We start from the raw sequence: 141,329 nt of genomic DNA, 5'->3' as shown, positions 1-141,329 counted from the left end.
CAGAACTGACTTTTTTCCTTAGAGTCAGGCATTAATTACTCGATCTTGAGTGCATGAGCTCACCCTCAAACAGCAGTTTTCTCTTTTTAAGCCTTCTACGTCAGAGACCATGGGTGCACCCATACTCAGTCCCAATACGGTTTGCAACTGTTTGAAGCTTTCCACTGACTGCTCGTAGGCTCCCATGTGTCGAGCAACTGCGGCGGCTGAAATTGCCATGGCAGCTGACAGGTCAATGTCTCGAGGGACGAGCTTGTGTTCAAATTGTTGCTCTTGTGGTCGACGATCCAGGCGCTCTATTTCAGTTGGAGACATTACAAGAAGCCCATACGTCAGCTCGGCCTCGGACTCAGCAACGCGCCATTCATTAACGACGATATTTGACAGATACTGTGGCTTGATTCCCTGCAAGTCGGCAAGACTTAAAGGTCCTGGTTCGTTTTCAGCGAGAGGTGGGCGCTTTACTTGTGAGACGCAGGTCCATCTTAGGAAAATGTCTTCAAAGCCAATTCCACTACACCCTGTTGCACCGATGCTGGCATCTGTGTAAAAAACTTTCTGCAACCGCCATCTGAAAGTATCACACAACAATCATCATTGAAGCTTTACTGACTAACAGCGATATAAGATCCAGTCAGGAACCTATTACCATTATTTTTAGCTTAGCGGCGTTCCCGCGGAAATTACTGCTTCGGACTGCATTCAGCTACTACTTTGCGAGAAAATACTGAAATAATCGCTTGAAATGCTTTCCTCACACTCCGAAAGTACAACACAATAATCATCATTGAAGCTTCACAGATCAACGGCGTTATTAATATAAAATACAGTAAACTACACATCGTTTTTACATCGAAAACCAATTCAGTTATATTACACAAAACGCGCCAGACCGCTGGAGTCACTGAGGTATTTGCATTGAAGCCTGAAGCCCAAGACTGTTTTAGTGGATCACGAAAAAGTGTTCGTTCTGGTTCCTTGGAGCAATGCAGTGGAGGTATGAAAAAAACTGTCCTGTTTACGACTCTCGATATATCCCCAACCTGCAGGCTATATTTCAGCGTATTACCTGTTAAAGACATATACAAGGCGCTGTTGGAGAGCTCCCAGCGCAGGCACGACCCAGAAAACGATTCCAGAGGCAAACAGTAGTCGATAGAACAAGTGATCAGAATACTCAACACCAATTATGGTCGCCCTAAACACTTTCCAATAAACGCCATAAGCGTACACATAAACCACCAGAACAACAGACGATTTGCGTCTAAGAACTGGAAAGAAAAACCACACGAAAATGCTGAAGGAAAAGATTAGGAGCTGCACCCAAGTGGGTGTTCGCTTAAAGTAGAAAAAGATGAAAAATGGAATGAAGGTAAAAGCAAGCAAGAGGCCAGACACAGCAGAAACGATGTAAAACTTGGCGGAAATTCTAGCGCTAAATCGTTCAGCGAGCAAGTAGCAAAATACGAAAATCATTGCCAGGGAAGAAAACAAGACGATCCTGTCGTAAGCATTAGTCCCGGCTTCTATACTGCAACGGGAACTGGCATTAGCTGCGGTTATTACAAGCAACTCTGCTGGTGTCCCTGTGACATCCTCACATGTTTCGTCTTCTGCTCGCAGTAAATCCCCGAAAATGAAATCGATGGCATACGCTAAGGGGCAAATATTACATCCCCACATGGTTATAGGCATTGCAACAGAAGCAAACAGCATCAGAGAAAGCAATATCATTGTGTCCAAGATTCCATGGAGCGGGTTCTGCCAGTTGCACATATATCCAACCCTTTCTCTCATGTGATTGAAGAATTCCTGATGCCATTTTGGATCGTCTTTCTTTCCATGTCTGTATTTCCAGTCCAGGTAGGCTGTGCCTGTGTAACCGCCCCCTGACACGCAGCTCAGGTAGTCAATCTTGGTTTTGCGCTGTAAAAGTCTGCGCAGAACTCCAGAGCAGAAGGCCGCTGACCGAATACCACCTCCAGAGAATGCAAGACCTGTTTCCGCCATTGATACTTAAAAAAAAAAACGAAAAAAAGGCATCAGCTAAGCATTACATGTTCGGCTTTAAGAATAGTCGAGAAGAAAACCCTCGGTTAAATGAAACGTAAACGTAAAAAAAAATTAAACTACGAGTAGTGCCTCATTTTTCTAAGGGTCAATCGATTGGGCGAGCCCGGAAACTAGCGATAAAAATACCTAATAGTAAAGAGGCACGTATCTGCCTCGTCCCCAGGCGCCTGTCGGCCAGATGGTTTAGGCGGGAAAACAGGGAGCGCGGGGGTTGATGGTTAGGTTAAGGGCCGTTTTCCTATCCGCATCAGACCCACAACGCCAAGCGAACCGTGCACGACCACGCATGAGGACGCCTGGGGACAAGGCAGGGCAAGTATGGGAAATGATTGCTGCGAGGCTGCGAAAGGAGAGTCGACGTACTTCGCGACTCGTCAAGGCATATTCAGTGAAACTGCTGATAAGTCAGACGACAAAATTAACGCGGAGAGTAGATCTGTTACAACAACAAAAAACGCCCTTTACTGCAACGGAAAGCAGCTTTTCAAAAAAGAAAAAAGCCCAAGAATTCATGGCTCGGACAATTGTGCAAACGGAATGATCGTTAATCGACCGTTTAAGTTTTTCTGACGTACGGTCAAAATGGCTGTTTTGGAATAATCCGAAAAATATTCTTATTCCGTATACGTAGTAATGGCAATCAAACGCACCTAAAATCGTCCCTTTCCTACTTAGTATTTGGTAAACGAAACTTTCTTGTTTGGTAAACCAAAATATCTCCTTTGTCTTACTTTAACTCATGCAGTCACTAAATAAAAATCTGTTAAATTCAAATCACGGTATTCAGTTCCCAGTATAGGGTTAAACTTGCTTGAAGGAAAGAAGATCACTATTTACCAACTTACCTCGTAAAAAAATTGATCGATTTGACGGCCAGGATAGAGTTAATCGACTTTCCTTTAAACAGTATGACTGTTTTTCAGATTGTCGTGCACGAATAAAGAGAGGTTTGATTAAAAATTAATTTCACTACTAAAAGCTTATTAAGTTATGTTGATCTGTGGGCAGGTGTCCTTTTCACCTTGGTCAAAAGCCGATATCGTGAACTTCCTCAGAGCACGCCATTTTTAAAATATCGTTTTATCTTATGCACGGTTTAGTGCCGTTTTAACACAACACCCATTTCTTAATAATAAAAAAGTTGATAAACGGGAAAACTGCTGCCATTTTTTGAACTACACTTTTCAAATTTTGAAATATTTTACTCGCAATAATGGCCTTAATTTGGTCACAATAAAGAACCTGTCGCTAATGCCAGCTCATATTTCACATGGCTAAAATTGCTTTTGAACTTCCTTTCCAAGTGTAATAACGACGTGAAGAAAACGACGTGAAATGCCTTAGTTTTGTTTTAACGACCTTGTCCTTTGTCGAGTTTAAGCCTGCGTTACGCTCACTGTGACAGTGCTAACGAATCCTTACGAAAACACCGCTGACCAAAGCATAAATGGACTGCTTTGTAAATTGAGAGAACATGGTTTCTTGGTTCCAGGCCCCCAACCTTATTTTAGGTTAATATTATTCCTATCCATTTGCTCTTTGGGGAATCGTGGTGCAATATAAGATCTTGGAGTCCTGGCTTATTGAATAATTTTTAGAGGTTTATTTGGCTGTTAAGCTGTCTAAATAAGCCATTTCGTTTAATTAGAGCTGTTTAATTAACTATTTCTTCTAGGTTGTGGGAAACTCGCCATTCTTGAGGAAAACTTGCATGTTAAAATATTTTTAGCATTCCTTTAAAATCTAGTTTTAGTTCATGTTTCTAACACGCTGCGAGCAGAGCCTCTTTACGAAAGACTCGGCTAGCAGGGTGTATTGTTGCTAGCATAAACATTATTCATTGAGGTAATCGAAATCCTTGCCCACTCAATGGTATCTTTTTCAAGAACTGCATGACTGAATAATGATAATAGTTTTTGTTTTTCGTGTGGTTACAACTTCTGTGCAGCGATAGCCTGCAATGCGGCGTATTTTAGCGAACAAACGCATACTCGGGAGAGGATTGGCGAGAGAAGAGAAAATGCGTCTTAGGGAGTAGGAGTGAGGCTGGATGTTCAATCCAAACCTTTCTCCGCCCACATCGAACATCGCGGCGAATCTACTCGATCGCGAGCTAGTACTGATACCTCGCGTGCCCACGGAAAACGCTTGCACTACAGGCTAGTGCAGCGCCAGCGATGATAGGTCCGTTGACTTAAGGTTGCTGGTTATGGTTTAGATATTCACATATGTTGCATTGCATCGCAGCGACACCAATAATGTTGGCTCAGAAATCACATTTAGAAGAAATGTGTGTAGGTTTTGCCAATGAGCAAATTGAGGCTGCTGTGACGTTAAAATTTGTTGCCATGACAACGCCAAAAGTTGTCAGTTACCATATTTTGATCTTCTGACAGTGCAGTATATTGTATGCGTAGAAACGAGAAATTGGTTTTTGATCATACTTGGAAAGGAAGTTCAAAAATACTTTTAGCCATGTGAAATGTGAGCTGGCATCAGCGACAGGTCCTGCTTTGAAAACAAATATACAAAATTAAGGTCATTACCACGGGTAAATTATTAATGATTTGAGAAGTGTAGGACAAAAAAGGCAGCAGCCTTTCCCAATAATTAACTTCCTCTTTTTTTAGAGATAAAAAGTGGAAGTTTGGAAAAACGAAAAATGCTGGGCTCTGGGTGCACAATCCGCAGGCAAGTGCATGTTTCCACAGCTTTTTCGAGTCCTCCAAATCTTTCACGAGTGTTTTTATAACTCGATAGGAACACGGAGAAAATGTTTCCTATTTCTTTTAGAAATCAATGCTAGAAAAATAGAACTTTAGAAAGGAATATTACTCGTTTTATTTCTTCAATTATTGAAATTTAACTTTCCTTTGCTCGCGCCGTTATTAAGTTACAGACTGAAGTACTGCTTTAAGCGCACGCTTTTTGGACTTTCTAACTGCGTGTTTGAGCCAGGGACGGCAAGCTGAACCGGAAGTGGAACGTCTTTGGCGCGTATTAGCGAACTTGTGTTCATAAATTCAAGTTGTTAGTGCTAAAACAAAGGCTTTCTAACTTAGTTTTGGAGGTTAAAGCTCGACAAAAACTTTAAACATTCGCCTTCCGGTTGCCTTCCTTAGCTCAAAAACGTCTGTGCTTAAGTTCTCTATTAATAACGGTTCTAAACCGTACGAAAGATATAACGATATCAATAAACGGGCGTGAGGAAGTTCACGATATCTGCTTTTGTCCAAGGTGAAAAGGCCGGACACCTGCCCACAGAAACACGTAACTTAATAAGCCTAACGTAGTGAAATTAATTTTTTATTACTCCACGATTTATTCGTGCACCATAAACTGAACGACAGTCATTCTGTTTGAAGAAAAGTCGATTTACCCTTATCCTGCCGTCAGATCATTCAATTTTTACGTGGATCTTCAATTTCCCAAACAAGGTAGGTTTGCTAAATAATGGTGCAATCTATAACTCTATACCGGTAAAACTAATACGGTGAAGTGAGTTTCTCAGTAGATTGGCCGAGTGAGGAATCGCGAGCGCGCGAAAAAAATTACCTCGCGCCTGCTCGCGATAGATATAGCCTGCGTAGCAGCAGGGTAGCTCGCGGCATCTCCTTGTGCGGAAGTATTTTCGCGCGTGCTCCCATGCTCGCCCAATCGATTGTGTTGTCAACCTCCTTGTATATTTTACGTTTTAGAAAACGCCTTTACTGTGGAACCTCGATATAACGAAGGGCCAAGGAACTGGCAAAATATATTCGCTAAAACGAGGTTTCGTTACATCGGAATTTTTTCCTATATATTTCGCTATTACTGGAACGAAGAACATGAATATCGTTCCTTATACCAAGGATTTTCGTTATATAGAGGTTCGTTAAATCCAGGTTCCACTATATTTGGAGAGACTACCAACTTCATTTAGAAAGACTTTCTCCTAGATCCTAGCTCCTCCCGACTTCAGGAGGATCCCTTTCTGTGTATATGTAAATATTCCTCTCTTCGCACGCTTGCGTTTATTTTTTACCACCGGCGGCCACCATTTCTGTTTGTTGTTCTAAAGCAGTATATAAAGACATCAAGAATGGTTGGAGCATATTCAACGTATTACAAAATCGGAATAGCGGCTAAATCGAACGGACATTCGGATTTATTCTTTGCATTCTCACTTCGGACTGCAAATACCGGTAAGGTCAATCGAACGCATCCTTACAGACAATTGTAAATTCATTTGATAAGAAGTGTTTTACATGCAACCCTGATTGTGAAGTTTGTCACGGGCTACGACTTTTTTGTCAAATCGTCATGTTTGCTTGCGTGTTATGGTTTTTATTTCCCCGTTAAGCAAGTCTGCAAGCAATATACTTTGCAGGTAATTCTATTTGCAATTACCGCCATTTCGTATGTTGTCAAAAGTTTTATTTTGTTTGATTGCAAGTTGAATGCCAAGTGTCCTGATCGGACTGTTATAAAAATAGTATCCAGTTTTTACTTTCCTTGTTATCCGAATTTGTAATATTTCTTCTCTATGTACTTGGCTTGACTCTCTCGTCCGCAGAGGCTCCTTCAACAGATGGTGGAAGGCGAAAAACACGAAAAATGAAAAAAGGGGGAGCGCGGGGTACGACGGGAAAGGCGAAACGCTGCTATTCTCCCCAGCCTCCGCACGCTTACTTTTCACCTCTCCCCATTTCCCAGCCCGTACTGCGGAGGAGAGATTTGGCGCGATATAAATCTAAACCAACACCGAGTGGTTTTCTTTTCAAGCATTCGTAAAGTAACGTGTAATGTTTTTTTTTTCCTATTTTAAGCATCAATGGCGGAAACAGGCCTTGCCTTCTCTGGAGGTGGTATCCGGTCAGCGGCCTTCTGCTCTGGAGTTCTGCGCAGGCTTTTACAGCGCAAAACCAAGATCGACTACCTGAGCTGTGTGTCAGGGGGCGGTTACACAGGCACAGCCTACCTGGACTGGAAATACAGACATGGAAAGAAAGACGATCCAAAATGGCACCAGGAATTCTTTGATCACATGAGAGAAAGGGTTGGATATATGTGTAACTGGCAGAAACCGCTTCAAGGAATCTTCGACACTATAATATTGCTTTCTCTGATGTTTTTTGTTTCTGTTGCAATGCCTATAATCGTGTGGGGATGCAACATTTGCCCCTCAGCGTACGCCATCGATTTCATTTTCGGGGATTTGCTACGAGCAGAAAACGAAGCATGCGAAGATGACACAGGGACACGAGCAGAGGTGCTTGTAGTAACCGCTACTAATGGCACTTCCCGTTGCAATATAGAAGCCGGGGGTAATGCTTACGACAGGATAGTTTTGTTTTCTTCCCTGGCAATGATTTACCTGTTTTTCTATTTGCTGGCCAAAAGATCTAGTGCTAGATTTTCTGCCAAGTTCTACATCGTTTCCGCTGTGTGCGGCCTCCTCCTCGCTTTCACCTTCATTCCATTTTTTATCTTTTTCTACTTTAACCGAACTCCCACTTGGGTGCAGCTCCTTATCTTTTCTTTCAGCATTTTTGTGTGGTTTTTCTTTCCAGTTCTTAGACGCAAATCGTCTCTTGTTCTGGTGGTTTATGTGTACGCTTATGGCGTTTATTGGAAAGTGTTTAGGGCGACCATATTTGGTGTTGAGTATTCTGATCACTTGTTCTATCGACTACTGTTTGTCTCTGGAATCGTTTTTTGGATCGTACCTGCGCTTGGAGCTCTTCAACAGCGACTTGTATATGTCTTTAACAGGTAATACGCTGGAATATAGCCTACCGGTCGGGGATAAATCGAGAGTCGTAAAAAAAATACCTTTCATATTTTTTTTTTCAAAACTAAAAATTATTCCGATTATAAGCTAAAAAAGTAATGGAAAGTTGCTTTGCACTCTATGTCTTTCCAGTATACTTAGAGACGTGTAGTTGTTCCAAGGTTCAAAGGTCACTGAGGTTTTATACTCTTTTTTATCCATTAACTTGTTAGAGTGTCAGAGGTGTTCATATTTTCGAGATCGATACAGTACAAATACAGTGCTTTAGGGCCATAAGAAAGAATTTTTTAGACCTCCATTGAATTGCGGCAGGGAACAAGAGTTAGAGGCGAATTAGAAAGTACGATTTTACCTACGATCATCGCAAGCGACATGATTGCGCCATGACTAGAACACGAATCGCGCTGTGTAAAACAACCTATTAGCGACCTTCAGATTTGACCACGAGTACGAGATCGAGTACAAGTATGACTTTGCAATTTCGACACAATTGTATCCCCCAAACTATAACTCTTTCCTGTTGCTCAATAACACACAAATAAACGTTAGGGATAAGATTGCTGTGTTAAGTGATTATAGGAGGGCACGGAATTTGGTTTGAAAACTCGTACTCGTACTCGTAGTCCAATCTGAAGGTCGCTATAACATCCTTACGACAGACGCGCGCGCGCGGCCAGTTGTAAGCTTGTCGCAGTACAGACATATGCGAGAAAGTCTTACCGTGTCAATCGGCCCTAGAGCTTTCCCGAGGTAGTTTTGATGGGAGAAACCATTAAACGTTTGAAAAGTCTTTCAAAAACGATGTGTAGTTTAGTTTTCTTCTCGTCACCGTTGATCAGTGAAACTGCAATGATGATTGTTGTGTTGTACTTGCAGATGGCGATTGCAGAAAGCTTTTTACACAGATGCAAGCATCGGTGCAACAGGGTGCAGCGGAATTGGCTTTGATGATATTTTCCTAAGATGGACCTGCGTCTCACAGGTAAAACGTCCACCTCTCGCTGAAAACGAGCCGGGACCTTTAAGCCTAGGCGACCTGCAAGGAGTCAAGCCACTGTACCTGTCGAACATTGTCGTTAATGAATGGCGCGTTGCTGAGACTGATGCAGAGCTGAAGTATGGGCTTCTTGTAATGTCCCCAACTGAAATAGAGCGCCTGGATCGGCGACCACAAGAGCAACAGTTTGAAGACAGGCTTGACCCTCACGACATTGACCTGTCAGCTGCCATGGCAATCTCAGCCGCCGCAGTTGCTCGACACATGGGAGCCTACGGGCAGTCAGTAGAAAGCTTCAAACAGTTGCAAATCGTGTTAGGTCTCAGTATGGGTGCTCCCATGGTCTCTGACGTAGAAGGCTTAAAAAGAGAAAACTGCTGTATGAGGGTGAGCTCATGACATAGAGTTATTTATGACTGCCTTGAGGAAAACAGTGAGTTTTGTTTCCCACAACCCTCAATGTAGCCCGTGGTGGAGTCGAAGGAAACATTGAGGGTCGAAAGTAAAACAAAATGCACTGTTTCCCTTGAGGTCAGTAATTAATAGTTTTATTATACCTGCCATAAATACTTTGTCATGCTAATACAAGTAAATTAATTAGAGAAAAATACGAGAAAAGTGCATGACTGAAGAATAATTGGGGGAAACTAAATTACCATACATATTAAAAGTTAAGAAGTAAAATTTTAACACGGCCCAAAGTTAACCTTATTACATTTGCATACTTGTTAATCACAAGTCACCAGATTGATAGTTTATATTATAGTTTCCTTAGTTTACTCTCACTCCTAAACAGATAAACTGAGAAATGCGCACTTAGGGGAAGTATGACTTTTGTCACCCTAGGAAATTATAACCGGGTATAAAAATTTCTTTTTTACTTTTTTTATTTGACAGGTATTACCTTTTATTATTGAAGGCATTCGAGGTCTCCCCCTGATAACCTTTCCTCTGGTATACTTTGCCGGGGGGAGCGAGATGTGGGTTGCCATTGGAGTTTTCGTCTTTTTTGTCATGCTGTCATTGATGGCAGTTTTAGCCGTGATGAAGACTGGGAACAGAAATCCAAGCAGACTGGAAAAGGTAGCAAGGTAAGCAAGGGAAAAGAGATTTTCAAAAATGTATCTTTTATGCAATTTGCTCCATTGCGATTCGGAGATATTTTTGTCGGTGGTACTTGTGACACCGTTGTTTGCTTTATGGCATTTCAAATAAAACGAGAAGGATCGTGTTTACAATAGTCTCAGTACAAGTATAGCTGTTATTTAATAATTATAAATCTAGTGCATTACATTAAAAATCTCAATGCCCTTACAAGTTAAAATATTTAAAATTACAATAGGATAAAATACTAAATTCTTAAAATCTAAAGTTCATTAAAAATACTAAAATTCATAAAAAATACTGAAGTTCATTATAAAATACTAAAATTCTTTAAAAAAGAAAAATACTAAAGATCATTATTGAATAAAAACGTTTTAAGCTTAGTTTTAAAAGTGTCAACCGATGGACCACTTCTCACATCAAGTGGGAGACTGTTCCACAATGTTGGCGCGCAAGATGAAAAAGCGCACCCACCGTAATTCTTGGTCTTAAAGACTGGTCTCTGCAGTCGCAGGTGATCATTGTTTGAACGAAGTGCAACAGTCCATGAATCGAAGGTGAAGGTAAAGTCTGCGTTCGAGCCCAGTGGCCCATCAGGCTACAGAGCTTATCCCGGTTTCCGTAGCATGAGGCGACTAGAAGTATTACTACTCACCCTGTATGGGATGCTAGTCCATGAGCATTAAATTCGCCGGTACCCATTTATACATAAAGGACGAAGGATAACCCGAATAGGTTCATTGTGTTCAGACAACAAATGAGGATCTTGATAAATAGATTGTTATATTTCGGTATAAGCTATACCATCATCAGACTAATAAAATTAAAATACAAGCTAAATCTTATACTGTGAGTGAGGAGACGGAAACAATAAGTTTACTCAGGAGAATAGATAAAGTTCTCTGCTGGATTTTAGTCCATTGTTCAGGGAAGGTGCTAGGCGTTTGATATAATAAGCCTCTTTGTATAGAAGAAGATTCCAGTTGTGATCACAGTCTAATACCGTTGTATTATCACGGACAACATGGGTGAAATATTCTTTGTCATTACTGATAGAAGGTGGAGCAATTTCAGTGTTTAAATTATCAGTGTTATCAGTGTTTAAATTACACCCGGGTGCATGGAGAAAGGCACTGCGAGGGTTAAGCGTCTTCAGTGCCCAAGAACGCAACACAGTGACCCCGGCCAGGACTTGAACCCGGACCAATTGAGTCCGGAGTCAAGCGCACTAACCTTTAGGCTACAGCGTCTCTAATCTCTGGATTGAAGCATTCGTATAATTGTTTATTCCCCTTTCAGATGGTGCATTACCAATCTGCCGTTGGTCCGGTTTTATCGAGATCTGTTGTACGTTGTTCATGAAGGTCCCATGCCCCCGCCTATCTTGCGCTTAAGTGATGGCGGCCATATTGAAAACCTCGCCATTTTGCCGCTTGTGAAGAAACGTCTGCCTAAGATAGTTGTTGTGGACGGTGGCTACAAGACTCACGACTCCGAATGGGGAGACAGCTTGTTGAATGCCTTGTCACTGGCGCGCAAAAAGCTACACTGCTCGTTCATTGGTTTGGATGGGCGTGACGTCATTGAAGATATCAAGGAGAAGTTTGTTCTGAAGCCACAGGGAAACCAGCCGAGAAGCTACAGGTGAATACCGTTCTAAGGTCATTTAAAAGAAAGTTTTTTTCGAACGACGTTTGGTGGCTTATTGCTTTATGGGTGAAGCTCTATGTAGAAAACGTAAAGTCTGCGTCGATCTAAGTGGCCCATACCACTGGAGCTTATCCAAGTTTCTGTAGCATTAAGTGGCTAGAAGTATTTCTTCTCCCTCCTGGATGGGATGCTAGCCCATCGCAAGGTTACCCCCAGCATTAATTTACCGTTACCCATTTATACACCTGGGTGGAGAGAGGCACTATGAGAGTAAAGTATCTTGCCCAAGAACACAACACAATGACCCCGGCTAGGGCTCGAACCCGGACCGCTCGATCTTGAGTCCAGCGCGCTAACCATTTGGCCACCGCGCCTCCCGGAAGCTCTTTGTATAATAATGCAATTGAATTAAATTTAGTATCATGCTTCCTTCGACTGCAAAGCTGGCATGATTCAGATCAGTGAGTTCACCGAAAACCGCTTTTAATATTAACTACACAGACGCTGTGAAAAATGTATTATTCTGTTTTTAAATCTCCTCAGGTTTAAAGTTCATTATTACGAAAAACAAGATGTACACACTGAAGGAACCAAGGTTGGCGAAGGTGAGATTCTGCTCGTCTCCCCAAGACATCCCGACAAAGGTGTCCATACCGAGGAGCCCGTGACATGGAAGGAAGCGTTGCGTGACATTGATGTAGATCTTGAAGCTGCCAAGTGGGGAGAAAGCCCTCAGCAAGCGGCAGATGAGGTTGACTCTTTAACCTTCTGTTGCTCCGAGTGTTGTCACGTGCACGGTCCCAAGTGTCAAAAGCTGTCAAAAAACCTTTGTGGTGCATTCCCACAACACAACACGGCCAACCAGTTTTTCACTTCCCGTATGTTCATGGCATACCATGGGGAAGGATACAACGCATGCGTAGAGGCAGAAGCCGCTGAATTCCTAGGGCGCTTGCATGACGAGTGAAAACAGAATACAATACCAAGAGCAACAGTGCTGATTGTCCAGAATCTAAAACGGTTTTCATGATTGTTGTTGTTGTTGTTGTTGTAAAGTGGTGTGGGATCAAAATCTTAGTTTATTTGTTATCATTAAGGTGTCCTATATAAGTAGCGAAACCTTTTGAAGGTATCGCAGTCAATGAGAGAATATTATCCGCCTACTTTAAAAATTAAATTTAAAAAGGGTTGTTTTCCTTACGGTATATAAATGCTCATAAATTTGACCGTGCCATGCAGAGTGGAAAAACAGCTACAACCTAGATTGATTCTGATCCGTGCATTGTGAATTCTGTAATCGAAACATGTGGATTTTCCATTCACAAAATTCTACATAATCACAAAGTAATCAAACTCCAATTTCTGGTAACCACATCTTAACATTGACAGCGGTATGTGACGAGAGAAACAAATATTGTCTTGATCTGCACCTAACCTGAGATCATGCCCTCCCTTCCTACTTATCGCTCCACTCCCTTTTGAAAAAAGAACGCCTGATCGCAGGTTATCTTCCACCCCCCCCCCCCCCCGGGGGGGGATACTCCATATAATGGCCTATACGGGGAGGCTCCGCCCGAAAGGGGTACCTTTTTCAGGCTTTAGGTATATAAAAGGGTATGGATTTCACGAATTTAGGTATATGAAATGGTATGTAAATCCGTCATTTAGGTTTTTAAAAGGGCCTTGAATTAAAATATTTCGAACAGACTCACTTTATGGCTGTATTATTTTAATTTATAAAGCGCAGCATGAAAATGACAAGAAAACGTCCTGTTCTAAGTCTATGCCATGTCTTTAAAGTATATGAAAGGGGTACCTTTTTTCACTAAAAGGTATACGAAAGGGGTACAATTTCATTGAAAATGGTATATAAAAGGGTATGGGGTAAGAGCTTGGGGCGGAGCCTCCCCGTATAAAACTTTTTTGAGTGCCCTCCCGGGCTTCCACCAAATCTCAGCACAAGCATTGGAAAGTAACAGTATCAGCAAAAGGGATTGACATTTCGATCTTTCGAGCTCTAGACCAAATATCTTTTTAAAAGGCTCTGTGCCTGACATGCCTTCCCACAACACATCAAAGTCACTCAGGACGTTTTAAGTAAAAAGGCGTTTCCCATCAAAAATATATTTATTATATTTATTATATTAGAAAAAGCAACATTACGTTTGTTTAATGAAACAGAAATATATCTTATATTGACAGCATACTTTTCAGCATACCAGTAAGCTAAATTTTGTATCCACTTTAATTAAGAACGAATACAGTCAACTCTCTCTTAACGGACACCTCATAAGACGGACACCTGGTGATGGTCCCGTCCTTGCCACTTTTCAGTCATTTCACTGTAAGTACAACTCCCTATAAGACGGGCACCTCTCTAAGACGGACAGTTGGAACCGGTCCCGAAGGTGTCCGTTTTAGAGAGAGTTGACTGTATATCCCTTAGTAATTAGTACAATGTCGTTTATGCTATGCCACGAACTAATGTATATTTGACCTTACGTAACGTGTGATTGTCATAGACTTTTGGCTTAGTTTCGTGACTTTGAACTCTGTCACGCGGACTGTCACGTTTTTAAACACGTGATATTTGAACATGTGATTTTGTGTATGATTTTGAGATCGATCAGAATTAAGATTGAGAAATTGTATTTCGGGCGGTTTAGAAATCCGCATTGTTTAGCTGGATTTGTCAAATATTCGTTGGAATTAAAAGGAGTAGACAAAAACTCTATTACAGTAATCTAGTTAAAGCGAAGAAGAAAATCACTTCCTTTCTACTGTCTCAAGTTTTAGGAGGCGTGGATTTCGACTCAGTAAATAAAAGCAAATTACTTACATCAGTTGAAGTAGTTCGTACATTGAAGTTTGTCGTTATTTTGTCGTCTCAGCTTATGATAGCGGGTATCCGAAGCATGCCGGGTCGTTTTAGCTGTGGATTTTCGAATTGTTTTCATTATCATATCTGAGGAGTAAGGTAGTGAAGCATTTGTTCACCTTGGAGGCCCTGACACTTAGCCGATGAGAGCATTTATTATACATTGTAGTCACTAGCTGTCTTCTCATTGGCTAACAGCCTACAGCTAATTCTGGGAATCCGCGCAACCCCGCGCAACCAGTACAGATTAGTGAATAATCTGCTAGCAGATTATTCACTAATCTGTAGGTAGCGCGCGCAATGCATGATTTCCAAGAGAAATGTGTCAGGCATCTGGCGGCGAAGGAAATTCATAGTTCGTCGATTCACTTCTTCAAACGAGAAATAGTTTGACCAATGTTCAAAAATTGCTGGACAATTAAGTCTCGGAAAACACAAAATGACTAACAAAAATTGGGAAGGAACTATTCCACGATTTAGTAGGACGACCAGCCGGAATTAGCACAAGTTTTGAAACAGGTTGAAATCGTTTGTCATTACTTCCTTTTCCAGAAAAATAATGTATAATAAAACAATTATTAGATTCGGATTATGTGATGTTCGGAATAATCAAGGTCTCGGTAAGTGTTATCAGCCTCAGCCTTCGGCTTCGGCTAATAACACTTACCTCGACCTTGATTATTCCGGACATCAAATAAACCGAATCTAATAATTGTTTATAAACAGTTTTATACCATGCCATAGAAAATACAGCCAATCAGAATACAGGATAACCGTGCGCTGCGATTGTATTCTCGTCGAAATTTAGTGAGCGTATTTTCTATGGCATGGTATAAAATAGTTACACAACACTTTCTCGTGGTATACTATGGAATATCCCACTTGTCACTTGTATTTTCTTGGTATACACACTCGCCTAAAGGCTCGTGTGTATACCGAGAAAATACAAGTGACTCGTGGGATATTTCATAGTATACCACTCGAAAGCGTTGCATAACTAGTATATCTGCCACATGAGTGCCAAAAAACGGTCAACTGCCAAAGTTATTTTGTTAACATTTTATCACGCTTAGAGATCAGTGTGCGAAAAATTAATATCAATTCAAAATGATGTGCGCTCCGTTGCAAGTCGTCGGTACAGCGCGGGTCTTGATGGTAAGGGTACTTACGGAGGACGACGGAGCGAACGAAGGAGCGACACCTGGGTAGGGCTTTCCACAAGTTGCTCGGCAACTTTTTGGCAACTTTTCATGATTCGAGCAACTTTTTTCCCTTCGAGCAACTTTTTCCTCTCGAGCAACTTGTTGCATTCTGAGCAATTTCCAGTCCGAAGATCTCCGAAGATTATCCGAGTGTTGTTCAAAGGCAATACTAACGTTTCCGAAGATTTACGAAGTTGGCCGAAGACTGTCGAGGAACATCTGAAGACATTTCAACTTTGGCTCATTTTGCATTTAAAAATTACAAACCTCGTCAGCAAACATGACGTCATTGATATCTTGACGATTTTTGCAGTTGAAGAAATCCTTGTTATTTGACATATTTTCCCCTTAATATGTTATTCTATGTTATTCAGATACTTCTTTTGCTGTAAAATTGCATAAAACTGCTTAGAAATCTTACTCTCAAAGGGAAATTAGTATATATTTAGATAAATTATCTTGATAAGAAGCAGCGTTTTGGATTTTTTGGAGCAACTTTTGAGCAACTTTTATAAGTTTTATTATCAGAAGCAACTTTTCTGGATTTTTGGAGAAACTTTTGACCAACTTTTTAAGAAATTTCGGGCAACTTTTTGGGAAATCTCGAGCAACTTGTGGAAAGCCCTACGCCTGGGACGAGCTAGGCAGGTGATGCAACTTGTTCGGCCGATGTACTGGTCTTATATGAAGTAGCGATTAAACACGTTGTGTTACATTACAAATGGTGTCGAGTCGTGCCATCTGAATCTGCAGTTCACAGAAATGTTCATTCAAGGGACTTTGCGGTATTTCTAGATCAGCCGAGAAACTTCCAGACTTGTGTAAGCTTTTCGATTGCTTACTGTAAGCGCCTTTTTTCATTTAAAGTGACCGTTGAATAAAGAACTGAAACAATAAAATACGTTAGTTGGCACTTGGCTTTAAGTGACTTCATCCGCTTAATAAAGATGGCCGCTAAATAAAGGTAAAGTTTACAATAACTGAGTGGCCAGTGCAAATTAGTTTCCGCGGACCTTCACAAATGACCGCTGAATACGGTGCCACCTAATCATGATTCGTTTACGTTGCTTAAACCCAAAATAAACTCGAACCCAAAATATCAGTGACAAAGCTTTCATCTCTAAATACTAAACCTCCCAGGTGCTAGGTCCACCTTTAAGAGTTGTGTTTTGATATTTCTCTTTGTTTTGGCCTCGACCTCCGGTAAGCAATCAATCAACATAAATCATTCATTTGAGAGTGACAGCATCATGGGTTTAGTGAAACACATTTTCAAGAGGATTTATTTATTACAACCTCATTCTACCAATCCTATTTTAACTCGTCCGGATGGAGAGTTAAAATTGTTAAAATATGGTTTCGAGTCCCAGCGGGTAGCGCTTGAAACACATTCTGGAAGGAAACGTTAATGGTCAAACGCAGGGTAATTTCGATTTCCTGTTGCTATTATAAATTGCTAGCCAACTCACAGCGGTCATTCTTGAAGCAGATGAAGAACTCCTCTGTCGAAAATTACCACTCATTATAAGGTGTTAAACTTCAATCTTGATGTGTGTCATTTTCAAACAGTATACACGGGTCACTGGGTTTTAAAGGAGCTATGCCAAAATGTTTTTAGTCATTTTTCTGATTACTTTCAAATTGAAGGTAACCTCAAAAAGTAGTTTTCTAAGACAGAAAAACGCCAACGAATTGATAAGAACCTGAAAATAAATATAAACAAAGGTTGGTTTCGACTGACGAAGATAAAGATGGATAACAAACTTGACAAAAATTGCCACTTTTTTCCAGTTGAGCTCGGTCCGCGACTTAGCTCCTTAAAGGTGGCTTTCAAATACTGTATAATTATCGATTGGTCTGGCCAGATAAGTTGGTCGGCTGCTTTTAGAAGCATGGATCTTTTTAGTGTTATTCCTTACAAATTCACATTAATTATTGCAATTAACATAGAGAACGCCTCGGAAATTTTGGCTACATAGTCAAATTGCAACAAAAGCCTTGACATAGACTACTCCCTTTTCTTTTCAAAGAAACTTTATAATTATATTTTAACCTTAAATAGGAGCAACGCTTTCTATCCTAGCATAAAAATACTTCGCTCCTTATAATAAATATTTTTCATGCCTTATAATTAAAATAAGTTCAATCATACGCAGTTTTGAACTGAAATCAAGCAAAACTAAAGCAAAAAATCGAATGGGATTGATCTTCATTTTGGTAACTTATGTCTTTTCGTCGATACATTAACGGTTTCAGTTTTGCTTTATCGCTTTATCTTCAAAAAGCGGCGACAATTTCTTTTGTGTGTGTTTTCTAAGGAAAACCAACTTGCTGTGAGAAGAATAACAGCTAGAAACACATGTGGAATTAAAATGAAAGAAACCTGCCGCTTCTTCTCTTAATGGTGCGAGTGAACAATAGCTTTTATTTAATTGAAGCCGCGGTATTTGACTCCATAGAAAGCAATTAACTTGGGAATATAAAATTTAATGAGACGAATAAATCGAGTCCATTCAGGAGTATATGAAAGCCATCTGTTTTCATCTGAAATCGTTAAAACCTTTTGAGAAGCAAGAGCTGAGTTGGCTCAATAGTTCACAGCTACTACAAGGTTTTTCCCGCTGAAGTAAAAAAGGTAAGAAATTACTTGTTTAAATATTTATCGTCAGCTTCCAAAAAGGCGTACTTTTTGCGGCATTTGCATGCAAATATGCCATTATGTAATGCTGTATTTACTTGACTTATCTACCTTTTCGACTTTCAACTCTCAATAAAATCTGTTCATAAATGTTTATTTTGTATATTAGTACATCGCTCATAACTATGATATTGTAAACCGTGTAGTTCTACTCAAGACGCCGGTTTGTGTAGCTATTTATCTTTCAAAGCATTCCTCATTTCAGTTTGGAATTGTCGAGATTAAAAACTCTTCTTCGCGTCGATAGCAACCACAGTTTTGAGTTTTCGATTTTAAAGTTTTCTTGGCAGTAATTAGCGGAGACGTGCCTCTTAAAAAAGGTACTCTTTTTGAGTTTATCGAATAAAATTCAAGCGAATAGTTCGAAACTGTATTCAACTGAAACAAGTGCGTTTTATCATTACTTAAATAGTCTGTATATACGATCCTAGTGGCCCATCAGGCCAAAGCTTATCCTGGTCTCCATAGCATAAAGCGACTAGGAGTATTTCTACTCCCCCCTAGTCCATCGCAGGGACTTAAATACTCGCTTGGCATTTTTTCCGAACTTTAATTGTCGCCTTTTCATTAAGTAGAAAGAGAAACGAACTAGTTCGCTTGCAACCGTTACTTTAACACATGTTGTGATTTGCTACCCACACTTAGCGCTTTGTAAAGTTTGTAATACCGTATGTTACATTTGTTTAAATTTATAGCCATTTCCTATATTAGCTCGCTTGATACGCGGTAATAACACTGATAGTTTGTTCACACTAAAAACGCTTCTTTGCAATTGACCGGCGTGGCTTTGAACGAAATAGGTTTTATTCAAGTGAAATCAATCTTCCCGTACTTGAACACTTTGTGTATGCAGCAGTTCCGACTGTCTCACTTCTCCATTAACTGAGATAAAGAATTGGTGGTTGGTTCAAAAACTTTTTACACTTGGAATTAAGTTATCATTTAGGAACGAAGTCGTGGCTGAAACGATTACGGCAAAACGCTAGACTTTATAACTGAGCTAAGAAAAGCCGTAGAGAGAAGACTTACAGCGAGTACTTTGCAACTGGCAGAAATACACCCTAGAGATACATTATAATTATAAGAGAACTAGCCTTCTTAAGTTTATATTTTGTTTAGAAGAGAAATACTTATTTTTGTCGTAAAAAAACTTTTTTTGTTCATCATGTAAAAGTACATCATTTTTATTTTTGTTATGACTTCTAATACTATGGCAGAGTTGCTTTTCGAAAAATTTCGGCTATTCAGCAACCGCGATCCAACTCAACAACTCAACTTCTTTCTACAAAAATATCGCTAACACCTAAATGGATTTTTTACTTTTAATTCCTTGCCGAAGACAAGCATAATTTGTTTGCGGTTTAACTTGTCTCTTTCAATGGGTCAACTGAAGCTTAAACAGGTGCAAAATAGAGAACATTAGCCATTTATTTCAATAGTCTATTGATTATTTGCCGTAACCCTTGAATCTGTCTGTAGTTATTCCCTACAAAAGAAAAAAAGTTCTAATATATTGAAGTCGAGAACATTTAAATATGAAAGACCGAAAATCCGTGAGTGGCTGTCTTTGTTTCAGTATCAAATACTAGACTTCCTGTATTATAAACATCTGTCTAGACGTATTTCTTATATGTCTCAGATGATACTGAATACGTCTATCTCCTTGCTCAAGACAAATCTGAACGGCGAGCGACATCTAAACTCTTGCTCTAATGGGCCAACAAGTGTTAGTCGGTCAACAACAAGTGGAAGTCGTTGCTCTGTTACATGGCCATTTCTTCGGTTTCATATTTTAGTTCTTTTCTCAATTAAATTTGAATCGCCGCGGCGGTTTTCACTTAAGTAGGAGAAATAAGAAAGGAAACCTCCTGGAAAAGGGTTATTTTTCAAGCAAGTCAGTACATTTAGCTAATTATTTGTCTTCCAAGATAAGTTATTTTTGTTTGTTGTCTTTATATCGTAAATTATATAAGCATATAACTTCTCTTACGAGTATCTATACATCTGTACAAAGAAATATAGAAAAAAAAAAAAAAAAAAAAAAAAAAAAAAAAAACCAAAACCAAATATACGCGAAATATAGGACACGCGAAGTTTAAAATCGCGAAATTTAATATCGTACTAATATAAAAAAATAATGAAACTCGATCTGTTTTATCATAGTTATTTTAACATGTCAGAGCTTCATGTTCAGGAGTTTTTTGTTTAATGTTGCCCGTAAGTTATCTTCCACTTCATCAGTCGCACTGTTCGAACTGTGCTTTGTCGCCAAGTTCCACAAAACCACGCTCTTGCAGTCGTAGATGAGCCTATTCGGGATTTAAACTGTTGCACCTTTTATGTTTTTTTTATGGGTATATATTGTTTTGTTTGCTGTTTTTACGATAACTTTCCTATTAATTATGCTGTTACAGTTTCTAGGTCAAAGCTTTATATATTGAAGAATAGATAAAAATCGCGAAATTTAATACACTCCAATTGTACCTTCCTCTCACAATCGCGAAATTAAGTACTCGCGAAATATGGCTCTTGATTTTTCGCGAAATTAAGTACTCGCGAAATTTAGTGAGAATAAGGTACATGCAAGCAGACTGGCAGCTGCTTTCCCCGCAGGAAAAACAAAAAAAAAACATGCTACAAAATAGCCAGTCTACCCTTAAATGCAATAGAGGGATCAATATATATATTTTACTGATGATTACAATGAATGGAAACAGTGTCTTGATGAAGGGCTAACATGAACTAAAAAATGTATGCTAATTCTTTCATATTTTTAAGATATTTCAAGCTTGGGCCTCAAAAAGAGTTTTAATTTTTCATGTACAAAAGTAATTATGTTAAGGTAAGACAAATTAAAGTAAGTCTGTTTGAAACAAAAAGACACGTTCATTCAAAATGAGTAAAAATAAGAAGGAAAGAAAAGAGCTGTAGACTTCCACAGCCATTAAAGCAGCTTTCCTTTCGACTTCAAAGAAAGAAAAACTGTTTTCCCTTTTCAAGTAAACGTCCGCAACAACGTTGATAATACTTTAACTCAAATATAGCACTTGACATGTAAACTAGATTAAACAGATCCGACTCAGCTGGCCCAAAACTGTCCATAAAGAAATAAGTTATTGAAGCTGAATACGAAAAATAAATGCTGATCTTTCTAATTGAAATGAAATATTTCTGCGGTTGTGCTCGGCTACATTTGATCTCGATATTGTTTTATCCATTGCTTTTCTTTGCATCCTATCTTTAAAACTCAATTTGGCATATGGTGTATCCAGTAACATATTTAAGTACCATTGTCAAAACATGTAGAATGATAGCCTAAATTTCAGACGTCTTCCTCTGGTCGCTTACTCCCGAGTAGATTAAGACTAACAAAATGACAAAAGTGATGGCATGTTTCGAGATCTTTCGAGGTAAACAGTGATTCTTAAGTACACATTAGATCATATCTTTATCAGTTATTTGTATAATTCCTGTAAGCTTAATTTTTTTTAATTTCAAAAAGTCTGGTCTTTAATATAACTTTCTTTTAATTTCACATAAAAAGTAGCTTTACATTTTAAATTCCTTGAGATAACAGAAGCCTCGACGATCAAAACTAAAAAGAACTAGAAATATTATTTTGCTAGAAACAAGGAATCTCATACAACTGAAATGTAATATACACTTTAGCAGCACTGTATGAGTCGGAAATATCGAAAAGTCTCTCTTTATTTCAATTTCAACGATTGCATAGTTAGAAAACAAAATCATTTTTACGGCTTTTGAAAATATTTGAATTCTAGTGACCACAAAAAATTCTCAATTCGTGCTTCTTAAATCATAATGCAATTTGTTACGAAAACATCACACTGCGAGATCCGTAATATCCTTGAATTAAAGTTACAAAATAAATTGTTACAGCGAATGAGATAAGAGTCTTTTTACCGCATGATGCCATCTTTACATCAGCTGAAAACAGATTTTGTAAATCGCTGATTAAGGTTTATTTGGCTCCGAAATTAAAACTATTCAGTCACTAGCTTTCAATAAAGTTTATTTCAAAGAAAAGAAAACAATTTTATTTTAACGCTTAATCTCACGCAGAGAAGGAAAAGATTATAATTTTATGAACAGCTCATTAAAGAAACGACCCTTTTCACTACAGCATGAGCTTATGAATGCTTCTTTTTACGTTCTTTTAACAACATTGCCACCCTTTTAGATTTAATTATGCTTTTCAAGCCGTGAATTTGATAGTTATCATTGATAGCGAAGTTTCCCCCCATGTTGACATGCAGTCAACAATTTGTAAATGCACCTTAAGAGGCCCCGACGGAGAATATGGAGAATCGTTGGACAGGCTGGGAAAATCGAAAATCTTGAAACTTTGCTCGAAGAACACCTTTGGGGAACTAGTCGAAAAAATCTCATCTTCTGGGATAGGTTTTCGAGAAAAAGAAAAAAGAAAAAACGGTTTTTAGCTCATAAAATCAAAAAAATGCGAAGGCAAACTCGATCAAAGAGCAATATCTTGAATGAAAAAACGTAGAAAAACTTATCTTCTCTTCAAAACAGCATTAATTTTTAGCTATCTTAATTCATCGCCTTTTAAAAATTCTCTATCAACACTCGGGAACGGCAAAAAGAAACTTAGAGGCCGAAAAACACCTTGAAGTCCGATAGCGAGTAAAAAAACTGTGAAACTCGCTTACTAATAATATAAAAAAACGGGATACAAGAAAAAAGAAATTCACACGTATTCGTGCGAAAATCTTATTTTGAAGTCCCCCGTAAGAATCTCTTCGCTTTATTTCCATTTGAGGTAAAAAAAAATCGCTTTAGTCTCTTTAGAAGAGGAAAAAAGAAAAATGACTGAGTTCCTCATTCGTGACTGGTCACGGCTCTGCAACGGAGAAAAATTACATAAAACTAAGGATGAAAAATTTTATTTATCACGATTAATAAAAAAGAACGATGCATGTAGAAGGAAAAAAATTGGAAGTACTTTTTAGTGAAAATGTACAAAAATTAAAACTGTCATGTACATAATGCCGTTCTTCCGTTCAGTTTCATGATGGAAAAATGCAAAATTCTATCTTTTTTAAAAAACTAAAAAAAAAGTCTTTGATCGTGCAAACATTCCGTAGATCAAAATAAAAAATTTCCTTGAGAGACGAACACGAAACAAAATAAAGAAAGAAATTCGGTAATAATCCCTTTGCAGTCTCTGTGGGGCGGGCCAACCCACACAATCCAGAATAATATAAAAAACTGTGACCGTGATGTCAACAAAAAATGAACATCTTACAAACGGAATAAACGAAAAATGTTGCACTGCAGGTAGGTAATAATTTCTTGACTGAAATAAACTGTGAAACTGACTACGAACATCTAGGGATCAGGGCAAGAATCAAGAAAAACGCAAAAAAAACCTCGGTATCGCTGGCGAACTGGGAAGAAAATGTTTGACAAAAGTCGGTCATCCTCCTACCGGGGTGACGAGGAATAGATACAAAATCTTTTTGTGTAAAGAAACGGGCATGCTTGTTCCAGCAAGTAAGTTCAATCCGTACGTTTTCATCCGAGCCATCCGCAGCCAAAGATGCGCGAACAAATTCATCTCTTAAAGACTAATAGTCCTGCGAAAATGGTCAATGGATGACAGTCGCTTGAAATATCACTACTTCTCTCGCTAAGCCTAGAGTATATTTGGGATCGACGCAACATACAGATTATTCACTATCTTTACAGGTTAGTGAATATCTGTGGTTGCTTGATGTCAGAACTGAATACAAGAAAAGATTGCGAGACATGTGCATGTGACATTCCAAGTAATTTTATTAAAATGAGCCAATCAGAGGGAGATCGCTCGTCCTTCGCTCGGCTCACGTGTCACCTTCGCAGAATGGTAATTTCTGCGGCTGCCGGCGTTGCAAGTTACAAATAAAAATTGCGGACGTGTGACTTCTTCTCAAATTGCAATGATTTTAGTCATCTCGCTGCGTTACAGTTTTAAGAAAATTGCCCCGTAAACATGTCCTTAATCAGTGTTACGCCGTTCCATAATACTGTAGGCTCTTATACACGTAGGAAAATTTCAACATTTGTGTCCTTCTCTCTTCCGGCTGCTGGATGCTTTCTTCCTTAAGGTTTTCGTGGACAGCTCCTTCGCAATTTTTGGTAGCTTCTTTTTGTTTCCGTTTCTTTCTGTTCAATTTTTATTCTCGGTCGATTGGAGCGATCGGACATTATTATAAAAAGCAGGCCGTTGTCGGACTAGTGAGGGTAAAACTCTGGATAGGGGCTGATTCGGTATATTTTTGTGGCTGTTTTATACAGGATAAAAATTCAATTCCTAGACGGCAATAACATGAAATCTTAGCTTTGAGTAAAACTTAAAGGTCAAACTTGCCGGAAACTTGAACTTGATATTGCTATAACTTGAATTATCTTATAATAGCAGGATTGTAATCAAAACCGCGCCTTCCCTTTTTTAGTAAGAAAACGGACGTTTGCGACTAAGTGCCTTAAACTAATAGTAATACCATGCTCTAAATAGTGGAAGTTTTAAAGATAAAGAAGTTAGTTTATACTTTTGTTGAATTGTTAATAAAAATATATTAATAGCGTGACGCGGGTCACGTAATGGCGACTACTCTCAATCTAATTTGTAAATTTATATTCGGTAAATGTTAACAGAATGTTAGCGCAAACCAAGATTGATATAGAACAGAATAAAAATCACGCTATGATGTCTATTTCTTGAAAATCGTAGCCTACAAATGGAAATAAAACAGACCAGAACAGTCAACGGAGGACGTCTTTATAAAATAGCATTATGCAAATTAGACACGAGTACGTCGTGAACTTGCGTTTCTTATCGGTGTGAATCTCGAGTACCCAGATTTTTTATTTGATATTATAATAGTAGAGACATCGAGCTTTTGCACAGTGTTAAGTTTGACTCGCTATCGGACATATCAAGGTGCTTTTTCGGTCTCTAAAGTTTCTCAATTTTTGCCGTTTCCCGAAGTGCTTGATAGAGCAATATTTTAAAAGGCGATGAAAATCTTAAAATAGCTAGAAAAAATTAAAAGTGTATGTTGCTTGAAAGAAGAAAGATAAAGCTATTATTCTACGTTTATTTCGATTCAAAGCATTGAAAATTGCTCTTATAGGAATATCGAGAACTTTGCCATTTTTACGTATATTTTTTGCATATTTAATGAGCTAAAAACCGTTATTTTCGTTTTTTCTTAATTTCTCGAAAACCAAAAATCCCAGAAGATGAGAATAATATTTTCGAACATAGTTCCCCAAAGGTGTTCTTCAGGCAAAGTTTCAAGATTTTCGATTTTCCCAGCCTGTGCAACGATTCTCCATATTCTCCGTCGGAGCCTCTTAAAAACACGAATGACAAAATCAATTTAAAAAATAAGTTTAAATGCAGCATTAATTATATGCTAGTCTGGTATGTTGAAAACTCTTCTGAATCAAGAACTATAAGTGATTTTTAAGCAAAGGTTAAAAAAAGTATTGCTGTATTTAATGCAATTTAAAAACGGAACGAATAACAAAGTAATAACATGTTTTAAAGCTTCGTTACATTGGCTTTTCTAAACAGCAATTAAGCTGGAAATATCTGGGTAAAAATATCAAGTTGAAACTAATTTTCCCGGTAGCATATGTCTTATTCCCTGCTGATTCTATTAATTTTTAAGTGTATAATCATTTTGTAATGAAAAGAACTATAAACTAAGCTCTGGCAGAGTACGCCGATTAAATCTCTATTATAACTATTTAGACGAAGTTGATTGGCTAAATTGTTTTTACATATTCAATATTATACTGACGAGCTCAATATAATAATCTTGCTTGTTTTGCTATTTCACAGATCTAACGCGGAATTCAACTGACACGCGAATATTTCCTACAACACTCAGACTTTCAAAATCTTTCAGCGCAATGAAAAGTTTTATGTGTCTACTCCTTCTATTCTTGGTGCTGCAAGTGAGGGCAAAGGAACCTGATTACATTTACAAAGCGGCCGCACAGGTAAACAAAACTGATTCGTATTTCTGTTTTGAGATGTTTTTCATGGCAATTTTTTCCCTTCTCTTCTCGGACGAAGATCTTGGTTTGTCATGAATACAAATGCATCGTGTAACCATTTTAAAATCTCCAAAGATGTTAAATCCAAGTATATGCTTTTCATGCAGTCAAACACACAAAACAGTGTACTTCTAAAAGCTAAAATTAAAGATATTATTTTTGAATCATGTTACTTTAAAAATGAAAGAATTCTTTAGTATTTTTTAACTGAGAAGCTGTATAGCTAAATTCAACTTGGTTTATTTTTCTTAATCACAGTTATTATTTTGTGTACAATATTATCAGTTATTTGGGAATGCTTACTTTCCTTTTAAGGTATTAAATCGGATGGCGCGAGGTTTTAAGTCATTTTCTAGTGTTGAAAATTACTTTCAAATTGAAGGAAACCTCATAACAATAATTCTCTTGAAAAAAAAAAGGCCAATGAAGTAAAAATAAACGAAAAATAAACAAGGATGGTTACGAGTGAGGAAGATTTAGAAGGATTATGTACGAAAAACTTGAAAATAAAAAAAAATTTAATTGGTGGCCATGCAATTTTTTCACGGTACGCCCTTCTTGACGTGAGCTGCTATAACGTTTACAAATCTGCTTTAGAACCTATTTCAATCTGGGTAGTGTATTTGAACATTATATTTGATCCTTTTAATATAAATGTCTTCAACTAAACGCATAACGTGAATACATACTTCCGCCCAATAAAAACGAAACCTTTAAAATTGGTGAATTAATTAAAAACAAGAACTTGTAACTTTTACTCATAAGAACTTACCGGTATCTATGATTTGGTTACCTTGTTGATTGTTGCAGAGTAAAATAAAACCTGAATATTTTCTTCACAGATTTGCAAGTCATACTTCCTTCAGTGCAAACAGAATCCCGACAAAGAGATAAGTGACTGTTTCAAGGACACGTACTATACATGCATTCCCACGGTAAGCTAAATAAATTAAATTTCTGCTTGCAAGTTAAAGAAGCTACAACCCTCGTCAAACGTGATGGCACGATTACCAAATTCTTTACTCCCCCCACCCCCAAACCGGACCTTCTCCCAGTCTCAATGTTGAGCGCTCCAACAAATTGCACGGACAATCCTTATCCACGAATCAGGTTCAACATTTCTTTATCAACCTTTACATGCCTTGATGAAGTAAAAGCGTAAATTTTCCACATTTTTATCGTCTTTGGTGATCCTTCCAGCTACTTTTGTGCAAGTTTTTAGGTTAAAAGCAATTTTAATCAATTTCAGCAAATATTGCAACAATGCATTAAAGCTGCAGAAGAACGTTAACTCAAAATAAACACTGAAACGCCATGAAAGGGGAAAGGAATGGTCAAAACTGGAGAAGACTAGAACCTAAAATCATCCTTGTTTGTTATGTGGTTGTGATTTTGCCATGTAATAAAAGACTGTTGCTCTGCCAATTTGAAGTTTATAGCTCATTGTTAATAAAAATACACAGAATTACCTAAAATACCGCGATCTAGCCCCTTTAAGGCAATCTTGCATCCACCGTCCGACTTGGAAAAGTTACTTGTTTTCAGTTGGGGTAGCGGCGCTGTTTTGCCAAATCTGCGTTGTAGTACTATCCGCATCCAATCCTGTTTCCTAGCAACTTCGCTGACAAAAACCGCAGGCTCAACTCTAGGGGAAGAGGCTTTGCCTAGCTCAACTTGCCTTTTGCATTTAACGGTCACATTGTACAAAATACGCCCTGCTAGATTGAAAGCTCCGCTCTGGGACATTCAAAACACACTGGTAAAATAAGCATAACACACGAGTATGACATGAATTCATGCAGATATAGTATCACCACAGGCGTCCCAAACTCACGATTCGAGAAATCGATCGAATAAACGATTTATGAAATCATATGAATGATTTATGCGAGCGTATGAATGATTTATGTAAGCGTACATATTTTTAGCGCATCGAGTGGAACGTGACTGCTTGAAGTCGCGCGGTGTTGTGTTACAATTTAGACCGTTGGAGGATTTGAAAAAAAAAAAAAAAAAAAAAAAAAAATACACCTCATCCCGTTGTCCTTTTGGGCTATTTCATCGTTTTTGGGGGGTTTTCAGGTTCTAGTCGTACCCTCCAAAAGGACAACAGGATTCAAGAAAGGTGAGTACATTTTCTTTATTTCATTGAAAAAAATGTGAAATTTTATTTCGTCGAGCGCTTTTATTCCGCGTTATTTTAAACTCCATACAAAGTCTTATAGAGCGCTCAAATCTCCAACGGTCCAAATTGTAACACAACACCGCGCGACTTCAAGCAGTCACGTCCCACTCGATGCGCTAAACATAACTCACTCGTACGCTTACATAAATCATTCATACGCTCGCATAAATCATTCATATGATTTCATAAATCGTTTATTCGATCGATTTCTCGAATCGTGAGTTTGGGACGCCTGTGGTATCACACCGTTAAATCAGCCTTGCAATTTTTCTTCATTAGTTACCGAAGTCCATGTTTTAAACTTTACGTGGAAAGCTATTGACACCTTAAATGATTTTTCTACTTGATATTTTCAGTTTCGTGAGGGATTTCAGTCCATTGAGCGGTGTGCCACTGAAGCTGGCGAAGATTTGCAATCTGTGTTGAACTGCAGCAAAGGCTTTACAGAAGCATGACCACTGGATGTAAACAGTGGACCACGTTAACCCTATAGCTTTCGTAATAAGGGCAAAAAATGAATTTACTTAGATATTAGGCAATCGGCAAAGTGTATGTCTAGTAGAAGAGATATTTTCTTGTATTCAATCATATTCATTTGTTGTTTTCTGTACACAGTCGTAATTGAAAATAAAGTTCTTGTAACTGCCGCAATGAAAAGTTCTAATAGTTATATAATAAAATCTGGGAGAAAGAGGGACCCTGTGACTTCACCGTACTAGAGTGCTTCTCTCCAAAAATGGGTGTTGACGAAATGTTGCAACAGCCTGTCAGAGGAGAGCAGCGGGATGGTAATTTGGTGACGGATGAGGAGGTCCTGAAGGGGGAGAGGGGAATCAAATCCCATTGCCCAGCCTATTGTTTTCCTAATTTTTCAAAACCCAGTCTCAGTTTTATTGTTAAGGTGATTGTGATTCTCAGTCCCAGTGAACCGCATCCCATTTTCCAGTGAAAATTTGCCCAAATCCCAATTCCTATTATACCCCTTCAGGGCCCTCTTACAACAAGTTCAAAGTACTTCTATTCGCCCACCCCCCACTGTCACCTCAACAGGGCAACCCAGTACTCTCCCTTCCCCCAAGTGTGAACAATATTTCACCCCAATACACAGGTCACACATCCTCGGAGACCCACGGGCAGTTAGTGGAGGCGAGGGAAGGCCTATACTTTTCTTCGTCGGTTTTAGTTTTATCGCCCTTATAGACTTCCTCGCCCCCACTAACTGCCCCTGGGCTCCGAGGATGCAGGCCACATGTACAATGCAAACAACACTAATGAAGTTTCCATCTCTTTCTCCTATAGATTAGGATTTTTTAACTAGCTGTTAAACGTCTGATATAACTTTTCTTTCTATAAAGGATTTTTTCTCCTATGTTTAAAACAAAATGTTCATTAAATCATAATGTTTTGCATCAAAACATCCATAACTCTTTACTTTGGAAAAAAACATCATCAAATTAAGTTGTCTTGTTATAGTCTGAAGTCAGCGGAACGCGTGTTTAATTTTTCATAAACTGTAAATAATGCTTGTTGCATCTTAGTAAAATTGCACTATGTTCACGTTCGTTATTAGTAACCGTACGGGATTTTTTGACGGTTCGTATGCATCTTGCAATGTACGCTTATGACATTTTTAGCCCGTGTGGCCGGATTTAGGAAAAAGCGGGTTCCTCAAAGTTCGTTCTTTATTTATTGTGGTTGTACTGCCGCTGCTTTATTAAGCAAAATAAAAGAAGTATTAAATTTGCTTGTCATTGAGGGACAGCTACATGGGAAAATGGCCATCTGAACCAATAAAGGAAGCTAGTTGGAGGGACACAAATTCCGGGATGAAAACTTCAGCAAAGATATCAGTATATTGACATTAACAGAACTTCCTTCCTACGAGTTGGCCAAAGCTAAAAAAAACGTTTCTATTCTTCTTCACGTCAAAAAAAACCCTCAAGTAAAAAAGTTCAAGGCCAAATTTAAATTTACATGTCAAGCTAAAATAAATTAGTTATTGCTAATATTGGTCGATATTTGTTTTCATATAATAAAATATAGTAAAAAGTTTTCCGAAACAATGATTGACATGTTAAACAAGGTCGCACTTGATATAAACGTTAATTAGAGACAAATTATATTAAATTGATTTATATTAGGAAAACGTACATCAATAAGGCAATTTCCAATACATATCCAATGTGTAAATAGATATGTTATTTTTGTTAGCGTACGTTTTTGGATAAGGAATCGAGCTAAAGAAGTGAAACTTTAGTTAGTTATTCTCCTAAGGTTAAGGGTGGGTCTTCAACACAACTTGAAGTCAGAACACTGCATTGCAAGTTTGGCGATCATCTATTAACCCGATGAAAATTTCTGTTGCCCTTTGATTTATGAACATATTAATTGTCATGCAATTTATCAAGCTTCTGAATTTAAGGTATGTATTTCAGCTTATATTTTCAATAGATTTGTTTTATAATTTTCTGAAACTGATTTGATCTATTTTCTTAAATAACTGGCTCAGGTTTTTCGTTTCATACAAATTAGTGAAAAACAAGAAATTAGACTTTATTTCCATGTTTTTCCATTCTGATATTACATGTAAAACTTCAGCCTACATAAGAACTGTTTACCATTCTAAAAAATATAATTTTCTTCGCATTGGCTATTTTTACGTAAAGTAGCTCAAAGTTTAATAAAATTTCGTGTTCATAACATAACATTTATTTGCACAAGATGCAGCAAAACAAGACAAAATAGATATTTTTTTTTTTTTTGCGGCAAGACAAAATCTTGCTCTATAAAAGTCGGCGACGGCAACAATGAAAAGATATGCATTTTCGAAGGTAATAAGTTAATAAACTTTTTATCATTGATGTGATAATGAAATCAATTCTGATGTGAAGATTTACAAGTTTAGTCTGCTCTTTTGTGAAATTAAGTACAATATTTCACGAAACGTATCACTGATTTTTTGTTACGCAATGAAACTTTAGACACATTGTACCCAGAAGATCAAACTGTGTGTAACGTGGATAGTACAACAAAACTCTTCAAAGTCCATGCTTAGTACATAAGAGTTTTGGACGATCTGTAGATCCCCCCAAAAAAATTCTCGAGCATTCTATTTTCGGAAAGGCGATGATTTCAAGTGTATGTCACTTAGCAACGCTACTGACCAAGAAACAACCATGATCGCAGGCTCAATATATAAAATCAAATACAATTTGTTATTTTCACTCATGTTGACAGCAGTTTGTTGGCTTCATTCCTGGTTCTGCACTGTCACGGAGAATCACCTCCAATTATAAAGAGAACATGTGGGGTAGATCATTCAGTAGAAAATCGTCCAAAAGCCCCAGCAGCTCCGTATGTTTCCCAGATCGACAGCATTCTTATGAAGAACGTAATACAGAGGCAAGACCCGGACGCTTATAGAGCCTTGTTCAATAGCAACATGCAATGCAAGGAACAGTACCTTGTTCCCATCGCCTGGCACGTCATCTACAACTCAAAAGGGGAGGGCAACGTCACAGACACCATGCTAGAGGATCAAGTCAAAGTCTTAAACGGTAACTGGTGCTCAAATCATTTCTTTAGAGCGGTTTTCACTTGAGTGTCGCATTTGCTTTGGTTTTGCATTGCTACGCTTAGTGATTGGCTTAAAAATCTCGCGCCACTTTCTCAGCCAATCAGAACTAAAACCAAAACCAATCGTGACTCGCTCGCGCACGTTTTCCCGCGCTTCGCGCCAGCCACATGTATTTGCTAGGAGTTTTGATTGGTTCACTGGATTGTCTGTATCCTTTGTGATTGGCCAGAGTAATTACTTTGGTTCTTGTTTTACGACAGTCAATTGAAAACCGCTCTAAGATTAAATTTCCGTTTTTATTGCACATCAATGCATACTCTTAGGCAAACTATCGTTGGGTGGGTAAGCATTAATCCATGTCCATGCATATTAGGAACAGTAGGCTGGCATTCCCCAACACGGTCAGAAGACTGCATGGTGATTTCTTTCCTAGTTTGCCAAGAGATTGTCTAGTGATGGTGTGCTATCTTTCAGTATATGATATGTTTAGTGTTTGTTAATCTTCTATTTAAATTTTTTTCAGAGGCTTTCTCAGACTCGCCATTCCGGTTTACAACGGTGAGTGAGTTATCCATTTCGCTAATTGAATAAACTTGAATAGATAAATTACTAATACTTAATGGTTGGCTAACTTGCCGCACGGCAGACCTACTGGAAAAATTAAATTAAACCCCTAAGGAAAATCAATCTGGGCGTGGCTGAATCGTTTGACGCTTAAGAATACATTTACTTCATGATCTGACATCCACGTCTTGAGCTCTCGAACTACTGATCGGTCTCGACCGCGAACAAAATAACACGGCGTTTTTATTTCTTCGAACGTTGATGGCTTAAGAATTTTGCTGGGAATGCTCGCAAACTTTTATTGGCGCTCGTTTGTCCTGATCACCCTAATTAAATAAGTAAGAGCTAAATATGTAATTTACGCAAGAGGATGAGCATCCTCGTTCCTTTCACTATTTTTGGGAATGGTCGTCCCACCCCCTCCCGGGGAAACCTCTCGTGTGCTTGCACGTTTTTGATTGGCTGTAGATATATCTAGAAAACTCTTCGCCGGACTTTAATTCCGCAGACCGAAACAACACAAACCCCACGGCTAGATAAGGCCGTAACCTAACCGTTTTACTTCCATCTCAGCGTTCTGTGGACAGAACAATGAACGAATTATGGTTCAACGAATGCAGGGTCCAGCAGCGCAAAATAAGACCAGCTCTTGGCATTTCGCCAGCAACAACACTTAACATATACACTTGCCAGTTCAAAAATCCCACCATGATTGGCACTGCAACGTTTCCTTGGGAAGAGAATGAGTCAAACATATTGCACGGCGTGGCAATGTTTTATAAGACATTGCCAGGAGGCGGAATGGCAACACTTGACCTTGGAGATAATGCTGTTCATGAGGTAATGTTTTTATTGGTTGTCAAAAGATATAAGTATTGCATTACAAATGAAATAATATAAACTAAAAAAATTAAACTTAAAGTTACAAAAATTTACCGGTGTGTTTATTTTGTTGTAAAACGCATTCAGTTATATGGAATAAGAACAAGAACCCGAACCGATGGCCGACGCAAAAGCTATTAATTAGCCCGCACGGTGCTTTGGAAAAATGATTTCGATAGAAACATTAGTATGAGCCATGGCCAACTCTGGAAACATCTATATACCCACAATCATTTTATCTTTTTTTACAGATCGGCCATTACTTTGGTCTTTTTCACGTGTGTGAGGTATGTAGATAATTAAGATTTTGTTGATGACAAAAAGCTTGTGAACCACAAAGAGGAACGTGACTAGATCAATATGGAGGGATTTGCAAACGATGCCTGACTGCACTAGCTTGTGTACTCTTTTTATGGTTACCATCTTCACTTGATTAAATTGGATTGTGTTCCTATAAAAGTATTTTAGATACAAATGGAGTTTATCTGTTTGTCTGTCCTGTCTGTCTGTCTGTCTTTTCGTCTGTCTGTCTGTTGGCTGTCTGTTTGTCTGTCTGCCTGTCTCCCCGTCTGTCTGTCTGTCTGTCTGTCTGTCTGTCTGTCTGCATGTCTGTATCCCACTTATATCCCTGTTATTACAAATGAAACATGCACATATTTATCCAATAAAAACAACAGACAGTAATTGTAAAAATGTCTGTGTGACAGGGTCGTTGTAAGGACGAAGATGATGATGTAGTCGCGGACACCCCACGATGTGATGACTACACGTATGTCTGTACTGACCAACCGGTCGACACCTGTAAATCTCAAAGTGGACTGGACCCAATTCACAATTACATGGGCTGTAAGTAACTTGTTTTGCAGTCGCGTAGATTTTGAAACATGTAGGCTTATTTTTCATAACAATTATTTTAAAGGGCAACACAAGTTGGTTTTACACCAGCGCTTCTTAATGCTCCTTAGCGCTTTGTTATTGACTGACTGACTGACTGACTGACTGAATGAAGGTCGGGGGGCGCGCGCGCGCGCGCGACGACCGGGGCGGCGGCGGCGGCGGCGGCGGCGGCGGCGGCTGGCTGGCTGGCTGGCTGGCTGAATGGACTGATTGACTGACGGTCGGATGGACTGATTGATTGACCATCTGGCAGACAGACTGATTAATTGGTTGTTTTATTGATTGATTGATTGATTGCTTGATTGATTGGGGTCGGTCGGTCTGCCAGTCGGTCGTTCGGTCGGTCATTGATTGAGTTCTCCTTATGAGATTCATCTTTTCTCTCTTATTTTTTTATAGTCATGGAAGATGAGTGTATGTATGAATTTACACCAGGGCAGATAGCTAAAATGGAACGAGACGTGAAGACTTATAGACCTACCTTGATGAAAAACATCTACAGTAAGTAATGTTACACCTATATTGTCTTCCTTTTAATTGAATATTTTAAAATATTTCTACGATAAGGTGTAACGGTACTTTGAACTTATTCTGGACAAAAACTATTGTTGCCATCAGGCGCAAAGGGTGAATTGTTTCAAGCGTAGCGGTGCATTAATTAGCTAGGGCGTTGAATAGCTCCTGTTTCTTTACAGCGTAAAGCAACTTGAAGTACTTCTTGCCCCCCCCCCCCCCCCCCCCCCCTAGGTTAACCCTTCTGAAAATTGGTTGTGGTGGTGGTAGTGGTAGAGTTAGGGGTAGTAGCAGTGGTACTGGTAGTTGAAGTAGTTGTAGAGTAGTGTCTTTCTCACTGACACAACACAGGGAGCCCGGCGCGCCAAGCTCGAATCCGGACCACTTCATTTAGAATCCAATGCACTAAACACAATTTAAGCCAATGCTTTTTTCGACAGCTTGTTAACTTATGATTTATCTTCCCAATTTCAAGGACCTTGTAAGATCGACGCTGTCTTTCGCTGGTCAAATGGGTTTGTCTATTTTTTCCTGGGGTCGAATTACTACCGCTACAACGAGAATCGCCCTGGCGTTGACCCAGGCTACCCTCGGCCAATAAGCGACCATTGGAAAGGCGTGCCTTCTTCTATAAACGGCGTCTTTCGATACGCCAATGGCTTCACTTACTTCTTCAAGGGAAAAACGTATTACCGGTTTAACGACACGTCGCTGAGTGTGGACCCAGGCTACCCTCGGCTTATAAGTGATTACTGGGTAGGCGTGCCAAATGGTATAGATGACGTCATCAGGTAAGGCATTTAGTATACCTTAGAATAGCGAAAGAAGACAGGTCGTTCTACATAGCTTTTCGTTTAAGAAGCTTTTGGGCTCGTAACTAAATATGAAGTGGTCGCTACCCTTGAGTAGTTCATTACATAGTCTGTTTATAACTGTTATGTAAAATCTTGGCAAATTGAAATGTAAATGTTAAGTATACCTGACCTTTTAATAATTATTGTAATAAAAACTAAGTATGGCTGCCCAATCTTGTTAGCCAATCGTGGTTATTCTGGGCAGCCATGCACTTTACTTTATTTTTTTATTATTATTGTATTGTTAATTTAATTGAATGTATAGGGTGCAAATAAATAAAGTTGTAAAGTTAGAAACGGTTTTACTGAGTACATTGTAGATGTTGCATTGTGCATTTAAGGGACAGTGTCACCAAGATTTAGTGCTACTTGAAATTCAATGTAATATATTAAAAATCCACTAATAGTGGTCAGGGCCGGGTTGTTCGAAAGGCGATTAACGCAAACCCAGGATTAAAAGATGATCGAGGTTTTAATTTCTCTTGTTAAGAAGGGTTTTCCATAGCTAATGTTTTGTGAAGTTTGAGATTGGTCCACGTCAAAACTGGGGGCGAGAAAATATAAACAGAAAGCCTCAAAGAAATGTTAAAAAATTGAAACCAAATTTCACACTAATCCTGGATTAGCTTAATCGTGCTTTGAACAACCGGGCCCTGGCCTTGCTAAAACGTACTGTACTAGTCATGAAAATTGTTAAAAAGTAGTGTGGCCATAAATAGGTAGGAAGAAAGTGGTCTAAAATTAAGCTTGACAAAGTCGGACCGTGTTGCTTGGAAGAAAATCATATAAAAAACCATTGATTAGGGCTTATTCACATCTAAGAGAATGGATTTATTTATGCTTTTCGTTTATTTTTTTAAAAGGTTGTTTAGTAGACCAGTGAGTACCCTCTCATTGTTATAGCATAGTTTACACGAAACTTAAAAGAATTCTCCTGATACTGTCCCTTTATGGAGGACCATTTATAATGGCAATCGGTCATAAAAGTGCTCACGCTACATATTCGGAAAAGGTGACTAACAAATTTTGGTTTCTAGCTTTCCTCATCTTTTGGCTTTTCCTTTTTATTTTTTAGTTTCTATAGTTGATTTCATTTTACAATCGCGATTCCAGAGCAGGGAAGAAACTCTTTAAATTATATTTACTCTTATTTTTAATCTTTTGTTTAAAACATCAGTTACTCGAATGGCTATACGTACTTCTTCAAAGGAACACAATACTACAGGTTCAATCCGCGCACCGCAAGTGTGGACCCCGGCTATCCGCGCTCGGTGAGCTCCTACTGGAAGGGGGTCCCAAGTGACATTGAAGGCGCTTTACCGTGGTACAATGGAGGCGTTTATGTTTATAAGGATACACAAAACTGGTTCTTTTTGCATAGTGATCAGTCTATTGGTGTGTCTTCCAACTACCCCAAGTCAGTAATGCAGTGGTGGAGTGGTGAGCCCGAGCTAACTCGCTATACGGCGTTTAGGTATGATTTAGTCTCGCCTGTCTGCGCAGCAAGTAAATAGGAGAGTAGGTCAGGATTGGAAGAAAGTAGTGCTATGATTGGCAAGCAGGTGTATAAAGACTAAGTATCAAAGATGTGGCTAAGTATAATGGTAGGTACGTAGGTAGGTAGGTAGGTAGGTAGGTAGGTAGGTAGGTGGGTAGGTAGGTAGGTAGGTAGGTAGGTTGGTAGGTAGGTAGGTAGGTAGGTAGGTAGGTAGGTAGGTAGGTAGGTAGGTAGGTAGGTAGGTAGGTGGGTAGGTAGGTAGGTTGGCAGACGTAGGTAGATATGTAGGTAGGTAGGTAGGTAGGTAGGTAGGTAGGTAGGTAGGTAGGTAGGTAGGTAGGCAGGCAGGTGGGGAGGTATTTAGGTAGGTCGTGGGGGAGGGAGACAGGTACTTAAGTATGTAGGAAGGTTGGTAGTTAGTCTATACGGAGGTCGGCACATAAGTAGCTACTGTAGGTAGGTAGTAAGGGAAGGAGGGTGGCACTTAGGTAGGTAGCTAGGTCTGTGGGTGGGTGAGTCGGCAGGTAATTAGGTAGGTAGGTAGGCAATTAGGTAGGTAGGTAGTTAGGCAGGCAGGCAGGTAGGCAATTAGGTAGGTAGGTAAGAAGGTAGGTAGGTAGGAAGGTAAGTAGGTAGGTACGTACGTAGGTAGGTAGGTAGGAAGGTAAGTAGGTAGGTAGGTAGGTAGGTACTGAAGGTTGGTCAGTCCCCACCCGACGCTAGGTTGGTAGGCAGTAAAGTAGATAGGTAAATGAAGACGGGGGAGGATAGGCGGGCAATCAGAAAAGGAGAGCATACAATTGCAAATTTAAGGTCACCAGAAAAAGAAGCAACCAAAATTGTTTTGATTCTGAATTAATTTTAGAACACAGCGTTTTACCTAATTACCTTCATTCGTTAATTACAGCCATGACGTAATGCACGATATACTACGTGACTAACACATGCTTTTAATTCAATATTTAACTTTCTCTAGACACCTGAACGGCTACACGTTCTTCTTCAAGAATGACAGCTATTGGCGCTTTAACGATCTGTATCGCCAAGTTGATGTCGGATATCCGCGCGCGTTGGCAGCCTGGGGTGGAGTTCCGGCGGATGTAGACGCGGCGTTTCTCTGGAGTGATGGATTTGCTTACTTCTTTAAAGGAAAACTTTACTACCGGTACGACAACGGCCAAGAAAAAGTGCAAGATGGCTATCCGCGCGACATAAGCTCGTTTTGGAAAGGAGTACCGAATAGAGTGGATGCTGTTTTCAGGTAAAACTAACCACAAGAGAGCTTAGTTAGAAAGCTGAAGAACGTTCAGAGTCTTTATACTCTGCATTAACAATACAAACGGTTTCCTGCGTTTCAAAGAAATTGATGAACGCCTTATGCTTAAAATGGCTGTTTTTGATGAAGGGGCCTTTGGGTTACCTCACTGCATGGACTGTAGGAGGTGCGTTGACCAAATGATTATTGCGTTTTGACTCATGAATCAGACCGGGTTTAAGACCCAATTATTACCCTCGTGATTGCGTTCGTGAGTGCATTACGTAGTTCCTTTAAGTGTTTGCCAACAATGCCAACACGTGGGTAGTAAAGAGTAAACCAAAGCGCGCGGCAAAGTTTGCAGGTAAAGTACCAGTGACGAGTTATGTACCAGTTACGAGCGTTAACCCTTCAGCAGGGCAAAAAGGAGGGGTGTGAGCCATGTGTGTGATTATAGAATGGAGTAGGAAGTTAAGGAAGCATAGCAAGGGAAAATTGTGAATTAATTATATTTTAATTTAGAAAAATACTTCGTTGATCCCAATGTAAAACACTGAGACCGACTCTGGCTGAATGGTAAACGCTTTCATCTTCGTTTCAGATACACCAATGGCATCACCTATTTCTTTAAAGGATCGCTTTACTATCGCTTCAACGACACAACCCAGGCAGTGGACCCAGGCTACCCGCGGTCGATAGCCTCGTTCTGGAAAGGCGTTCCGGACAACCTCGATACCGTGTTTTCCGCAAACGACGGCAACACTTACTTCTTCAAAGAAAACCTCTTTTACCGATTTAACCATACGGCGAGGCAGGTCGACATAGGGTTCCCTAAATCAATAGCGTTGTGGAGGGGAATACTTTATCAGCCTTGACAAGAAAATAGTTTAAATGATCCACTAAATGTGAGAATAAATGACAAAACGTTCATGTGTTTTTCGGTGTTTTGTCTACGCCCTTTTCGACAAAATTCCCTGCTAATGACGTAGCTCTATAAGAGATCTCTGATTGGTTGTCAATTTCGCGCGAAAATTCAAATTTGTCAACAACCAATCAGAGAACACCACACGAATCTCTGTAGGGAACGTAATCAATATAGAAGTTTTCGGCTTGAACGTCAGATGTCTCTCTCGCAGGGAGTGAAAAAAGCGCGGAAAAAGGGACGCAACTCGGGTCTTAGGGAGATCTTAAGGGTCTTAAGGGGCGCAGGGTTGGCGCAGTGGTGAGAGCGCTCGCCTCTCACTAATGTGGCCCAGGTTCAATTCCGACCCGGTACCATATGTGGGTTGAGTTTGATGTTGGTTCTCGCCTTGCTCCGAGGGTTTTTCTCGGGTTTTCCGGTTTTCCTCACACCTGAAAAACCAACATTTCCAAATTCCAATTCGACCTGGATAGAGGACCCGCATGAAAACCAGCAAGAGCCGATGTGTCTTCCTCTCTTAATATAGCAATTTAGATCTGTTACGATATTTTGCGTGATTTGTCTGGTGTACAAAATTACTTTTAAATTGAAGGAAAACTCAAAAACGTCTGATAATAGTTTTCCAAGGTAGAAAACGATCCAAAGAAAGAAATAAACCGGAAACCAGAGGGAGATTAAGATAGACTACGAGCGGCAAAATGGCCAGTATTTTCCATGCAACCACTCCTGAATAGGTACTGGAACAATCCGTTACACTAACCATTGAGAAAGCGGCTTAGAAGCCGATACATGTACCTGTAATTTCATAAAATACAAACTGACAAACGCACACATACTGAAACAGCTTAAATATTAACACAGTTGAAATCGCAAGCGATTAAACACCTAATCATGGATAGTAAAGAGTCTTTTTACTATCCATGACCTAACTAAAAGTAACAGCATTAGGAAGGAAGCTATCCTTTTGTTGCACGCGCTAACTAAACGTTTAGTGATGTATCACTTCATGTATTTGTCCTCATGTTCAGCCAATAGCTTCGCTGATGACTTAGCGTCGTAAAATAACTCGTTTATTTCCTCCACATCTTGTCTGTTAATACTCTCACGGCCTGAATAACACACAAAATGAAGTAGTTATTGAATATTATAGGTGTGTGTGCTAATAACAAGGATTGGAACATCATTCAGATTCCCCACGACCTCGAAGAGAAGAAAAAGAGAGTATGTGTGTGTGTGTGTGTGTGTGGGGGGGGGGGTTGGATGGGAGGAGGAATAAAGTTCTTCAGGAGTGTGTGTACGGGGGGGGGGGGGGTTGGATGGGAGGAGGAATAAAGTTCTTCAGGAGTGTGTGTACGGCTGGTTAGCACGTTTCTAGTTCGGGACACCCAAGGGGGGGGGGGGGGGAGTCCCTGCAACAAGTACCTTGAAACGTTTTCACGGGAGGACTACTGTGTTCCGACCTTTATTTTGAGGGACTTATCGCAGGGACTTGTCTGTTCGATTAAACCAGTTTAAACTCGTACGACAAGTTGAAAAAATTTTGGTCCCTGGGACTTGATTATTTGACACAAATAATCAGTTCACACGAAGGGACTTGTCCATGCAGCGCACGATGGGAAGGTCGAGCTGACAACCGTCAAAATATTTATTAATATACAACGACTTTCCTGAATTCTGATTGGCTGTATTTCCTATGGCATGGTATAAAAGCTAGTACGTGTAGTACGTGTACTTACCGTTGATGCGTGCGAGGAGATTTGACGGTGTCAACAACTGGACTGCATATCTGATGAACAAACAAATGATACGCTGCAGTTGTTGACACGACTATTTTTAAATGAATAAAATATGATGACATCGCAGTACGACATGAGACAAACAAGAACCCGAGAGGAGTAACAAAGCAGAACAAGGGATTTATTTCCTGACTTTTCGAATTGTAAATGTCTTTTGTTATCGGACGATATACATGTATTGTTATCAGGGCAAACACCTGACACTACCTTTAAAAAACATCTACATGTAAGGGGCAATAGAAAACTAAACAAGAACAAAAAAGATTGAGTAAGATAACGCATATTCAAGATGTTCTGTGATTGACTTCATGTAGATGTACATGTAGTGGCAAACTCGCAATCTGTTTACTATGCGGGCTGCAGACAAGGGCCGACTGTCTATCGATTCTTAGGGCGCTTTCCATTAGTCAGAACTGGCCGGCTGGTCCAAAGGTTTTGAATGTAAAATAAACAAATCCACCACAACAGTGTATAAAATTTTATGCATTTACTGATTTGACAGAACAAATCTAACTAAATCTGACATTCTTTCTCGAATATACTGGTGTGGCCGGCCAATGCTGACTAATGGAAAGCGCCCTTAGTCTTAGTTACCATGGTAGAAAACCGTCTTTGATCAAATATTTCATGCTTTCTACAATCTGACTGTCAGAGGGCCAATGTTTTACTTCTGGCTTTACCTTTTGATATCACAAGATGCGCTTCTTGCGGCCTCTTGTCGCACTAAGCATGCAATCACTTCTGAAAAGAACCTTACCTTAGCGTAGTTTTTGTGCCGATTTCTCCTAAGAGGTTCAGCGACTCGTCGTCTGTTTGGATGTTCTCGGTCTGTGCCCGGATGCGAACAATTTGCACCATTTCATCTTGTGAGTAGGGTAGTGTGCGGATGATCATGAGCCGGTCTAGAAGATCCAGGGGGATCCCGTGAGGAGCGTTTAGTTCGGTACCTCTGAAAAAGGACAAATGTAAAACAATAAAAATGCAAGCAAGATACAAATTCTCTTTAGATACTTATTCGTGTGTTCAATTGAGTAAAAAGTACTTTTGATGTTAAGAGTTAGGTGTTGTATCATTAAAAATATAATATTGAAATATTTTAGGTGCTTAAGACATAAAAACTGTACGACTTGCTTTCTTAGTTAACTGATCAATTGTTATATTCTTGTAACCTAGTCACTGTACAAACAGATGTAGCGTTTCCAAGGAACCAGTCTTTCCACAAAATATGTATCAATTACAAAAATATTATTGCATAGGCAAATGAACAATGTAACTTAGTTGTTTTTAACTGTACACCTTAAATATATCTTATAAACTATTTTTCTTATTCAATTGGGCTCAAACACGTTTTTCGGGCATCATTGCTGTTTTGAAATATCTTCTATTTTCCAGCTGTGTTGGATATGAAAGTGCATTGAGTAAACACGGGTGTCGATGGAAACAATAAGATAAAATTGAGGAACTACTTTCTGAAACCGCTCCTTTTGGAAATAGTTGCGTTGGATTCTACCATACACAATTTAACTTCTGTCCGATTTTTATTCCAAACTTTGCTCGTTTTTACTGACTTCTCGGATGTTTTTAGTTGCAATGTTTGATTACTTTTGTATTTCGTTCGCACTTCGCACCAAGGTGCAAAACCAAAGCATTGATGCCTCATGAGATATGTTTGCGTTCCGTCCACGTACGCTTAATGATATGGATAATTTCTATGGGTAAACCCCTCCCACGAAACTGTATTTCGCAAGCGTATTCTTGTAACACCTAAGCCTTTCCCAAAATTTCAACAACAACCTTTATTGTAAATCTTAGCGCTACTCTTAACTATTAACGTGTAAACATGTTCCTTGTAAACTTTATAATGCTCGCGCGTTCTTGTTTGGACCAAACTTGCCTGTCATGATACTAAAATTCGAGAAAAGACAGATCATTCGGAAAGAAACTTTTTCGAAGGTTCGTGGCCAAGGTGGCGTACGACGCAGTCGCAGTTGAACGTAGAATATGCTGCGCATGAGCTTACGTAAGCCTAAATTTGTAAGTTTAGTATTTTTGGTGACTGATTGACAGCTCAAGTTTGGCGCCTTTATAAGCGCGCGAGCAAGATCAATCGATCAGAGTTGTAAAAGTTGCTGACCAGAACAGTTTATGGAACCCAATAAAGCAAGTTGGCAGAAAACCGAGTGTTGGAGTAGTTACCGCTAATCCCCGTCGATTCTACTTCAACAAGCTGGTGGAGTTCCGCGTCTCGTCCCGTGTACAGCAAAAAGTACGTAAATTGATCGTCTTTGTGAAAATGGCATAATCTTGCGCGGAGGACAAGCTTGATTGCTTTCTGCCCTCTCTGACTGGAGGAAATGTGAGCAGGCGGACGCTTTATTTATTACGGGTGCTTTGCTCGTTGCCACCGACCCTTACACTGAAAACGATAATACAATAACGAAACAAACTAAAACGCGATAACATGCAAAGCGCAACGCTTTAATTGAACTGAACTTTGAGGCTAGTTTTTCAGAAGAAGAAGCCGACGCGTGAGCGTCATCTTCCCCAGTGACTAGAAACAGGAACCAGGTTAGCGATCCAGTACGCAGACGGTACATCAGGAACAAGCCAGGAGAACCAGGGATAAACCCAGGAAAATCAAGGTGGCACCAGCAGTGGAAGTTGCTCTATCGGGAACAAGAAAAAGGAAATACCTCAGGATAAGCCAAACAAGCGATTAGGCATGTAAGACTGTTGCCATTACCTGTAATTTTACTTCTACGGGTTGAAATTACGTTTGCTTTAACTTAATTTATTTTATTTCTTTATTTATTTTTCTTTTACTTCTATATACCTAACTTCGTATACATGTGTTATAAGTACTCGCTTATTTTGTTACCGTTGGCGTAACAACCACATTTGTAGGAGTGATAGGAAAAGTGGCAGTTAAAATTTATGCCACCTAAACAAACAACCTCTAAAAAAGTTGTTCCGCGTTCGCAAACAAACGCTAAGGAGAAAGAGACTTGTGTTTGCGATCATCAATCAGGTATGGATCCAACCCAAAAAGAGGAATTAGAGAAATTATTTGAAACCTTCATTAAAAAAATGCAAGGTGATATCAATCAGGCCTCACATTTCCAAAACACAAAATTGGAAAAAATTAAATCCAAATTAGAGGAAACGCCTACTATACACGGCTTAAGGCCGGATAAATTTGATGGTAGTCCAGTTGGGGATGCGTCAGCATGGTTGGATAACTTCCAACGAATTGCCAAATTAAATAACTGGTCAAATGATATGCAGTTAAACGCTTTTCCTCTTTATTTACAAGGAATCGCACACGCGTGGTTCCTCGCTTTACCTCCAGAGACTAGTGGCGATTTGACAGCTCTTTTTGACGCTTTTCTAACGCGCTTTGCCGCCGGTCCGCAGGACTGGATATTAAGTCAACAACTCAGCGCACGCAAACATGCTCTAGGCGAGCCAATCGATGATTATATCGCTGATATTTCACGATTTTCCAAAAGACTTAAACTCTCGGATAAAGAAACCATGCGTTATTTCATTGAGGGACTGCAAGGGGACCTGCAAGCTTATGTTTGGTTAAAACAGCCTAAGAATTTCCAGGAAGCTGAGTCGTTAGCTCGAATAAAGGACATCGTAAATAAGCGACAAGGCGTTTCTGATACGCAGCAAATTATACAGAAAATGAAAACAATGTTTTCAGAATTAAAAGGGCAGTCTGCAGAAAGTACTAAGATTATGGCTGCTGTGGCACCATCTCCAGGGCCCTCCGCAAACGATAAGAGATTTGATGAATTGTCTAAACAAATGTGCCAAATTCAAAAACAATTGCAGCAGAACCAACATTCAAATACTAACTACGCTATGGCCGCTTATGATAGCCAAATTCCACAATCGCGTTCCTTTTCACCTAAGAATTGGCAGGAACAGCCCAACAGTCAATATGACCAACTGCAAAGGCAGGTGGCACGTTTGGAAGAAGACATGCGGCGGTATCATAATCCGCGCCATCCTGAATATCCCTCATATGGGCTATATAACAGGAGTAGCGAAGATAACTATGGCAGAGAGTCATTTCCATCTGCCTACCAGCCGCGTTCTCCTCCATTAGCATTGGAGTCACCGCCTCGTTTCAGAAACCAATCCAACCAGGGAAACGCTTAAGGACTGTTGTTGGTACCCCAACAGTCCCTGTAAGCAACAGAAAATTTTGTAAATATAATACAGCAAAATTTAGGAAAGTAAAATCTTATACATATAGGAAAGAAAACGTAATGAATAATGATTTTAGTGGAAAGCAAAAGCACCGTTTTATTAATAAGGGTTTTTCTTTTAGGCGTTCATCTTTCAGGCGCAACAATTTTATTCATCATACAGGTGTAAATAGTGTTTTTGACTGTCGCGGGAAATCGCCTATTGTTGTTAATCAAAAGAATAGCTCAGATATAAGTTCTACTGCTTCGCCTATTTTGGATAATACGGTTTTCGCGAGACCGAAATTTCCAGTCAGTAATAGCGTGTCAGCTGAACAACAATTCGCTAATCTGACTAATCCAATATGTAGTCTATGTACATATCTGGCCGCGACAAATAGTGACAATCACGATATCTTTGTTGATAATACAATTTCAACGTTAGACAAAAGTAAACAAACGAGAGCAAATACAAAACGTTTTGAAACAAATGCATATGCAAAAGCGCGCAAATACTCTCTAGAAGTTAAAAGCATTGCAAGAGCGAGTGATAACAAAATGTCAATTTGTACCGATGGAAACATTGATGCTGGCGTTAATGTGACCATTGATGAAAATAATAGTACCCACGTGGATGAACTAAATAGAAACCAAAAATATATTGAAGATGCAATTGCAGCAAAACAAACACAGAATCTTGAGGAGACAATAAGCAGTTATACCACAAAGACATTCGATTATATAGTGGATTCACAATTTAGACAGTTACCAGAGCGCTATTGTTCTGATGAAATCACACATTCTCCTCAGTTGCCAGGACTCAACAGTTCTGACGAAATTACAAATGAAGATACGTCAAATTTTAGTAGGTTACCGGAACAAACATGTTCTGATGAAAACAAAAATTTATCACAGTTACCGGAGCAAAATTGTTCTGATGAAAATTCAAATTCACATATGTTACCGGAACTAAGTTGTTCTGATGAAATTACAAAATATTTTGAGATATCGGCAGCACCAAATTGTTCCGATGGAAATACAAATTCGTCTAATATAGCAAATTTTCTCAGTATACCAGGCTCAGTAGGAGCTGACAAAACTATTACTTCTCTTTCCACAATCAACAATGTTGGGGAGAATAACAATGTACAAGAGCCAAAATTAATTACAAATCATCGGGACCATGATATTTATACTAGCACGTGTAATCCGTTTACTCAGGCTCAGGATAAATATATGCTCAACCCTGATCAAGTTGTGCATACATTATATCCAAATTCAACCTCCATTCAACAGGAATTAGACACTGTGGACTCTTCTCTCCCTGACCTGCCTGGCCAAGCAGGTCAGGAAGAGTTGATACATGATACGGCGGCAACAACACAGCCATTGGACAATTTAATGCAACGCGAAGTAGCGGACATAGCCGTATCTCAGCCTAAGGTTTTTCCTAGATTGCCTTCTTATGAGGAAGCATTGACCTTTCCTAGTTTATGCGAATATCTGAAAGATAATCCTATGACAGATGAAATAGCGAAAGTTCTGAATTTTCCAGCATATCATTCTCCAAAAGAATCTATTACTGTTTCAGACAATTCGGTACAGAACAGTTCTGATTTTTGTGAGCGTCAATTTAGAAAACCTGTTACCAATAACAGAGATCTTCTTCAAGCAAAATTACAAACCAAACTAGACAGTCAGCATAGTACTATAACCTCAAATTTCAAGGAACCATTTTCCGCAGCGAACGTTAGCTCGATGTCCCAAACGCCATGGACAGTTGAGGTTTGTAAGAATGATACACCACCTTACAAATTTTTCATGCCAAAACAACGCAAACCTCCTGATAAATTGCCGTTTTCTCCTAGAATTTTAATGAGATGAATCACTGTTTGACCAGCTTTGTTTTCTTCTCATCTAAGCAATTCCAAATAGAACCAAGAAAACTGAAAGCCAAATCCCAACAAGCAAAAGCACAAAACAACTACATGCATATAAAAAACCTACAAAGCAAATTTCCAAATTTTTACCATTGCGTTGCTTATCTGAGTATTTTCAATTATTTCACCAGAATACAAAAACAACAACAACAAAAAAAAAAGTCAAAAAAATAAAAAAAATAAAATAATGTCGTCAACATCAACTGAACTAAAAGAAGTATACTGTCACTGACCTTATCATTCCTACAAGATTGCTTCATTAGAAGTTCTTTGTTCTATAAATCACAATAACTTAGGAGTTTAATTTGATAACATTTCCATTTAAGGCTGACCGTATACATTTTTTTTTCCTCGCACACCATTTATTTGTTCACTATGTAAGTGTTTCTCATCGAATTTTTGAGTCTAATGCTTGCGTGCGCTTTGCGCATGCGCATTTGACTCTTTGTTATATGAAAAAAGCTGTTAGCAATCCCAAGGGAATGGTTCGGGATCGATAATCGTTCGCTGTAATGTAGAAAACAATGATCAGCTGCAAGAACGGACTCCGTACGGACACGCACGATTAGTTTCAATTAAAAACAGCCAATCAGCGACACGTGTTCCCACGCATAATTAAAAGTTCTTTCTCAAGTCACGATTATTCAACACTTGAACAGGACGAAATAATTTTCCAGTTAAGACATTTGTAAGCTTTTTGTGAAAATAAATCTTCGTTTTCAGTTCAGTTAAGCACTTGTGTTTTCGTCTTGCTTAAAAAGCAAGACGTCTTTGAGAAAAGATATTTCGACGGCGACTCGCGTTTATTTACACAATGCGACCAAATATTTATTTTGTTTTAAAAAATAGAAAACTTTACCTTGGTTTTTGTATTTAAGTCATTCGAATCTTGACCAATTTTTTCTTTACAGTGCAAACAAAAACCTTCAAAAATAAAAGATGTACATGGATAAATGTAAATCAAGTTACGCGACTAAATCAAAATGCGTTTGTTTGGCCGCTTTGCAGTATTACACTGTCCCGGCCTTTGCCATACACTGAAATCGAATTTCATGCTTTTACGACTCTCAGAGATCTTAAGTTCTTCTTACAGCTAGAAAAATCATAAAATGGTTACATTGATATGGAAGTGATGATTCGCGAAATTTTTAAATCATGATAAACAGTCTTCGCTCCTGTGTATGGTAGCTCGATAATAATTGCCTAGTTTCCAGCGTTCAAAAGGTCATCATTATATTGACGTGAGCATTTACACCCGTTTTTAGGAAAATCTGTCACTAAGTGCTTACAGTACAATGGAGTAACAGTCACTATTTCAAGTGCTTTTATTGCAAAATCTGTTTCAAGAGTCATCATCAAAATGGTGAAAAATCTGAAAGAAAACGATGTGAAGTTCTTCAACCCTTGTTGTAATGAACATGCTTTTTGTAAATCGTCACGCAATCTTGTCCAAATGTTTAATCGTTTCTGCTTTTACGGACAATACCGGAAGAAGTAACATCAACTCCTGTTCATACCTTAAAATTTTGTGAAGCATATAACATTTATGACTGTTTCGTTTTCATCCATAATCATCCACGATGTCCCTAGCTTGCTATAAGCATTTTAAATTAAACTCCCGAACACAAACCTCTAACCAATTTTAACCGGCTTACGAAAACCGCGCAATCTGTATCACTATGCCATACGGCATTAGACTCATGTCACCTTGGTGACCTATTTTTTGTCTTGTAAGTATACACTATACCTTACTAGTGTTGGGTCTGTGGCCGGAAATCTGCCACGACCGCATAAGTATCCAGTCAGTTGCTTCTAGGTCTGTCTTATTCACTGAGGGCGAAACCGCTACTCGTGGTTAAAATAAGACCGACTTGAGGACTGACAAGATGCTTATATACGTATAAAACAAGTCAACAATTACTACTTTACATTAATAACTTCACTTATCTTTCATTCTTGTTACATCGTTAAGAAAAATTACAAAAAAATTACATGATACGTACCTTATTGTTGTTTTCGGCGTTCGGCCGTCGAACATCCTCCTTACGTGTCGAGGTTCACGTCGTTTGTTATGTTTAAAATATATTGCATAAGTCAAACCAGTTAATAAAAATAAAAATTCGGTGTTGGGTACGTGGCTATGTTATATGCCTCTATTTTTCTTTGTTATGGTTATCATGTTATCTTGCTTGCATCTTATTACTAACACCTTGAGAGCTAGAGGACTAGCTCAATCTAAGGGGAGAGTAATGTAAAACAATAAAAATGCAAGCAAGATACAAATTCTCTTTAGATACTTATTCGTGTGTTCAATTGAGTAAAAAGTACTTTTGATGTTAAGAGTTAGGTGTTGTATCATTAAAAATATAATATTGAAATATTTTAGGTGCTTAAGACATAAAAACTGTACGACTTGCTTTCTTAGTTAACTGATCAATTGTTATATTCTTGTAACCTAGTCACTGTACAAACAGATGTAGCGTTTCCAAGGAACCAGTCTTTCCACATAATATGTATCAATTACAAAAATATTATTGCATAGGCAAATGAACAATGTAACTTAGTTGTTTTTAACTGTACACCTTAAATATATCTTATAAACTATTTTTCTTATTCAATTGGGCTCAAACACGTTTTTCGGGCATCATTGCTGTTTTGAAATATCTTCTATTTTCCAGCTGTGTTGGATATGAAAGTTCATTGAGTAAACACGGGTGTCGATAGAAACAATAAGATAAAATTGAGGAACTACTTTCTGAAACCGCTCCTTTTGGAAATAGTTGCGTTGGATTCTACCATACACAATTTAACTTCTGTCCGATTTTTATTCCAAACTTTGCTCGTTTTTACTGACTTCTCGGATGTTTTTAGTTGCAATGTTTGATTACTTTTGTATTTCGTTCGCACTTCGCACCAAGGTGCAAAACCAAAGCATTGATGCCTCATGAGATATGTTTGCGTTCCGTCCACGTACGCTTAATGATATGGATAATTTCTATGGGTAAACCCCTCCCACGAAACTGTATTTCGCAAGCGTATTCTTGTAACACCTAAGCCTTTCCCAAAATTTCAACAACAACCTTTATTGTAAATCTTAGCGCTACTCTTAACTATTAACGTGTAAACATGTTCCTTGTAAACTTTATAATGCTCGCGCGTTCTTGTTTGGACCAAACTTGCCTGTCATGATACTAAAATTCGAGAAAAGACAGATCATTCGGAAAGAAACTTTTTCGAAGGTTCGTGGCCAAGGTGGCGTACGACGCAGTCGCAGTTGAACGTAGAATATGCTGCGCATGAGCTTACGTAAGCCTAAATTTGTAAGTTTAGTATTTTTGGTGACTGATTGACAGCTCAAGTTTGGCGCCTTTATAAGCGCGCGAGCAAGATCAATCGATCAGAGTTGTAAAAGTTGCTGACCAGAACAGTTTATGGAACCCAATAAAGCAAGTTGGCAGAAAACCGAGTGTTGGAGTAGTTACCGCTAATCCCCGTCGATTCTACTTCAACACAAAACACATGTCAAATGTAGACTCATTCCCAGTCCACAGTTGCATGATGATTTTCAGTCGAGGAGAGTTTGGATACTTATAACCAATCTCTCTTTTTGGCTGAAGATAATACCGGCTGTCCTAATGGTTTGTGTGATGATCTCCTGATCGACGGCTTGGCCAGAGTGTCTGTGTTGTGTTATTGGGCAAAACACCCTACGCTCACGGTGACTCTTTCTAGGTGTTGGCAAACTGTTCAGGCAACCTAACAATATACGTTCAAATTCCAGATCCCTCAAATCACAACAGATGTTTTCAAAGCCAAGCAAAGGATCGAACTGCTCTTACACTTTCTCGAGACCTGCTAATGTGAATACATGTACGCAACCTCAAAGTAACATGTGGCAGCCGCAGTGATGACTGCTAGTGAGGGCAAGGGGAAGATGAAAGGCCAAATACATTCACATACCTTATATTGCAGTTTCCTCGATTTGTTGCAAATATTACAATAGGAGAGATGGTGGACTCTAGTGCACGATGTAAATATGTAAAACATTCGATATCCAACATATGAACCTAAAAGGGAAAAAACAGCATTAACACCAATACTTAACAAGTAGAATCCTTAAAAGATGTTGTGTAGGTTGTAACACAATGCTTCTCTCAGAAGTCAAGAGCATCGCGTGACACGTTGTACATGCTGGTACAAAAAAACCAATATTATACTTTGCAAGTAGTATCCTCAAAAGATGTTATGTACTGTAGGTCAAAAGATGTTGTGTAAGTCAATGCTTTTTCCAGAAAAGTATTGCATGACACATTAACCTGTTGTACAGGCTGGTAGTTGTACTACTTTGCTATGACTTGTTATTTTAATTTTACCTCATCGACAAATAACACTCCTGGAACAAGTTCAGCAACTCCCTGATCTATGTATTTATTGACCACCTTAAAAATAAATAAATCAATAAAATTAATACTAAACAAGTCAAAAAAGCATGGCAGTCCAAATGTACATAATTATTGTACTTTTATTAGTTTGTCTGGCTCACCTTATTTATCTCCTTTCTCAGTTTATCTGAAAAAAAAAATAATAATAGTCACTGTAAATAAATTGAAGAGCGGCGGAATAAACAAAACTTTAGCTGACTTCATCGTTTTGAGAAACAAAAGGTTTCCTTTGTTTACCGTTTGTAAAAGAAAAGACAAAAGAAGCCGCACGAGCAAAAACCTTGTCTTTTTGCATGTGTAATTTTTCAAAAACGGAACAAAGACCAGTGAAATGAAAGACAGGACATTGTTAAGCACACGTAAACAAACCTGCATGCGCAATTTGGAGCTGTTTCGATAATGTTCGATTTAGTCAGAAAGTCCAGGGGCCGTTTATTCCCGCCGCTCTTCAATTGTTGTCAGCAAAAACATAAATACGTGTGTACATGTACTTCTCAAACATGCTTCAAATTGACATGTACAAAACATGCTGGCATTTATAGGTGTTAATAAAACTCATTCTCAGTGTTGGGCGAAAAATACTCGGCTCTAAGACACACCCCAATTTAGGCATAAACTTCCCACAGAAAAACAGATTTTTCTCGAAAAAACCGTGGGCCTTATAACCAAAAAAACTACGAACAACTATGTATGTAGCTCAACACGCAAGTACCGTATCTCATTCTGTCTACACAGTGCACAGTAAACATCAATTTCTTTATTCAGCGGTGGCCATTTGATTCAGATTTTCTTTATTTTCTTCTTCCTTTTTGATGATGATGATGTGTATGAGGGGGGGGGGGGGGTATGATCACAAACTTCAGTATTTTTAGCATGAAATGACTATTGGAGCATTGCCACATTTCCTGGATGGAATGCCAATCCATCACGGATTACCCCTGAGTACTGTTGTTTGGTTTCCCTGACAATGTACATGCTCTGGAGTACCCATGTATTCTCATTGAAGGAGAGAGGCACTATGAACGAAATAAGTACATAAGCCAGGCAAGAAAACTGCACTACACCTCACCTGTAATTTCTGTCTTTTTTGGCTTCATAAGTTGTCCCATCATAGAAAGAATGTCCTGGCCTCCCTGTAATGAACAAAAGGAAATGAGAAAATAATTCTAACATAATGTATTTAAGGGGTTGCAAAAATTTTGGATTGATGTACATGTACATAATACAGTCATGTTCATGACATTGTTTTATTAGTTGTGATGAAATCAATGGAAAAAAATGCCATGGCACTACAGCAGAAATGTAAATTGGATTTGACAGTTTTTGCCTAATATGGGTAAATGACTTTCAAAATACACTAAGTTGTCTAGGATGCACACAGTTTGCACTGCATACAACAAGCTTTAGGTGTGCCTGGGCAAAACTAGCCTCCCACGCAGTCGTTCTTAGGGGCGATCGTGTTACACATCTCCCCAAGAGGCAAGAGTTACATTGTAAGATACGTGAAGGCAAGATACGTGAAGGCCCCACCAAGAAAAACATGTACATTCAGTGATGTGACTGGGTTTTGATGCTAATCTGTGTTTTAACTTCAAGACAGATACATCAAAAGGCAAGGACAACAACAACAAATAAAAAAAAATTCCAAAACAAACTAATCGAACTACAGTTCCACTCAGAGAAAAGCGACCCATCAAACATGTTTTACAAAGCAGTGATGGCAATGGTGCATTTATGCCAACACATTTTGGAAACATGTTTTACATCAACATGTTTTGCTTCTTATCTCTGAGTGATACTATACACTGCAGATGCTTGATATCTGCACTGGCTGCCAGTGTGCAGATATTCATTTTGTACTAAAAATGTTGACTTCCCATTCATGATGGTCAAAAAAACAACTTCCTATCTATTCTCTCAGGTTGCCATCTGGGCAAGTTGTAACCATTGTGTGCTAGCCCAAAGGCCATTGAACAGGACTTCCTTTGCAAGCTTTGCCGGTAAATAGTTACAGTGTAAACGTACATGTACTAGTAACCTCAGTCTAAAATTCTAGAGTCTCCTTTCAAAATTCATCTTTCTCTTTCCACCATACCTGTGGTCTGGCATTTGCCACGTCCAGATCATGCAGCGTCACATCCTGGACAATTTCTTTTTTCTTGTGCACATCGCCTTTGGGTAGTGGTACATATTCCTCAGCCTCCAGATCAAATTCTGTGGCAAATGTGTCTGATCTGCCTTGACGCTGAGAAACAAAGCAGTGAAAAAAACACTCTTGTGAAGAAATAAAAAAAATATATTAATTTCCAACCTTTACTCTTCTTTTGCTCCTCAATTTATTAAAAGTGGTAATACCCTGACTCACTCTAGTAGAGAGCAATGGAGGATGGATTTGGTGCGTGTTTATGTGTTTGATAGCAAAACAACACCCAGGCAATGAATGAGTTGATTTTAAAAAAGTCACGTTCAATGCCATGGTACACATTTTAGTTGGTTGACTAACAGAGTATCAGTAGTATTACCTACAGCTGCAGAATAATCATCCTGCAATACACACAGAGGTGGGACAATATTCTGGAGATCATGGGTTGAAACCCAAGCAAGTCAATGATTATTTCTTTTCCACATGACATGTGGCTCTACTTCCTTGTGATGGTCTCTTGTACATTTGTGTAGTTCAGATGGATCAATTCATACACTATAACTCCACTCATTCAAAAAACAACAACAACAAGTACATGTACATGTACTTCAACTTTTTACCAACCATTTTTAATCAAGCAATCTTCTTTGCAAACAAAAATATCTTGCTAGGAAACACAGTCATTTAAACAGAAGAAAAATGTTACTGGAGGAACATTGCCCTTCAGGAGCACGTTATTGTTAGAGGTTCTGCCATGCTGTAGGGGTAAATACATTTCTAAAATTATCAGTAAAAGAAAACAATCATATTAGGAAAGTTGGCCAAACCTTAACTGCTCCACTGTTTGCCTCAATATAGATCACATCACCAACTTCGACTTTTTCCTTCTGGAGACTTTCATATATCGACGGATCAAGCTGTGTTCATCAAAACAAATGATATCCAGTCAGAGAAAACAATATGGTCATCAGTCACTTTTCACAGTTAAATGTACCTGTACAGTCACATACATGCAATGTTTTTAAATTGTGTTTACCTTCAGTTGCTTGGTTCCTTTTGCTGTTTTTAGACCAATCACCACATGACTTACAGTTTTACCATACCCTACAATACAATTAAAATGCATTTAACCAGTGAGGAATTACAGTAGTTACTGAGTTACTGGTATTCCACTGTACTATACAGTCATATACTTGAGTGTAAATTGAAAGTGATGGAAACCATACAACTGCAAAGTAGGTTTCAGTTTGATGTGAGTACATTATACAATTGCTTGTACACCGTACATACATGTATGTAACACAAGTTTTAAGCAGAATTTTATTGTAGTCACAAGCAAAAAATCATGTAATGGGTGGAGTAATATATTTATGAAAACAATGATGATTCCTACCTCCCATGGGGTTCTCTGTTTCACAGGGCGTCAATTCTGTTACCTATCAAGGGTAGGGCAGAAGGTTAATCAAAAGCTCATGCAGATACAATATACTAATAATTTAATGTATATGTTGCAGTTAATTTTTGATCTCAGTTAATTTTATATTTTAACTAGTTAGTTTTTTCTAACTAGTTGATTTTTTTTAACTAGTTAAATAATGGGGTTAGGGTTGGGGTATCATATATTTTTAAAAAATAGTGGTTCACCCAACGTTTCCTACGTGGCAAAGTGGATAAGGGGTTGGACAGCAAATCCAGAGGTTGAGAGTTCAAATCCAGTGCAGGTTAGTAAAAAAGAAAAAAAGAAATAATAGTTCTTAGGGGGAGGGGGATAATAGCAGATAGTAGGGGAGGGTTAGTAAGGATGGGGGGGGGGGGAGTATGAGATATCAAGGGAGGGGAGGTGTTCTACTTTTCTACTTATTAACCTAGAATAAAAAAAAACTAGTTAGAAAAAAAACTAACTAGTTACATGTAAAATAAAAAATTAACTAGGATCAAAAAATAACTGCAACATATACTTGAAGTCATCACAATTAAGAAAGACAATTAAACACAGTATTCAATGAAAATATTCTGAAACACTACTTAAACAAAATTAATTAGTACAAACAATATTGCAAAACTATTTAAAATTGCATGTTTAAGTTGCTTTGGGTATGCTGAGACAGTCTTACATGTATGTTTGTTGTAAAATTTCTATTTGTGTGAAATGTAAATTATACTAGCTCATTGGATAGCTTTTAATTGTTGGCACTTGCCCTTGCTATTCTTTTAACCATTATATGTATTCTGAAAAATTGCTTGTGTACATAGACTTGCTATCCATAAACAAAACACCTGATTGTTTTCTACGTTGTATAAAAATTATGTTGTATGATATTTAGTGTGGAAATGATTTGTTCTCGTTTTTAGAGAACAAATTCGCCAAACTCCACCATTGTAGTGCTGCACAAAATGTACAGAAAGGAGAATAATTTGCATGTTAATGGTTTAATGGATTACAGTATAATAATAATAGTACCTCTCCTTCATAGACTTCCTTTGTTTCTTTTATTCTCAGACCTTGAAATGAAACAGTTTAAGTTGATCAGAAACACAGTACAATAACACAGAACTTTTGCACTATTTCATATCTGTGGATGTGATAAATGAACACTACTATGTACAGTGTTTGTAAGGAGAGGTCCAAAGCAGTGTGGCAGTCCTGGAGAGAGGTGCGCACTGCAGCGCAAGACAGGAATCGATGGAGAGCACATGTGGAGGCCCTATGCGCCAACTTGGTGCCAGGGGACAAGTGAAGTGAACTACAGTGTTTGTGTACATTGAACAGTTACACTGTGGGTGTACACATTGGATGCTGGAATATGCAGGTTCAGTTCAAGTGCAGCCAAAGTAACGATGTTATATTTATGGGTTAGAGACTGTTGTGAGTGTTTTGTTGACAAATACACGCACGTGCTGGCCGCACAATGAACGAGAAATTTTCAATACTGCACGAGGCGTAGCCGAGTGCAGTATTGAAAATTTCGAGTTCATTGTGAGGCCAGCAAGTGCGTGTATTTGTCAACAAAACACGAACGGACAGACTCTAACCCTTTTAATATACAATCTGAGTACACTGCAAGCGATCATCGACTTAACGAACCTCAAACAATAAGCTTAATGTTTAAAAATAAGAAGTGTAGTAGTACATAATTACACAGGATTACATCAATTATATAAAAATCACAAATAAGCCGTACAGAAATAAAGCTTAAAATGGTTCATAAAATCGTTCATCAGCTGTGGTCGTTTATAAATACAGTCAGCGAGAAGCTTGTTCAAAGCAAGTCGATGGCTTTCACAATCAAGCAACTACGAGCAAGTCAATCGCACACAAAAATGTATTCATTGAGCTGCAGTTTACCTTTGAACATGAAAGCTCTTCAAGTTGTTATCCTCTTCGATTTTGTTTGGTATTGGATCGTTGATAATTTGAAGAATATATTTTTCTTCCACTTCTACAAGCCTTGAAGCTGAAGACATTTTCAATAATGCACGATTTTTGTGCATTATTGTCAATACTGCACTGTCGGAGTTTGCTGACGACAGGTAAAGCAAGATTGTATATTAATATTTAGCAATGCACTCGCAGTGCCTCACTCTAGTCTGTTGTAAGATTTTGCAATGTTGCCCGATCAGAGATTTTTGGCAGGAAACAGTTATATTGTTAGATGTCATGTGACCTTGAATTAGAAAACAAGAGTGCACTCTATTGGAAAAAAATCCAGCTATAATGTATGTAACAATCAATAATTGATTGTACATTGTAGCTCACACTCTCTGGGAAAGCCTGTTGCAAGAAAGTTATTTTCTTGCAACAGGCTTTCCCAGATAGAGTGTGAGCCCAACCTTATGTTTCTTACCAATTGCCCTTCTGAAGTTCTCCATTAAAACTTCTGTTTTCTTGATTTCCGATGAGTAAACCTCGCTTCCAACCATGGGACAAAATGGCACCTTTGGACCCAGATCCTGGGCAACAGCAAGAGCCAGAGCAGTCTGCAAAAGTGATCATAATTTTACTTTTGTTAAAATTTTCATTAGCAAGAACAAAATTAATGGCAAACATTCGCTGACTTTTTCTACCCTTCCTCATATCCTCGCTTCTGGTAAGTTTAGTTGACAAGACAAGTCGTTTACCGTACCTTGCCAGTTCCTGGTGGACCTGCTAGAAGGATAGCTCTTCCAGCCATCTTTTTAGACTTGATCAATTCAACAACTACTCCTGCTGCCTAATATACAACAAAACAAAAATAAAATATATAGATTTAGGCATGCCTAAAAGCGGAGATCCCCATTTATTTAATTTTCACTGGAGCTTACAATGTTTTCATTCTAGTGAATAAGCGGCCAAAGTACTAATGTTTATGGTGGTTTATAGGTGCAAGACAAATTTAAATAGCTCACGGTTAAACTGAATGTCAGCAGTACGACAAAAATAATAATCTTAAAGCGGGGCAAAATCATTACTCATGGCACGAAAAATTACTTTAGAGTACAGTAAATTATCTGCTTTCGAGCAATAGAAAATAGTTTCGCGATCCTGTTATAGTTTCGCAGCAGTTTAGTAGACTCCACAATATCTATTACATTGATATAGGATATATTCAACGTGCATTACAGAGTCTGAGAGTCTGTCGGATTAGCTCAATCGGTAGGAGGTCCTGAATTCAAATCCCAGAGGGTCAAGTTTTTTGTTTTGTTTTTTTTTTTACCCCGTAGCAATAAAATGGTTTGTTTATTATATCAACCCGATTTAGCTTTCGAATGCTCCTTCATGTACGATGCTGGCTTTACAGATAGACACGAAAGTCATCGATCGATTATGGCTCTCAATGTCCACTTTTTTGGCGGTCGATTACTTTCTACACGTAATTTTCAGCCACATTTTGTTTCATTGCTTCTTGTTTTTCTTTTCAAACCTCTTTCAATTTTAAAGGCCGCCTTTATACGGTCTTCTTGCTTCACTCTTCACCGTCACCGTATGGCCGCCATGTTGCGCGACTCCGTACGTACGTATGTACGCCGTACGCGCCCGCGAACCATGCTGCTATCCATGTTGACCATGAAAACTCATTTCGATAGTGTTCCTTCTTTCATGGTTATGGTGCTACGCTTAGGAGCTCCGCTATAAAAGATATTCATGCGGCTTTCCTTACTTTTAAGGGACTCGCGCTATATAGGGAAAACAACTGTCTAAATGCTTGCGCAAAATGGCGTAAACAAATGGCGAATTTATTGAGAATGTAGTCACGTACAATTTAACGGTAAATGAATTTACTTTTAATTTACAAATTTAGAACGAGTCAAAGAAGGCAATTTTTTAAAAATTAACAAATTTAGAACAAGTAAAAGAAGGCAGTATCTCGCACTAACAAATCAAAAGTGTTATCGTTGCGACCTCTGTACATACAAATTTCTTCGTTCTTTACAGAAATTGCATATTGCATTGTCTAAATTCGTCATTTACACCATTTTGCACAAGCATTTAGACAGTTGTTTTCCTTATATAGTGCGAGTCCCTTAAAAGTAAGGAAAGCCATTCATGCTATAGACTAGAAAAAAAACAATATTATTACATAGCTAACAGAGGGCAGAGGCATTTTGCAGAATGCAGAATGCGGATGATGGTCAGCGGTTTGCTTGCGGTTAGCTTCACCCCAGTTTGCTTGTGATTAGCTTTCACTCCGGTTTGCTTGTGGTTAGCTTTTATTTGTTGGTTAGGGCATTTTACTATCGCTGTTCCGTCATTCCATCATTTTGCATTCAGCGTTCTGCAAAATACCCCTGCCGGCTAGCAGAGCCACACAATCAAATTCAGCACATGTACAGTTGCTGTAAGGGTGCACCAAAATTCGATAGCGCATGCTGATGGCACGGGCAAATTGCTTTGCCAGAATTTTTCCTTGTGCCAGAATTTTTGTCATAAAACTATTGGTTAATGCTTTTAGCTGTGCACTATCGAGTTGGAAGCTGCCGGTTTCGCTCCCAATAGATTTCGCACCGTCCGAGTTCGCTCCCACCTTATACCGCGTTCGCACCCAGTGTGACCGAGTTCGCTCCCTAGTATGAAGGAAGTATGACCGAGTTCGCTCCTAATAAAAACCGAGTTCGCACCCATGTAATAACTTCGGTTGAAGTTAATACCAAATCACACTTTGAACATAAACGATAATTTCTAGACGATTTCTATAAGCTTAAGCTTAACTTAAATTCAGTTGAGCGTACGCTAGCATATTGAAATTATAATTTGTGATTCTAAGGTTTTACTACCTTATTCTGTGTTTGAAAGATAAAACTTGTAACACTTTTTCCTCTTATACTCTGCTTTAGTTCCTTATACTCCTCTTTGACAAACTGAACTGCATTAAGCTGGCTGTTAGGCTTCCATTGTAAACATGGTCGCCATATTGAATACGAAAGAACGAAAAAATCCCGCCTTCGCAAACTTGGCCGCTTTCTTGAGCCTAAAAGCTGAAGTTTTCCCTCTGATTTACTAGTAGTAAAACCTTAGCTCATCTGAAAGCTTTAAAATTTCTCAAGCCTTGTTATCATAATAGATTCTTAAGCGTTCGCGGACTTTTATTGATGTAAAGTTTTATTTAAAACACCCACTTCTAGGCATTTAGCTCGTTTGAGTGTGTTTACTCAAAACTCTTAAAAAGGTTAGATTAAAACGCGCGTCCCTTGTGCAATGAAACACAGAAGCAGTATAATGAAAAAAAATCTCACCTTCGCTTGACACAAAAGCTTTATTCAAAATGCGCTTGCCTTTATTGCGTTGAAGTACATAAAACAGAAGAACTACAAAATCAGTTGCGAACCTTTTGACCGCCACGTTAAATTCACACTGACACTTTTTAACCAACATCCCAGAGTGATTTACTCAAAACTCATAAAAGGTTAGATTGAAATGCGCGTGTCGCGCGTGCCTTAGCAATGAAATACAGAAGCAATATAACGAAAAAAAATCTCACCTTCGCTCGACACAAAAGCTTTATTCAAAACGCGCTTGCCTTTAAAGAGTTGAAGCACATAAAACAGAAGAACGCCAGAATCAGTTACGAGCTTTTTGACCGCCACGTTTATTTCATTCTGACAACTTTGTAAATCAAAATTCTAGAGTGATTTACTCAAAACTCTAAATAGGTTAGTTTAAAACGCGCGTGCCTTAGTAATGAAACACAGGCAGTTTAATGAAAAAAAAATCTCACCTTCGCTAGACTCTAGCGAAGAAAAGGGTGGGTGCGAACTCGGTCATACTAGGGAGCGAACTCGGTCACACTAGGGAGCGAACTCGGTCACACTGGGTGCGAACGCGGTATAAGGTGGGAGCGAACTCGGACGGTGCGAATTCGATTGGGAGCGAAACCGGTACAAGCTAAGTGCAAGTTGTACGCGTACGATTGTCATAAACAGTTTCAAGGGGTTACAAGGGGCAATAGCAACATCTTTAAGTAAAATTCTGAAATTTAGTCCTAGTTGCAATCATACAAGCATTAAATTTAGTAAAAATTATTTACAACACAAACCTCGCGCGCAGTTTCTTGACCCACGAGGCCAGACCCCATCGCAAGTGCTTCGCCATTTTCATCCAAACCGAGTCCTTTAATATGACTGTGAGCGGCTATTCTTTGCGTCTTAGTGGTACTTTTTACTTCTTCGATCTTCATTTTTCTTTTTCTCTGTCACAAAAACGGTTTTTGAGGGGAAATATAATGCAATTTTGTTGAATTTGACTTGACAACCGCTAAAACTAAAATCTGGCCAGGTAGCTAAGCTCGGTGCAGGCGAGGTTACATAAAAAGTGACTCCCAGTCTTCCTCTCCTGCTGTCTCCACCCCACAGATTCTTTGCTTGCTCCCGAGTATGGTAGCGACTCAGACTCGTACCCAGTCGTTACTCGTTTTTGGCTACGTTCGAAGAGGATGATGGGAAGGACGTAGAAAAAGTAAATAAGTTCGTCCTTCCCTTGATGCCTTGCGCGCCGCTCAAAAAGCAAGAGAAGCGACTGGGTACGAGTCTGGTAGCGACTGCCGTAGCGAATGTATTTGTCGATTATCCGGAGGCCAAGTGCGAAAGTTTGGCCCAAGAACTCAGGCGGAGTCACATTTAACCATACGGTCAACTATCTCCAAGACAGACTCCGTCGGGACTGGCTCCAACTGTCCGTTTAGAGAGGTGTCCGTCTTAAAGAGAGTTTCGCAATTTCTAGGGCTTTACTATTTACAATTTTATTGATCGATTATTGATGACGTATACTATTATTAAAGATAAAAAAAGAAGGGGGAATCTACAATTCTACAATAAAAAAAACAAGCCGTCAGGCGAGTGATTTACAAGCATTTCGGGTGTTCTCCCAACATCCCAAGTGGCACAAGTAAAGCCCGAGAAAGTGTGGTTTATTGCTTTAATGAAACAACTATCGGAAATTAAAGCGTTCGTCAAAGAAATAGGAATCCATTTTATATTTCGTGATCAAATGTCTTATTCTCAACAAGTTCATCGGATGACGCGGTAAACCAATCACAGCGGCCCCTCATCAGATAGACCAAAACAAGACATTAGACTAACGTTAATTCTTCGTCCTTATGCGTGGTCGAGCGTAGTATGGCCATGTCGGGAAGCGGGAGTTTACCGGTACAAAAGTACATAGGTTTTCTGACCAAATTTGACCAATCAGAGCGCGCATAGTATCTGAGTTATTTTATAATTGACAGTAAAATGACCGAAAAATCAAAAACGGCAGGGACGGACCAACAGCAGGCGCTTATAGAGGTGCCCGTTAAGAGAGAGTTGACTGTATTCTAGTTCACAGGAGGCGGATGCAGACATACAAGGAACTGGCTCGCTTTTCTCGGTTCTCTCGATGGCCGAGCCAAAAATGGGCGAGCTCTGATCTAAACATTGATCTACTAACAAAAGGGTAGAGAGGGAATGCTGTGCTTAGGCATGTTAATCTAGCCGAAGGAACGAACAGGGTCTTTCAAAAATAATCAATTGCAAGACATAGTATGGTGGTCGGCTTTCCCTATTGAATTCGGCGTTCTGACATGCTCTTCTCATTATGGATTCTTGTTTTCGCCCTGTAACTATGCTAAAGAAAGTAGAACTTTTTTTATACGGACACCAAAGAGACAGGAAAGAGTGTCCATATAATGGAGGTGTCTGAATTAGAGAGGTAGCGTCTGTACTGAGGGATGATGTCCGTAAGGAGAAGTTCGACTATATTAAGATCTTTCCAGTACCCGGCAGAGTGAAAGAATTAACCGGAAAACTTCAATTCCTGACACACCTGGGCCCAGTTATTCAAAATTGCATGACGCTAGCTATTCAACGGATAAAACGCTCCCTAGGGGAAAAGCCTACTGACAAAATAAACTACGCTATACATTGAATATTGGTTTATCCGGTGGACAGCGCAGGGGCGTAGCCAGGATTTTTGTATAGGGGGGTTCCAAATGTGAATTGTAATTGTGAAGGTAAAACTGAGCGCCGGAGGCGCTCCTCCTCTAGGGGGGTCCGGGGGCATGCTCCTCCGGGAAATTTTGAAATTTGCGGTCCCCAGAAATGGCATCTCCTTGATTCTAAGCATAAATTTTTAGCAATTTTAGCGTCAATTGAAGCTAGCATTTCTTAGAAGGGAAGCTCAAAATCCCGCGTACCAGGTAATTTTTCCGGCGTACCATTCACTCCCGGCGTACCGTCACTCACTTGTCAGCTAGTATATCAGCCAGAAGTAGGCGCCGTGGATGCTTTCGTGCAAAAATGTCGACTGTTGCACTAATATCAATTTGTCTGTTGTAATGTATGTTCATAAGAGCAAGTCCTGACTCTCGCTCGCTGGTCATTGTAGCCCGCAGGTATGTCTTTAGTCTGCGCAATGTGCTGAACGATCGCTCACATTCTGCAGAAGTAATTGGCAACGTACACAAGATGCGCAGCAACTTGTGCACATTTGGATAAAAATCGCTGTCACATTCTGCCAAGGCCTGAACTGCACTGTTTGGTAGGTCTTGATCCGCACTACACGTACAACGGAGGCTTGTATACACGAAATTTTGTAATTGTAAACACAAGGTGATACTTTATAGATTTCATTTTATTTTTTCAAAAATTTCATTTTTCTAATCTGGCGGAATTAAAGGGGGGTTCTAATAATATTTTTTCTCTTGAATTAGCTATTGCGATATCCCGAAGGGGGGGTTCCGGAACCCCTGGAACCCTCCCCTGGCTACGCCACTGCAGCGTATCAAGCCTTTGAACAACCCAAGCCAGGTGTTAAATTGCGGTTCGTTAGAGGAGAAATTCTTAGTCTTGTTAGAACAAATTCCTTTGAAGACACGCGACATTCTGATAGGCAAAACCTTTTTGGAAGTAGTCTTTCCAGCAACAAACTGGTTAAGCCTCTAAAGGATTACTTCGCCGATTTGAGAATCATGGATCTCAAAGTCGTACAAAATGTACCAAATGATAGGGAAGTATGTCTAGATTTCCAAAATTTTCCGGGCAAAAATGCCGCCGCCCCCCCCCCCCCCCTCCCCCGCGCACGCTACCAAAATATACCTCAGAGCCGATTATTTACGTTATCTTTCAGTCCATTAAAATTCCTTTCCTACGAGCCTGCAAAAGATATCACGAGTAATCACGAGGCCACTGCCTATTTTGGTCCGTATTCAAGAAACCTGCTTTGCCACACAATGTGCGCACAAGGAAAGTTAATTGGCTTCAGTTATGACATTTTGTTTAAGGCTTCTAAATATGCATTGGCCACTCAGAAGGAATCGTGTAGGTCTGTAAGCCCCAATTTTGCTCATTTACAGCAAAATCTGGTGGGAAAGAAACTGAAAAAAGAATACCGTGCAAAATATATACGAATGCATAACAAGTCAGAAACAAATGATAGGATTAAACAGGGTCTCCAATACTTTTTACGTGAAGCGTGATTGAGGCTATTTATTTGCCGTGAAACGTGATTTGGGCTTTTATTTTTTCGTGATTCCAAATTTCAAGATCTTTTTAGGTCTTTTTACGTACGCGTGACAATTGTTAGCTTAAACGTGACCCGTGAACGAAGAGTTGAATTAAACGTGAATGGTGAATCATCTTCTTTTTCGTGACTTTATTTATGATTTTTTAGGTAGTTCTAGTAAACGTACATCTTTGTTTTAGCTCTGTGGTTGGAATTGGGACTTTTGTCAGCTATTTTGTCGCGTGTGTGATTTTGACAGGCACAATATCTGGTCTTACACCTTCCGAGCGTAACAGTCTCAACAGGGATCGCCATGATTTTTGCGTGAACGTGAAAACATTTTTAGAATTATTCGTGACGCGTGAAAAGCCAAACATTTTTACGTGATTCCATTTTGCAGAGAGGCCTGATAGGGGACCCTGATTAAAGAGTAAGTGAGGTCTAAGCGGGTCTAACAATTCCGCTTCCACCCCCGATGCTCACAACTCAACTGCAAAGCCGATAGTTAAAAAAAAGTTGTTTATTTTGTTTGTTTGTTCAAAGTGATCATGAGTTGGAGTAAATGGGTGATTAGAAATATCATGGTAAGATATACAGCCAGCGCGCACCAACACAATGAACTGAGCTACCTCATCAACCACCTTTAAATGTAATAAATTGAGTTCGTTCTTTCAAGTCAGAGAGTGTCAATTTTATTGTTACTCATTTTCGCGGGACTTAAAGACCCGCGAAAATTTATTTTAAACGTTTTGAATTGTATTTTTTATGTTAATTACTTATTTTTGGCCAAATCGCAAAGATTATTAAAGTCCCGCGAAATATGCTCGTTCCATTTTCGCGAAATTAAGTTTCCGCGAAAATAAGTAACAACAAACACGTAGCTAAGAGTGTACCACTTGAATAGGTTTTTGATCAAGATAAGCTTTATCTTCTCAGTTGGATGTCTTGCAATCTTTGGCTTTCCATTTACGGTGTCATTCAGTGTATCTTGACGTACGAAGTCCTGTTGAGCTGATCTTTGAATAATTAATTAGTCACGCAACTTTGTCCTAATTGTACGTAACACTTGTAATAGCTACCAATTTGCTTCCACAAACAGCTTTGTATATGTGGGGTTATAATCGGGAACTCTGCGGAAGAAAACGCAGCTACATAACTCAGTGAACGTACTACATGTAAGAATCACGAAGAGTGCCTGTCTGAAGCCTGGTTCACACTCAAACAACATAACGACTTGTAATAAATTGAGTATCGTTGTATCGAGCAAGAGAGCGTCAGCATGGCAGTTAGTTTACAAACACGGTGTTAAGAGTGCGTCCCTTTAATGACTTTAATTAGTACTTGAACAAGGGTAACTTAATCCTCTCAATGGGATGCCTTGCAATCAATTTCAGGCGGCATCTTTTTCCATTCTGACCATCGTGTCATTCAGTGTATCTTGACGTACGAAGTCCTGTTGAGCTGATCTTTGAATAATTAATTAGTCACGCCACTTTGTCCTAATTGTATCACTTCTAACAACTACCATTTCATTAGTCCGCCAAAAAACAACTTCTGTGGGTTTATAAGCAAGAACTCCGCGGAGCGGGAGAGAGACAGCCACGACATTCACAAGGTACAACGTGTAAGAATCACAAAACGTGTCAGTTCGAAGCCTGGTTCTTTAAGGTGCATAACGAAATAAAGAAAACAAATGCTTTATTCATTGAAATTGCGATTTCTTTGTCTCCGAGATTTGGTGTGTTAGTTAGAAACCCTACCGCAACAATTTACAGTGACGTCACGAATGACGCCTTTTCACAAAAATCGTTTAATTTGGCTTCTCAATTAACGCTGGGCACTCAAATGAAATATCGAGAATGCCTTTTTTAGCCAACAGAAAAAAAAACCGGCTTATTTTCTCGTCTTAACAGAACGGCATAAAGCTATATAACAAGAATATGCCATGCTGACATGAAAGCAGTGTTTAAGGTGATTTGAATGCAAATTTTTAACGCAGTACCTTAATGAACCCCCTGCGGCAAAGTTTTTCTGTTTCCATAGAAAAAAACATTTCTGAATTTTAGCAAGTTCTTGCTTGGCATAATTTTTATAACTTCAGGAGATAAACCTTTTACAAATTAAAGTCGAGAACAACTCTTTAGAATTTCAAACCAATCTCAAAGAGAATTTCTAAGATTTCCTATGATAAAAACGTCAATGTAAAATTGAAAAAGTATTTACAATGGATTTACATGCATGTTTTGCTAATTAAGCCAATCACTATGTGCAACGTGATTGATATCGTACGGGGTATAGTCTCTCTATTTTCGTAGTAACCGTTTCTACAGCGTTTAAATAATCAACAGTTTCCAGCGTATATATATAGTGCTGCGTTGTTAGTCACTACAGTACAGCTCTCGTAACGTTGTTCAGAGAAGAAAAGCCAGTAAAAATCTTCTGCAAGAAAATGGGTTTGTTTAAACGACACCAATTTCTTTCATTTGCAAACGTTTTTGGTGAGTAAACTGCTTATAACTATATTATTCACGCCACTTAATATAACAGTTATTCTTGTAAAATCAGCATACAGTTACTCATGCTTGCCGGAAACAAATTGCAAACTGTGTTCGATTTCTGAGAAGTTTGTAAACAGTTTTATTCTTTTTGTTTCTCGAATTTCAGTTATTCATATTGTTTTATCTCGGCTTGTAGGCTTTGCTACATTGAAAGGATTTGTATCCTTTCAGTGATGTGAAAAGAAGCAGCATTTTGTAATCGTTTATTCAGCTCAATAGTTAGACACGAATTCCGCAGCGATCGACCCCAAATGAAGTTTAACAAACAAGTTCCGATAACGGCTTAGAGTCTCGCAAAATTTTAAGCTAGCTCGCAGCAGCCTTCTGGTCAGTTCAGGGTAAACTTGAACGAGTACACATATATTCAGGTGAATTCGAAAATATTATTTTTGCGTTGAATAAAGAACGTCTTGGATACTAAACCACACTGATGGTTGTTAGACGTCAACAGAATTGTTGCTAAGGGTTTCCACGAAAGTTTACACAATTTTTGCAAGTGAATTCTTGAAGGAATGTTGCATTCTATTATACAACTACGTACACAAAGTTGAGAACAGGAAACGCGTTATTTCTTTTACATAATGGTGGTTAATTTGCTTCTTTCAATGATTAGCACAAATATTTTGCTTGTCTTAATAAGTATGAGATCAGGCGTTCGAAACGCTTTTAAAGATCACAGGAGATTTTCACATTGTTGCAACTCAATTTTTGAAGAAATGATGCTTTATCATACAACTACACTAAGTTAAGAACAAACAACGCGCTATTTCTTTTACATATTGGTGGTTAATTTTCTACTTTCAATGATTAGCACAAATATTTTGCCTGTCTTATTCAGTATGAGATATCGATCAAGGACCTCATCAAGCGTTCAACAATTGTTCGAAACGCTTTTTAATCGCAGGTTACGCCTTGTTTCAGGATTTCGAGGCGTCTTATACCAGTTGAAATACGCTCAGTTAAGTTCGCTTTTTAATTTGATCTCGGCCTTGAGAAGCTCTCGGTTATGATATATCTTTTCTTATGCAGGCTAAATTCCAGTAGAAAAATGATGGTATTTTTTCAACTACTTTATAGGGCCAAGTAAAAAAAAAACAAATGTTTCTCGTCCGGTTTGCTACAAAAAAGAGAGCGGAAGGGCGCTTTTTTTGTTATTTGTTTTTTTATTATTTTGTTGCATTCCTTACCTTTTTTCTCCATCGTCCAATTTTCCAAAAGTTAACTTGCAAAATAAATCATGCAAGTTAATTTACCTATCCAATACGGACCTAGCGACCAAGGCTTTAAAATTTTAGCCCGAGTTCGTACTAACAAAAGCCATGTCTTGCAAAATTTTTAACTAAGTACAAAGTTGAAGTATAACACCTGTTGGTTTTTGTTCGTTCCAACGTTTTCAATAACAAATAATAAAAAAGAGAGGGGGCACCAAAAAATAAAGCGGGCGGGGACCAGAAACATTTGTATTTTTTTTTACTTTTCCTAAAACATTATTTAAACAACATACTGTATGTGAAGCTTGGAAAAAATATGTCGAAATGACACTCAAACAGTGACTCCTGCCACACAGCTAAGCTTGGTAAAAAAAATCACCAGTTCTCCCAGTGAGAGTCGAGCTGATGACCTTTCGCAAACGGGCAATATTCCACAGAATTCTAAGCGTTACACTAAACTGTTATTACCCATTATTATTTTTCTGGATTTAAACGGGCTCTAATCTGATTTAATCTCTTTGCAGTGCTGGTGCTGTTCCTGGGACAAGGACAATGTGATTCAAGTAAGTTCAGTAACAAAATACACTTTGTCTGTAGCGATCGGTACACTGTCGGTAGACTGCAAGAGAGCAAGACGAGGCACTTGCCTCGACTACTTTAACCCAAAGCAAAAAAACACTGAGATATGTTGTGTTGAGAAAATAATTCCCAGTTGAACAAGACTCATCTTTCTCAAGAAACACCTTTTAAAAATGTTGAACAAAGCGTTTCAGAGCTTCTAGATTTCAAAATTTTCTGGAAAGCATGCCCCCAGAACCCCCTAGCAAGCTCTTTAATTTTATTTGGAGTAGGGATTTCTTCCTCGCATGCCTCGCTGCCTCGCACATTTGTAAGACTCGTTAGTTTTGCAGAGGACAACTAAATGACTTATTTATCATTTTTTATTTGTATTTCCAACAGCCTGCCCCACTGGCTTTACAAACATAACAGCCAAGAGTGGCACCCTTTCATATCCCAGCTCAGGTGATTACGGGGTGAACGTGACAAAATGTTGGATTATTACAGTCCCCGAGCATTACGACAGGATTGGCTTAACTTTTCACAGGTAAGTTCTTCGATTGCGCCAGATGAGTATACAATTGCTGAGACACGAAATGACATGATTCACATGGAACAAAAACACAACATGAAAACACACAAGAAATTGTAGCGAAGACCTGGCCCAACGACACGTCCCGGGGGGGGGGGGATACGCAAATTTGCCGATCCGTGCTATTTTTGGGCTAAATCAGTCAATCCACCACTATTTTCGTTCAAATCCGAATTTGCGTTACTTTAAACTTTGTTTCGCTGCAGCAGACAGTAGATGATGATTTTAAACAATTTTTATCGCTTCTTTAATTTTGTGACGTTTCCGCCAACCTACCTACGAAGACTGAGCAAAATGGAACGAACTTCGTTTAAGAAGACTGAACAAAATGGAACGAACTTCGTTTAAATGTCCATGATCAGAGCTTCCTGATGTAGAGTTCCGAATCCGCGCCAAAATTCTCAGCTAATCCGCAATCCGCTATATAAGTCCGGGAATCAGATTGCAAGTTTGCCTAATAGTCGGTCACTAGATTATCCTAATGCTGATTTTGTGCAATAGCTCGGCCAATCAGATTACAGCATTTGCATTAAAATTCTACTAAAAAAAGAACGGAATAAATACTTATATTGATTAAAATTAATAACCCTCGTGGTAGATTTGCCTTTGTTTTATTTTCCACCCGGGCGAACAAGGAAGGCTAACGTTTTGTTTTATTTTTGTTCATAGGTTCGAGATAGAAGTATGTGATGACTGCGAGTGCGACTATATGCAATATGCTAGCTCGTACAATACACTGAAATCTGGATACGGTAAACTCTGTGGAAGAATGAGTGACAGCTATTTAGAACATCGCTGGCGTTCGCTCCAACCCTTTGGCGTTATCGTGTCAAGTCCCCTGTTCATACGTTTTGTGTCAGATGACACTGTTCATAACAAAGGATTCGAGTTTGAATTTATTGCTGGCTCTGATGGTGGTAAGTTATGTCTTAAACTCCTCAGTAGAAATTTTTAAAAAAAATTAGAAAATTGCGCATCCTTATTTTTAAAAAAAAAAAAAAAAAAAAAAAAAAAAAAAAAAAAGAAAAAAAAAAAAAAAAAAAAAAAAAAAACAAAAAAAAAAAATACCAAGAAACAATTTTTACCACGTTTACGTACGTAAATATTTACGCCAATGAAATCCACCTTTACTCGCAGAATTTTACGCATAATTAGCGCTCGCACGTAACCAAAATGGCGGCCTTTTTCTATCCGGCTTCGCTCGAGCTCGCGAGAGAGATAAATCGTCGTTTCGTCGTAAATGAGTTTGGTGACCTATCAGTTCTTTCTCTTATTTTGAGTGTAGTGATAAAATTCTTTCTATAAAATGAATATAGATCAATTTCTTTGTTTGAAAAATAAATTATCACCGGAAACGTGTGCTTCAGTTGCCAACACTCGCAAAGGAATTTTTAAGGAATTATGCAGTATATATAAGGAGGGGGACATTGGGGGGTACTGAACACCGCATTACCGCAAAAAAATCGGCAAATATCGCAATCCGCAAAACAATTCGGAAAATACCGCAATTTCATAGAAAGCTTGCATAGCTGGCGGAATTGTTGACGTGAGTGCGAAAAGTGAGGCAAAAACAAACCTGTGGTACCGTAAAAACCCTGACACGACTTTAAACTGGTTGTTAAAACAGTCAAATTGTAGATAAAAAAATGTTTGACAAAATTAGGTTGTTTCAGCTTGCTTCCGAAACGACCAAGAACGGCTAAAGATATTCGGAAAAATGCGAAGGATAAGTTTTTGTACCGACTATCGTAGACCAAAACGCTAAGAAAACGCATCCCGCAGGTTTGGAGAATACCGCAATACCGCAATTCAAGATTAAAATTACGGAAATACCGCATGAAAAATTGGCCAATACCGCAAGACCGCAAACCCCAATGTCCCATCTATAAGGTCTTCTAAACGAATATGGTGACCCCGCCCCCTTTTTGTTTTAAATTCTACTTCCCTTAAGGTAATCATCCAGTTGGCAAAGTTTGGCTGAAAATTTATGTTTAGTTCCCGGGGGGTTGACCTTAAAAATATACGGGGTCCTAAAGGTAACGTAGGATGTATGTATATGGGGAGGTCCGGTTCGGTGGTATCTTTCCCTGGAACATTTCGAAAATCTAGAAAATCATGAACTTGCGCCATTTGGTGCATTCCGAACGATGGAAAGCCAGTTTGAAGCCATTCTAAACTATTTTTTGACATCGTATAGGCCAATTAAAAAAGAGAGAGAGTTTAAAAAACATAAGCTTTCGGCTATCAGACTTAAGTAAATTCTCAGCTCCGACTATTGGCTCAAAAACTCAGACTATGAGGCAAATAGTTCACCAATTTTCTCCGATTCTGACTGGTTTAAATTGATCACGTGACGCGATAGTGTTCATCCGCGGGGGGCACTATCAGCCCTTATAGTTCACCACTAAATTTTCTCCGATTCTGATTGGTTTAAATTGAACACGTGACGCGATAGTGCCCGTCCGCCAGAGGGCACTATCAGCCCATAGTGCCCTCCCGTGAAAAATGCCCGGATCGATAGTGCCCGCCCGTGACTGTTATTTGTAAACAAGCTGCCTGCAGACAAATACCCCAACCAAATTCACTGCGTTTAGTGGATTTCTCGTCTGGTTTTGTTTCGTTTGTTAAATTTCGGCTTTCAATTGAGCTTTTTATCCTGAAAAGTAAAAATAATTCACGATGCTTGTTTTTGTATGTGCGCGCGGAAGAAAATTTAGTGGTGAACAATAAAGACAATAGAGTGTTTCTGTCTCGGAACTATCGGTCTGATAGTTGCCCCTTGGAAATTTGATGTTCTTAAAACTAACATATTAGCCCTCGAAGCTACGCTTCTCGGGCTAATATTTGTTTTAAGAACATCAAATTTCCGCGGGGCAACTATCAGCCGATAGTTCCTCGACAGAAACACTCTATTGTTAAAATAGAGTCCGTCCGAAAAAAATACCCGGATGGATAGTGCCCGCAACATATCGCAATATTGTTGTGCACAACATGTTGCACTCGTTTGGCCACCCTGTTGAGATAAGTTACAGTATGTTGGATGGCACAAATCAAACTAGTGCGCATGCTCCAGCGCAACAATGTTGCGCGAACGTGGCCAAACAAGTACAACATCATGCAACATAAAAAATGTTGCGAGATGTTGGAAGAAATATTTGACCATTTTCAAACTTGATCCAACATCATCCAACATGTTGCAAGAGGGTGGCCAAACGATTGCACGCAACAATGTTGGGATATGTTGCAATGAAATGTTGCGTGCGTTTGGCCGGGCCTTTAGAGAGCGGAGATTAATAAAGAAAGCGAGACTTAATAGAGCTTTGATGGTGTAGTTGAACTTACGGACATTTGCGCCTGCACTCACCTCGCATAGCGGATTTCTATGACGAACGTCCCATCGAAACTCTGCGAAGAAGAACCGCCGGATATGACTAACAGTGTTAGGCACTGGTAAATAAAACCCAGAGTTTTTACCCTTTTATATTATTACTAAACGACATCAAACTAGTAACGGTCTCATTCCCTACACAGGTGGCCCAACTTCCTACTTGAATGCATCTGTAGATGAAACCATTGCGTTCGGCTCACCAAAAGTTGGCATTCCGAATCGGAGCTATCCTAAAGATTTTGAACAACAGTGGTATCTATTTGCCCCTAAAGGGGGGCACATCCAGATCGACTTCGACACATTCGAACTGGAGAACAGCAAAAATTGCAAGAACGATTTTGTTGAGGTCCGAGAAGCCTACCACTACCTGGATGATGGCGAGTTAAAAGTCGGGGGGGAGTACGGAGAAATCCTGAGCGGACACATGTGCGGCAGTACCACACCGAGTTCCATTCAGAGCAAGGGGAACATGGTCTGGGTGCACTTTAAAAGCGACGACAACTCTACCACTGTCTACAAGGGATTTAAGGCCTCCTTTAAAGCAGGTTTGTATTAGAGATATCACTTGATACCGCTCGGGTGTTATGGCGACGCATGTGCATTGTAGATAGGTATTTTCTTTGTTTATGTCTCCCTCTTGGTAGTGGCCTAATCAATGTTTGTGTGCCGGATTTTAGGTCAGGCGGGATGGGTTCGAGCCCTGGTCTGGGTCCCTGTGTTGCATTTCCCAGGAATGGGGAGGAGTATTGTTACTCAATAAAGTTTATACTGGAAGGCCCTGCCCCGAGGTCCAAACCATTACCCTTTTCTCTACCATTTTGATAGGAAAAATAATCCTTTTATATACCGTCTATATAAAATGATACCCCTTTCAACTACCTACAGTAGTCAAACCACATCCTTTTTAAACGTGTTCACCTGAGTAACTCTTAATGTTCAGATGCATCAGTTGTATCTGCTCGTGATATTTTGAAACCCCCTTTTTAATACCTAAATGACAGATTTTTCTCCCCTTTTCTATACTTCAATTCGTGAAATCCCTGCCCTTTTATGTAGGTCCAGCCTAAGAAAGGTTCTCCCAGTGTGGGACACTAAAGTGAACAGACACTTTACTCTCCCAGTGTCTTTTTTTATATTCTTTTGTGTTTTACGTAATTGCATTTTACAGGACAACAGATGGAGAATTTTCTTTCTAATTTATTTTCTTCCATTTTTTGCAGTTGGAGGTCAGGGGAAACTGTCCGTCAGCAACCCGTTGACGCTTCTGCTCGTCTCAGCTTTGCTCACGTTTGCCTCAAAGAACAGCCTGTTTTAAATTCGTCCACGTGTGTTCCATTCAAGTCTTCAGTCACTCACAGAAGTGTGAACAGCAAGCATTGACTTCAATGCTAAACAGTCAACTCTCTCTTAAACAGACACCGTATGGATCGGCTCCAACTGTCCGTCTTAGAGGGGTGTCCGTCTTATAGGGAGTTAAGTTAGAGTAAAATGACTAAAAACGGCAGAGAAGGGATCAAGAGATGTCCGTCCTATAGAGGTGTCCTTTAAGAGAGAGTTGACTGTAGACAGTATTTGCACCGTATGCACTGTGCATGCTCGAGCTTAACCGATAACAAATTTAATAATTAATCACTCAAACTTCATACCTACTACCTACTTAGCAGATGTCAGAGACAAACACAAATCCATCTTTGGCGGAACTTGACTTTCCGCTCTCATTTTTCTGGGGCATTTTGTAATACAAGACAACGTTAGGTTAGGCACCTGACACGTCCCCAGGCGCCTATCGGCCGGTCGGTGGGTAAGGCGGGAAAACAGGGAACGCGAGGGTTGATGGTTAGGGTGCGGGCCAGTCCGTCTTCCCATCCGCATTAGTCCCTCAACGCCAAGCGAACCGTGCACGATCGAAAAGAGAACACCTGGGGACGAGGCAGTATCGACACTGTAATCCATGGCAAGTTTCACAAAATTCACAGCATGCCAAGCCCTCTGGAATTTGTACAGTTCAGATGAAATCTTTTGTTCATGCGCCCAAATGGTGGTTTTCAAAGTTGCACGAAATAATTCATTACAAATAATAATATAATTGTGACCGAAATTTTGCATATTTAATTTCACTTTTCACTTCAGAGTTCTGTGTTTATTTGTTCTCTGTCTGTCTGTCTGTCTGTCTGTCTGTCTTCATCTGTCTGATCTCTTATTTCTCTCTGTCTGTTTGTCTGTCAGCCTGCTTCCTGCCTCGCTGTCTCCAGCTCTGGCTCTTTATGTCTGTCAGACATTCGCTCTGTCCCTCTGTCTGTCTGTCTGTCTGTCTGTCTGTCTGTCTGTCTGTCTGTCTGTCTGTTTGTTTGTATATTTGTCTGTCTGTATGACTACCTCTTTTTATCCCCGTCTGTCTGTCTGTTTATCTGTTTGTTCCGTTGTTTTGTTTATTAGCGCGCCTTCTTACTTCTTTGTGTGTTTTTCGAAGAAGAACAACTGATAAAGTTTACAAGCCATGTTTTTGCAAAGAATTGGACGCTTCATTAAGCCGCGTAAGTGTAAAATAATATAGTTTTTATTTAGCTGTACATAACTTACTAAAACACCGATTTCCAGCAAATCAATCGCTTCGGACAATTGTCATTTAGACACAGTTTAGTATACGCCTGGAGCGTGATTTTGAACTAATGCATAATGACAAATTGCCCATTATATATTCACTGAATTCCAGATATTGTTACACTGTTACGTGTCCTATTTAGAAACATCTTTATAAGAATGTTGAGGCTGACAAAAGGTCCCATTTAATCTGCTTGAAACGTTGTTTAATCATTTTGCGTGTGTTTTTTATACATTTGGTGTGAATTAAACCTAGAAACAAAATTTTTTGACCGGATCAACAACATAAAAAAGTGTTGCAGTTCAATTTAAAAGTGTGTCGGGCTAGTAAATGACCTTCCTTTAAAAAATTAAGGGAAAAAAGGCTCAAATCTTGTAAAGATTAAATTTATTCAGCTTCAGCCGAAAAAATATGAGACGTCCTTATAAAATGAGTGTGTTTACAACAAAATATATAAGTCACTTAATGAATAGAGCACAACACTGAGATAGAGTATGCGGTATAAAACTGGCGAGGAAGTACAGCTGTATGTTTAATATACGTGCACCAAGGCCGGGTTGCTCAACTGACTAATAATTATAAGCTAACCAGGATTACCGTGAATGTTGATTTCAGCTCTATAACTTTTCTATTTATATTTTCTGTGCCACACAGGCATGATGGGTAGTAAGAAAGTAAGTTCTTCAGCTAACGTCGATCTCAACCTCCACAAAACATTAGCAAAGTAAACACGCTCTTATACAAGAGAAATGAAGCGTCCTTCGACTTTTAATCCTGGATTAGTGTTAGTCGGCTTTTGAACAACCCGGCAAAGTGTTGTGTGTATTTCTTTTGGTATGGGTTTTGCATTTCCAAGTCCCTGTTAAAGATTGCTTGAAGAAACTACAAGTAAGTGCCTAACCAATTAGAGAAATCATAATATTTTATCAACAAACCGTAAACCAATCGTGGACCAGCTAAGGTTGCTTAGGTACGTTTTCCCGCTCTAAGCGCGTAACTAGAGGGCAAAATATAAAGATTTGTACGAATTTGTGTGAGAAAGCTAATAAAGTAGATGTACCGCTTTAAATGTTGTTTCTCTGTTGTTTTGTTTCTTTCGAAAGTAATGTGGCCTTACTGAAGCCGCACTCTTGAAAGTGACACCTACTGTACATTGTAAATAAACAGTACTCTTCAACACAAACATTTCAAGATTTATGGACCATAGAGTTATTTCAACAGCGGTCTAATTTTTTGTGGTAAATTAACTTAGATCAAATGTAGCAGCTGTTAGGAATGGCAATGATCGACTAAGGTGATGAAGTTTGTTCTTGCACCCTTGGCTTCATTTTTTAGGCTAGACAACATGTCTTCAATGGACTGTTTCCCTGTCACAGAGTAACGTTATAAAATAAAAGAATTGGTCCATTCATGTGTTACTAACAAAATAAAAGCATCGAACAATTATAAAATATTCACCGAGCGTAAAGATATAGTAAGAGACATGTCATCTTCAAATAACAAAGAGGACCTAAAGAGCGCTCATAGTTCTGAAGCCGTTTGGTCGATTCCTCAACAGATTTCTACATTCAACCAATACACCTCGAAGAATAGGCCTTAAACTCTTGGTAAAAACATGATTGTACGCCTTGCATGAGAGGAGCAGAAAAAAGAAATTTAATTTTGTATGCAAATTGAACCGCCTGAGGCAAACTGTGCCAGTTGTTGCCATTAGCAACAGCAACTGAAATCAACACGATTTTGTTCGCGTGATGTTGTCCAATCAATCATTGTTTGGGTAGAAATATCACGCTATATGCAGTACAATGTTACAAAATTCGAAGACACAATAAGTCTAGTCTATAAAAAAAATTCAGTTACATAATTTCAGTTACATCAATACATTAACAACAAGATTATCGAAGCAAAGTAAAGCTTTCCAAGTGTTTATTTGTAAGGAATCGCTTAGCAACAGTTTCCATATATAGTCAGTCCACCTTGCGACTTTCCATCGCTTGCTACAGTGCTGTTTATGCAGAGAGTCCACGACGAAAACCTTTTTGTTGAAGAACAATGCGTTTGATTGAGCGAACCCAATTTGTTTCAGTTGCGGCTGTTCTTGGTAAGTAACAAATCGTGTTTTTATTATAATAATCACGTTTATATCGCACATGCGGCGAGTCGGTTAACATTGCTAAGTACGGCGTGGCCTTAATAACCATTCATTCATTCAACGCGAAACTAACTCACAAAATTTTACCTTGTTTTTATTCTTTGATCCTTGATGTTATTATTACTATTTTCGTTTCGGAGAAAGAAACGAGAAATTTGAAATTTTACTTTCCGTGAGACTCTGATCTGAAATAATAGCGAATCGCAGCAAACATGGCCACATGCAAATACTAAATTAGTAAGATCGTTTTTCGTCGAAGGCCACTTTTTTTAAAGGAGGGGGGAGTTCAATTTTGTCAGTGACATTACAGAAGTAGTTTACAACTCATGCGCCAAAGCCACAACTTCTCATGAATTCGCAGAGCACAAAAAAACGGAAGAAAAAACTGTTCAGTTCTCGTTGGATCATATACATATCTCGCTTGATTTGACGCCCTATTTGTTAATTGCGAAGCAACCGTACGCGTTGGTCACCAAAACAAATCCTTCTCATAATTTTTGTTTATATAGAGGTTTTAGTTTCTGTATACTGTGTATGTTTTCTTTTTCACTGTGAAAGTTTTCAAAAAAAGTTATATAAAATTCCAGTTTTTTGTCGTTTCTCCGTCAAAAACGTGTACGCAAATTTGCTCGCCTTCACACCTGACCGAAAGTGTTTTTTATCGATCATTTTTCACGATACACAGAGTACCTCGAATAAAATTTCCAAGCCAGATTCTCAACGTGTTTTCTTTGAAAGCAGTTTGCTGTACTGCTCTGCTTTAGATTTGGATGTAAGCGAGCTCAAACGATCGAAGTCGAGTGACATAAGAGATTTACAGTTTGCTGAACATGAATAATAAACAGTTAAAATGTTCTGCTAAGGACACCCACTGTTCATACATATGCTCTCCTTAAATAAACAACTGAAATCCCTTGTAACGACCTGTCAGTTGAGAATTATAGTTAAATCGCAGTATATCTTTCTGAGCGTGTTATAACTGTTCAAACACTGTAGCGTGACTTCAGCGCCTTTCAAGTACACGGGCGTTTCCTTTCAGTGTATCTGAAATTTCGCCGGGCGTCTGTTAATTACGGTCAGATACCCATTGTAAGATAAAGGAGACTCTGCTTATGAGAGATTTGAAACCTGCCCTGAAAGCTTATGTTGGCAACGAAAAACTTTGTCTTTGTCTTATTAGTTTGCGATTTTTAATATGCAAATTATAATTTGCATCATCATCTGTCATTCTTATTGTTTTTGGAATTTTAATTTAGTTGTTGATTCTATTTTACCGTCATTTCTGAAGATGTATGTGAAAACATGCATACGAAACGTCACAGAAGTAAAAAGGTATAATTCTTTCCAACAATGCGTTTGTTCGTAATGTTTATCACCGCAGTTTGCGTGTTATTTCTTGTTAAGCTTCGATGGTCAAAGACAAAGAGAATTTAAGGTAAAATGAAGGATTTTGACTTTCTGAACTTACATTTTGCAGTGTATATTAAGAATGTTGAAGAAATTACTAAGACACATATACATGTACAAACATGGTGTAGACAGATTCTTGTGTAGGAAATCGAGCCGTTACGGGGTCCTAAAAAAAATTGTTCGTTATATCGAAAACCTCGATATAACGAATTCGCGGAAAAACAACCAAAATGTTCGTTATATCGAGGTAATCAGTTTCTAACGCTGTTACGTTGCCACGTACCCAACATTGCCGGATATTAATAGCCTGCGTAGCAGGCGCCGGTGTAGTTTCCTCGCGTGGTCCTCTCGCGATCTCGCGCCCTTACGCGCGCTCGGAAAACTACACAGGCGCCTGCTACGCAGACTAGGATATTAACGATTTCTGAAAATAACATTTATAATGTATAATATATGCACATAGATATGGACATATGTATTTGAACTTGTTCTCTTGTTACAGGATTAAAGGATTTTCATCCTTGTTGGTCTGTTTCGCATTCACCTTTTGTCGCGCCGTTGACATTTTTTCGTTATATCGGGGTACATTTTACTTTTGGCCAGGGCTTCCGGATTGTGTTTGTTATAACGAGGATTTCGTTACATCGAGGTTCGTTATTTCGAGGTCCTGTTCCGTATAAATGATCCGTACATTTTACTGTAACTTTGGCCGGGCTGAAGAATATCGTTCGTTATACCGAAGACTTCGTTATATAGAGGTTCGTTAAATCGAGGTTTGACTAAAATCGCATCACAGAGGCTAAAGGTAACATTACGTGTTGAGTACAGTGTATATCGACAACGGTTTTCGAGCCAAAGTTAATTCATACGGAAAAAACTCGAGTCAAGAAATTGCTTACCCGGGTTTTTTTATCATCTCGAGTTTTGGGCTACTTCAGAAAAGGATTTCGTAGAGTTTTAACGCTCTTTGGAAGCTAAAACTTTGGTGAATAACATATCTTTGTATAAACTTTTCTTTGGCGCAAAGACAAAAAGGCCATTTTGGAGTGAGTTTCTCCTTTAAAACGTGGCTTAGTTAGGCATTCTTGTGGGAAAGAAGCTGAAATTTCCACTAGATTTGCTTGATTGGTGCCACGGTGTATATGAAATGATCAGTCAATCTGTCTGTCTGTATTTCTGTATCTGATGATCTATCCGATGGTCTGTAGGTTGCTCTCATCTGTTTGCCTGTCTGTCTGTCTTTCTGTATGTGTGTATGTGTGTGTGTGGCTCTGTCGGGGATTTATCATTTTATAGCTCTATTCATTATTATTTTCTTGCAGGTTTGGCGCTTCTCATTGGAAAAGGGACGTGTGACTCAAGTAAGTTCTGAATCTAAACCCCGGTAAAAAAGAGAATGGAGTAGGGACAGTAAGGAAATGAAATGATCTTTAACGGGCATCTTCAGTGGTGTTTAACTATAACTATATTAATTAGATGCTGCTAGTAGGTCCAATTCCGGGATTATAGTAATAATTTAGTTTTAGTAGCAATAATTTGGTTTCAATTAAGTTTTAGAGCTCACGGCTCACTTGAAAATCATTACTTGATGAATAAGATTGCGTGATTTGTTCAATTAAGATCTTGATGATGATGATGATGATGATGATGATGATGATGATGATGATGATGATGATGATGATGGTGGTGGTGGTGGTGGTAGTGGTGATGATATGAATTGTACGATAACAAGAAAGAAGAATTTGTTATTTTACCCTTGTTCTTTAATCCCTTGTACATAGTCTACCCTCCCGTCCGTCATTTATTTAAATTGTTACACAATACTTCGTTCCAGCTAAGTGGAAGAGACGTCTGTACGTTTTGGGCTCATCACACAATCTCCTCTACACGAGGCAGAGAAAAGCAGAAAAGATTGCCTGACGAGCCCAAAGGGCGTAGAACCTATTAATTGAGTTGTCACATGACGCTTCTTCTCTGCTAAGTAGTCGGGATCAGCCTCCAGGGTACTTAGTAGACATGTGCTAGCCGCCTAGGCTTAAAAAAACAGCGAAGAAAGCAGAGAAGTCATACTTAAACTATCACTGAAAATGATTATATATTTTTTGTATTCATCACAGTTTGCCCCAATGGTATTACTAACATAACAGCTTCAAGTGGTGTTCTGACCTATCCTACCTCAGGAGATTATGGTATAAACGAGACAAAATGTTGGATGCTTGAAGTTCCCGATACTTACGAAGGGATTTACATTTATTACAGCAGGTATGTTATTATAGCAGACATCGTTTAACTTAAGAAAAACGGGGAACGCTATAGTGCATAGCGTTTTTTGAAATGCTTAAAGTCTACGTTTTTGGAACATGGAATTCCCAAGGGCATCTACCAGCCCAAACGCCCGAAACAAAAACAACCTAACTTCGCTACTTAATTTAGCATAGTGTTAAGAACAAACAAAGACATGAATTTATGTAATTTATGAATTCCACTGTAACGCTTAAAAGACGACTTTACAAAAAAGCTACACGTGAGATTTTACATAACTTGTGAACTTTGAAATTCATTTTCTCAGGCTCTGATAAGAAATTGTTGTTGGTGTTATCACGGATAATTACTTAAATCTTTAGCTTTTATGAAAAGGGTAGAAAATAACGCAGTAGGTTTTAAATTATTCTGGTATTCGATTTTTGTCCAACTAAAACTAATATTTCCCGATTTCCTGATGGGTTCCATCCTCGGAGATCCAGGGGCAGTTAGTGGGGCGAAACGAAGGAATAAACCGGGCAGAAATCGATTTCTGCCTGGTTTATTCCTTCCTTTCGCCCCACTAACTGCCCCTGGGTCTCCGAGGATGGATGGGTTCCGTCTTAATTAATTTTAGGAGTTTTATTTCCTGTTTTGGTCACGTGACCTTTCAAATATGGCGAGATTTAAAATTCTTGAAGGACTCTTCAAGGAGAACAAACCTGTGAAAAGAACTTATCTGTTGGAACTCTGATTTCCAAAATATAACGGTTAGAAACCTTACTAAGCAGCAAATTGGTAGTTAAGGACTTCCCTTTAGTCCGAGCTCTGAAATAGGATATTTTCGTAATCGGAATATAAGGCTTCTACCGACATCGTCAATGACTTTGCAAGTTAAATCAAGTAAATCAGAGATATGTACAAAATACAGTCGAAGCTCTCTTAACGGACACTCTCGTAAGTGGACAGCTCTACTTATGGCCGCCTTGTTTGAAACCCCGTTGTGACTCCTATACAAACTCTGTATTTTTACATTCTCGCAAGCGGACATTCCCGTAAGCGGCCGCGGACACTTTCAGAGATTACGACTTAGACCCCCCCGGGGGGGGAGACACCCTGTAAATTTTTGGGTGGGAGTGTGCCGCTGAGACTCTGAAACCCTTACCCTATACCAGACCATCTTCAGCTGGTTTTGCAACCCTATTCTAGACTAGATACCGAAAATCCCTACCCCTTCCCAGACTTGCTTCTTTTTATAATTAAAACTGCATCACTATAAGTGTTTTTATGGAAAACCATCTGTCAACAAACGTTGTTACAATGATTTTATTCACGTCTACGGAAGCCGCTTTCTCTTCCGAGTTCCTATTCCTATTCTGGACTTAATTCTTCATACCACTGATCAGTTTCTCGGCAAATGATACCCTATTCTAGACCAAAACTCTCTGATTTCTATACCCTATCCCAGACTAAACTCCTTGAAAACCATACCCTTCACAGCGGCACATACCTATATAGCTCATATATGGGAGTGCCCCTCCCCCGGGACTTAAACTTTGCTTTGTTTTTAAGCTCCAGTAAGCGGACATCCCAAAGAAAATCCTGTTAACAACCTCTGTATCTCTTTTTATCAATCAACTTCACATCGTCGTTCGTCACAATGATTTTACAGTAATTACAGTACCATATTTCAGTGCTTGTTTTGTCGTCATCCACGTCCGTACTGTTATTTTTTAGCTGGGCAAGCTCCCGTAAGCGGCCATATATCCCCTACACCTCTAGTGGCCGCTTACGAGAACCATTCTCGTAAGCGGCCAGCTCCAGTTACGAACACTTTTTTCGCGTCCCTAGGGTGTCCGCTTACGAAAGCTTCGACTGTAGTCAACTGTCTGATTGTCATCCAGGCCGAAGTCCTGTGGTCCATTTTTCTTAAAGGGTTTCCTGCAGAACAAAAGGGAACTAACGATGTTTTTTTTGTTCCAAGGTTTGACATGGAAATATGCAAAAATTGCGAGTGCGACGGTATCCAGGGTTCTGGCTCTCTGAGTACTTTACCATTTGTCGGAAAAACCTGTGGATGGTACACAAACAACTATTTGGAATCTCGACGCCTTTTGGGAGATCCGATAGATAGTAGAATTCCTGTGACAACCATCTACTTTCGTTTTGTGTCGGATGACACTGTCCATCGCAAAGGATTCAACGTCTCCTTTATCGCTTACTCTGACGATAGTAAGTTATGCAAACAGCTCAGAACCTCTCAGCTCCACCTAACGCACCTAATTAAAGGCATAGCTTTAGTCATTATGTGATTATTTTGTCATTTCTCTAGATTTGATCGATCTATGGCAGCTTGAAGCTGTCATATTTAAACTTGTGTTACAAAGTAAAGATTGATTGGTTGACTGACTGACTGACTGACTGACTGACTGACAGAAGAGGGGAGAGAGAGAGAGAGAATTTGATTGATTGATTGATTGATTGATTGATTGGTTTGTTGGTTGGTTAGTTGGTTGGCTGATTGGTTGATTGCTTGTTTGCTTGCTTGCTTGCTTGCTTGCTTGCTTGCTTGCTTGCTTGCTTGCTTGCTTGCTTGCTTGCTTGCTTGCTTGCTTGCTTGCTTGCTTGATTGATTGATTGATTGATTGATTGATTGATTGATTGATTGATCAAATGATTGTGTGAGTGTGAGAGTGCTTACTAGCTTGCTTGCTTGCTTGACTGACTGACTGACTGACTGACTGCCGATTGATTGACTGATTAATTGACTGATTGATTGCTTTTTTGCTTGCTCGATTGACTTGCTAAAAGGGATTCTGTAACTTTAACTTTAACCTTTCCTGACAAAAGTGACTCTGTAAAACATTCGCAAAGATGATCATGAAACGTGGCGTTCAAGTATAGCGTTTGGTTTGGGTCAATAAGTAACGCTGGCAAGAAGGCTTCTATCGTCTTGATATCTGCCACAAGCGGGCAATTTTCAAAGTGGTTTTAACGTCGCTATAAAAACATCGAAATCAATTAACACTTTCCATTAGGGGCGCATTCTTTTGCTCCGATTAGAATATCTGCTCCCGATAGCATAATGAACGGAATGAATGGAAGGGGGGGCAAAAAAAAAAAAAAAAAAAAAATCTTCTTTAATGAATACGGTTTACTCGGAATAGGCAGAATATGCATTCTTTTGGTTTAGTTTTGGCGGGAAATCAAACGCGGCCGGCCATCCGAGGTCGTTGGCAACTCGTGCGTACTCAGATACAATAGTTCTCAGGTCACCTCCGCCACCAGTATTCCGTGTTCACAATATGCGTTCTTTTGGAAATTGATATTCGGTGTATTCTGTTATTCCTAAACCGGAATGTGAATAGCCAGAATAGTCTCAAAAAAGATGCGCCCTGAGTAACATTTAACCTTTTTTATTCCATGCACAGGTGGGTCCATAAAGTCCTATCTGAATGCATCTGAAGATGAAACCATTGAGTTTGGAACACCAAAAGTTGGCATCCAAAACTATCCTAAAGATTTTGAACAACAGTGGTATTTGATCGTCCCTGAAGGACAGCAGGTCCAGATCGACTTCGACATTTTCGAACTGGAGCAGAGTAAAAACTGCAAAAACGACTATGTTGAGTTTCGGGAAGCCTACTTTGATGATAATGACCCAACAGACATCGAGGGATACCGTGGACCAATCCTGACCGGACGCCTGTGTGGCACTACAAAGCCGAGCTCCATACAGAGCAAAGGGAACATGGTGTGGGTGAGGTTCGAAAGCAATAACAACGCTACTACGGTCCACAAGGGATTTAAGGCCTCCTTTAAAGCAGGTGTGTGCTCATTAGCACCGTTCAGGCGCTCAGGACTACGCATGCGCATTTTAGATGGTAGTGACCTTTTTAATGTCAGTGGGGTGAACTCCAGATCAGGCAGGCCGAGTTCGAGCCCTGGTGTTGGTCACTAGTTACATCTCCCGGAAATGGTGGGAGATTATTCAATAAAGTTTTAGAAGAGGAATAGTAGCTCACTTCATGTACAAGAAGTACTATAAGAAGTAGCTCCTCCCCCCCCCCCCCCCCCCCCATCCTCCCTGGGAGATTTCATTCTTGAACACAAGACACTTCACTCTTACAGCTCCTCTTTAAAATTATTTTGTGTTCTTTAAAATTCTTCTGTTGTGTTTTAAAATGCATGTTATAAGAGGTGTAGTTCACTACAATAAGTACTATAAAAAGTACCTACCTCCCCCCCCCCCCCCCTCATCCTCCCTGGGAAGTTGCATTCGTGAACACAACACATTTCACTCTCAGAGCTCTTCTTTAAAATTCTTTTGTGTTAAAAATGCATTTTAAAAGAAGGACAACGGATGCAGAATTATCTTTCTAATTTATTTTCTTTATTTTTCAGTTGGAGGTCAGGGAAGACTGTCCGTCAGCAACCCATTGACGCTTCTGTTCGTCTCAGCTTTGCTCACGTTTGCATCGAAGAACAGCTTGTTTTAAGTTCGTCCACGTGTGTTCCATTCACTCACAGAAGTGTGAACAGCAAACATTGACTTCAATTTATACATAGCATTTACACCTTATGCACTGTGCATGCTCGATCGAGCTTTATCGATAAGAAAATTTAATAATCAATTGCTCTTCGTACGTACCTGCGTGAGCACATGTCAGATACAAACAAAATCCATTTTTGGCGAAATTTGACCAGCCGCTCTCTACTACTACTGGGGCAATTTCACTGTAAGACAACGTTAGGTGTCGACACAGTAGTCCTTGCAATTAAGGCATGGCAAGTGACACAAAACTCATAGCCGCCATGAATTTTTTTCACAAAATAATTGATTTCAAATAATATAATTAGGCCGAAATTTTAATGTTTAATTTTACTTTGCACTTCAGAATTCCTTGTTTATTTTGTTCTGTCTGTCTTTCTAACCTACTGAATGACTGTCTGTCTGACTGCCACTACCCCTCTATTTCTCCGTCTGACTGTCTTTCCGTCTGTTTGTTTATCTGCTGTCTGCCTCGCTGTCTACCTTTCTGGCTCTATCAGCCCGTCTGCCTATCTGTCTGTCTGTCTGTCTGTCTGTTTGTCTGACTACCTGTCTGTCTGTCTGTCTGTCTGTCTGTCTGTTTGTCTGTTCGTCTGTTTGTGTAACTGCCTGTCTCTCTGTCTGTCTCTCTGTCTGTCTGTCTGTCTGTCTGTCTGTCTGTATTGATGCATTTATATAAGAGAAATGAAACGTCGTTCAACTTTTTATCCTGGATTAGTATTAGTCGGCTTTCGAACAACCCGGCTAAGGAGGTGTTGCATGTATTTGTTTTGGTTTTGCATTTCCAAATCTCTTTTAAAGATTGCTCGAAAAAGCTGCACGTAAGTGTTCTAACCAATTAGCTAGAGCAGCTGTAATATTTATCAACAAACGTAGGCCAATCATGGAACAGCTAAGGTTGCTCAGGTACGTTTTCCCGCGCCAAGCGCGGACCTGGATAGCAAAATATAAAGATTTGTAAAAATATGTAGAAAGGAAATAAAGTTGATATAACGCTTTAAATGTTGTTTTCTGTTGTTTTGTTTCTTTTGACAGTACTGTGGCTTTATTAAAGTTGCATTTTAGCGAATGACAAATATTGAAAATAAAAAATTAACTCTTGAAAGTGACACTGCATATCGTAAATAAGCAGTGCTCTTCAACACAAAAAATTCAAGATTAATAGACCATAGAGTTATTTCAACAGCGGTCTAGTTTTGATAGACCATAGAGTTATTTCAGTTATATCTTTTCTCATTTTTTGTGGTGGATTAACTTATGGACTGTTTCTCTGTCATAGTGTTACGTTATTAAAGAATCGGTCCATTTATGTGTTACCAAAATCATGTTTATCGTCTTATCGATTTATGGATATTTGAGTAAATGGCATTTGCTCGAGGCATAACGAATACATAAATACGTTTTCCTTTATGTCTCAAAAGACAAAGAAAAGCATCGAACATGCAACTATAAGGGCGTAAAAATAGCGTTAGCGACATATAATCTTCAAATTAAAAGAGCGTTCAGAGAGTTTCGAGGTCGTTTAATCGACTCCCCAAGAATTCGAAGTTTCTGCATCTAGTCAATATCCATAAGAATAGGCCTTTACGCTTCGCGGCATGAGAGGAGCGAAAAGAAATTTAATTTTGTATGCAAATTGAACCGCTATGCCTGAGGCAAAGTTTGCCAGTTGTTGCCATTAGTAACAGCAGCTGAAATTAACACGATTTTGTTCGCGTGATCTTGCCGAATCAAACATTGTTAAGCTAGGCGAATCACGCTATATGCTATTAAATGCTACGAGACTCGAAGATACATTAAATTCAGTTACAGCTAAACATAAAGAACAAGATTATCGAAGCGAGGTCAAACTTCCCAATTAAGTGTTTATTTGTAAGGAATCGCTTAGCAACAGTTTCCTTATATAGTCAGTCAACCTTGAGACTCTTCATCGCTTGCTACAGTGCTGTTTTTGCAGAGAGTCCACGACGAAAGCCTTTCAGTTGAAGAACAATGCGTTTGATTGAACGAACCCAATTTATTTCAGTTGCGGCTGTTCTTGGTATGTACTATTGACCGTGTTTTTACTATAATAATCACGTAAATATCGCACATGTAGCGAATTGGTTAACATTGCTCAGTATGGCGTGGTCTTAATAATTATTTATTCATTTAACGCGGAACTTAAACTCACAAAATTCTACCTTGATTTTATTCTTGATCCTTGATTTTTTGCTTTTTTCGTTTGGGAGAGTTAAGGAACGAAACAATTGACCTTTTACTTTCCATCAGACTCTGAAATAATAGCGAAATCAAACATGGCCACATGCGGACAAAAATTCGAAAGATCGTTTCTCGTCAAAAGGCCACTTTTCAACTGAAAGAGGGGGTATTTCAATTTTGTCAGTGACATTACAGAAGCAGATTACAACTCGAGCTCCAAGCTTCAACTTCACACGAATTCACACAACACACAAAAAAATCTGTTTGGTTTTCGTTAGAGGTCGTTAGACCCATATACATTTCTCGCTTGATTTGACGCCGTATATGTTAATTGCGAAGTAACCAACGGTCGCCAAAACAATCCCTTCTCATAATTTTTAATTTGTTTATATCGAAGTTTCAGTTTTTGTATACTAAATATTATACTTAATATATATTTATTCAATGTTAAAAATTTTAAAAAAGATAGTATAAAATTCCAGTTTTTCGTCGTTTTTCCGACAAAAACGTGTGCGCAAATTTGCTCGCCTAGTCACTACTGACCGAAAGTGTTTTTTATCGATCGTTTTTCAGATACACAAAGTACCTCGAATAAAAATTTACAAGCCAGATTATCAACGTTTTTTCTTTGTCATTTCCTTGATTGCAGCTTCCTTTAATTGCTTTGCTTTAGCTTTGGATGTAAACGAGCTCAAACGTTCGAAGTCGAGTGACATAAATATTTACAGTTTGCTGAACAGTTAAAATGCTCTGCTAAGAACACCCACTGTTCATACATATCGGCTGTCCTTAAATAGACAACTGAAATCCTGAAATCCTTCCTGTCAGTTAAGTATTTTAAGTTTAGTCGCTGCTAACTGCCCAAATACTGTAACGTAACTTACTTGAGCGCCTTTCAAGTACACGGGCGTTCCGTTCGATGTATGTGTCTGAATTGTCGTCGGGCGTGATTCAAAGGGTGAGAGCACCACATCGCAGAATGGAAACACTCGCGTCTGTCAAGTATATATAGTTCCTTATTACAAATATTGCACTTGGCAACAATTTATCAATTTTCGGAAAACTTTTTTGCAGTACGAGCAACGAGGCTCCATTAGGTAGCGTCGGTTATCCTTTGTCGCAAAAATTTTAAGGACATTTATCCTATATATCTCTCCAAAATTATTAAAGTAGTTATCCCTAAATCTGCTTTGCGAATTTGCGGATTTTGATTCATTTATATGGGTTCAGAAATTATCACTTTCTTGACATTTAAATACTATGTTAGTAGATTAATATACTAAATAAATGCACAGTGAATGCCACATCAAGGTTGGTTAACCGTAAACAGAGGGTATTGCTCGTGTCACAGCGCTTGCTCGTATTCCCTTTTTCGCGCTAAGAGTCGATTGCATCACGGGGGCTGGCCGAGACTGCAAAATATAAGGATTTGTGTTGTGCAATTTAAGTTTACCTAGCGTCTTTTTCAGCCTTTTTAAAATTTTGTTCTTCTGTTGAATTGTTTTTTGTTCCTAACAGCCCTGAGGCTAGAAGCCAGTGGCAAATAATATAAAAAATTAACTCTTTCGACAGTCTTATGGCATTAGAAAATAGCACTCGAAGGCGGTCGTAAATAATGCTACCTACATCAAAAAACAAACAAACAAACAAACACTGTAAGACATTAAACATTATGTGAGACATTGTGAGACAACTTAAAATACGTAGCACTTTATTTTGTTTGCTTACCCGCTTGTGATGTTACTAGCGCTGAACTGTCTGTTAAAGATGTGGCTTTTGCTTGCTTTCGCCGGCTTCAATTGTTTAGGCCAGACAACCGATTTTCAATGGACTGTCAGTCAGATAAAAATACTAATATTGGTCAGTCCATTCAGGCCTTACGAAAATTCCATTTGAATATCAGCAAGCCTGAGGGTAAATTTCAATTTTGGCAAGACAATGATAAATTGAGTTGCATTTATGTATTTATTTTTCGATTTTGGAGTTGTCTCGTTTTCTAAACTACAATACAAAGAAAACACTGACACTTTTGCCAACATTCATCCTTGCCTAGCAGATTAAATGTATTTTTTAAAAACTGTTTATCTATGAAGGAGATAATTGCCCGAGGGGCTAACTACAACGTTCCTCGCACGCTAAAAGCATCGAACTATTGCAAAATATAGCGTAGAGTCAGAGATATAGGGCAGTTGGAAGTTTGTTCAGTCAAAGCTGTTTAGCCGACTTCTTAAAAAGTTCTGGCGTCCAAATAACTGTACCAAAATAACTGTACGGCACATGTGCTAGAGAAATGAAGAATCAATTTTATATCTAATTTATATCGCAATATTTTCCGTTGTTTCCATAGTAACAAGTCAAAACAGCACGACTTGCTTGCGTGACCTAGCGCATGCACGAGCATTGTTCCACCCTTAGCAACAGTTAACATATAAAGTCAATTTGAAACAAGCATCCACTACACTTTTGTTTGCCTGTCGACCATTAGCCCTAGCGCTGTTGTTAGGAAGCCGGAGAGACTTTAATTTGAAGAAGTCCTAATATGAGTTTGATTGAGCGAGAGAAATTCATTTTAACTGTTCTTGGTAAGTATTAAATAGTGATCTTTTTTATCACACAAGGAAACATTGAGTGTTACTATCGACAGTGGCTTTGCGAGAGTCAAAGTTAATTCATGCGAAAGAACTCGTGTCAAGAAATTTATTCTTACTAAATACTCAGTTTTATTTTTTATATATTCGGCCTGGATTTTCTCATTAAATTTTTTGTTCGTTTTTAACTGAGCAGCGATCAAGTGAAATTTCGTTTAAGGATTTGGCCCGAGTCAAAGAAGAATTTACAGACTGTATTATAAACCAACCTCCTAGGCAGTTCCTAACCGCCTTTTAATTACCAGAGTGTAACATTTTCCGCCTTAGCTTCTGATATAATCGAAATAAAACGTATGAAATCAACTAAGCCTATCTAATTCCACAGTATATTATATCAACAACTGAAATCTTTGAAATCTCCCTCGAGTCGGGCATTTCGCGTTTATTTGCATTTTTTTCTCAGCGTGTTAAACAAAAACTGTTAATAAACACTCACGTAACAAGTCACCGAGTCAATTTTAAGGCGTTTAGCACCGTCCTAACACTACGTGGAGAAACGAACGTTATATTAATGTACCCCATAAATCTTTTCTTTGGCTTAATTCGCGCGTTCGGAAATGGATAGAATTTCTGCGTGCCGATATGTCATCAAGAAATCGGCAGGAATTGATCGTGGCGTATCTCATTCCAAAGACACATAACTAAAAAGAGGTGAAACGAGCCAAACACAAGTACAAGCACCAGGGGGTGGCGTATCTAAAAAACAAAAAGATTCTGCTTCAGTAAACTATTAATTTACAAAAACCGCCAAGTTTTTAGTTTTCCAATTAACTTGCAAATTGGGAACGAGTTTCAAGTTTGAGAATCAGCCAATTAAAATACTATTTGCTTTGGTAACGGCAAAAAATTATGCTGTGTTTTAGATAATTTCGGCGCCTTAATTTCGCTGAAATATAAGAGCTGTCCTAGATCCGCAAGGTTTCAGAAAAAAATATGGACTCGATGGCGCGATTTTTGCAAATTAAAAAAAAAAAATTAAATCAAATTTTATGTTCAATCTCCGTTAAAAAAAGGTTACACTCGAAACATTTTGTAATTTTTTGGTTATTTTCGGTTTTAAGCGCTTTTTGAAAATTCTTTAAAACTGCTCGATAGATTTTCTTTAAACTTTCATCACGAATACTCTCTTATGCAAAAAAGAATAATTCCAAAGTTTTATTATCATTGATTTACTGGAACGTGTCTGTCTGTCTCTTTCTGCTCTGTCTGACTGCTCTGTCTGTCGTCTATCTCTCCGTCAGTCTCTGTCTATCTGTAATTTATCAATTTAGAATTCTCATCATTATCATTTTCTTGCAGGTCTGGCGCTTCTCATTGGAAAAGGCACCTGTGACTCAAGTAAGTTCCGTGAATCTAAACCCAAGTAAAAACGAGAAGGGACTAGGGAGAGTTAGGAAATGAAAGATTATAACGGGCATCTTGCATGGTTTGGTATAAAATATAATCTCTCAACTTTAACTATATTAATTTAATTTTTAATATATTAGTAGGTCAAACTTATTCTAACATTATATTAATTGTTAAGTAGCAATTATTTGGTTTCAATTTGATTGAGTTTTCCAGCTCACGGCTCACTTGGAGATCATTACTTAATGAGTGTGGTTGCGTGATTTGTTAAACTAAGTTGCAAAAACTAGCACTGAGAATGATTTTATATTGTTTGTATTCAACACAGTTTGCCCGAATGGTATTACTAACATAACAGCTTCAAGTGGTGTTCTGGCCTATCCCACCTCAGGAGATTATGGTATAAACGTAACAAAATGTTGGAAGATTGAAGTTCCCGATACTTACGATGGTATATACTATATTTACGACAGGTAAGTTTTCTGCGGTACCAATTTTTAAAAAGGCACTAACGTGGTTATTTTACTGCATTTATAGTCAAAAGCAGCTAGAACTGCGATAAAACAAAAAAACAAAGGCTAGCAAAGGATCGCCAAATTAGATCGCAAATACTCGTTACTGGTAAATAATATTTTGACCTTAAGAATTTTGCTTATGCATATGCGTTTTGTTTCGTGGAGTACTTGAAACTAGGATTTTTGTGCAGTCTTGCAACCGCAATTGAGGCTTTTTCCTCTCGAGTACATTTTTGCATTCTGAAATTTTTTTTAGACTGAAGATATTCCGAGGATTGTCCAAGTGCTGTTCACAGGCCATACGTAGGTTTCAGAACATTTGTCGAACTTTTAAGAAAATTAACGAAGTCTCCCGAAGATCTTCGGGGGAGATCCGCAGATGTTTCAGCTTTCGGTTCAGTTTGCATTAAAACAATTCACGGAGTAATCGATATCTTCACAGTTTTTCTCAGGGAAAGAAATCTTGTAACAAACTTTGGCCTTTAAATATAATTTATATACTTCTGTTGCAGTAAAATTGCGTGAAAGTGCTTAGAAATCTTCCCGTCAGAGGTAAAATTAGCATACATTTGGAGAAATCGTTTGGATTTGGACGTTTTGGATTTTTTGGAGCACCTTTCGAGCAACATTTTTAATGAAAAGCAACTTTTTGGAATTTTTTCATTGGAGCAACTTTCTAGCAACTCTTTGGGAATTTTCAAGCAACTTGTGGGCAGCTGTTCATAAGCATAACCAGTGACCGACTGCGTTGTTCGCTCTGAGGTGTTAGTTGATTCGGCCTTCGGCGGCATCAACAATCACCTCATAGAAATCTCAGTAAGACATGACTTCTCTGGAACCTCTATTTTCATTCGCCCCCTGTAAACACTACCTCTATTGTTATTCAGGGCTAGGGGCATTGTTGTCACCTGTTATCTATTGTTTTAAGAACCAATGAATTAACTCGTTCCGAGAGGTAGTGGGCGACCCAGAAATCTCGAGCTCATAATCTAATTGATAAAAATATATTCGCTATTCGCTTATAGTTCGCTTTAATATAATTGCTCAATATAAGTGCTGATGACAATACAGAGATATGTAGGTTTATGTTCTGCCGTAAGTATGCAGGGATAACATCAGTGTTATTTTATTTTTGTTTCAAGGTTCGACATGGAAATATGCAAAAATTGTGAGTGTGATGGTATCAACATCCAAAAAGGTTCCTCGTACAATTTTTTAGCCTTTGGTAAATCCTGTGGACGATTCAGCGACAGGTATTTAGAATATCTACGCCGTTTGGGAAGACCAGCAGGAGATGATAAATCTGAAACGACGATGTACGTTCGTTTTGTGTCGGATGACACTGTTCATCGCAAAGGATTCAACTTTTCCTTTATCGCTGAGTCTCAGAGTGGTAAGTTAAAGAATTGGTGGTTTTCATCAGAGTTACGAACATTTTTTGGTTGCTAGAAAAGTAATAGGCTGTGGAGTAGACAGAGAGGAATGTTTTGTCCATATATATTTTTGTAGCGTTTTCAGTCGAGTTATTGCAAAAATAGTCTCAGGAAAATTACAGTGATTATTTCGCAGTCGCCATATTGCTGTCCTTTTTGGGGGCACCAATATGACCGCCATAAAAATAAACACGAAATAATGTTGATTCTACTATCAATATCTGACGGGTCGAGTTTGTAGCTTTTTTGCTATTACTTCTAAATCTTTATCAGGTTTGAAAATTTAAAATTTAAATAAAAATATCCGTTTTGTGACAATTTACAAACACGTTCACCCGAGTCATCGTAAATGGAAAACATTTTTACTTCTGAAACAAAGAACTGAGTCGATAGCAAAATTTGTATAGAGATTTGTGTTTTTCAATTTTACAACATATAACAGAATAGCTTTGTAAGATCATAGTTAGTAGAGGTCTCCCTCTACTAACTATGGTAAGATTAAAAATTTGAAATTTTAAGATGACATCAAATAAAAACCACGAATTGTTCTCAGTGCCCCATGTCGACAAATGAATGAGTAAAGAACAAAAACTTTCCCGCTTTTTAAAAAGTGCACTTAAACAGGGGGTTTGGGCATTAATCGCTAATGGCCACACATTTTTAAACAGTTCACAGTCCCCTATTTTTCCGTGAAGTCGCTCCTGAAGTCGTGGAGATCGATCGTTGTGTTCGACTGGCCGCCACGTTGGTTACTGAACGCGAGCGAAAAGCGGGGAGACCCACGTGCATTTTGTACTCTTCCCAGTTTTCGCTTCCATTCAGGAACCAAGATGGCGGCCGGTCGAGCTCAACGCTCAATCTCTACGACTTCACAGAAAAATTAATAGGGGACTGTGAATAGTCTACACTTTTTTATACAAGAGAATAAGTACCGCTAGCATCACAGCTTCAGATCCTCTTGATAGTGATGTACAATAAGCGGCTAATTGTAAAAGAAGTTTATAGACCCTTTATATGTCAGAGGTAGATAAAACCTGGGAATCAATTTAAACTTTACATCATGTAATAACCTAACCTATTTTAATCTATACACAGGTGGCGTAGCGGCCTATCTGAATGCATCTGAAGATGAAACCATTGATTTTGGAACACCAAAAGTTGGCATCGAAAACTATCCCAGCGGTTTCGCACAACAATGGTACTTAATTGTCCCTGAAGGACAGCAGGTCCAGATCGACTTCGACACTTTTGAACTGGAGCAGAGTGATAAATGCAAATACGACTATGTTGAAATCCGAGAAATCGGAACACGCGGTCCAATCCTGACAGGACGTCTGTGTGGCAGTTCAAAGCCGAGCTCCATGCAGAGCAAAGGAAACATGGTTTGGGTACAGTTCGCTAGCAATAACAACGCTACCACAGTCTATAAGGGATTTAAGGCCTCCTTTAAAGCAGGTGTGTATTAAAAACCGACTTTTATAGGGGAACACAATTACTGGTGTCATTTTGGCCCATAAATCCCAATCGAATTAATATTAAAATTAAAAAGTGTAGGGTTAGAAGAGAACCCGGAGAAAAACACTCGGAGCAAGGACGAGAGCCAACAACAAAATCAACCCACATATGACGCCGGTTCCGGGAATCGAACCCGGCCCACATTGATGGGAAGCGCGCGCTCCCACCACTGCGCTATCCCTGCTCCCCCAAACAAGTGTCTTGAAACCAAAACGAAAGTTATCACTGTGGCCAATAGCGATCACACATGCAGGACAAAGACGAACCAATGAACCAATCAAAAACTCGAAGCAATTACATGTAGCCGGCAGAAAGCGCGGGAAAACGTGTTGGAGTGAGTCGGTATTGGCTTTGCTTTAACTTCTGATTGGTCGAGAAATTGGTGAACGTTTTTCCAACCAATCACCAAACGAAGTAATGAAAACCAGCACCAAATCCAACGTGAGCCACCTTCGACACTCAAGTGAAAATCGCTCTTCTGAAAACTGCTCTATAATTATCAGTTTTATGTTGTGAGAGAATTTATAACTCACTCATTAAGGTACCTGAATTTCATGGTAATCTTGCTTTTTGCACAGTACTTTTAAAAGAGAAATGGACTTAGAATGTTCTTTTTAACTTTTAATCTTTGTTTTGCAGTTGGAGGTCAAGGAAGACTGTCCGTCAGCAGCCCATTGACGCTTCTGTTCGTCTCAGCTTTGCTCATGGTTGCATCAAAGAACAACTTGTTTTAAATCCGTGTGTTCTTATCATCCTAAGTTATTTACAGTTGTTTAAACTGTTTTACAGCAATTCCCTTTACATTTAATAGCTGTTAGTTTGTAGAGATAACTTGTTTGAAAATTTTGATAGTGTGTGTTTCTGACTTTGTTAGTAGTTTATTCCACGGCTTTTACCATTAAAAATGGTTAATTTATTAAGTGAAAAATAGTCTGCATCCAAGAAGGGATCTTTAGATACTTTCCAAGAGCCCTCACTCCTCCCTGTTACTGACCAGTTGAAAAGAAAACTATCAAAGGATACGAGATTGATGTAAAATGAGAAACGAAAGCAGTCGTACTCGTGCTTAATCTCGAACTCGAACTCCGATCTGAAGATCCCTGTATGGAACTTTATAATAATCAAGCACTCAAGTACTCAAGTTCGTCGTGGCTAAAGGAATTTTTATTGCTATGAACCAGACCTAGGGCCGCACCTAGGATTTTTTGTCAGAGGGGCAGACTCCGCACACCTTTAGTTTTCTTTTTTTAGTTTAGTTTTCTTCTTTAGTTTTCTTAGTTTTTTTTTTTTTTAATTTTCCTGGCGGGGGAAACTGCTCCCCCCCCCCCCACCCTCACGCTATGTACGTCCCTGTGAACGTCTCAAATAGCTCAGTATGATAAGATACTTGGCCAGGATCAAGTTGTAGCTGTAGATGTAACATAACATGCCGAAATATTCTCTTCTTTTGTCAACAATTATTCTTAGTGAAACGTTGCCAAAGTAATTTTAGAATCTCATTGATATTGCTCCAGACGAGCTTTTTAGGAAGGGCAGAAGTTTACAAGGTAAACCAAAAACATCGGTTTTAAAGTCAACAATATAGGCTAATCAGTGGAATTGTAAAAAAAACTTTGTATTTCAAAACTCTGTTCGTAGTCATATAATCTTTTCGTTCGAAGAGGGTCTTCGAACACGGTTTAAATTTTGCGTGGTCATATGTTTCTAAGACACCGGGTAATTTAACGCACATTAATTACAAGATGTATAATCATGTATATATCACTTTTCAAGTCACTTCTTTATTGAGTTATAGAATTGATTTTGGATAAGATGAAATGCTGTAGTAATGTGTATTGGAACCAAAAAACGAAGAAAGATTGTGAAAGTGAAATTATCCGGTTCACGGTTTGATCGCCCACAACAGACCGAGTGCTTGTTTTCAATATTTCTGCTGAGTAAGAATAATTTAGTCTTTAATAAAGGTACTGACAAAAACTTCTATTTTATTGTTTTATCTGGGCGTCATGTTATCGAACCTAAAACCAACCCGGTGTTGACTATCTTTTGGAATGCCCACGGAGAGACTGGCCCCTAGGTCGCCACTACATTAAAGTTAAGATGTTTTCACGAATGGGTTACGTACAAATTATTTCTTTGTCATTGGCTCAGAGCAGGCAAATTTATCATTAATCATTAGTCTATTCTGGTTAAATCCGGTCCTTATTCGAATCACAAACCAAAAATTAAATTGACAAGTCACGCATCACCGATGTATGTAAACAGCTATATGACCCGAATCAAGCGTCATAATGATGATGATGATGACTTTATTGGTTAAAAACACAATTACTGGTATCCCAGTAGTTTACATTGTGGCCCAAAAATTTGCGCAAATAGGAGGGCGGGGGGGGGAGTGAAAATCCCACTCGTGTTTCGTAGCTCGATTTTTGTCTAATTCCCATTCCCTAGCCTGTTGTTTCCTCAATTTCCACAAATCTCAGTCCCAGTTCCATTGTTTTTGTTTGCGACTCGCAGTCCCACTGACCCAAATCTCATTTTCCAGTAAAAATTTGCCCAAATCCCAGTTTTCATTTTATCCCTTCAGTCACTCACGTTTGGGTGTTGACGGCCGCTACAAGTCGCTCAAGTAACTGTTGTAATTGAACCGCCGAAACAGTCTTTCGGTCGAAGAAGGATGGGTTTTATGGAGCAAATCCAATTCATTTCAGTTGCGACTGTTCTGGGTAAGTAACATTCATCGATTTAATCATGTTTAATATGTGAGAAATATGCCGACTACTACTATATCACGAATGCATGCGGCGCGTGTTCGCATAGCGTAGGTCTTAGATCTCTTAGTTGATCGTGTAAATCTAGTGTAAATGCTTGAAACGGAATCACGGGTCTGAATGAAAGGGGGGTCCACATGTCGGTAGTCAGTTAAAATTTTATTACTTTGTTAATTTTTTCGTCCTCTGTCGCTAGTCGGGTATGAATTGGAGGGTCCTCATGACGGTAGTATGCAGTAAAAACTAAATTACTTTCTCGGTTGTCAGTTATATTTTTCGCCCTTTGTCTCTAGTCGGATAACCTCATTCAGACACTCATAAAAGCAAATGACTATGATGCCGCAGTGTATTTAGTGTACCCTTCATATAATAGCAGTTTAAAACGTTGCTGTTTTATCCCGGCCTGATTTGTACTTTCCGCATTTCGAAACTGACGTGACTGTCTTTTCTCGGAGTGCAATATCGAATTTATCTTGTCTTCAGAACTTTGGTGCCCGTTGAAGGCTCTGAGATGTTGTAGAAACCCTTCACGCAAACTACGAGTCCGCTGCGAGAGAAAATAAACCTCGTATGGCGATAGTTCGAGTGACGCATGGAACATTTTTTTATAAAAGGCAAGAATTAAAAGTCTGACAAGACTTAAAACTTTATTTTAAAAACTTTATAAAATTCCTTTTTATAGTATCGCAAATTTTACGGCCAGTACTGACCTAGGAGCGTATATCACTAAGTGCCCACTCGTGGACAGGAATTGAACTTTAAGCCAAAGAAAACTACCCCCGCAAAAATATCATAACGTTACAGCATTGCAAAGCATAATATTTAATGTAGTGAAAAAATGTTACGCGAACAAAAACAAAAAAGGAAGGAAAAAAAAAAATTTTCCCATGCTCATGTCATTGTTGAACAATTCATCTTCATTATTCATCACCGAGCTTAACATTTGCCATCTTTAATTATTATTTCCTACTCGCGTGATGATTTCGATATTGCTGATCCTTGCAGTATATAGGACGCGTGTCACATATCTACAAAGTAAATGGCCCAACTCACCACGAGACTCTCGAAGTTAAGTTGGTAAGAGCGCCCAACCGATTCTGGGAGGCCATGGGTTCGATTCCCGTTGGGGACTCAGATTTGTTCTTTGTCCCATGCCTGTGTCATTGTTGAACAATTCATCTTCATTAAATAACAATCAATTATCCAGAGTTTTGCAATAATTTTAATACAGCTTGTATGATATATATAGTTAATGACTGACGTATTCGATCTATATCGTGGCGCTTCATCGCTTGTTATAAATTATCCAATCGTTTGGTCACGCGACGGTTAAGCCCTGTTTCCTGTTGTGCTAGTGTAGCCGCAGGCCGAATGACTGTGGGCGCCACAAGATCGTTACTTCGTGCCGGCACTTCTCAGCACCTCGTGCCTTCGGGCAACGAAAAGAAAGGCTTAAGGCCTGGATAAACAAGGAAACTTGTTGTAGAAACATCGCTCCTTGTCATGTTTCCTAGGTGGCTAAACTAGCGGGAAGCAAGGAAAATGTTTTGCTTTCCGGGTGGTTAAACGAGGAAACAATGTTCCGGGAACAAAGTGTCACGCATGCGCATAAATTAGACATCCAAAACTATTGAGTCAAAAAAATAAAGAATATTACAGATTGTGGAAAATTACTAGATACTCTACTTCAAGTCTCAGCTCTATACCGTATTCCGTTCTCGAGTTTTTCGTCAAAATGTTCCACACAAATTAAGAGAGCACAGTATGGAAACGCCATGTTGGTGCCCATGCTGCAGGCCATCTTTATGTCGGCCAGAAACCAATGAAAATATCTGGAATCCATTTTCGGATATAAAGAGCGGTCAGTTCACCTTCACGAACAAGTAAACATTCACATTAGCACTATTCAGTACCTATCAATCTGATAACCTTTTTACTGTCTTATTTACTCTGATTTTGTTGCAGTTGGGGCGATTTTCTTTGGTAAAGGAACGTGTGACTCAAGTAAGTTCTAAACAAGTATACAAATTAAAGAAGGCCGCTCAGTAATAGAGCTTTTTCAGCATGTGTGAATAGCCTACACTTCAACTAATATAGCGACGACAAGGTAGGAAGCCATACTTAAGGGGGGTCCTTCTTAACTACCAATCCGTTGCTAAGAAAGATTTCTGACCGTCAACTTCTGGAAACCAAACCTCTTACGGAAAAGAGGTTTGCACAACTTTGTTCTATTGAAAAGTAATTCCAGAGTTTCAAATCACGGCCATATTTGGCAAGTCACCTGACCGAATAGAAAATACCCTAAAACTGAAAGGGCATATAGATCTAAAAATTTAAATCAGTGCCAACAGATAAAGAACGTCCACGTGCGTAATGCTTCGTGTGTTTTTTATGAAATTCGCATTATTGTTAAAGTTATGGCGTAATAAAGACCCGTATTCTCAGACTTTCTTCATTAGCGTCCCATTCTTACATGCAAACGGAAAATCCATAGGAAGGATTATGAAGAAGGGTATGTTGTCTCTAATTCGTTGAAAAAAAAACAGTAAAAAATCCGAATTCTACCTTTCTCTCAAAAGTTTTAGTGATTTTAACTTCAAGTGCGCGGTTTGGGACTGGCACTAGTTTCGTGCAGTTGTCCTCCCCACCGAATATTCACCGTTAAGCATTGCCGAACACTCCAAAATAGCTTGCAACCAAAAACCATCTTTAGAAATTCCTTAGCAACTGTTCTAAATCTGTAGTTAAGAAGGACGTGCATATTCTTTTGTAATCATCACAGTTTGCCCGAATGGTATTACTAACATAACAGCTTCAAGTGGTGTTTTGGCCTATCCCAACTCAGGAGATTATGGTATAAACGAGACAAAATGTTGGAAGATTGAAGTTCCTGATACTTACAAAGGCATATACTATATTTATAACAGGTATGTTTTTCCTGGGGAACCGTCTTATTAAACGGGGCACTCGCATGATGATTCTGCTTCATTTTTGGTCAAAGCCGGTATAAAATTATGAAAACTATTCAACGTGAATTTGCAAGGACCACCGTGACAAAATAGAAGTACCGTATCCTCTCACTGTAGAGGATCTAATCAGCTATAACAAAATAACCAATGATGAAAAATTGCAAGGGTGATTCAACGGTTTGGTCCTGTACTTAAATGCCAATATTTCGGAAGGCACGGCCTTCCTTCTTCAGGGTCTTACAGAGAATGACTCTAAAGGTTAAACGTTACAGATATAAAATGTGAGAAATACGATATAACGCGTAACTAGCAATGGTAGAAAAACAAAAACGTTAAAATCTAAAATTTGAAAAGAAAAAAGAAACGTTACAACATGAAATTTTAAAAAAAGAGTGTTCAAGTCTTAAGTACCATTTATAGCATCTTATTATATATTTATATCTCCGTTCCGGATTTCACCTTAACGGCCGAGGTTGGGTATATTGTGTAACAAAATATACGGAGGATAATAAAAACAATAGCCTCAATTTGGCTTCAAAAATATGCATGAATATTTTTCCTTGGACATTATCTCTTCCTCGATGCTCACAGTTTTCCTCGAGCCTCGCTCTCGGAATACTGTTCCCTCCCCCGACAGAAAATGTCCGCGGACAACTATCCGTGCAACTGCGTCAATTGTTTATCAGGAGATTGCTTATTGATTTTCTGCCGGGGGAATGTGAAGGGATAACCCCAAGATATTTTATTTTTGTTTCAAGGTTAGACATAGAAATATGCAAAGGTTGCGAGTGTGATGGTATCCAGTTTGCGACGCCTTCCTCGTACGATTATTTACCCTCTAGTAATAAAGTCTGTAGGCGATACAGTGACAAGTATTTGGAATATCGACGCCGTTTGGGAAACCCAGAAAGTGGCTTTGAATCTGAAACGGCGCTGTACGTGCGTTTTGTGTCGGATGACACTGTTCATCGCAAAGGATTCAACGTTTCTTTTATTGCTTACTCTGACATACCTGCAGGTAAGTTAAGCCCCAATATAAATAATCCCCGGGGGGCACTCCCATATATGAGCTCTATAGGTATGTGCCGCTGTGAAGGGTAGGGTTTTCAAGCAGTTTAGTCTGCGATAGGGTTAAGAAATCAGAAAGTTTTGGTCTAGAAAAGGGTAGCATTTGCCGGAAAACTTATCTGTGTTATGACGAATTTAGTCCAAAATAGGAATAGAAACTCAGAAGAGAAAGAGGCTTTTCTAAACGTAAATAAAATCATCGCAGCATCGTTGTTGACAGATGGTTTTCCACTAAAACACTGACAGTGATACAGTTCTAAAAAATGCAAGTCTGGGATAGGGTAGGGATTTATGGTGTCTAGTCTGGTATAGGGTTGCAAAAATCAGCTGAACATGGTCTGATATAGGGCAAGGGCTTCAAATTCCCAGCGGCACACCCCCACCAAAAAATATACAGGGTGCCCCCCCCGGGAAATAAACATTCTCATGAACATTTCGTTTGTTGTCGGCTTGAGTCGCCGTAGTTCGTGCATACTCTTTAAATAAATACATATTCTTATGATTGCAAGGGTCCTGCGCGACCTTTAGAATGTCAAATCCTGGGGAAAGAACATTTTTTTAGCGAAACAGGTCCTATTGGATTATGGTGCACACTCACGTATACTGCATTTGATTGCGCGGCTTTAATTGCTTGCTGTCTGACGCTGTTTTAGCATTTACATTTTAAAAATGTCGCAAACGATGGTTGTACACTGTAACAAACAGTAGTGAAAAAAAGATCAAAACATTCCTGAATATTTTGACAAGAGGAAAAAGTTGTGCTCACTTCGCCCCTCAAAACTGTAGTAAGCCACTTTAAGTTGTGGTTTAAATAATCATGAAACTTGGCGTTCAAGTACAGGGATTGGTTTCAAATGAAAAAAAAAAAACTAATGCTGACATGATAGTTTCAGACTCTCTTGATATGCATCACAAGAGGGTAACTGTTAAAGTAATTCGTACGTCAAAACCTTGGAATCAATCTGCACTTTACATCATGTAGTAATCAACTGATTTCTAGCCTGCGTTGCAGACGAACAAAACCCCGGTTATATCCGTCTGCGAATTAGAGCACAAAAGCTTGTTCAGGCCCCCCGCGTGTTACCAGGGATTTCTATAATAACCTCTGATTGGCTTTTGAATAGGGCCGTTCTTTCGTGCGCCGCAATTGGTCAAGTGAATGTTGTGAAACCATAGTTACGCGTTCGATGAATACCAGATACCAGTTAGGTCAGTTACAGTAAAAACGTTTTTGTCATATAATTTGTACATTTGCCGTTCGCTTTTCACTCGTTTAGAAAGGGCACTATATGTTGTCAGCTGTATTATTTGGAGGCGTTTTTAGTTGAGAGACTGTCGCTTTATTTATTAATAGCAAATGTGTAGAGGTCATAGTCACGGCTTTTCTGTTTGTATATTTTGACACCTCTGTTTTAAATTTGTCATATGTAATTAATATTGCGGTATGTCTTGGAACATTCATATTTGTAAGATATTTGTAGAGCTCTCGAAATATTCGCTCTGATCCTAAATTTTCCGTGAAGATGTCTACTGTACTTGCATTCTGCATTTGTAATGCCGGGTTCGGCTGTTTATTGTGTTGCAAGGTGTGTGGCTTTTCATCACGGATGACGGATGTGCGTTGTGTGACATTCTTTCACCACAAGACAAATGTAGATTATTTAACATTTCTTCCACGACCTTTTTGCTTGTCAGTTGTGTTTGCTTCTTGTCGTTATTGTTGTTTTCTTTTCTATCAGGTTTGTCCGAACCGGCTGCTTTTTTACCGCTTCAAACGCTAATTCTTACTTATCTGCCGTGATCGCCGCCAAGTTTATTTTGTATCTGTTATTCATCAAAAGCGAAATTATGGTGTTACGAGATCCATTCGACCAATCACGGCGCATGAAAGAACGGCCCTATTCAAGAGCCAATCAAAGGTTATTATAGAAATCCCTGGTAACACGTGGGGGGGCGGAACAAGCTTTTGTGCTCTAATTCGCAGACGGATATAACCGGGGTTTTGTTCGTCTGCAACGCAGGCTACTGATTTCATACGTACACAGATGGCGTAGTGTCCTATCTGAATGCAACGGAAGATGAAACCATTGAGTTTGGAACACCAAAAGTTGGCATCCAGAACTATCCTGAAAGTTACGGGCGGCGGTGGATTTTGATCGTCCCTGAAGGAAGACGGGTCAAGATCGACTTCGACATTTTCGAACTGGAGCAGAGTGAAGACTGCAAAAACGACTATATTGAGTTCAGAGAAGCCAACTTTGTCTACAATGACCCAACAAACATCCAGGGATACCGTGGCCCAATCCTGACCGGACGCCTGTGTGGCAGCTCAAAGCCAAGCACCATACAGAGCAAAGGGAACATGGTTTGGGTGCAGTTTGTTAGCGACGACAACTCTACCACAGTCTATCAGGGATTTAAGGCCATCTTTAAAGCAGGTTTGTATTAGAGATGTTTTAAAAATAGATTTAGCCAAGCCTAAAAGCGGAGCTCCCCAGTTATTCTCTTTGCCCTTCATGTAAATCTAAATTGACTTACAGAAGAAACAAGGACTTGAGCCAGCGATGCAATGGCAAAATCATTACCCGGTTAGCGGTCAACTTCCAAACAACAGGGGATCTCGATGAGTTCTGTACCTGAGCCCGCGATATGGTCATATAATACTGGTCAGCGGATACCTTGTTTTGACAGCTGTCAGTTGATCATAATATTGATGTCCGGTTTCAAACATGAAAGCGGACGTTAACCTTTTATTTAGAGTATGGCCACCATGTTTGTGTGACGCCGTCCGTACGAACGTAAAGCGCACGCGCGAGCGATCCTTGCTGCTAGCCTTGACGACCATGAAAAAGCAGATGCATGGTTTTTCTATTTCTATGCATGCATGATTGACTTTTTCCATGGTTATGGGGCTCCGGCTTGGGAGCTCCACTATCACTAAAGCCAATTGTACACGGTTCAACATTTGTTGAGCAACAAATGCTGCAGGTTTGCAGCTGCTTTTGAACAAATGTTGAACAGTGTATCATGTGATGTTGAATGTTGAAATTTCATCATTCAACATGTTGAACGTTGTTTAACGGAATAGAGTCTGGCTCGATCTACTGCGTTCAACAAGTTGAAACATTTGTCGTCGCGACATTTGTAGACCAACAAATGTTGAACTTAGATCATTGGCTTTGTCAGATCAAGACTGCTAGTTATTATCCTAAGATTTATATAATCTTTTAGATTTATAAAAATGACTTTAGCTCGGACAACTCAGCCGATAAGGTGCTAATAGGTTATTTCGTATCTTGCTTCTCTGGCTGTTGGTAAATACACATCATAATAAAAAATTGAAACAAAGAGTGAGAATCAATTTTTAAATAGTTACACAAATGGATGAAAAGCACTCTGCGAACACTCCAGAACCCTTGTGAATTAAAAAGGGGAACTGCAATAAAATTCATATTTTTCATGTGTTGTACTTTACAGGTCAAGAAAGATTGTCCGTCAGCAACCCATTGACCCTTCTGTTTCTCTCAGCTTGGCTCGTGATTTCATTAAAGAACGGCGTGTTCTAAATCCGACAATAGTGTACCATTCAGTCATTTACAATTGCGTGGACAGTTTTATTCTGCTTTAAACTTAAACAGCACTTTTATCAAATTAAAAAGAAATTTCTTTTTTCAAAATTCGTATGTTTCTGAACTAGCTGGTAGTGTGTTTTACGGTTTGTAACATTATAAATGGCTAAATTTTCAATTAAAATATAAGTTCACACCCAAGTATTTACTTATGTGATGTTTCTTACACCGATCGACTTGGAACTTCGATAAGCTCGGAGCTTATTGAATTACTAGATTTTAAACGTTAGCTAACTCGATCATTTTGTAGATAACGTTGTTCGACAAGAAGAGAAAAAACGTAATAAAATATACTCAAGCATTCCATCCTGGATTTTCTTTCTTTTTCAAACCAGTGTTACATTTTTAACATTTTTTTTAAAATTTAAGTTATTATGTTTTTTTCTGAACAGTCAGTCTGTCTCAGTTAAAAAAGTAAGGCAAAGTCTGTGTTTTTGCCTAGTGGTCCATCAGACCGGGTCTTATCCTTGTTTCCGTTGCATGAAGCGACTTGGAGCATTGCTATTCATCCCTGTATGGAATGCTAGTCCATCGCAGGCTTACCCCCTGGCATTAAATTCGCCGGTACCCAATTAATTTTTGGTTGTCAGGTGACGTCATCAAAAGTCTAAAACTTAGAATCGCAAGATTTAGTACGCAGCGCGCGCTTTCACGCACAGGCAAAAAGATTTCGCGCTGCCTTCAAAGCACGATTTTATGTACAATCTATTCAAATAACTCTATAGACACACAAAAAACGAACAGCATAGAGCAAATCTCGTTAGCCTTTAGAGCAGTTTTCAATTGAGTGTCGTAAAACCAAAACCAAAGTAATTACTCTGGCCAAACACAAAGGACACAGACAATCCAGTAAACCAATCAAAACTCGAAGCAAATACATGTAGCTGGCACGAAGCGCGGGAAAACGTGCGCGAGCGAGTCACGATTGGTTTTGGTTTTACTTGTGATTGGCTGAGAAAGTGGCGCGAGATTTTTAAACCAATCACTAAGCGTAGAAATGCAAAACCAAAGCAAACGCAATTTACTTTCGACACTCAAGTGAAAACCGCTCTAGCATTTTGTAAGATTTGTTTAACAGATTTCTGGCATTCATTTACCCTCCTGGTTGCAAAAGACCGGGATACACCTGAGGCCGTTTATCCACCGCTTAACTCGAATTTTTTGTGAATATCTCGTTCGCGTTTCAAGCAATCCAAAAACTCTAAGCTCGTTACCTGAACCTATCGTTTGCGGCCGTTGTAAATATTTGGTTGATTTTTTGGGGTGTTTGGGAGGAAATAGTTTTTCTCAAAGGATTAGTTAAATCTAGAGAAATAAGAAATATTGAAGATTTAATGTGATTTTAAAATTAGAATTTGAAGTTAAAAATTAGTAAATGGACACCAAAACATACAGTCCCCTGACAACCTGAGGTGCTCTTGCGTGGGGGTCAACTATCTGGTGGCGTTCCAAAACTAATTTTCTTTCGTCTATCCCAACAATTTCTTCTATCTTAAAATTTCACACAAATTCACATTTACCCCTTAATTTTAACCCAAGAGCACAACACTATGACTCCTGCAAGAGAATGAACCCCGACTGCTTGCTACCGAGTCCCCTGTTAAAATCACTAAGGCCACGGGTGTCTCCCAGGAAACCATGCCTTTTTAAAAATATTTTCCTCCTTTGCTTGTTTGTTTGTTTGTTGGACACCTCCATAAGACGGACACCTGGTGATGGTCCCTGCAGTTTGTCAGTCATTTTATTTTACTGTAACCAAACTCCCTATAAAACAGACATCTTTCTAAGACGGACAACGAACACTTTGAAATCATTAGCGGACACTTGAGAAGTGTTTTTTATCATGTTTTATTACTGAAAATACTTCCAAACGTCGTATCGACCTAAAGCAAAGTTAGTCAGCGCCCTAAGGATAGGTGTTACCAAGCTTACTTACCAAAAACAATGACGCTTTAACGGACTACTTCTCTGCTTACGTGTATGGACAATAAAGACGTCGTTTTCTACTTACAGTATATTAACAGTTTGTATAAGCTCTCAATTTTTGCTTTAACAAGCAAATACGGTCCTTTTATTACTTTAGACTTGTTGCAGTTAGCAAAGGTTTGTTGCATTGTGCAAAGGGTAAGCTTTATTATCTCAGAATTACTGGTGTCATGTTACCTCGACTCTCTACATAGCGGACACCTCTCTAAGACGGACGGCTGCGGCCGGTCCCGAAGCTTAAGGTGTCCGTCTTAGAGAGAGTTGACTGGACCTTACCCAGAGCACTCTTGTCATCTTATAATATTATTTCCCTAAAATTAAGTGATATCTTGATACAAAAGAGATAAGAATTCTATTTATTTTACATAACAGATACACGAATTTTAACAAGCACAATTCTCAGTACCATCTCCGGCAAAAACTAGCCCATCCGTCTAAAACGTCATGCCAATTATAAAACATGCGTTACAATTTTTCAAACATCGAATACGAAAAAGGATTTCAGTTGCCTTGCAAGGCATACAGAGGATTTTATCTATTTTTCACTTGGAACATTAAGTGGAGTATTGTTCGTGCTAAATCTGCTCCTTGATATGTCTTATATTCCAATTTACAATAAAAGTTTGATAAAACGCGGGGTCCTGGGGTCTGGAAACCAAAACTCAAAAAGAATCTCTTTCTGGCCAAAAAGACAAGTTAAATTTTTGGCTATTAAAATGCATCACCAACTACCGTATTTATTTGATAAAACGCCGCGGCGTTTATTAAATTTTTCGTGATTCGAGTGTGGCGCTTTTATATGAGGGCCGCGCTTATTTAAAATTCAATTTATTTCTCGCTAACAATAGTATGGTAACTGAACATTTAGATTTTAAAAACAGAAAAATGAAAAAAATGGTTTTGATAAGTCATTTTCAATATCTTAAAACATTGTTACAATCAAGAAAAATATTTTTGAGGCTTGCTCAAACTTGATGATTACTAGATTTTCTTTTTTGCTCTATTCGCCGCATCATGATGCGGCGTTTATTCGAGGGTGGCGTTTATTAATATTTCTGTCCTGATGTGTGGCGTTTATTTGAGGGCGGCGTTTATTCGAGGGAGGCGAAAGATAAGGTAACTCAGGATCTTCGTGAAACGTGTTTCCTTGTTTCAAAAAGCCTATTACATGTAAACATGTCGTGAAGGACAACATAGATATAGTAATTTCTTTTCGTGCTGGAGCAAAAACGTCTGAGCAAATGTTTTGTTTACCTAAAAGTACTGGATCAAAATATAGATCCCTTTCAGCCAAGTATTCGGGCATAGTAGCGTTGGCTGGCTGGTTGGCTCTTAGCTGTAAATCCGACACCTTTTTTACTGTCTTATTTACTCTGATTTTGTTGCAGTTGGGTCGATTTTCTTTGGAAAAGGAACGTGTGACAGAAGTAAGTTCGGATCAATTTAGGTTTCTGGGAAACTGCTCACCTACCCCTCCCCAAACCTAATATTTTGCCCAAAGCGATAAGTAAGGGTTAATGTTAAGTTTGGGGAGGGGTAGGTGAGCAGTTTCCCAGAAACCTAAATTGATCAGTAAGTTCTTAAACCCCTCATGCCAACATATAAACTCTTCTTCTTCTTCTTTGGTTTTCGAAAGCCAAGGAAAGCCCTGGGAACGAGGTTGATTTCTTCTTACCGTTCTACATACTGTAAATATCAAACCAGTTGAGCCGGCCTCAGCGGGGGATTGGCGGTCTCACAGCGTAATTTGGCGTTAGTGACAATATCTCCATGTCCCTCCCCGGCTGAGGCCGATTTTGTGGAGCTGACACCAGTAATGCATACCAAAAAAGCAATGGTCGTACTTTGGAGCATTATTTACGCTTCAGTACAGTAAAAGGAACCCAAGGAACAAAGAAAGGAACAAAAAAATTACCAGAGACTACGGTGGTGTAAAAATGGAAGATATTGAGCTTCGAGTGAGATGCAGGCGATAATAGTTTCCAGCCTTGGAAATATTTAATAAAGCACCCATGATCGAAATTTTCGCAAAGCAATAACTTACTATGATCTCTTCGAATTGTTCCAAGGAACTGGTAAACAATAGAGAGCACGACACAGCACAGTGTAAGTCAATTTTATTCATAAAACGTTGTATTTCCTGAAACAAAAATTGTTTCATTGCCATTAAAACACTTCAACCTCGTTCCCAGGGTCTCTCTCTCTCTCTCTCCGCCTGGAAACGAGGTTGACAAACACTTATAATTTGAATCTTCTTTGAGAGCTTGGGCTGGGCTTGGGCTGCCTGTGCTGAGACAATCGATGAACGACGACGCATCTCATATCCCGGATTTTTTACCCATTTTTTGGTTTTCAACAGTTTGCCCCAATGGTATTACAAACATAACAGCTGCGACAGGTGTTATTGAATACCCCGAGTCAGGGAATTATGGTATAAACGAGACAAAATGTTGGAGGATTGAAGTTCCAGATATTTACGCAATCTGATTGGCTACACAGGTGCCGTCTAATTGGCCGTTTTCACACTAGAGCCAGACAAATCGTCTGAGACGGACAAATCGTCTTAATGTAAAAACGGGACGGACACGATTTGGACGTACAAGCCGAATGAATTTGTCCGTCGATTTGTCCATCTAGGAAGACGATTTTTCGAGGACGACTTTGTCGTCTAGACGGACAAGTCGTCTAAAAGCCGTCTAAATTCACACTGGACGAACAAATCCTCAGACGACTTGTCCGTTTTCTAGTGTGAAAACGGCCATTGTTAAATAGAATCCGTTTAACGTCTGTCAACAGCACTTAAAGCTGGACAATTCATTCACAATTCACAATTGCTACTACGTTTCTATTGTAATGTAATTTTGATATCTGGCACATGCGCATAGAAAACGCGCGAGACTAAAAGTATTTTCTTCTCGCGAGTAATTCCATCGCGTGTTCCACTCATATTACTTAACAAATTCGTTTATTTTTTGTTTCCAGGTTTGACAAAGAAGAGTGTAAATATTGTCGTTGTGACTTTTTCCAAAGTGCTTCATATTATCACAGTCTGTCAAGCACGGGAAACTGTGGAAGACTTAGCGATGGGTATTTGGAATTTCTTCGCCGTCAGGGAGACCCAAAGGACGGTAAAACTAATAAAGAAACAACGAGGTACTTTCGTTTTGTGTCGGATGGAACCGTTCATCTCAAAGGATTTAAACTCTCCTTTATCGCTGAATCTGACAGAGGTAAGTAATGAAATGAAATAACCCGCCAAAAAAAGCTCGTCGTGAGTGTAATCTTAGTCAGGAAATTTAGTCTCCCCAATTGCTTCTCCAGTCATGTAAAACCCCACTTCTGCCCCTTCCCTCCTTCTTTGCCATAATACCCCGTATTTTAAAATATTGCACGACAAATTATTATTATTTAAACTCTCTCAAAATCGTTCGCTTCTTGTTTCCGGTTCAGCAGCAGCTCCCTATAATGGCCCATACGAGGAGGCTCCGCCCTAAAGGGGTATATTAAGGGTATATTAAAGGGTCGAGATTTCACAAGTTTAGGTATATGAAACAGTGGGAATAACGGTCGTTTAGGTATTTAAAAAGGGCCTTCAATTAAAATATTACGAACAGACGCACCTTATGGCTGTATCAGTTAAATTTATTTAAGGGTACATAAAAATGGCATCAAGACTTCCTGTTTTAGGCATATATCATGTCAATTCCAATAAAAGGTATACGAAAGGGGTAAGTGGTAAGGGGCTTGACCTCGGGGCGGAGCCTCCCCGTACAAATCTTTTTTTGAGTAGCCCCCCTCCCCTCCCCCACCCCGGGTGCACCGTGAAGTAAAAAAAAATCTCTGTTGCTGTTATAGATTCCAGCGTCTTATTATCAAACGCGCGTTATCGATTCTAGGAGTGTTTTATACTCATAAATATTTTGAGCGAATATTCAACGAGGCAAAGCCAAGTTGACTACCGTTCATAGAATAACGAGGAGTAAGTAGCTATATAGTCAAATCTGATTAGATAAGACATTCTTTAGGGTTGCAGTATATAGTAAACCTACAATTTTGTGTGTCTTTAAACGACAAATCAAGAATAACTTTTTCCTTAACTCGCGTGTGCGATCGTAATTTATCAGCGAATAGACAACAAATGGAGAGCCAATCAGAATCGCAGATTTCCGATGAGTAGCGCTGAATCACGTCTACCTGCTTATTGTATATCAAACTCACTGGTGTATTAAGCCAGTACTTTGTACTTGTCATCATGTAATACTTCTCTGCACACACAGGAGGCAGCATGTCTTTCCTCAATGCAACAGAAGATGAAACCATTGAGTTTGGAACACAAAAAGTTGGCATCCAAAACTACCCTTCATATTACGCCCAGCAGTGGTTTTTGATCGTCCCTGAAGGAAGACAGGTCCGCATTAACTTCGACGTTTTCGAACTGGAGCAGAGTGAAGACTGCAAAAACGACTATGTTGAGTTTCGGGAAGCCTACTTTGATGATAATGAACCAAATCACATAGGGGGATACCGTGGCCCAATCCTGACCGGACGCCTGTGTGGCAGTTCAAAGCCGAGCACCATACAGAGCAAAGGAAACATATTTTGGGTGCAGTTTAAAAGCGACTACAACTCCACTACAGTCTATAAGGGATTTAAGGCCTCCTTTATAGCATTCAAAGCAGGTTTGTATTAGTGACATCACTTATCAAGCCCCCAGTTATTATCCGTGGGTTTATAATCCTTTAGAAACACCAATTGCAATAGCTTTGTCATAGAAAAAAAAAAGAAAAGGAAAAAGACATATAGAAATTAATTAGGCATTAAAACGATATGTTTGAAATTCGCCAGAAGAAACGGCCTCAAACGTCTTAAAATATTACACGATCAATATGTACAGATAGAAACTCTGCCAGTTATGATGATTAAGCTAATTAATTAATTAATTTAAAATTCGTATATGGCTTTATTCAGTTTTCTTTTTATTATGACAATGTTATTGCAATTAGGTGTATATAAAGTTGAGTCTGGCGTATTTTAAAAAAAAACTTATGTCGGATAACTGACCCGATAAAGTGCTTGCATGCTTCTCTTGCCGTTCGTAAATACATCATAATGAAAAATTGAAACAAAAAATGACAATCAATTCTTAAAAAGTTACACAAATGGGTGGAGCTTTCTATCATGCAGTATTAAAATTCCGTAACTGATATTCTAATGGCCCGGATTGGCTGGAAACAATTCATAATCTATATGTTTTGTATTTTTCAGGGCAGGGAAGACTGTCGGTCAGCAACCCACTGACGCTTTTGTTCCTCTCGGCTTTGCTCATGATTGCATCAAAGAACAGCTTTTTCTAAAACCGCCAAGTCTGTTCCAATCAAGTCTTTTTAGTCATTTGCAAATGTGTGAACAGTTTGTGTTTTCTTTAAACTTATACAGCTAGTTTTTCTTCTTTGGTGTCATCGCAAATGGTTAAGGGGAGTCCTTCTTAACTGCCAATTTGTTGCTAAGAAAATTTTCTGACCGTCATTTTTTGGAACCAAACCTCTTACGGATGAAATAAGCTTTTTTCACAACTTTGTTCCATTGAAGGGTCCTTCAAGGGTTTCAAATCAAGGCCAATTTTGCAAGTCATGTGACGGAATAGAAAGAAAAATCAATATGCAATACTTATTTTTTTTTAAAAAAAACGCGTGTTCTACCCCCAACAAATTCACCGTTAGGCACTACTAATCGCCCCAAAATGGCTTGCCACCAAAAACCATCTTTAACGATTCCTTAGCAACTGCTCTAGATCTGTAGTGAAGATACATTTCCCTTAAAATAGCGCTTGCACCCATGTATTTACTTATGTGATGTTTCTTACACCGATCGACTAGGAACTTCAATAAACTCCTAGCTTATCGAATTGTTAGATTTTGAATAAATGTTGATGTTATGAATGAATCAATGAGTCAATGTAGCACCGGTCAAATGTAAGTTGACTGTCACTCAACTGAATCTCAGACGACTCGTCTTGATTCTCGATACTTCTAAACTTCGAGGAACGAGTCTCGGGTCAACATTTTCTAGTTTTGAGTAAAGTGATTCGTGTTTCGAATAAATTTCTCACGGGACTGTAGCGGGGGGGGGGGGGGTGAGGGGGGGGCAGGGAGGGCAGTTGCCCCCGCCAGGAAAACTAAATATAATTAGCGACGTGTAAACACCGTGCTGACGAGCTTCAATAAGAACGAAACAGCTGTAAGATAAATTGTAGCTGTAAACCAATTATAATAATAATAAAAAATGTTATCTTAAATTAAAAAATATACATAAGTAAAATTAAAGATAAAACGTAAGAGTAAAGTTTTGGGTGCAAATATCTTGTTTTATAAATAGCCTGTAGTATTGTATGTAAGTTGAATGTAATCCATAAGTTGAATGTACTTCGTTAGTAGTATCTATTGATATAGGAAGAGCACATGTAAAATAACGTATTCTAAGTTAAGTTTAAGTTACTGTATGTATTGTATTGTGTTGTATTTGTAAGTAACGTATCGTATTAACTGTATACTGTTGGTGCAATAAATAAAATTAATTTTTTTTTTTAAAAAAAGAGCGAAACAACTGTCCACGGTTACAATCTTGCTCTATCGGTTCTAGTGTTGTTGGTGTCTCGCAAAGTCTCCTTTTTTCACGTAGTATGGTCAGCCTTGCAGTATTCTTTGTTTTGTTTGTTTGTTTGTTTGTTTGTTTGTTTGTTTGTTACGACCGTATCCAGAGCACTCTTGTCACCTTATAATATTTCCCTAAAATTAAGAGATATCTTGAAATAAACGAGATAAGAATTTTATGCATTTTACATAACAGAAACAAGAATTTCAACAAGCGCAATTCTCAGTAACATCTCCGGCAAACACTAGCCCATGCACGTATTGCATGCCTCTAAAATCGACTTAAGACGGGCTTTAAAACTTGATGCCAATCATTAAACATACTTTACAATTTTGCAAACATCGAATAAGAAAAAGAATTTCAGTTGCCTTGCAAGGCATACAGAGAATTTAATCTATTATTTTACTAGGAACAGGTCATTTTTCGTGCTAAATCTGGTCCTTACTCCAATCACGAAATACTGAATGGACAAGTCACGCTTCACGGATATATTAGGCTCGATTTCCGCCGCCTTCTCGAGTCCGGTCTGAAGCGCGGGCTCATTTTCCCGAAAAGCGGCTGGTAAACGAGCATACGGATATATCTGCCTCGTCCCCAGTCGCTCACGATCGTTGGGAGAAACGTTAGTTAATCATTGAGGAAAGCGAGGGCGAAGGGATATCACTCACCGCTCGAGCTTCGCGCTCGCTCCCAATCCCCCTACTTGCGTTTCGCGCTCGCTCAAAATCCCTGCCTCTCTCCAAAACCTGCGCGGCCTTGGAAAAGCCTGTGGAGGAGACAGCGGATATATGTACTTAGCTGAATGACCGAATCACGTGTCACGCAAATGGTTTCAGCTTGACCTGTTAATAGGCATTCGGTTTCATTCACGTTTGGGTGCTGCCTGCTGCTACAAAGTCGCTCTAGTACTATCGGTCACTATCGAACCGAAAGAATTCTTTAATCTGAAGAAGGATGGGTTTGATTGAACGAAACAAATTCAGTTTAGTTGTGATTGTTCTTGGTAAGTAACATGATCAATTTAATCGTGTTTATAAAATTACACCATCGGCGAATATTGCCATAACTCAGTATGCTATATATAGTTACAGTATTGGTGTAAACGAAAACGCGTGTTCGCGTGTTTGAAACTAAATCACAAGATTTCTGATCATTATTACATTTCGTTTGGGGGATGTAAAGCAAGTTTGTCCGAGATTTCTGCCACTAATGCCGAGTACTGCAATACCGTGACAGGTCATCGAGGCGGCAGGGACCGGTGTCCGTCTTATAGAGGTGTCCGTTAGGAGAGAGTTGACTGTAAATCCTTTTTAGCCAAGTAATCGGGCGTGCAGTAGCGTTGGCTGATTGGCTCAAGTACCTGTCAATCTGATAGCCGTTTTACTATCTTTTTTACTCTAATTTTGTTGCAGTTGGGACGATTTTCGTTGGAAAAGGAACGTGTGACTCAAGTAAGTTCCTAACCACTCAGTCCAAGATATATTTTTTATATACTGGTCGATGTCTACTTACAGTAAATATTACAGTAAATACCATACCAGTTGAGGCAAGCTCTATTAGGGCCCGGGATCGGAGGGGGTGCTTTCATCCTTATTTATAATAATACCACCCTCCCCGTTAAGACCTCTTGACGAGGGTTTATTATAGACGAGGGAGTGGATTATTTTAAGCCATATTGCTGTCAGTAGGGTACATAAAAAAAGTACCGTAAACTTTTCAATATTTTAGTGATGTTTAATATCACTAGATTTTTACAACAATAGTAACAAAAAACGTGCTGGAAGTTTTTCCCAACAGCGCGCGCTCTCAGGGGCTACTTTGAGTTCACATGACATCTAAAAATAGAACTTATACTGTTTCCCGCCAAGAATCTCTGAGCGAGCAACATTGCAAAATTTGTCGCTTCTGTCGGACAACCTTTCTCGAAACGATTCTACAAAAAACAAACGCTACTTTGGTGGCGACCCAAAAAACGCTGCGTACGAACCTCAAACGATGCAATGGCGAATAGAGTAAGAAGGGTTACGCGTGGAGCCATACGTACATTTCTTAGTGGCTTGATATACTTATGCTAAATTTTGTGCCGCCCTCTCGAGTGACTAGGCCTGTACCGATTGTGCTCGGCAACTTTTGAGCAACTTTTCATCTTTCGAGCAACTTTTTGCAAATTCTAGACCGAAGATTTCCGAAGATTGTCCAAGTGTTGTCGAAGGCCGAACGAACGTTTCCGAGCATTTTTCGAACTTTTCCGAAGATTAACATAAATTTGCCGAAGATTTCCGAGGAAGTTCAGAAGATGCATTTAAAACTCGTAAGGAAACATGACGTCATCGATATCTTAACGATTGCTTTTTGTAAAAAAAAAACAAATTTTGGCCTTAAAATGTTATTTAAAAATTTCTGTTGCAGTTAAATTGCATGAAATTACTTCAAAGTGAAATAAGCGTATATATGGGAAATTTTCTTATTTGAAAGCAACGTTTTGGATTTGGATTTCGGAGCACTTTTTAACCATTTTTAGCATTCCAGTGAGTAACTTTCCAGCAGTTTACGACTGAGGACAATCGGGACAGGCCTTCTGGAGTCCAGTCATGAGCGCGGACTTATTTCTCGAACAGCGGCAGGTGATTCAAGCCTAGATATACTAAGAATGGTTAGCATTCAGTCTTTTTATTTTGTTCAGTTTGCCCGAATGGTATTACAAACATAACAGCTGCGAAAGGTGTTATCGAATACCCCGAGTCAGGGAATTATGGTATAAACGAGACAAAATGTTGGAGGATTGAAGTTCCAGAGACTTACGAAGGCATTTATTGGTATTATAGCAGGTAAGATCTTCTTGTTCTGCCTTTTGTAGTATTGAAGCCAAACAGGGACAGGCTCTTGAATAGCGTATGGTTTTTAGTCAATTTTTAAAGACTTTCGTCAAACTGAATTGTCGAAACCGGCGGACAATTGCCACCACGCGACTACTGTAATGAAATTTTGATAGCTGGAGTGTTGGAGACGGCCATAGAAAACGCGCGAGGCTAAAGCATTTTCTCCTCGCGAGTATTCCCTTCCCTTAGGTGTGTTTTTATTACATAATATTGCTAGAAATGTAGGTAATTAGAGAACAGGTCTAATTCTCTAGAGGCCTTATAACTCTTGCGCGCAGCATGCCTTTGTTTAAAAGGGATCGAGGGAAGGAGTGAAATTGGCTCCGCACACTACAACTCGAGTTGTAAAATGAGTTAAATTACCGTTACATAGCCTTAATGCTGCGCAGGCGTTCTTTTGTCGCATCACGCAATCTTTCCTTGCATGACGAGCCAAAAGAAAATCTACGTAGGAGTTTAACCGTGACATAGCTAATTTGAAATAAAACTTTTCACTTTTAAAATGAGGGTGGGTGTTAGGTGCAGTACCTTTCACCATGTAACACGTTCCTGGCATATATCAGATGCTAACAAATTCGTTTGTTTTTTGTTGTCAGGTTTGACATCGAAGAATGTAAATATTGTGAGTGCGACTCTCTCGAAAGTGCTTCATATTACAGCACGGGTTTGTTGTCAAGTGGAGAATGTGGAAGACTTAGCGACGAGTATTTGGAATATCTTCGCCGTCAGGGAGACCCAAAGGACACTCGGACCACTCGTAACACGATATACTTTCGTTTTGCGTCCGATGAAACAGTTCATCGCAAAGGATTTAAACTCTCCTTTATCGCTTACTCTGACAGAGGTAAGTTGTGAAATGGGAAAACCCGCCAAAGTGCCTTAAACGTCGTCGTGAGAGCAATCAGTGTGGGAATTTCAAAATTCCCGCACTGATACTTCAGCAGTCATGCAAGCTACCACCCCCCCCCCCCCCCCCCTTTCCCTTTTTGGCGTCGTATTTTAAAACATTACTACCTGACAAAGTATTTTAACTTATTAAACCCTCGGACGTACATGTTAATTCACACCCCACCGTAGTGCAATCAAAAGATGACGTTTTTTCATTTTTTTTTAAACCAAAAATTTTCCAATAATTTTCCCTTTTCTTTCAAGGGAAACGCGGGCGTGATTGTGTTCTATTTAACAATTAGACTACGAGCCCGAGTTTTCTATGAGTAAATAGTCAACGAGGCGCAGCCGAGTTGACTATCGCTCATAGAAAACGAGGGCGAGTAGTCTAATTGTTTTAGTAGAAACTCTAAAAGATTGCAGTTCAAAACCTACAATATTTTGCACTTTGAAGACAAAAGTCAAGAAAATTTACCGCTTAAAGAGCTACGCGTGCACGCGACTGTTTTCTATCGGCGAAGAGAAAACAGTGGGAGAACCAATCAGATTGGCGGATTTCCAATAGAACACAGCTGAGTTTCTACTAACAGTAATTATAGTTCACCACTTACCTTTCGTTGATCCCCAGAATTACCTGAAGGCTCTTAGCCAATGAAAATACAAAAAGTGTGTAGTCGCAAAACGCAAAATCACGCGTAAACCACCTTGCCACACACACGTTTAATCGAAGATAGATACGGTAACTGAAAATAACAAAATTACAAACACAGAAATGAGCATAAAATAACTTACAACGAACGACATGAGGAAAACAGGAAAACGGCAAAGCGAAAGAAACGAAAAACTTACAAAGACGAATGTGAACACTGAAGAAACCATAAAGACGAACTGTAAACTCGGAACTTGACCATAAACTCGAAATAGACCGTAAACTCAAAACTCGACTCGAAACTCGCAAACAAAAACTGACTGAATAAATTACACGCAACAGAATATATACCAATATTCAAATAAAAGTAACATGTACAGAAATAGACTAAAAAACAAAGGGAACTAATTAACGCGAAAACTAACACGAAACTATGACACTTAAAACCAAACGAAAAGAAAATTCTGACGCCTACATAGTGACTACAATGTATAATAATATGGAAAAGTCACTGGTGTATAAAAATCAAAGGTCTCTGTGAGACTACGACTATTTTGCTATGGTTTATCTGTTGGCAGTCAATTGTGGTATGGAGTAGTTCTTTTTAAAGGGTGAATTAGGCTTTTCACTTTGTTTAGGAGTGCAAGTGTTGAAATATGTATATTTGTGTTGTCCTGGATATTCTGGTTAGTTTATTATGAGGAATGTAGGAACGGCGGAACGGTACGGTTGATGGGAGGAACATTGTAAAATGCGCATTGACGTATTTTCTTAAAACGCAGTATGTGTGAATTTTGTAAAACGCAGAAGTGTGAAACATTTTAAAAAGTGGCAACAACAGCTACCAAAACAAAGAACCATTTCAATTAAAAATACGTCAATTTAAGGTAAAGAAGGCGTGGAATAATGATTATTTGGGGGGGGGTTAGGGTGAAGTGGGGCATAGGTTCGAGATAAAGAAACGCATAAAGCCGAAGTAAGTTAAGAAAGCTGTTAAAAGGGAAATGAAAGTTCCTGAAGTTAATAAGTTTGTACTGAGAAATTTCTAATGGGATCGCAAGACCAAGGGGTTTCTATTAAGGTCATTTATCCAAGTCAAACCCTGCTCAAGGTGAGCTGTTGTGAGATGAGCTACGTGTTCTCTTATACCACATGGAAAGTAGTTGTTATCATCTTATCGCCAAAGTTAAGGTTTCTTGGGCGGGTTTAGTAATTGGATGGGGTACCAATAGGAAACTCCTTGTTGTTAAATTTTGTTGTTGAGTTTTTGAAATCCTTTTTGTCCTTTAAAGTGTTATTGTGTTTAACAAATTAACTGACAAAAAATTAACAAGCCAAAAAAGAAAGCTCAAAAAATGAAAAATTTTAACCCCTTCTTATAACATAAAAATACACAAAAGACCATGGTGCATGTTTTATTTAATAACTCAAAACTCATTTACAGCAGTTAAAGTTTCAATATCACATTAAACGAGCAAAACATTTCGTTTTTAAGAGTAACACATCGGCTTATGTAAAAGTTATCAAGTTTCCAAAAAAAAATTCAATCACTTTACAAATTTGGAAGTACAACAATACATTTTCCTTTTTCTAAGATGAAAACTAACCTGAGAAAAATCGACCGAATTTCAAATTAACTACCAATAAATTGTACTGCGTAAACACAAGGATTGCATCTCAAAAACCATGGCAAAGTATTAAAACTTTACATTTCCAAATAAATCATTAAAGACACATAATTTATGATACAAGCGAGATTTTCAATCTAAAAAAAAAGGTGATCCAAAGAGCATTTTGTACCATTTGGAATTTTATCTATTCATACGCAACCGACCGAAACACGTGCGAAGCAACAAGAAAGATAATTTACCTCAATTTCTAGCTTCGAATATAGACCCAAATCTCCAAGTAACTTTCTCTGACACTCGAAAAACGTTTCAGATCATAATTCCTTCTCAAAGACCATCTTAACGAGCTTTTAAACCCTATTAAAGCTCGTTAGACCGAATCCGCCATATTGCTGAAGGAATAACTTCTGCAAAAATCGTCATGTAAGGCACATTAAAGTTTCTTGGCCGGAATCACTAGGTAATTGGCGGATAAAATTCTCTTCCTGTATCCAAATTTGGAGGAGAACGGAAGTAACGTGAATTAAAATAATTTTGGCGATTTACGGTCTAATTAGACCAAAAATCTGTTTCAAATTATAAGAAAGAATAAAATCTTGGGTGATAACTTAAAAAGAAGACTTCATCTGTTTAGTTTCTAACTGAAATCTATAAACTGTCGGGCTTGCTTATACCCTACGTCAAAAACGTAATGTAAACCCGGTTACAGCTTTTGGGAAGCAGGATCCGTGTTTTCCACCACCTATGTACTCAAACAATTACCGGAAATTCGATTTATCTTGCTGTGCGTCCTTTGTGTAAATTCAAAAGCATCGCTCACGAAAACATACTAACGAGCCTGTTAGCGACTTACTTAATCGCACAGTAGGAAATTCAGGATTAAATACTAAAACTGCCATACCAAAAATTCATAGAATGTATCATACCGTAGAAATGGAATAAAGTGGTAGCTTATCTCTTTAAAAAGAAAAAAAACTTCTTTAGCGCAGCTTAGCATATAACGGGAGAATTTAATCTCAACTGGTGTGTCAAGGGGTGTGTCAGCATTGATAACAACTAAGACAACGGAATAGCGTAAACGGCTATAAATAAACACGGCAGAACAAAAGAAAACACGTGTTAAAAAAATTGAACATAACCGGAAGTGAGAGAAAAAAAAGAACGAAAAGCGTAGCACTTTAAAAATTGTACGTTTTGGCAAACGATGGCAAATGAGTTAACCAGTTACTGATGGCAAAAATCACGAGCATAAATGAGAATTGCCAGATACTGCAACTCCATTAACGTTTCCCCACTCGCTTACCAACCGCAGTGCGGAAATACTTCAAATTCCAAGACAAAAAGCGAAACCATGTAGCGATAACTTTATCGAAAAAACATCTGTACCACATGACACATTCATGTTATGTTATTTCATTAACTTCACTCTTGCCAAACTAAGGCATTAACGTGCGTATCTTTGTACTGATAACTTGGTACTAATGGATAAAACGCACTCTCCAAGAACTTTCCTTTTAATACAAAGAACAAAACGTTTTTAGACAGTTTATGACCGATTTGGCTTGCGTATGCAAAAGTTACAGTTATCTTCAATCCATGACGTCGCAATTTGAACCCGCAAGTGTTTACGCAATACTAATGAGAGCCCCTTTCATCACCTACAGCGGAATATGCCCTTTCCCACCCTCCCTGGAGTTTTTTGGTTCTTCTATTGTTCTATAGATAATAACGGCAAATAAACCAATCAAAATCTGTTTTCTGCCCATATTTTTAGAGAACTCTTGGGGTCCTAGAAGAAGGTTTTTCGTATTATTCCGTGCATTGAAATCGTACAAGGAAATCGTAGAGCCGCACGGGTTGTATTTACAAACTTCCAAGGCCTTGTTTTGATTCTGAACAAGAAAAAAAACATATTTGGGACTTAAAACGGAAAGGAGAAACACTATAGAATTTTAAAGTGGCCTTAAAACGGAAAACCATGGAGTACAGAGTGCTGAAACCTTGTTGATGAAGGATTTATCTTTCCTTTCACCGCCGCGAAGATATGGTGTAATGGTGCTTACAAATGCGTTTTGAATTCAAATCACGGAGTTAAACAAGGACCAATTGCGGCTTCTCAAGTCTTTTGAGAACGAAATGGTAATGTACTGTTATTGCTTTGAACTTGGATGTAATTTTTTGAACGATCGGTAAATCCATTTAGTGTACAATTGACTTCAAAAGCCGGCTGCTCAAATTAAAACTTCGCTTTCAACATGAACATGTGGATAATTATTTCTGCCGTGCAGTACAGCACGGTGCGAAAAATTTCGATACTCTGCCGCTTGTCAACACATTTCTTGACTTCATCCAAACTAAAAATAAATTCTAAACAAAGTTTCTTTCAAGGTTCTCTGTAATTTTTTGGTAATGTACTGTTATTGCTTTGAACTTGGATGTAATTTTTTGAACGATGGGTAAATCCATTTAGTGTACAATTGACTTCAACATGAACATGTGGATAAGTAAAAATTTCCGTTCTTAATCATTTTAGGTTAAATATTAGCGCCCGGCTTCAGTGAGTGAGACGCTTGTACTAGTACAACGCTTTAGACTGTGAAACACTGAACCACTCACATTCTCGATTAGTTGTGTCATATCTCATTTGAGATTCTCACGCATAAAAATAACTGTTATATAACGTTTATACATGTGACAAGTCACGTTTTTAACACGAGATTGCAATTGTTGACGCAATACTAATGAGAGACCCTTTCATCACCTACAGCGGAATATGTGACAAGTCACGTCTTTAACACGAGATCGGAAGTGTTGACGCAATAATAATAAGAGACCAATTCATCGCCCACTAAGCGGAAAGAACTCCCTTGAGAAATTAAAACAGTCCCTTGAGAAATTAAAAAAGTCCCTTGAGAGTAGACAAGAATGATCCAAATTTTGCCCACATCACTCCTAATCTCCTACTTTTGCAAAATAGTCGAAACAAGTAACTAGCACTTTCCATCATGTAATACACAGGTGGCGCCGCGTCCTACCTCAATGCAACCGAAGATGAAACCATTGAGTTTGGAACACCAAAAGTTGGCTTCCAAAACTATCCTGCAGGTTTTGCACAGCAGTGGTTTTTAATTGTCCCTGAAGGAAAACAGGTCCACATCAACTTCGACGTCTTCGAACTGGAAAAGAGTGAAGACTGCAAAAACGACTATGTTGAGTTTCGGGAAGCCTACTTTGATGATAATGACCCAACCGACATAGAGGGATATCGTGGCCCAATCCTGACCAGACGCCTGTGTGGCAGTTCAAAGCCGAGCACCATACAGAGCTCAGGAAATATGGTGTGGGTGCAGTTCAAAAGTGACTACAACTCCACCACAGTCTATAAGGGATTTAAAGCCTCTTTTAAAGCAGGTTTGTACTGATAACTTATCACGACTACCAGTTATAATCGGTGGGTTTATATAATCCTTTAGATTTGTAACGATGTTTTTGGCCGGCCTTTCAGCAAAAAAAAAACTTACCGTATTTTCTCGATTCAACGCCGGGTCTCTAAGGTTCAGTTAAAAAAGGCCTCTCAGGTATTTATTTGAGGTATAATAAGCTGCAGGAATATTAGCCAGATACATCTTTGTCAAAAAGAATGAATAAATACCCTTGCCCCGGGGGGTACTCCTTATAATGGCCTATACGGGGAGGCTCCGCCAGAAAGGGGTACATTTTTCAGGCTTTAGGAATATAAAAGGGTAGGGATTTCACAAGTTTAGGTATGCAGTTTAGGTTGTACAGTTTGAATTCGCCTTTTAATTACACTTTGCGTAAAACTTTGCGATTCACTTGGATATATGTAAAACAAAGAAAACGTAGAATAAATAAACTAGAACTTGAAACTTAACTATAAAACGGAATACAAAAATTGAACAAGAATCGAGAAAATACAAGGAAAAACGATTACTTACAAGATCTGTACGGCAACTCCGGATAAACGAAAACTAATTTACAACCAAAGCATACGAGATTTTATACTGATTTGAAAACAAACAATAGCGCTAATGAAGTTACGAAATTAACAATAAACGATTACATAAATAATAAATCAATTTAAAGCTGCCATAGAGAAATGTAAAGCGATGGACAATGTAAGTTTTATTAAAGGGACATGTACTAACAAAAATAAAAACTTAGAAGATTTGGTGTATTTTTAAACTCTATATTATATTTTTAATTTTATTATGCATGTGTATTTGTATTCTAGGTAATTTTTAAATAATCATGTTATGTATATTTCAGTAATGTCATAAAGTTTTAAAGAATATAAAGAACTGTATAAGTTATTTTCTATTTTTTATCTGTAATTCAGTTTTAAAGGTCCACATCAGCCCTAGGCTGCCATGTTTATAGACCTTTCTTTCTAAATAAAGTATGTATGTATGTATGTACGACACCGAAAAACTAACTTGCAGAACAAATACATAACAATGAGCTACGCTAACAAAGAAACCAAAAATCCGAACAAAATACTGACAAGAATAAAAAACTAATTACAACGCAAAAACAAAACACAAAAAAAATTAAACGCTCGTGGTTACACTGTCATTTAGGTTTTTGAAAGGGCCTTTAATTAAAATTATGGCTGTATTATTTCAATTTATTATGCGCCACTTGAAAATGACAAGAAAACGTCATGTTTTAAGTCTATACCATGACTTTCAGGTATATAAAAGGGGTACCTTATTCATTAAACGGTATACGAAAGGAGTTGAATTTCTGGCAAAATGGTATAAAAAAGGGTAAGGAGTAAGAGCTCGGGGCGGAGCCTCCCCGTACAAAACTTCTTTGGGTACCCTCCCCGGGACCCTTGCTTAATGAACATCGGGCTCAAATAAACTGTAGGAGTCAAATACACGCCGGGTCCACCAGGCTAAGTTTGAGGGCGTTTGATCGAGAAAATACGGTGTGTCAGGCAACTAACTCGTTCCTTACCTCTCTTGCTGTTTTTAAATACAACATAATGAAAAACTGAGACAAAGAGTGACATGCAATTCATAAACAGTTACACAAATGGATGGAGCTTTCTATCAAGTGGTATTAAAATTCCGTAACTGAGCTTCTAATTGCCCGGATGGGCTGAAAAATAGGCAATCCGCAGACTCCCTTGTTATTTTAGAGGAGAGCTGCAACAAAATTCATAATCTAAATGTTTTGTATTTTTCAGGTCAGGCGGGAATATTGTCCGCTAGCAACCCACTGATGCTTCTGATCCTCTCAGCTTTGCTCATGATTGCATCAAAGAACAGCGTGTTCTAAAACGGCCAAGTGTGTTGCAGTGAAATCGTTAGTCAAATTCAGATGTGAAAACGGTTTTTTTTTTCTTGCTTTATTCAGCTTTACACAGCAATTTTCTTTACCTTTGCTGTCAACTTATAAAATATAACATATTTTAAAAATTCGTGTTTGTGTGAAGATAGCTGATGGTGTGTTCCACGTTCCCCAATTAATAACAGCACAAATGGTTAAGGGGAGTCCTTCTTAACTACCAATTTGTTGATTAAAAAAGTTTCTGTTTTGTTTATTTCATCCAAACCTTCTACGGATAAAATTAGCTTTTTGTACAACGTTGTTCCACGGAGGGGTCCTTTAAGTGTTTCAAATTACGGCCATATTTGCAAGTCACGTGAGGGAATAGAAAAAAAAATTATTAGTGCTAACAGATCATGAAGAACGTCCACATGCTTTATGCTTCGTTTATTTTTTATAGAAAATTCGCATTATAGTAAAAGTTATGGCGTAATAAACACCGGCGGGTATTTTCAAACTTTCTTCAGTAGCGTTTCATTCTTACATGTAAACGGAAATTCCATACTTAGGAATAGAAAGAAGGTTATGTTTTTTTTTAATTGTTTAGAAAAATCGGAACTCTACCATCTCCCCTCCAAGTTTTAAGGACTGGAAATTCTTATTCGCGGTTTGGGACTGGAAATAGTTTCGCGCGTGTAATGTTCTTTTTTAACACGTGTTCCAAAAGTTCACAGTCAAGGATTACCAAACCCCTAAAATGGCTTGCCACCAAAAACCATATTTAGCAATTTCGAAGCAACTGCTCTAGATCTGTAGTTAAGAAGGATCCCATTAAATTGTTAATAGCGATATGAAGTTTGCACGCGAGTGTTTACTTATTATGTGATGTTTCTAACGCCCATCATCTTGGAACGTCAACGCTGAAACTCCAAGCTTATCAAATTATTAGATTTTAAACGTAAGCTAACCCTGATATACCCAATGGGTTCGTTGTCAGTATAAACACATTTTGCTGTGAATGTTCTAAATGCACAGAATGACGTGTTTTCTGGGCACGATCAATAGACCATTTGCATTATGACGTAAAAGCGCAAAGACTTCTGGTAGTTGTAGTTAGGTTCGCGGGAAATTTTGAATCGTCATCAAGCCCGCTTGCCCAAGAAAATCGTGATGGAGGTAAAGAAAATTACTCTCGCCGAAGAAGACGTCCCTGTGGCTTCATTTAAAGGGCAAAAAGCAACCTCTCAGTATAAAACCAAGTCCGTTAAAATGAAAAAAAAGTTATGCAAGAAATTGTATATTTGCTGGGTTGCGTTTTGTAGTGAAGTTTCAACGAGTGTTTCCTCCAAGTCTTAGTCGCGCGGTTATTTAATTAAATTCCTAAAACTTTTGCTTGCCAGGTATTTTCAAATAATATACGAAGACGCAATATTTTACCCTTTCTAAACATAGGGGAGCACAGTACATGATGTCTACACTCGTAAAAATCTTTGAGGCTCACCTTTCTAGTCGCATAAGTAATCGTTCATCAACAAGATTATGGAAATAAAATTATATTTGCTCGCTCGGATTGAAACCACAACTGCTACTCGACGAGTTGACATTTCCAGTACAAAAACAAGAAAACTTCTTTGTTAAAGAATATTGCAATTACAGTTCTAATTTGACGAAAAAATACAATTTTAAGATAAAAACAAAATAATCTGTATTCACCTGCACAGGGAAGTTTTGATTGATCAGCTTGAAAATCCTTTATGATTGACCCTTCATGATTCATCGATGAAGCTCGATTGAACGAGGAAAATTATTTGACTCGTTTTTCTGTCTCACTGTAAAAATAAATTAAACTAACCGTCCCGACGAGCAATCATGATATATGGCAAATTTTCAAAGCTTTTCAGTGAAGAATTAATTCACCTGCGAACGATGGAAGCGATCGTTTGTTGAACGTCTGAAAATAGATTAAGAACAAAGTCAATGGCTTGCCTTGCTTTCACTTGATTCCACACAAATTTAGTTACGGAATATCCTCGACTCATCCTTTCAAGCAATCTGTTTCCAGTGTGATATTTAAGCTTATAAAATTATTTACGAAGATAAGTTGTCGGCCGCGATGAATGAATTTCTACCAAGTCAACTCCGCCACACAACGTACATATTAAACTTAAAAGTCCTGGATGTCAACCTTCACGCTTGGCTGCCCTTAGCCAATCATAAGCCAGAAATGGTGTTTTCCCGCGAACCTAACTACAACTACCAGAAGTCTTTGCGCTTTTACGTCATAATGCAAATGGTCTATTGGTAGATATAGTTGTTCGACAAGACGAGGAATAAATGTGGATCCGCAATGCGTGCATGTGTGGACTTTCATTGAATTAAAGTTGATACTATGAATGATTCAATGAGTCAACTGAATCTCAAACGACTCACCTCGATCCTCGATACTCCTAAACTTCATTCGATGATCGAGTCTTGGGTCAACAGCGTGGAGTGATACGTGTTTCGAGACGAGAAAACAAAAACCTCATCATGAATCAATCACGGGACTGACGGAGAAAAATACTGCATTTTAATCGTTTCAAGCAAGACATATTTTGATTTTCTTTGAGGCAAATTGTAATAAATTCCCACTGGGAGCCCCCACTCCCAAACGCCCGAGGTAGGGATAAGATAAGGGAAGAGGCGAGCCCGGAGGCGGAAAGGAGCGGGAGCTAAAACACAAAGGTAAGCCATCGCTGCGGGGAGGAGGGTGGGGCGACGATCTGATGTCTGGCTTCCGTTTAAACGAAGAGAGGGAAAAACATGATAAAACAGGCCTATTTATACCGAACTAGCCAAAAGTATGCACAGTAGACTCCCTAGAGAATATACAGAAGCAGAGAAGTAAACAAGAGATATCCCAAAGGAATTAGGGGCGTTTGTGCTTGAGGGCTCCCAGTAAGAAAAGTCACAGATGCAAGCGGAGAATCCGGGACATGATCCCGAGGGACATTTCGATGTGAAAGTGACGGCGATACTTGTCGGCAAATTTAAATTAAACCCCTAAAGGAGGGCCATTTTTGTAAACGAACAGTCTGGTCGTAGCAAACTTTTCATTTAAGTTTTTTATTCATTTTATTTATTTATTCCATTTCAATATTACAAAGATAAATATAAAGCAAAACACGTAGAAGAAGAGAAATGGAAAAGGGAAAAATATAGTTAGCTAATTTGATGCCCTTGTTTAAATAACAATAATAATTTAGGATAAAAAAGTTAACATGGAAGAGGAAGATGTATGAATTAATTAATGGAACAGAATTTTCCTGTCATTACGGGAGAAACGAGAATTGAGGAATACCTATGAAAGTTTTCCATTTCTCCGAACGTTTTCCGATGAAAAAGGACCGTTCCATTTTCTTTTTCACTGGAACAACCGGTTTCTCCATACAAATGGCACGCGCCCCTGGTGTGGTAAACGCGAAAAGGAGTTCTTAGTGGAGATGACGATCAGCTTAATGTATGATTCCAAGTTAAACATTTTAAAACAAAACCTATGTATTAATTTTCCAAACTTTATAAAACGAGTCTTAAACCATCCACGTTGTCTTGTTTTCGCGTCAAGCACCTTAGTGATAAGTTTTCTCGGTCAGACCGGCGTTCTCGTGCCAGGCCAGGTATCGGCCATCGCGTTCAAAAAGTCGCTATTTCGTTCCTGTGTCGCAGACAACCTCGTTCCCAGGGTCTCTCTCTCCCCGCCCGCAGAGTTGTCTGGGACACAGGAAGGAAATAGAAATAGGAGACGCCTGTGCCGTTGTGGTTCTGTCCTATCTGGCGAACCAGTCCTATGACGTAATGTGATATCATGAGCCAATCATATCACGCGTTCTATCTAGTAACACGCAGCATAAGACTGGTAACTAAACTCTGTTGCAGTTCGGTCTTTGAGCGAAGTTGTTTTTTCGACGGGTAGGGGCAGGGAAGCAATATTTGACTTTGTTTTGACTCTGTACGAAAATATCCAGCGGCCATTTGCAATAATTGCGTTTACCTCACAAGATTTCTATCACAAATCGACAGCTTACTGTACTATCTGTTTTTCAAATTCAACAAAAATGTTCGAGTGGATCGAAGATTTATATGGTTGCTTTGAACTGCGTGTTTCCGTCCAGCCGATACTCCGCACTTTGATTTATCCTCAAATCAAGATCATTCAATAGTCCTGAAACGTAGAGGCAAATAAGATCCCTGAGAAGCAGTGCAACCAATTTTAATTTCGGTGCTGTAAATAACTACCACTCAATCTACGCAATTTTACTTGTTCCCAATCTTGTCACTAGCACGATCGAAAGCTGGTTCGCGACGTTGACTAGTGCTTTTGGATAAGGCTTCTCCCGTGTATTTATTATTTATTTCAGAAATGTTCTTGCCGAGTATATTGTATGGCTGGAGTGCTTTTCTAACTGTTCCTGGTTCGTTTTGATTTAAAAATCGATTGAAAAAGCAGTACTGGCATGAGCGAAACACCACTGAAACTACTGAAAGCGCTTTGTGGCCTAATTAGACTCTAATTAAAACACCACAGAGCGCTTTGTGGCCTAATCAAAACACCACAGAGCGCTTTGTGGCCTAATCAAAACACCACAGAGCGCTTTGTGGCCTAATCAAAACACCACAGAGCGCTTTGTGGCCTATTCGAAACACCACAGAGCGCTTTGTGGTGTTTTATTTTAAAAGCTAACATTAAAATCTTGATGTCTCGTTGAATCGCAGATATCTCACGGCTATTTTTTGAAAAAAAAAAATTTTTCGATTTTTTACCCCACAAAGCGCTTTGTGGCCTAGTCGAAACACTACAAAGCGCTTTGTGGCCAATATTCGAAACACCACAAAGCGCTTTGTGGCCTATTTTCGTTGTCATTATTGTAGCGATTCCGGTATGGTTCGCTGTCGTTCAATGGTCAGTTAAGTTATTAAGCAATTTTTGACCGGCTCGTTCTTTCACGATTACTGTTTGAGTAGTGTGAAAGTTTGAAATAGTCGGAGATAATTTTAATAATGTACATATGGGGCTCTGCGGAAATATTACCAGGAGGTTAATTAGGCGGTTACTTTTAAAGAAATCTCTGAAATGAACAACATCATTTGAGTTTTTTTTGCTATAGAGTGTTCATTATTTCCTCTTTTTTCGGGGGGGGGGGGCTGGCTGCACCTTCGACAACAGAAAAACTTGAACAATTCATTATAAATGGCAGTATTAGCATTTAGAGAGAAAAAATTTGCTTAATTTTACTTGGCTAAAGCTTGCTTGAACCACCAAAGAAAAACAAAATCTATAAATTACAAATAAAACATTCGAGTTAAAAATCTAGGATTCGACCTATGGTCATGCATTATGCTGGATACATCCTCGTACCCAGGGTCTTCGTTCCCTTTGACCAGACTCAAGGTATGAAAATGTGCTGGATATGAAAAGGCTTAGATGGTTATTCAATAAAGTGTGAATAAATAGCCTTCGTAATATTTTGGGTCCATGAAAATAAGAAAACTTTCACGACCCCCTACTAACTATCTTGAAACTCTAATGACCCCCCCTTAAAAGACACACCTTAGGGTTTTCTGCCCCCCCCCTAATAATTAAGCTTTCCCCCCGCCCCCAAAAAATAATTAATTAATTAATAATGAACAATCCGTTAGAAGCTAGGAGTGTCACTGAATCTCCAATAGATTAAAAAATGACAACTAATACAATTGGCGTTCCCAGGATCGGCTGGAACTATTTAAAACTGTTTTAATCGAAATACCTATAAAGTTAAAGCAGAAGTAAGTATGTAGTATCAACTACATATCGCATGTTTTGGTTGGGGAATTTTTGAGGGAGTTATAATGTTCAATGATTTATAGCTCTATTGTTAGTCCTTGTTTGTAGACACACCCCTCAGGAATCATTGAACATGAAATGAAACTCATGTTGAATACTGATATCCCCGGACTGATATAGACATTTCTTTACACAAGTCTATAGACCACGCCCTTACATTGCAAAGTGATGAACTCGACCAATATTTATAAACATGGACCTCGTACTAGCTCAATAAAATACATGTAATTCAGTTACAACAAATAAGAATACAAATCTATTTTATTTATTGCTAGACTAGAATTTATACAACTAGTGTTTTCATTTCAGGTTTATTACCAGTACCACTATCAACTATAATCCCATAGATATTTCTACACAATAAAAGACAAAGTTTTCTTTGTTTTGAAAAGAAAAAAAAAATTGGCTTCAATAATTTGCAATGCTAAACTGAATTTTAAAAAAAATACCGGTATGGGCACATAAGTTCACGCCCCCACCCCTGGAAACTTACTTTTCAAAGGTATGATCAGGATGCTTGTTGTGCGCAATTTTTGAAAAGAACCCTAAATGAGACCAATGTATTTGTGGCTTGAGAAAAAAATCTAGATAATATTTGTCTAAGTGAGACAATGAGCATCCCTGCTCCTTTCATATTGGATTCGCCCCCCTGCCCCCAGGCTCATGGATGATACCATCTGTTGCTTCTCCCAAACAATTTCGAAAGTAAATTTTAGGGCCTGTTTTTTAGCGTGTGTTGCAAAACCACTATAACCTTGAGATTTGTATTGTTGTATTTAAAGTTAGGATAAGTTTTGGAAATTCTCTTCTATTATTTTACACTGGGCCCCTGTTGATACCAGTTCTGCGACTGAAGGGGTCACCCTGTTTAAATATCAATTATTATTATTTTTATTATTATTATTACAGGTAAATTCCTCACTGCATTTACAGTGGTGCTCTACTAACACAGGCCATCAAACCATTTTTTTTTATCATTTTTGACATCTTTTCATTAACTTTCTTACGGCTTCCATTCACATCTAGCCTGCAAATGCAGACGTATTTCCAGAATCGGCCAAAATGCATCTGCATTCGCAGGCTAATTCACATCCGACAAATCCAAAATAAACAGAAAAGAAATGTCAGAGGCCAAGTTGTTAGCTGCCTCTAAAAATGAAAGGCGGCTGTATTCGCAGGCTACCAAGTTGTTGGTTGACCAACAGGTGACACTGTGCTCAATTTTTTTCACCAAACCTAACTCATGCATTTCTATTAGCTTATTTATCCAGAAAACAAACTAAAGGAAGGTGGCCACAGTTTATAAGTCATGCACGAACAAGACTGGGTTCTTAAAATGAAGATAAACATTCTGTCACTCTTAAAATCGAGATCCAACAAAACTATTCACATACAACACAGTACAGTGATTTGTGGTTCATTTAGTAAAAAAATGTTTTAGATTTATTTCAGACTCATTCTCTATTTACTTAATTATTAATTATTAATTATAACCGGTAGTGTGTCTATGAAAGAAACAATGATAAATTGTAAAAAAGTACATGAAAAATAAGTACTGGTCATTCCTCATCATTCTCACTAAACTTGTCCCCTATTAACTGTTGTAGAGGTCTTCGTCATCATTGCCTTGTTCTTCTTGGCCTTCCTCCTGATGTTGTTGATCATTTTGCCCTTCTCTTTCCTCTTTTTCTTTATTATCTTCTTCTACTATAACTCCCCTTCCTCCTCATTGATCATATCATCTCATGTCTCTTGAGGTACAGGTGTATATGGTTTGGCCAGGCTGTTAAAAGATGGCAAGGAATTTACTTCATTAATAGACACCAAAACATTGTAGAAAACCAACAATTTTTGTGAATTAAGGGGCCTGTTTTTTGGCTTGTCAAATTACAGGGACCATTATCAGGCTTTTGTTTTCAAGCTTGTTCTAGTTGATTCCATTTCATCATTACTTAAGATGGCTCTACAGACAAGTTATTCTGGGCACCACTCAAAGTTTGCAACAGTAAGTATTCCCTAGATGCATTTTGCAACTAAATTGTTTTGAAAAAAAAGTTTTGTGTTGTGTCACAAAAAGTTTTGTTTTGTCAGAGTCTTTTCACACAATTTGCACAGTTACTGAGTACTGCAATATTTTGGCAAAAATTTTTAGTGTTGTGTCTCGACAAGAAATGGGGGATTTGTAAGCTATACTCCCTGAATGATCTCTGGTGAGACAGAGAAGTAGTTTTCTTTTTCTAAGATTACAAATACAAATGGGCACTACATGTACAGAGCCCCTGATATGGTTAATCAACGAAGGACTGTTGCAAAACCAAAACAAGAAGGTAAGGTTATACAAATAAAGTTGAGCATTTTTTGCAAGTCAAATGTTTCTTAGAGGTGCTTATGGGCAACAAAAGTCTACTTGGGGCAACCAATAAGACACATGAGCCACCAAAAAAAAAAAAAACAGAACTGGTTACCCAAAGGGCAAATTATAATTGACAATAAAGTAAGTGTAGAACTCTACATTTATTTTATAGCAGCCAACCTCATTCTTAAAACTGTGTGGCATCTAAAAGTTTTCTGTCCCCTCAACTCCTCAACATGTGAGGCAAGACAGCAAGGCAGAAATCCTTAACTCCAAATAAAAAGTCTAACCGCAAGCTAACTACGCTAACTGTAGGCTAACCGGAGTGCTATTTAAGCTAACTGTAATGCAATTTAGGCTAACCGGAGTGCTACGTAGGCTAACCGGAATGGATCGCATGCCTCGCTGCCTCGCACTTTGTGATGACCCCTCCTCAACCTCTCTTAAAAAGACATATTAAACCCTATAAATCCTGAGAAAGTACTGCCAATACGATAAAGGCGCATTTATGAATGGGCTTTATGGACTTCCCAAAATTTAATTACTTTGGCAAGACACAACTTAAAAAATAGTTATTTATCAACACATGGCAGCTGTACATACATATATACCTTATTTACTCAAACTAATAAGCGCTGATGGCAATTATTAAGTTTTTCACCCCTCAAGTGAGGTGCTTATTCGAGGGCGGCACTTATAAAAAATTCGAATGCCACAAATAATCTAATCTATACAACACTTTAACATTTAACTAAAAGGAGCGACTTTTGATTGTCGGTATTCGTCCCTTGCGGAAAAGAGAATTTGCACTTGCTGTACCAGCAAAGAACGGTAAATCATTATTGAACTGCAAAGCATTGCTTTTGATGAAAAGAAATTTCCAAGGCTGTTTAAGAGTTGCTTTGTAGTGCTGTTTTCAGTCTTATGATATGCCCAGGGACGGCGGAGCAGTTTTCCAGGTGGGGGGGCTGACTAGTGACTTTAAGTGGGGGGGCTTAAGAGACTCTTCTCTTAATAAGTCTTTATTTTTTCGGAAAAAGTGGGGGGGGGGGGTAAAGACCCCCCCAGCCCCCCCGGCTCCGCTGTCCCTGATGCCTTGAATAAGCACCGCATGGGAACTGCGGCACTTATTAACTTTTTTGTCCCAAATGCGGCACTTTATTCGGGGGTGGCGCTTATTCAAGTACCGGTAAATAAGGTATAGTAGTAAGGGTCAATGCTCACCATTCTAAGTCTCTTCTCATCTTCGGTTTGTGATGCTTTTCCTAATCCAATCCCTGATTCTCATCCATTAATGCTAAAACAGAAATTCAAAAATTATTATTATAAATATAAGAATCACAAAAATGCATTATCACATGTTGAGTTAGACTGATTGTTTTTTAAAAAAATGCACAGGTAACTTGTAGAAAAAAAGATTTTCCTCAGTAAAGGGAAATTTATATGAGGTTAAATGCAATTTAACCAAGTTAACTAACAACAAGTGTCTAGTCAGCTGTCTTGGTGGTAAGGGGTTGCTATAGCTAGATCTTGTCAGGCTCAGTACTCTACATTCCTGGACATTATAGCATGGTGTAATGTCTTCATGCGGTTCTACGGTTCTTGCATAAATCTTGTATGCTTTAACCGAAAAATATAGCTCAAAATTACAATAAAGTTTCCATTAAATTTTTATCTTTCCGTCTATTTTAAAGCCCTTGGATGGAGCAGGGTTTAGAAAGCTTGGGAGACAGTATTTACAGTATTTGTCCTATCTTTGGTAAAAAAATGTTTTGTGAAGTTTGTTTTTCATTGCAATGCTGTTCGCTTGAATTTTTGTCCCAAATGCGGCACTTTTTCGAGCGTGGCGCTTATTCGAGTAAAATTAATAACTAAAGGTATATGGTGTACTAGTAAGGGTCGATGCTCACCATTCTTAGTCTCTTATCATCTTCGGTTTGTGATGCTATTCCTCATTCGACCCCTGATCCTCATCCATTAACGCTAAAACAGAAATTCAAAGCATTATTATTATAAACAAGAATTACAAAAATGCATTTATCATTTTCTTTAAAAAAAGGACACATTTTAATAATTATAGAAAAAGAGATTTTCCTCAGTAAAGGGAAATTTATAAAATATGAGGTTAAATGCAATTTAATAACCAAGTTAACCAAGTGTCTAGTCAGCTGCCATGGTGGTCAGTGGTTGCTAGCTCTTGTCAGGCTCAGTACTCTACATTACTGAACATTATAACATGGTGTAATGTCTTTATGCAGTTTTACGGTTCTTGCATAAATCTTGTATACTTTAACCGAAAAATATAGCTCGAAATTACAATTATAAAGTTTCCATTAAATCTTTGTCTTTCTGTCTATTTTCAAGCCCTTTGATGGAGCAGGGCTTTTAAGCATTAAGCAAGCTGGGGAGACAGTATAAACAGTATTTGTGCTATCTTTGGTAAAAGAAAAATGTTTTGTGAAGTTTGCTTTTGCATTGCAATGCTGCTCGTCGTAAACTTTCGTGGCAATGCTCTGCCAATTATTCTGCTTTCTACCCGTCGCGCTAATTCCTGTTGTATCGCTTCATTAGCCCATATTTTAATAAACATTTGGTCTGAAGCTTTTGGGCACTCGCCTCCTCACTGCAAGTCCGCAATTATTAACATGTTTAGTCTGATCATGATTGAAACTACCTCGTGAGGTAGTTTCAATCATGATCAGAATAATCATGTTTCAATCATGATTCGCGCAATGCACTGCCTGATGTGAACACTTTTCACAACAAAACATGTAACTTTTATTCGTGATCAGACTAATCATGTTTCACCTAGTGTGAACACAGCTTTAAACACTTTACACACAGAGATAATGGCATAGCCACCTAATGAAGACATGTCAAGGCATTGGTGTGTATTCCTATTTGGTGCAATTTTGGACCAGCTACCTGGGGAACAAACCTACTAAAGGGGCAGTGATGCTCATCCTCTCGCTTTGGGGTGTAAATTTCGGGTTTTTGCTCTCACTTAGGGTGTTTTGGGCAAAACGCTTATTTTCCTAACAAACAGCTTTCGGGATGCCAGGCAAAAACAGTGTTTTGTCTGTGTTGCATAAGAAATCAGCCATTGTCTATGCCTTCTTAAATTCTGATTTTTCACAGTTATTTAAAATCCATACACCAATAGGGCCAATATGGGGTTTCATTTACCTGTTTAATTGTTAGAAGTAGTTTATGGAAACATTTGACTAATTATCAGGTGTACATGTATGTTTAGAATTTTTCGCATAAAATAAGTGAGACAATTCCAGGACTCCGTTAAGTTCATCACTCTCCTTGGTAGTACAAGCAAGTCAAGCTTAACAGTCAAGCTTAACAAAACAATCAAGGACCTTACAGGTTGAAACATGAGTGAAGCCAAAGATATCCACTCATTTGAAATGCTGGTCAAATTTATTCAGCAGTGTATTATGCATGGTTCAATGTGACCTGTTAACAACCTACACCCCCCACCCCCACCCCCCTGGTAATCCCTGGGACAAGTTGGGCCCTTCGGGCCCGGGAATGGGGAATTGTTCAAAGCAGTGTTGTCCTGGTGGGTGGGACAAATCAAAAAAATAACTTCTGGTTGTTCCTTTGATGTACCTAACTTCATGGTTTAGATGCCGGCAGCTGACAAAACGAATGAAGATCGAAGACTGGATATTTTGAGGAAAAATCTGTCGTATTTGTTACAGAATAGTTGGAGAGCAAGAATTTATTAAAATACTGCTCTTATTATTAAATAGTGTTATAGCACTGGCGGTAATCAAAACAGAACTTAATTACAGATTGATACCTGTACAAGTGTAATTATGGTCAGTCTTCTGATTGTATAAAATTGGTAGTTGATTTAAACTTATACAAAAAGAGACAGATATTTACTAGAAGCACTAGTTTAAATCATTAAAGAAAATTCAGTTTTGCTTTCCTATTTTGACCATAAATGTAGCTAGTATAATAACTTTCTGTCCTTGAGTTGTAAGCTTCTTTCTTTTGAGGAAGTGTGGGGAATTAAATAGAGTTATATTTTCATATTTCTTCAAATATAGTAGACAGTTATTTCAATTTGTTTATTTTATATCTGTAGTACTGGTATCCTTTGTTAAATTAACTCAAAAAGCGTTCAAGTTCTTGACAAAACGTCTGGCTTTCCTGTTGTATATTACAAAGCGACATATTTATGGTCGATGGGGAGTCCCACGGAAAGGGAGTTGCGTCTTTCTGTTTGCCTGGGGGTGGGGAATAGACCACCACGAAATAAAAAAAAGTATGCCTGGGGAGAGGGGGTGGTAACAGGTCAGATTAAACCATCCATTACATCATCCTGGAGGCCAATCATTGTGCAATTTATGTTTTGGTTTCCTCCACCAAATCTACTCATTCTGCAGTGCTGGTGAGGATGTTAAAGTGAAGGCTTGAAAGCCATAAGTATCTGGAAAAAGTTCTCCAGAGAAAATTAAATACATTATTTCACAGTAGGCCTGGCGCACGCTACTGGTGATCAGTGCTGTAAATTTGACTTTAAAATGCTGTAGTTAAGCTGTCCAAATTGGGATTTTGTTAAGATTTGAACACAACTTTAAACTATCAAAGAAATGTCTTCTGGAAGACTTATTTTCTTTTTAAAGTGTATCGTGACGAAAAATAATTAAAAAAACACTGTTGAAAACGGCTTTTTTTTTGACATAGCGCGTAACATTTACGGTCTAACATAGGCACATTTAGGATTTCTCGACTTTAATAAGGAATACAGTAATAAAACTTCATAGAGAGAATCTCAAACCTATGTCAATTCACAATCTTGAAAAAAAGTTCACCCAATAAAACGCTGAGGACCTTTTTTTCACCTGATCACTTTTGCAACCCACAAGATGATGTCTTCGTTTTCACCGAAACGTGCATTCTAAAACTCGCTTGTTCTTTCTATCCACTTATCTTTGTGTTTCAAAAACACCATATCTCTAATTGACATAAAATCAGCTTTTTGTCAGTCATAGCTTTGCCGAGATTATACAATCCCTTTTCAAAATAATACTATATTTTCGATGTTAGACCATCGTTTCCTAACCACAAAAACGCTCTTTTCCGTGCTAAAACCGTGCCTAAACTGTGCATAAACTGTGCCCAAACTGTGCCTAAACTGTGCCTAAACTGTGCCCAAACCGTGCTTAAACCGTGCATAAACTGTGCCTAAACTGTATCAGAATCGTGCCTAGACTGTGCCTGAACTGTACCAAAACCTAAATCGTGCAAGAGAAAATTTCTCAACAAGAGTTCTGGCCCGAAATCAAACTTCAGTTGTCAAGACAAGGTAAGGTTTGTATTAACATTGTGTAACTTTAAAGTAAATTTCTATAATAAAATGAAAATTGATCAGATTAGAAAACTAAATAGAAAGAAGTCAAAAGATACAAATCAATTGCTTACCTTATAGTTTATTTATTTACTAAAGATCTACAACTTGCAATTGCGGGTAGATGTGCCCATCCTTCACGGAAAAAAAGAAAGCTCACTACGAAAGGATGAAAGGTTACTTTCTTTGTAACTGGTTATTTTATGCAGCCAAAAGTTATACGTTAAGTGGAGGATCAAACCGTCTGAAGTCAAATTGAAGCGCAAATATCGAGCGATACTTGATCTTTTTTAAATGTTGTAAAAACTGATGAGTTATACTTGTTCTATTGAAATAAATGTTGTTGCAATCGGAACTAAAAAGCTTAAAAAAAAAAAAAAGCATAAATCATGAACCAAAAGGAAAACAGGGCGATATTCCTCTCTGCTTCAGAATGAACCACACCAGCCGGACTTTTCTTCTCAAGGATTATACTTTCAACCGTGAGAACCAAAGTTTCTGATTGGCCAGTCTGTAATTGCATTAAAGTTAAGTCAACAAAGTCTGTCAACACAGACACTTCGTCTAGGGCTTGTCTAGCAAGCATGCAAATGCAGTTCTACGATTTCGTTGTTGTGTAAAACAAGTTTTCCAGTTAAATGTACAATTATGTAACAGAAATTGTGATGGTAGTTCAATGCTGTTAACGAGGTAAAAAGCCATCAGCTGATATCAAGTTTTAATGGTCTGGAAAATGGAAATCACCAAGAACCTATCCTGTTGGCTTGTATATTCAGTACACGCTGCTTGTCACGCAATGAAATATTTGCTAGCAAGATCATGAATTGAAGCAATCGTGAGTCTGATAGCACGTACAAACATTCTTTATTTTTTTGCCACTTTCACAACCTGTTCCAAGGTGTTAGGAAAAATTTTCATTCAGTGAAAAAGAGGAAAAATCGAAACGCATTCACCTTAACGCTATCGTCTTCGGCATTTTATTAATTAAAATGCGCTGAGAAAATCTTTAAGTTCATTATTGTAGTACATTCACAATGCATTGAAATCTGGCGTAAAATGTGCATACTCTGTGCCTACAGTGTTCCCAAATCGTGCCAGAACCGTGCCTAAATCGTGCCAGAACCGTGCGTAAATCGTGCCTGAACCGTGCCTAAATCGTGCCTGAACCGTGCGTAAGTTGTGCATGAACTGTGCCTAAACTGTGCCCAAGCCGTGCCTAAATTGTTTTTATGCACACAAACCGTGCAATTCGCCGAAGCACGAATTTCGTGCTGTTACGGTCGTGTACACCAGTAGCGTGCGCCAGGCCAGTAAGAGGTTATAG

The 141,329-nt window shown here is 38.7% G+C and overlaps 11 protein-coding genes and 3 long non-coding RNA genes across 17 annotated transcripts in view; 9 read left to right on the top strand and 5 right to left on the bottom strand.

Annotated features, from left to right (window-relative positions):
- The window catches only part of LOC144654815 (uncharacterized), a 4,977-nt gene extending 1,989 nt beyond the window's left edge, over window positions 1-2,988 (bottom strand). The window contains exons 1-3 of the mRNA XM_078515037.1: window positions 2,919-2,988; window positions 1,070-2,015; window positions 64-571 (exon numbers count right to left, since the gene is read on the bottom strand). Of these exons, the coding sequence (XP_078371163.1) occupies window positions 64-571; window positions 1,070-2,010 (1,449 nt within the window). The 5' untranslated portion in view covers window positions 2,011-2,015; window positions 2,919-2,988. The remainder of the gene's footprint in view (window positions 1-63; window positions 572-1,069; window positions 2,016-2,918) is intronic.
- A 2,254-nt stretch (window positions 2,989-5,242) lies between these two features.
- On the top strand, window positions 5,243-12,740 carry LOC144654814 (uncharacterized). The gene is made up of 6 exons (XM_078515036.1): window positions 5,243-5,510; window positions 6,882-7,827; window positions 8,723-9,230; window positions 9,741-9,934; window positions 11,247-11,591; window positions 12,141-12,740. The coding sequence occupies exons 2-6, from the start codon at window positions 6,887-6,889 to the stop codon at window positions 12,562-12,564; spliced, it is 2,412 nt and encodes an 803-aa protein (XP_078371162.1). The 5' UTR covers window positions 5,243-5,510; window positions 6,882-6,886; the 3' UTR covers window positions 12,565-12,740.
- A 5,413-nt stretch (window positions 12,741-18,153) lies between these two features.
- LOC144654811 (uncharacterized) lies at window positions 18,154-29,298 on the top strand. Its single transcript, XM_078515032.1, has 4 exons — window positions 18,154-18,312; window positions 26,249-26,409; window positions 27,309-27,401; window positions 29,008-29,298. The coding sequence occupies exons 2-4, from the start codon at window positions 26,320-26,322 to the stop codon at window positions 29,104-29,106; spliced, it is 282 nt and encodes a 93-aa protein (XP_078371158.1). The 5' UTR covers window positions 18,154-18,312; window positions 26,249-26,319; the 3' UTR covers window positions 29,107-29,298.
- LOC144654812 (uncharacterized) lies at window positions 29,030-29,905 on the bottom strand. The gene is made up of 2 exons (XR_013570998.1): window positions 29,176-29,905; window positions 29,030-29,138 (listed from the first exon to the last, which is right to left on the bottom strand). It is a non-coding gene; the product is annotated as an uncharacterized LOC144654812 (long non-coding RNA).
- A 929-nt stretch (window positions 29,906-30,834) lies between these two features.
- On the top strand, window positions 30,835-39,887 carry LOC144653558 (uncharacterized). 2 transcript variants are annotated; one of them, XM_078513591.1, is made up of 11 exons: window positions 30,835-31,073; window positions 31,892-32,208; window positions 32,752-32,786; window positions 33,366-33,632; window positions 33,926-33,961; window positions 34,382-34,520; window positions 34,971-35,072; window positions 35,560-35,875; window positions 37,116-37,412; window positions 38,413-38,697; window positions 39,293-39,887. In XM_078513591.1, exons 1-11 carry the CDS (start codon window positions 31,027-31,029, stop codon window positions 39,564-39,566), a joined length of 2,115 nt encoding a protein of 704 aa, XP_078369717.1. In that variant the 5' UTR covers window positions 30,835-31,026; the 3' UTR covers window positions 39,567-39,887. The 2 variants fall into 2 exon arrangements, with proteins under 2 accessions (XP_078369717.1, XP_078369716.1); XM_078513590.1 differs by having other exon boundaries at window positions 31,889-32,208.
- A 418-nt stretch (window positions 39,888-40,305) lies between these two features.
- LOC144653568 (ruvB-like 1) lies at window positions 40,306-61,875 on the bottom strand. Of its 2 annotated transcripts, XR_013570764.1 has the most exons (16): window positions 61,645-61,875; window positions 58,258-58,344; window positions 57,979-58,111; window positions 56,595-56,635; window positions 55,527-55,569; window positions 55,170-55,237; window positions 54,961-55,050; window positions 54,086-54,235; window positions 53,060-53,123; window positions 52,092-52,117; window positions 51,922-51,987; window positions 51,509-51,615; window positions 42,167-42,358; window positions 41,350-41,399; window positions 40,539-40,722; window positions 40,306-40,498 (listed from the first exon to the last, which is right to left on the bottom strand). XR_013570764.1 is itself a non-coding variant. In XM_078513601.1 (15 exons), the coding sequence occupies exons 1-15, from the start codon at window positions 61,783-61,785 to the stop codon at window positions 40,613-40,615; spliced, it is 1,368 nt and encodes a 455-aa protein (XP_078369727.1). In that variant the 5' UTR covers window positions 61,786-61,875; the 3' UTR covers window positions 40,306-40,612. The 2 variants fall into 2 exon arrangements, 1 of the variants encoding a protein (XP_078369727.1); XM_078513601.1 differs by having other exon boundaries at window positions 40,306-40,722.
- Window positions 61,876-67,459: 5,584 nt separating this feature from the next.
- On the top strand, window positions 67,460-77,081 carry LOC144653586 (tolloid-like protein 1). The gene is made up of 6 exons (XM_078513623.1): window positions 67,460-67,582; window positions 69,378-69,416; window positions 69,814-69,958; window positions 70,673-70,920; window positions 73,535-73,936; window positions 74,612-77,081. Exons 1-6 carry the CDS (start codon window positions 67,534-67,536, stop codon window positions 74,704-74,706), a joined length of 978 nt encoding a protein of 325 aa, XP_078369749.1. The 5' UTR covers window positions 67,460-67,533; the 3' UTR covers window positions 74,707-77,081.
- A 779-nt stretch (window positions 77,082-77,860) lies between these two features.
- On the top strand, window positions 77,861-87,338 carry LOC144653588 (tolloid-like protein 1). The gene is made up of 6 exons (XM_078513625.1): window positions 77,861-78,094; window positions 80,878-80,916; window positions 81,673-81,817; window positions 83,781-84,028; window positions 85,228-85,623; window positions 86,201-87,338. Exons 1-6 carry the CDS (start codon window positions 78,046-78,048, stop codon window positions 86,293-86,295), a joined length of 972 nt encoding a protein of 323 aa, XP_078369751.1. The 5' UTR covers window positions 77,861-78,045; the 3' UTR covers window positions 86,296-87,338.
- Window positions 87,339-88,134: 796 nt separating this feature from the next.
- LOC144653591 (bone morphogenetic protein 1-like) lies at window positions 88,135-97,985 on the top strand. Of its 2 annotated transcripts, none has more exons than XM_078513628.1 (6): window positions 88,135-88,389; window positions 92,498-92,536; window positions 92,874-93,018; window positions 94,203-94,453; window positions 95,589-95,948; window positions 96,648-97,985. In XM_078513628.1, exons 1-6 carry the CDS (start codon window positions 88,341-88,343, stop codon window positions 96,740-96,742), a joined length of 939 nt encoding a protein of 312 aa, XP_078369754.1. In that variant the 5' UTR covers window positions 88,135-88,340; the 3' UTR covers window positions 96,743-97,985. The 2 variants fall into 2 exon arrangements, with proteins under 2 accessions (XP_078369754.1, XP_078369755.1); XM_078513629.1 differs by lacking the exon at window positions 88,135-88,389 and adding an exon at window positions 90,989-91,132.
- Window positions 97,986-98,596: 611 nt separating this feature from the next.
- Window positions 98,597-106,747, top strand: LOC144653587 (bone morphogenetic protein 1-like). Its single transcript, XM_078513624.1, has 6 exons — window positions 98,597-98,734; window positions 100,745-100,783; window positions 101,562-101,706; window positions 102,507-102,766; window positions 104,862-105,254; window positions 106,294-106,747. Exons 1-6 carry the CDS (start codon window positions 98,686-98,688, stop codon window positions 106,380-106,382), a joined length of 975 nt encoding a protein of 324 aa, XP_078369750.1. The 5' UTR covers window positions 98,597-98,685; the 3' UTR covers window positions 106,383-106,747.
- A 3,056-nt stretch (window positions 106,748-109,803) lies between these two features.
- On the top strand, window positions 109,804-113,936 carry LOC144655085 (bone morphogenetic protein 1-like; the record flags this gene model as incomplete). Its single annotated transcript, XM_078515303.1, has 6 exons — window positions 109,804-109,858; window positions 110,791-110,909; window positions 111,228-111,286; window positions 111,414-111,661; window positions 112,709-113,110; window positions 113,697-113,936. Coding segments are annotated over 6 exons (972 nt in total), but the record flags the coding sequence as incomplete, so codon positions are not given.
- A 180-nt stretch (window positions 113,937-114,116) lies between these two features.
- LOC144653615 (uncharacterized) lies at window positions 114,117-114,492 on the bottom strand. The gene is made up of 2 exons (XR_013570771.1): window positions 114,395-114,492; window positions 114,117-114,245 (listed from the first exon to the last, which is right to left on the bottom strand). It is a non-coding gene; the product is annotated as an uncharacterized LOC144653615 (long non-coding RNA).
- Window positions 114,493-115,937: 1,445 nt separating this feature from the next.
- Window positions 115,938-126,430, top strand: LOC144653589 (tolloid-like protein 1). The gene is made up of 6 exons (XM_078513626.1): window positions 115,938-116,085; window positions 116,495-116,533; window positions 117,766-117,910; window positions 118,558-118,805; window positions 124,145-124,537; window positions 126,339-126,430. Exons 1-6 carry the CDS (start codon window positions 116,037-116,039, stop codon window positions 126,428-126,430), a joined length of 966 nt encoding a protein of 321 aa, XP_078369752.1. The 5' UTR covers window positions 115,938-116,036.
- Window positions 126,431-133,965: 7,535 nt separating this feature from the next.
- LOC144653613 (uncharacterized) overlaps window positions 133,966-141,329 on the bottom strand; it is an 8,560-nt gene continuing 1,196 nt past the window's right edge. Inside the window, exons 2-4 of the long non-coding RNA XR_013570769.1 lie at window positions 136,545-136,617; window positions 135,859-135,931; window positions 133,966-134,064 (exon numbers count right to left, since the gene is read on the bottom strand). This is a non-coding gene — a long non-coding RNA (uncharacterized LOC144653613). The remainder of the gene's footprint in view (window positions 134,065-135,858; window positions 135,932-136,544; window positions 136,618-141,329) is intronic.

This window comes from Oculina patagonica, chromosome 5 (assembly GCF_052425735.1).
Source record: "Oculina patagonica isolate OP01 chromosome 5, crgOcupat, whole genome shotgun sequence".
NCBI lineage: Eukaryota > Metazoa > Cnidaria > Anthozoa > Scleractinia > Oculinidae > Oculina > Oculina patagonica.
The sequence above is the reverse complement of the archived record's forward strand: the minus strand, read 5'-3'. Positions and strand labels throughout refer to the sequence as shown.

Excerpts from the sequence above, each read along its gene's own strand:
- LOC144653587 (XM_078513624.1), top strand. The coding sequence starts at position 98,686 with ATGGGTTTTATGGAGCAAATCCAATTCATTTCAGTTGCGACTGTTCTG. Across the intron at positions 102,767-104,861 it reads TTACTCTGACATACCTGCAG|ATGGCGTAGTGTCCTATCTG; the intron begins GTAAGTTAAGCC and ends ATACGTACACAG. Across the intron at positions 105,255-106,293 it reads TAAGGCCATCTTTAAAGCAG|GTCAAGAAAGATTGTCCGTC; the intron begins GTTTGTATTAGA and ends TGTACTTTACAG.
- LOC144653588 (XM_078513625.1), top strand. The coding sequence starts at position 78,046 with ATGCGTTTGATTGAGCGAACCCAATTTGTTTCAGTTGCGGCTGTTCTT. Across the intron at positions 80,917-81,672 it reads AAAAGGGACGTGTGACTCAA|TTTGCCCCAATGGTATTACT; the intron begins GTAAGTTCTGAA and ends TATTCATCACAG. Across the intron at positions 84,029-85,227 it reads TATCGCTTACTCTGACGATA|GTGGGTCCATAAAGTCCTAT; the intron begins GTAAGTTATGCA and ends TTCCATGCACAG.
- LOC144653589 (XM_078513626.1), top strand. The coding sequence starts at position 116,037 with ATGGGTTTGATTGAACGAAACAAATTCAGTTTAGTTGTGATTGTTCTT. Across the intron at positions 117,911-118,557 it reads ATTTATTGGTATTATAGCAG|GTTTGACATCGAAGAATGTA; the intron begins GTAAGATCTTCT and ends TTTTGTTGTCAG. Across the intron at positions 124,538-126,338 it reads TAAAGCCTCTTTTAAAGCAG|GTCAGGCGGGAATATTGTCC; the intron begins GTTTGTACTGAT and ends TGTATTTTTCAG.
- LOC144654811 (XM_078515032.1), top strand. The coding sequence starts at position 26,320 with ATGAAAAGTTTTATGTGTCTACTCCTTCTATTCTTGGTGCTGCAAGTG. Across the intron at positions 26,410-27,308 it reads TTTACAAAGCGGCCGCACAG|ATTTGCAAGTCATACTTCCT; the intron begins GTAAACAAAACT and ends TTTTCTTCACAG. Across the intron at positions 27,402-29,007 it reads ACTATACATGCATTCCCACG|TTTCGTGAGGGATTTCAGTC; the intron begins GTAAGCTAAATA and ends TGATATTTTCAG.
- LOC144653591 (XM_078513628.1), top strand. The coding sequence starts at position 88,341 with ATGCGTTTGATTGAACGAACCCAATTTATTTCAGTTGCGGCTGTTCTT. Across the intron at positions 92,537-92,873 it reads AAAAGGCACCTGTGACTCAA|TTTGCCCGAATGGTATTACT; the intron begins GTAAGTTCCGTG and ends TATTCAACACAG. Across the intron at positions 94,454-95,588 it reads TATCGCTGAGTCTCAGAGTG|GTGGCGTAGCGGCCTATCTG; the intron begins GTAAGTTAAAGA and ends ATCTATACACAG.
- LOC144653558 (XM_078513590.1), top strand. The coding sequence starts at position 31,027 with ATGAACATATTAATTGTCATGCAATTTATCAAGCTTCTGAATTTAAG. Across the intron at positions 32,209-32,751 it reads TCAAGTCAAAGTCTTAAACG|AGGCTTTCTCAGACTCGCCA; the intron begins GTAACTGGTGCT and ends AATTTTTTTCAG. Across the intron at positions 32,787-33,365 it reads CGCCATTCCGGTTTACAACG|CGTTCTGTGGACAGAACAAT; the intron begins GTGAGTGAGTTA and ends CTTCCATCTCAG.
- LOC144653568 (XM_078513601.1), bottom strand. The coding sequence starts at position 61,785 with ATGAAGATCGAAGAAGTAAAAAGTACCACTAAGACGCAAAGAATAGCC. Across the intron at positions 58,112-58,257 it reads GTCCACCAGGAACTGGCAAG|ACTGCTCTGGCTCTTGCTGT; the intron begins GTACGGTAAACG and ends TCACTTTTGCAG. Across the intron at positions 40,723-41,349 it reads TCTCCTCGCACGCATCAACG|GCCGTGAGAGTATTAACAGA; the intron begins GTAAGTACACGT and ends TGTGTTATTCAG.
- LOC144653586 (XM_078513623.1), top strand. The coding sequence starts at position 67,534 with ATGGGTTTGTTTAAACGACACCAATTTCTTTCATTTGCAAACGTTTTT. Across the intron at positions 69,959-70,672 it reads ATTGGCTTAACTTTTCACAG|GTTCGAGATAGAAGTATGTG; the intron begins GTAAGTTCTTCG and ends TTTTGTTCATAG. Across the intron at positions 73,937-74,611 it reads TAAGGCCTCCTTTAAAGCAG|TTGGAGGTCAGGGGAAACTG; the intron begins GTTTGTATTAGA and ends CATTTTTTGCAG.
- LOC144654814 (XM_078515036.1), top strand. The coding sequence starts at position 6,887 with ATGGCGGAAACAGGCCTTGCCTTCTCTGGAGGTGGTATCCGGTCAGCG. Across the intron at positions 9,231-9,740 it reads GAGAAAACTGCTGTATGAGG|GTATTACCTTTTATTATTGA; the intron begins GTGAGCTCATGA and ends TTTATTTGACAG. Across the intron at positions 11,592-12,140 it reads AACCAGCCGAGAAGCTACAG|GTTTAAAGTTCATTATTACG; the intron begins GTGAATACCGTT and ends AAATCTCCTCAG.